The sequence below is a fragment of the Notechis scutatus genome, chromosome 6 (genome assembly GCF_049901735.1).
Source record: "Notechis scutatus isolate UNSWTSFEM ecotype Mainland chromosome 6, rNotScu1.2, whole genome shotgun sequence".
Classification (NCBI taxonomy): Eukaryota; Metazoa; Chordata; class Lepidosauria; order Squamata; family Elapidae; genus Notechis; species Notechis scutatus.
The window spans coordinates 43,022,805-43,166,983 of NC_142014.1; the positions used below are offsets into that span (position 1 = coordinate 43,022,805).

At 36.0% G+C, this 144,179-nt stretch overlaps 1 protein-coding gene across 1 annotated transcript; it reads left to right on the forward strand.

Annotated features, from left to right (window-relative positions):
• Positions 1–4,961: 4,961 nt before the first annotated feature.
• Positions 4,962–119,348, forward strand: LRRIQ1 (leucine rich repeats and IQ motif containing 1). Its single transcript, XM_087968044.1, has 27 exons — positions 4,962–5,006; positions 5,835–5,974; positions 9,112–9,223; positions 10,400–10,494; positions 13,439–13,556; positions 13,963–14,192; positions 16,899–16,973; positions 19,018–20,406; positions 20,942–21,094; positions 23,148–23,298; positions 27,827–28,020; positions 29,148–29,275; positions 41,744–41,817; positions 43,356–43,449; positions 48,396–48,566; positions 53,729–54,181; positions 60,509–60,707; positions 64,920–65,039; positions 73,059–73,148; positions 75,085–75,200; positions 76,190–76,285; positions 77,590–77,675; positions 87,738–87,839; positions 107,817–107,946; positions 110,181–110,241; positions 114,047–114,167; positions 118,482–119,348. Exons 2-27 carry the CDS (start codon positions 5,840–5,842, stop codon positions 118,613–118,615), a joined length of 4,827 nt encoding a protein of 1,608 aa, XP_087824170.1. The 5' UTR covers positions 4,962–5,006; positions 5,835–5,839; the 3' UTR covers positions 118,616–119,348.
• The last annotated feature ends 24,831 nt before the right edge of the window (positions 119,349–144,179 follow it).

Here is a 144,179-nt window from a genome sequence, read left to right on the forward strand (position 1 = left end):
CATATCAATCAAATATAGCACAACCAACCCAAATCATGAAATAAAATTGCCACACATTAAAAAAAAAACTATTTAGAAACCACCCACAGACTATTGCAAACACATGACATCAGCATATCACACAAATCAACTAAAACCCTTCAAAACATCCTAAATAAACCAAAATACCCAGCATCCCTAGAAAGAAAAAAAGAAATTATCCACAACACACAGTGTAATGACTGCAACAGTCACTGTGTAGGACAAAGAGAGATCTGAACTACTGTATATGAATTTATTTTGACAGTGTATTTGTGACAGAGATCAAATACAAGCTGAAGGGGTAGCTAGTCCTATAGCGATAGCACTTAGACTTATATACTGCTTTATGGTGCTTTACAGTCCTCTCAAAGCGGTTTACAGAGTCAGCATATTGCCCCCAACAATTTGGGTCCTCATTTTACCCACCTCGGAAGGATGGAAGGCTGAGTCAACCTTGCGCCTGGTAGGATTCGATCTGCCAAATTGCAGTGGGAGTAGCTTGCAGTACTGCACTCTAACCACTGTACCACCAAGGCTCCTCCATATTACCACTATATTGATAGTGGTAATAACTTCATAAAACAGTTGTTCCTGTGGATGAACTGGAGTTGGAGCTTATGACTGTAACAAAGACTGAAGAACTGATGAGTGTGCTTCAGACAACTACTCCTTGAGATGAGACTTCAGAACAGCAATTATCCACAGATTTGGCTCTAGGAGTCTGAGTTCCAGCCCCACTGCTAATCCAATGCAATTTGGATGCAATTTGGATTGGAATTTCTGAGATTTGCTTAAGAAATAGCTGGGGACAACCATGGAGAATTGCCCTTTATCTGCATGTACAAACATGCATGCATTTCATAGCATACACATTTCTTGTTTACTAAAGAATCATTGTACAAATGGGACATATTATTTAGTTTTTACATTTAACATTTTACGATTGTAACACGAATCTCCTGTTTTATTGCATATGGGTCATCCAGAGGCAACTTGTTTTTAGTGGAACTATCAGCTCCACCCTGCTCTTGCTTAAACAATCACTTCTCTTGGGATGAAAGAAAAATTGAGCAAGGGTATGTGATCCTGTCTGGACTAGTAAACACCCAGTGTCTGATTCATTCTTTGAAGTTGTAAACAAATGAAAGGTAGGATAATTAAAGTCTAATTTCCTAGGATAATCAACTAATAGTATAAATAGGTCCATTATAATATGCCATGTAATACGGGCTGGATTCATGTTCTGTCAAAATAGAGACTTGCTCCAGTCAAACAATCATTTAACAATGTCTCACAATCTTCATAACCAACTAAATGGCCTTACACAATCCTTGTAATCAAAAATTAGGGTCATCAATGATATTTCCCTTCTTCTCCCCCGCCACCCCCCCCAAAAAAAAAACCAAGCAAAAAGCATTGATGAAAACTGTGAAGTTGTAATGAAGTCATTCTGCATAATTTTGTTTTGCTCCCTCACTCTAAAAGAAAAGGAGAAAAGGGAGATTTAAAATTCTTTAATCACCAAAAGCCAGTTCAGTGTAGTGGTCAAGATGCCAGATTGGATTATAGAGACTGAGAATCAGTTGGATTAGCTATTCTCACACTGCCCTGACCTCTCTGAGCCAAGACAAATGTAAATTAGATTTATTGGGATTTATTATTGGTCCATCATTTAAGATGCTAGTATAAGACATTTGTTTCACTATGCAATATACAATAGTATACAAAAAACATACTCATCTGAAAACATTTTATTTAATAATTGGTAAGATTTTGTTAAGTATTTCTTCTGTTTCTTCCACTTGTATATGTGTGTATTTCTGGTCTTTAGAAAAACCATTTAATGTCTGTGAGCCCTACTGCTATCATCTAGCTATATTCTGAGTTCTGTCTATTAAACGACATTACCTGGGGGACAACATGAGTTGTGCTTTCTCTATTGCTGTGCTTGCCTTGTACGATCTTTTTGGAGATCAGATGTCAATGATTCTACTGTCCATTCATAAGGCATTAAAGACCTCAGTGGTCATACAAGCTTTGAACCAGGAGGTTAAGTGTATATTTTTGTTGTCTTAGGAAGGGAATTGCTTCTCAGTCCCATATATACATTATAACAGTCTTTCTTAAAGTGTAGTCTTAAGATCTTGGGGGGATCCCTCAAGACTCTCTCAGGGATCCTCAAAATCAAAATTATTATTGAATAATAATAATAATAATAATAATAATAATAATAATAATAATAATAATAATAGAAAAATAATATGGTATTAAAATCTCATCAAACAATTGTGAGAAGAGTTGCATTAGTGAATGTACCAATATTAATTTTAATATGTAACTATTGATAAACATAGCCCACATAAAAAAGGCTCTTGGTGTCCTCCATAATTTTTAAAGTAAGAAGGAGTCTTGAGAGAGAGAAAGTTTAAGAAATGCTGCACTATAGCATGAGGTTTCGAGATTTATTTTATATTCCCTGCTACTGTCAAGTCATGATATAGATTGCTTTACAAATAGTTTAAATACATGCATACATACATTTTCAGGACTAGAACTGAAGGCTGAGATAATATTATACACTGACTTTTTACTGCTGTCCTTTATTTCCTGTCACTGATGAGAAAAGGGGAAAGGAAAAGGATATGCAAATCTGAATATTTTCCATACAGAACATTTCCATCATTGAGGGAAGGGACAAATGTTAATTATTTCATAACCTTCTTCATGGAAATTTCAGACAAGGAATATAAGACTTAAAGACTGAGAATACCAAATGCAACCCTACTGCATATTCAAATTATTCACTGAACCATCTTCAGGGCCATAAGCCCTGTGTTAAAAAGAGAAAAAGCAAGACACCCCCCAAATAAACCACCTATGCTACTATTAAGTTACTACAGACTTTGGAATTCTGTACATTTTGGGGGTCTGAAACTCAAAGAATTTCCCATCAGTATTTAAAATGAGATACTGAATATTGAAAAGAGCCAGTATGGTCTAGCAGTTAAGGCACCAGGCTAGAAAACAAGAGTTCTGCCTTAGCCATGAAAGCCAGCTGGATCACCTTGGACCCATCATTCTCTCTCATCCCGCCACTCACAAGGTTGTTCATTTGTGGGGAAAATACAAGGAGGAAAGTGTGTTGGCTATGTCTATTGCTTTGAATTATTTGTACAAAGGCTAGATACAAATAAATAAAATAAATAAATAAAATATGGTTCAAGAAATTCTGGAAGTTGCAATTCCAATATAAATGAAGAGATCCAAGTTGGGGAAAGCTGAGTTAGCACATCTCCTTTTTCCTTTAAATTAGCTGCAGAGAATGGAATGTGTATCAGTTCAAAGTGGAATTACCTCTGCTTTAAAGGAAAAAGAAATACTGACATGAATGTTGGGCATCTCCTGAATAGTTGCTACTATTCATTATAGCCCATTATGAAACTGCATTCTAGCTGTTCAGGTAATATCGATTTTCTTCTTTGCGATCTACAATAAGAGTCAGTATGTAACATGAAATTGCTGCATAAGGAGTACCATAAATTATGCCTTCCCCCAACAGCTGCTACGGCATGAGAAAATTGCCCACAATTTATGATAAACCAATGGATATAAATAGTTGCAGTTTAAAATTATTTAAAATAAAGTCTATGGGGCTCCTACTTTCTTTCTTTATCTAACAGTGTTGTTTTTAGAAGAAGCAGCCTTCTTTCTTTCATTGGTTCTGAACACATCTTTACTTGGTGAAGGGCATCATGCAGTGACAAGAAAGCCAGTAACTGAATTAGTTTTATTTTTAATGTGATAGGCATTATAACACAATGCTGCCACCTTGTGGGAGGTCAGTACTGAGATGGTTGATGGAAAATGGAGCATATAGTAATTTTGCTTTTTTTAAATGCATTTATAAAGTACACATATAAGTATTTATACTTACACAATTTGTTTCTATCAAATGAAATCTAAAGATTTTGACTACTAGAAATATAAGACTCAATACTTGAAAATCTGACTAATGCTACAGGTAGAACATATGATTATCACATTTTATTATACAATTATACAACTGCTTCTCAGCAGGAAAACTCCAATAACTATATTTAAGAAATATTTTATTATAAACAATTTCTCTTCTTTTCACTTTATTTTTTATTAATTATCAGCTGAATATAGGAGTTAACATCTTATTCATTGTTGCAACAAAACTGAATTGTGCCACATATCAGGGTACTTTGAAAAATTGATACTTCAGTTTAATGTATATTTTTCAACAAATTTAAAACATGTTTTTAATAAAATATATCAGTGTCTAATCAAAGCTAAAAGTAAGCAGAAGGATGAAACTTAATATAGAAGCTGGATTCTGTTTTTCATTTGCCTTTCTTAATTATGCTACAGAATTCAAATACAATTTCATGGGAAGATCTGATTAATTTTAAAGACATTTGGAGGGGTTGTGGTGGTGGTAAGAGATCTTACATGTTCCTGCTATGGTTGATAGTTCCATCCATTCCATCCAACTGTTGCTGATGTAATGACAAACATTCTTTACCAATAAACTATTTTTTAAATCCCAATAATTGAAAATTAAGCTTAGAAATGACATAAAAGCATGACATACATTAAGTCATCAACTATTGCTCTGATCTTGTCTAACTAGGCTAGCGGCTTTTCAACAGGGAAGGGAAAGGGGAGTCGAAAATTGGGGTAAGGTCTCTGTTCGCAAAAGGACCCGAAATTGCAAAACGAATGTATGTTTTGATTTAAAAAAAGGGGGCGGGTTATAGAAATATCTCCCAAAACCCAGAGCTGTTCAGTCCCAACAAAGAAGCCACTGGCTCTCCAACACTCGCCTCTTTGCTTTCTTTCTATTCCGGTCGCTTTGGGCTTCCATAGCAAAGGTGTAACCGCCCACGTCTCCTGTCGCTATGGTTACACTTCCTGCAACAGTGAGGCTCGCTCCTCTGAAGTCTTGCGTTCTCATTCAGGTTGGTGATTAGCGGCGTCAGAAACAAGTAAAGATCAAGGGTTTCTGAATAACGAGAATAGGGATTATTCTAATCTTCAAATTAAAAACAAGTCATGGAACATTTTTTTAAGCGTCGTGATGAAACGGGGCAGTCTTTACCCGAAAACAGAATTCAAAACTACGACTCCCAGCATTCAACAGGATACTTTCAAATAAGCTTTTAAGGGCTGCTTTTCAAAGGCACCATGGAACTGGTAGTCCTCACGCACTTAGAAGAAAGCGGAGCTCTATGGGCAGGGTAGGCACAAGTTAACTGAAAATCTGAGATAAAGCTAAGATAGATGATTGCCAATGTACTAGTTACCGTGAGAAAGAATAATTGCTTTCTGGTCGTTCATATTTAACTGAATTGTGCACATGCCACCTCAAATCTGGATAGCTGGAAATATGATAAATTGATGTTTCTTTAACGTAAACTTGAACACTTCTATTTTTAATAGATGGGAGTTGCAACTCCATTTGCACCACACAGAGACATAAACACCCACAATATGAGAGGAGATGAACTAATGAGCATTTTACAGGTTATCCAATTAATGTCTGGATAAATAAATATTCACACAAGAACGATTATCTCTCAACTTTAAGATTTTGCCCATTTTAATTATTTTTCCTACCACTAAATTCACTATTTTTGAGACATGTTCTTTTTATTTTATTATGTTTTTGCAATTAAAGGCTTAAAGATAACAGTAAATAGAAAATTGAATAATTTGTATGTATAGATGTTGATAGATGCATACATAGATATTTGTTTACTTATATATATATTTTGTTTTTACAATAGAAAGGATGGAAGAAGTGTATGATGATATAGGAATTGAAGAAGAAATAGAACTTGAGTTGAGGAAAACTAACTATTCTTCATCTGAAGCAGATGATTGTGATACTGATTTATCAGCTGAAAGTTCAAGTGATAGTGAAACAGTAAGTATTCCAGAAGAATAGGAGCAATAAAAATATTTTTATAAAATCATCTGTCATTTTCTATATGTGAATATCATTCTCAGACTGATTGATAAAATGAAAGTTTACAGAGCATTTTGTGTCTGTATATTGAAACATGTACAACAAGCTATGATGACACCTAAATCAGTGTTTCCCAAACTTTTTCAGTCTACCACCCCTTGGTGCTACAAACTCATCCTCGGTGCCCCCCACCCAGGGGGGGTATTCAAATTTCTGTGGGCATGGTATAATTTGAAGGTGTGGCTTGCTGGTCATGGGACTGGGTGGGCGTGGCTTGCTGGCTTGGCATGACTTGGTGGTCACATGACCGGGTAGGTGTGGTTTGGTGGTCATGTGACTAGGTGGGCATGGCCAGATGACTGGCGAACCAAATACAATTGATCCTCACTTAATGGCCGGTTGTTTAGCAAGTTTTCTAATTTATGACTGGCCTCCCCACAGCTACTTGACCTGTTTTTGGAGTTTTGACAGCCATGCACACACATACACACACACTCTCTTCTAACCCTGCTGGAGCAGGCCATTGGACTAGGATCGTCAAAGCATCTCTGATAGATTCTTGTAGTGAATAAAATCTAATCAGAGATGCTTTGCTGATTCTTGTTGATTTGTTTTATTTGTATTTCTTTATGTTGCTGAATTGCATTGACATGTGTATCCCTTATTTTGCACAACCCAGAAGCTTTTGTGATTCTTTGCAGCAACAATTACTGACGGTTCCAGACTGATGAGCTGTATTCAACTATTGGTCTAGCAAATGTTTTGTATGTTCTAGTTAGTAGTGTGATATTACCAGAGAAAAAGCTATGTAAGATTAGGCTAACAACTCTTAATGCCTTTTGGCTATGTAGTTACAGTGGGCTCTAGCACTTAGATCATTAGAGATGAGTACTCCAAGATCCTTGACACAATTTGGATCATCAACAAGGTCTTGACTATTCACTTGTATTTTATTTTCTGATTTTTTTTTGCCAATATGTAAGACAGAGCATTTATTTGTTGAGATTTGAACTTGCCATTTGTTTGACCATTCTGATACATAGTCGAGGTCTTTTTGAAGGGTAGCAGTATTGTCTATGGTGTTGAATAGCTTTACATCATCAGCGAAGAGAACGCAGTTGCTCTTAATATGATCACAGAGGTCATTTATGTAGAGTATGAAGAGAGTTGGTCCTAGAACACTGCCTTGGGGGACACCACTGTTGACAGGTACAGAATTTGATAGGACGCTCCCAATTTTGACCATTTGTTGTCTGTTTAACAGGAATGCTTCTATCCAGTTATGCAGGTGTCCAGAGATACCATAAGATTTTAGTTTTAGGAGTAGTTTGTCGTGTACCACTGAATCAAAGGCTTTACCAAGTCTATGTAGAATTGCGTCTATTGCTTTGTCCTGATCAAGTTGTGTAGTCCCTATGTTTTTGCAGTGTAAGAGTTGCAGATTACAGGATAGTTTTTTTCTGAAACCAAATTGTTTATTAGAGAGTAGGTTGTTTGTCTCTAAGTGGAGGATAATGGATTGATTAATAATTGATTCCATGACTTTACAGGTGACGCAGCATAAGGAGATTGGTCTGTAATTTTCAACTAGGCTGGGGGTCTCCCTTTTAGAAGATGGGGATGACCCTGGCTAGTGACCATAGGTTTGGCAAGGAGCTGGTCCTGAAGTGCAGTAGCAAGAGCAGTCTTTGGGGGTCCTAGAATGGCCCTTGGGTATTGCACCGCTGCTCCACAAACTGCACTGGTTACAAGTCTGCTTCCAGGTACAGTTCAAGGTATTGGTTAAAGTCCTTAATGGCATATATTCAGGCTATTTGATAAACTGACTTGTCCCACTAGGACAAGCCTACTGCATTTGTGCCAGCAGAGAGGGCCCACTTCGGATCCCATCGGTCAAAGAACTCTGACTATTTGGATCCAGAAGAATAGCCTTCTCTGCCATGGTACCTACCCTTTGGAACATCCTACTCTCCAAGGTGAGATCTGCCTCCAATTTCCTAGCCTTCCGTAAGAGCCTGAATTCCTGGTTCTGCCAGTTGGCCTGGGGATCCAAAGGGGGAATACCAGACCAGAGGTGGCTACTGGATTGATAACAACCCTTGCTCCCTGTTTCCCCACCTATCCGTTTTTTATTCTCATATCACTGTATCGTTGTTTTCTTTTTCATTATTTATTCTATTGTTCCATTAGTTTACTCCTGTTATGCTTATACTTCTTTTCATTTCTCTGTTTTTATTGTTGTAAGCCTCTTAGAGTAGCCCCACGGTGAGATATTTGACAAATAAATTTAATAAATAAATATATTTATGCATGTTTCTCTTTTGGCAATGGTAAAGACCATTTTAAATCTTATTTAAATTTATTGTTTGTTTCCCTATGGAAAAGGAGAATATCCTTGTGTTTCTTTTAAACTCAGAGTAGGTTATCTTTTTCAAATAGAGAGAATCACAGTGATGTCTGGGGAGCTATTTAGAATCTGCAGCAATTGGGTGGCAGGGTATGTGAGAATATTCTCACACTTCTTTCCTGTCTCATTTTCTTTCCCAGAAGAATCTAATTCTCCTTTCAGAAATATGATTGATATTCTGCATGCAGAGATGACAAGTAGACTTGCATTCCATCAGCCCCAAAGAGGTGAAAGGTAGAGCTGTGGAATATAAATTGATAAGACATTGATAGGAATTCCTTGGACATCGTAATGGGCTCTACAGAGGCCTTCCACATGCTTGGGCTATCTGCATACGAATTAAAGACAGAATTCTGAGTCAATATACATAGATCATATATTTGGGACTTTATAGATGATACGGTTGACTATGCTTTTGCCTAAAAGTGCACTATTAAAAAATTTAGTTGTATTCTCTTCATTAATTTATTTTATCTTTTTAAAAAAGTAAGTCATTTATCAGCATAAATTCAACTTGTCCCCTTTCTCTTTCTAAAATTACCATTCTATCTAACAGGGTTACTAAATGTTGGCTGCAAAAGTTCTAGTTTTATCTTGCATATGTAGGGACAGGTTGAAGACAAATTTAACTTAAAAATAATTAATAGTAGTAACTGTCAATTTTATATAATGTAAAACCTACATCTAGATTCCAGAAGAATTACCAGAATCTGTTCTCCAGTATTTAGATTTTGTGAGAAGCAGAAGTCAAAATGCAGAAAAGCTTCTGTTGCAAGATTTGGAAAATGTTGAATTCTCAAGTAAGTAGTGATTTAGCAAAGTGTTTTTTCAAATGCATATGGCATATATTCTGTAAAAGTTCTTCAAGTAATACTACTTTGTATCTACATTCAACTATTGTAATATACGTTTCTACAAATAATAGACCATTATTTTTATTGTGAAGCAGAATATTATGAGGAAAAATAATAGATAATAATTTCTGTTGAGCTGTCTAGTGATCACATGTTAGGGCATACCTATTTTCTCAATAACTGGGTTCTAGAGAGAAAACTGCTGGTGAGTGTTTGAGAACAGTGAGGAAAAATCATATTTAACCAATTTGTCCTAATAGCCAGTCTGGTTTAGTGATTAAGGCACCAGGCTAAAACCAGGAGTCTGTGAGTTTTAGTCTCACTTTAGGCATGAAAGCCCACTGGATGACTTTGGGGTAGTCACTTTCTTTTAGTCCACAACATCAGACTTGGGCAACAAGTCAGTCAGTCAGTTTCTATCACAACCAATGGATCAACACTCAATTTATTTGGGAGAAGCAAACCTGGCACTTGCACAAAAATGCTAGGGAAAAAAGGTCTTATTGAAGTAGAACACTGAAAATATTTTAGTGCTTCTGATTTTTTAAATTGAACTTAACCTTAAATTTTCTACTTCTTAATATCTCTTTTCTGCAGTATTTGTATTATTTTTAAATGTGTTTTACAGAAGAGAAACTGATATAGTATGAAATATTTGTAATCTTTGACTTGATGTGAGTAGAAAGATTAATAATTTTAGATAGACTGACTATTACAGCAAAATAGGGAGAATAGGGTTGTGTCCTCTCATTTTTTGTTTATTAGATGATGAAAGTCCTGGAGATTTTTGGCAATCCTGCAGTTTGAAGTGATGCTTTTGATTGTCTGTATTTTGGCAAGTTCATGATTAATCAAGTGATATAAAATTAGAAATGCAGCTGTTTCAAGACTATTGGGTCAACACCAACACCCTAATCCTAAGCATGTCTACTTGAAAGAAGATGCTAAGTAGATTGCCTGAAACTGTCTGAAGTATTTCATTTTTGTTTAATTTTGTTATCTTTGAGACATAGAATTATGTTCATCAGAAATTCAACTAACTTGCAAGAAATATTTCATCTAAATATTCAGAAATTAAAAGGAGTGTTCTCAAAGTCTGAGTAACACCTTCTTCATTTGCAGGTGATATCTATTATATTGTTCCTAACAACGCTTCGGAATATTTAGCTGAATTAGCTTCCCAATATAATGAAGATCCAGAAGAATTGAAAAAAAGGGTATTGTATCTATCTATCTATCTATCTATCTATCTATCTATCTATCTATCTATCTATCTATCTATCTATATTTAAAATACATGTACTTGATTGCACTATTTTATTCCCTGCACCATTTTATAGCACTTATTTTGTACTGGGTGAAATTGCAATAAATTCAGCAAAAGCAATTTATGCTATCCTGTAATCAAATTAATGTTGGTGAAAAGAAATCATTTAGCTGAATCTGAACAAACAAACTCTTATTGCTTGAAACAGTGCATGAAACATGAATCTGAGGCTTTTGAGTATTGAATAGATGTTTTAAGGGCTAATAATTTTTGCATAGTACATCTTTAGTGTTTTTTTTTCTTTTTACTTAAAATTAAGTTACACTATCAATAAATGGCTAGTTTCTCTTTGTTAAAAGGGGCCTAACTCAGTTCAGTGGCTATTAACTACCAGATAACTTGGATAGCTTCTTCAATCTTTTGTTTATTAAACATTTAGAGCTAGATCAGGGCTGTCAAACTCATGGCTTACAGGCCAGATGCGTCACACGCTGGCCATTAGCGAAGTGGAAAAAAGTTGTGATATGTCACATGACACTGCCGTGACAATGTGAGTTTGACATCCCTGAGCTAGATCATCTAAAGGACACTTCATTCTTCAGAAGAAGCATGTTGTATTCAGACAATCATAAACATGATTTTAATTAGGAATTGAGTATAGAAATTTAGATAATTGTCTCCTTTTCTTGTGGACTTCAACCTCATTCATCAACCAGAATGACCATTAGCAAGGATTCTGGGAGTTCAGATCCACATATTTGAGAGTATTTAGAATGGAAAAGATTGCTATATCAGTGAGATTCTTTGTCCACATAGTGATCCATTGGGTGATAATGATTGCAGTGATTCTTAGTTTTAGGAAGAGATGGGAACAATTGAATCACAGATATAGATTTTCTAGATTCTGAGTCAGCCATTAAGTTATTATCTGTACCCAAAATAGAATTGTATAAATCAGTTTTTTATATTTAATCTTCACACAATTAAGTGAAATTATTTAAACTGACAAGTATCAGTCTAAGATCATTGAATAAAATGTGTAAGTAATAAGATTTTAATCTTAAATTGATTTTATTAGTGTATATTGTAATAATTTTAGTTGGAAATTAATATGCAGATATTAGGAAGAAATTTAAAATTGTAAATGCATTTATATTATTAAAGTTTGTTTAGATTTTTAAAACTTGTATATGTATGTATGTATGTATGTATGTATGTATGTATGTATGTATGGTATTCAGCTTTGTTTGGGTATTTTACCACGTCATTATGAAGTCTCATTCATCATCTTCAGGCTTGTGTCTTCGGCTTTGTGCTTCTGAAGCCGAAGACACAAGCCTGAAGATGATGAATGAGACTTCATCGAAACATCGCCTAGATACTTCCAATTTCATGCGGGAGAAAACCCGAATAACCAAAGATACACACACACACACACACACACACACACACACACACACACACACACATATATCTTACACACACACCACACACACACAATATATATATATATATATATATATATATATATATATATATATATATATATATATATATATATATATATATATATATGAGCTCATCATCTCAGGCTTGCCGCTCTGTGTCTCTGAGTCTATGATGAATGAGTGTTCAGTCTTTTCTACGAGCCCGTACAAAGATCCATATATATATATATATATATATATATATATATATATATATATATATATATATATATATTAAGAGTATCTTACACGGGAAGTCAAATGATGGCAGATGAGATTCTGCTGAAGCGCTCAACAAAGACTCTGACATACCTGTACCTATATATATATATATATATATATATATGAAAAATCTATATATATATATATATATATATATATCTTGAAATATTCCCACTTTTTATCACATTATGACTTTCTCATAACACTAAGCCAGATCTTGGTAATCTGTGTCTTTTTTAGTGGTCTCCAGAACCCTCTTTGTTCATATCTGCTGAAAACTGAAGCTATAATTTCCTGTCATTTTAGTATGACATATAGAAGAAAAGAGTTGTAGAAAGGGTAAAAAACATAAAACAGTTAAAAAACTAACAATGCGCTAATGCTCCATCAGCATATTTAATAGATCCTTCAGCCTCTGCCCAAATTCTGATGTGACACTTAGCGACCAAAAATCTATCAACGACCATACTAAACCCGTTGTAATTTCTAACCTGGATTAGCTACATGTATAATGTGGCTTCCTTCCGAAACAGATGTATAGGGTTGCATATGCATTTATAATTTTTTCTGGGAGAGAAAATATGTATACATGTACATCAGCCCTTTATAATTGTACTATTTCAGCAATATTTATTTTTAAAAATGTAGTTGCATTCCTTTTGGTCAATAAGCATGACATATTATCATATTTTTTTCTATTTAGGAAAAAGTAAAGGAATAAGATAAATTTTGGTAGTATGGTGTATCATGTCAAATCATAAATGTTTTGTTGGCATTTTTAAATTTATATGTTTGAATAAATCTTCATTAATCAGATCCCACTAACTGACTAAGAAATCTTAAATGCAAACCAATGCCACACTGCCTATGCAGATCCAGCTGTTGGGGTTGCCTACACAAAAGTCCTTGTGAGAAAATTAATGACATCTCTGACCAGCAGTTCACAAAAAAGAATAAGGGAGCTGAATCCAGCTCTTCTTTCTACCAAACAATTCAGCCATAAGAATGCTACTTTTCTAACAGCTCTTTGTACAAACATATTTGGATTGTGGTTGATACAGGTGTTCTAGAAATTTTCTTTCATAACAAAAAATGCCTGGTTTTTATTTTCTAAACAATAAAAATCCTTTTATGTAATTCCGAGGTTTCATAATTTTAAAGTTCAAAATATTTGCTGGTTTTTAGGTATTATCTGAAATAGAGGACGAGGAGCAAATGAGCGAGTTATCAGACAGTACTATTGAGTTAAAAACCAATCAGGATATTTCTTCTAACAATATAGCTGATGGGTATTCCTTGACAGGTAAACAAACATGCAATAAAGTTTTAATTGCATTAAATTTGTCTTAAATCAGAATTAAGGAACCTTTCTTTCTTTCAGGTCTCAGAAGGCTACTTTTGCCCCCAGGCATTTTGTTGAAATAGTGGATACCAAGTTCACTATCTTAATTTATCTTTAAATTTATTTCTTTATTAAATTAAATTAATTTAGTATTGCAAATAATTATTATATTGTCAAATTTATTTGCCACCCATCTTTTGATCTGAGGCAACTCTAATGTAGCCTTTAAGGAAATGTTAAAATGTATCAACACAGATAGAAATAATTGTGTCTTTATTTTAATGCATGCAAATCCCTTAAAATCATCATTAATAAATGATATAATTTTACTGAAAATCATATATTTACATATATATGTATCCTTTAGATGCCAATGACATACCCATCAATTTTAGTTTCCAAGAAGTTGAAGAAAGATGCAAGCAGGAGTATCAGTATTGGTTGGAAAAGCAAACAGTACTAGAGAAGGAAAAAATGAATCAATTGAAAGCTAAGAAGGACATGGAAATGTCTCAAAATGAAGAAGAGAAGAAAAGACGATGCCTACGTCAAGAAGAACTTGAAAATGAACGGATGAACTTAGAAAAGTTTAATGCGGTAATATATTTAAAATAAAGTAATAATATCTATTAATAATAATATCTATAAGGGACGTGATGGCTCAGTAGCTAAGACGCTGAGCTTGTCGATCAGAAAGATCAACAGTTTGGCGGTTCAAATCCCTAGCACCATATAACGGAGTGGGCTCCCGTTACTTGTCCCAGCTTCTGCCAACCTAGCAGTTTGAAAGCATGTAAAAACGCAAGTAGGAAAATAGGAACACTTTGGTGGGAAGGTAACAGCGTTCCGTGCACCTTCGGAGTTTAGTCATGCCAGCCACATGACCACGGAGACGTCTTCAGACAGCGCTGGCTCTTCAGCTTTGTAATGGAGATGAGCACCACCCCATAGAGCTGGAAACAACTAGCATGTATGTGCGAGGGGAATCTTTACCTTTAATAATATCTATAGGTCATATTATATAAACTATAGTAACTAGATTTTGCAATGAACCCTTACCATGTGAAGTGCTCCTTTCAGGATATATCTCTCCCCCCCACACACACACCCTGTTATTTCATTGAACAGTCAGATTCTCTACCAACAAAGCATGTTCTCTTTGGAATTTTGAAGGTATTTATCCCTTTAGGTTTTTATTTTTGCAAGTTGTTGGATTTCTTGAGCCTGCCAACAATTGGTTCCTATATAGTCAGAACCAAGGAACCAAGAACAACACACAGAGTTGCTTCAAAGTAGTTTCTTTATTGTTACTTGCCTGTAGACAGAAATATTGCCAGACTAAAGCAGTTGTCTGCATAACTACTAGATATACTCTGAAAACTGCTGAGAGGAGTCCAGCTTCTCTCTTTAGGTATAACAAAGATTCCAGGCCTCTTTGTCCTTTGCTTGTTGGGGAAGAGCCTCTCCCTCCTGTGACTCTGGCCCACATTCTATCACATACATGTAGATACAAGTAGTCCTTGACTTATGACCACAATTGAGCTCAAAATTTTCATTACTAAGTAAGACCGTTGTTAAGTAAGTTTTGCCTCAATTTATGACCTTTCTTGCCACACTTGTTAAGTGAATGACTGAAGTTGTTAAGTTAAGTAACATGGTTTTTAAGTGAATCTGGCTTCCCCATTGACTTAGCTTGTCAGAAAGTCACAAAAGGGGATCACATGACCCAGGACTGCAACCATCATAAATACATGCCAATTGCAAAGTGTCTAAATTTTGCTTACATCATTGTAGGGATGCTGCAATGGTTGTAAATGTGAAAAACACTCATGGGTCACTGTTTTCAGTGTCATCGTAACTTTTGGACAGTCACTAAGTTGATTGTAAGTTGAGGACTATCTGTACTCAACACAATACATTGAAGATACTGTTAGTAGCAAGTCCTACATGTAACTTATGTAGGTGTTTTGATTTTTTTCTAATGTGTTAGTCACTAAATATTCTTTGTCAGCATTAACTTAATTTATTTTCATAGTGACCCACCCTTTATAATACTGACCTTGTAAATTCAAGATGTTGAGCTCCTCCTATTTTCCCCACAACTTTGGGCTGAGTGAAAATGATTGGCCTATAGTCACCCCATAAATTTCAGTGTCTGAGAGTGACATAAATCTTGGGTCTCCCTGCTCATAGTCCAATACTTTAACCTATATACTGCAGTTTTATTCTTGAGTAAAATTGATAATAATTTTAAAGTGATTTTTAAAATCACTTTACCTTTACCAACCACCTTTATGATAAGTATAAAAAGAATATTCTTTACCTTTGGTAACTTCACAAATCAAAACTACATAATCTAGTTTTCAAAAATGTTATTTAAAATATTAACAGCCAGGAGACTAGATTTATTTATTTGTTATCTCACAACAGAGACTTTGGATGGTATAAAAAGATTTTCTGGAAGGATATTATAATTTTACAAACACTTCTTTTTTTGTCACTTCTTTTCCAACTCATTTTGTATAATAGCATAAATATATTTACAGAGATCTGATCTGATGGATGGGGTCACAGAGAGTCAGACATGACATAGCAACTGAATAACAAAGAACTGATGGATATACATTTAAATATTCTGGAAATTACAGTTTCTTCATTTGAAGTACCCATTTGCTATCTGCAAATGTCTTTGAAAAACATTTTGAGGAAATTCTGTTTTTGATATTATAATTTTGCTTTTTGAAAAATAATTTCTGCAATATAATTTGGGACTCAGGAATTCTAGTCATATACATTCCTGTCCTTTCTGGAGTGATTCTTCAATTAATTTATAAATGGGACCCCTTCCTTCCTTCCTTCCTTCCTTCCTTCCTTCCTTCCTTCCTTCCTTCCTTCCTTCCTTCCTTCCTTCCTTCCTTCCTTCCTTCCTTCCTTCCTTCCTTCCTTTTAATGCAAAAATGGAATCCCTTCATTAAAATGAGTAATTCTGTTCACAAATGTTATTTTTAGTTGCGTATTAGCCTGGACTGCAATATATATTTTTATTTATAGCATTAGATATAATCCTATAAAAGGATTGGAAAGAAATTAAATATATATATATTATTTTTTCCTCTAAATATAATCCTGATATTTTAATATGATTTTAGTATGAGAAAGAGGGGGAATGTTATTTTTCTTCTCTTGAAATCAATGGAAATAAAAATATTCCACTGTAGTAGGAAGCACATAATATATGATTCCAGAAATAATTAAATCCCAATATTAATTAAAAAAATGACAACAAAAGTCTACTCTGTACAGCAACAACAGACTACGATGGAAGAGGAACTGCTGAAGAAAGAACAGACTTGGAAAAAACAACTGAAAGAACATGAGGTAATTTAGATTTAGGAATGCTCTCAATTACTTATATGGGACATGCATCCCTACAATCTGCATGGTTTGGCTCACAGGTTGTGCTAAAATCAAACTTTGAATGATTTGGAAGATTAAATCATATAATGAGTATAAATTCCCTCCTCCTTGCATACTTTCTTTTCTTGCTATTTGTATGATTCTCAAAAAATTGTAGTTTACTATTGTAAGAATATAGTAAACTGGTTTCTGCAAATCATACGGCAAATGGCAGTCAGAATTTCAAATTCAAACTAGAATCTGATTTGTAGGTATAATGTGGTTTGGCAATGAACTGAAAATTCAAGGGTATGAATCAGAACACACTAGAAAAAGAGTCTCCACATCTGTATCCTTTTGTCCAAATCCTTTTGGGTGATAATCTATGTCAGAGCGTTTGCAGCATGAATTATGAGACAGCCCATGAGCAAAACACAGCACACAGAGACAGACATTTAACAAAAGTTTATATAGAAGACATATACAGAAATATACGTGGTAGGCAAATACCTTACAAGCAATCAGTCTTCTTAACTCTACACAGAGAACTCTGCAATGGATACTGGACACAAGGAGAGAGAACACAGCCTTATATAAACACCTTTTAAAGGGGTAATGACTTCTGTGAACCTATTCTTCGTCTTAAAAGGGCAATACCCATGCTATGTAGATTCATCCTTATTGCATCAGCCTTATATTGCATCAGCCTTACAGCAGCTGGCAGCTATTAAATTTTACCTCAACATTAAAATAATATTTCAGTATTTGAAAAAAAAGTAACATTTTCACTTTTATAAAAATATAGAACTGCTTCTTTTTTCACCTGTAAATAAACATCTATACTGTACAAATTATTCTTAATGTTACAGTTTTATGCATTTTCAACATATTGCATGATAGTCTTGGAGAAACCGTATCAGTGACAGTTTGGTTAGCCTGAATGTAATTTTTTAAAAAATCATGCTGCTATTCTTCCCTTCTCCATGAAAAACTGGGCTGAATTTAAAAATGTACGGTCAAGGCAGAGTAGAATTGCATTTAGCAATCCCATTAAATCAAAAAACCAGAGAAGAGTTCAAATCCAAAGAATCAGTATAGAATAGGGAAGAAACAAGAGCATAAAGTTAAAATAAATGCTGATCATTTGCCACAGTTTCCTTTATACCATAAAATCACTGAGAAGCTGTTAAAATCCAATACAATCTCTAATATCAAGAATGATTTGTTTTTTTAGAAATAGTATTGGCCTAGTTATACATTTTAACTTTAATTTTTTATCATTAAATTTATATACTGCCCAACTGCCCGACTCTAGGTGGTTTATAAATTGTTTAAAATATGAAATCTCATCATGAAAATTACAAGAAACGAAAGATGTGGGAGAAATGGCAAAAATAACAAAGTGGGTAGAAATGAGAAAACAACCCAAGTTAAAAGTAGGCTTCCGTCAGCCCCACTGACAGCTTGGGTAAGGAGCCAGGACTTCAGGCCTCTTTGAAACACCACCAAATTGGGGGCTGTTTGAATCTTGGGAGGAGCAGCATTTCAGAGACAGATTCTGCTACAGAGAAGATGCACATCCGGGGTCTCAATAGATGTCTTGCTTAAATCAAGGAATTTGGAGTATTCCAAATCTGCCAGATGAATCTACTGGAAAGATACTATGGGAGATAGGTGATCCCTCAAGTAATCAGGCTCTATATGCCACGTAAGGTTTTATAGGTGACAACCAGCCCCTTGAATTGAACTTTAACCCTAACCCAGAAGGAAACTGTGGCAACTAAAACCTGCCCATCATTGTTCACAGTGCTATATTCTGGACCAGTTGAATCTTTTGGGTGTCAAGTGTGGAAAGTCAAGAATGCAATATAATATTAGAATATAAATGCCAAACGTAGAATATAAACAGAAAGTAGTGTGTCCATATGAATACATAGATTTTTTTAATCTTCAAGAATCTAATGAGATTTGCAGATATGTAGCTGTGATATTTCCTATAAAAGCATCTTGTCTTGTTGGAATACAGGAATTCATTATGAAATTACACACACAAATAGAAGAAGAAAAAAAGGCCTTTGAAGAACAGAAAGCAAAAGAAAGACAACAATTGGTGGAACAGCAGAATAATGCAGCTATAAAAATTCAGACAACATTTAGAGCTTTCATGGTGTACAAAAGGTTCGGTCCTGTCTTGAAAAAAAAGAGAGAAGAACGAGAAAAGAAAAGAGAAAATAAAGAAATAATGGAAAAGGAAATGAAAGAAAAAGAGGAAAGATGGAAAAGGAAGACTTTAGAAAAACTGGAAGAAAAAAAGAGGAGAGAGGAGAAAGAGAAGAAAGAAAATGAAGAGAAGATGAGAAGGCACGAAGAATATGAAAAAAAGAAAGAAATTGTGCGAATTCAACGAGAATTAACGATTGGAGAATTGAAAAATGAAGAAAAAAACAAACTAGAATTTGTGACAGCAAAGAGTACTGAATCACAAGATATAACTGAAGATACTGAACAAACTAAGAAAGAGCAAGAAATAGAAAAGAAGCTAGAAAATACAACTGAAAAAATCCAAAAAGGAGATGAACTTGAAAATGCAACTAACAAAATAGAATCAGAAGAGGAAGGCAAAACCTTTGAAAATGTAAAAGTAAAAGAGGAAAGAAGAGCTTCAATAATACTGGAACCCTTAAGTATAAATAAAGCTTTCGACATAACAATTGAAGAAAAAGAAACTAAAAAGTTAAAAGAACAAGAAGATAATAATGACCCAAAAATGCTAATTATGGAAAAGAAACATTTAAAACAAACACCAGACCAAAAGTACAAGGAACAAACCGAACAAGAAACACATGAACGAAAGAATGACAAATTATGGAATGATATTGGAGGAAGTAAAGATGGAGAGTTAAAATCAGGAAGAGAAGTACATATTGAGATAAATAATGAAGAATCACTGGAGAATAATGTAAAAAAATCTTTACAAACTGCAGAATTTCAGCAAGATAGCAACACAAATGCTCTTAGTTTTGAAACCAGTGCAATAGTTAATCAGGAAAGTATCATACATTACCTTCATGTACAGTTAGATTTTGGGGGCTCTGGAAAAACAGCCAGCTCTTCTGCTTCAGAAAATAGTAAAATAGATTTTGCTCCAAGAGAAATTAATGAAGAGGTTAATGAGGAGTGGGCCAAAGATGAGAACTCGAACAATTTATTTGAACAACCACTTTTATCTGATTCTGTTGAAACTAAAAGACTGGCTTGGATGAAAACATATAAATCTTGGTCCAGAATTTATCAGGAACACCAGACGAAGAAAATGGTTGAAAGAAGCAAACCACGGAAATGCTCATCTGACCAGATGCCTCCATTGAGTGCTACTATGATAATTCAGGCAGGTCCTTGGAGTTCTCTACAACAGGTAAATCAATGCTAGAAATCTATCCAATGCCCTGTAAATACTGTTAGTATTTATGTAAAGTGATTTTCAAAAGTTCTTCTAGTTGTTACCTGAAAGTTATGCACGTTTTAATCTGCAGGAAGGCCTGCAATCCTCCATTTAATGTCCAGGATAATTTCTTGCACTCAGTAAAGAGCAGTTTTCAGTAAGTGGGTCAGAATCCTATTTGATTGCAGTATAACTTTAGCTGGCAAACAGCATGCTTTCATAGGAATATATTAACCACATAGAAATGAGTGCCTGAAACATAGATTCCACAAGTGGGTAATATTCAGTTAGGCAGGCAACTAGTTTGGTATAAATGTAATTTCATGTGTTTTGAATAGTATTGTCTGCTTGATCAAAGTTAAAAATATTTTTTACACAAGTACGATTTTGAATTTTTCGTAGCTGTTTGTTACGAAAATATATGTTCAGCTATGTAGAATTGCCATTTTTATTGTTGTTCAATTCAAATGTTACCAAAATATATTTATTTCTTATTGAATACATATAGGTGACCACAGCTAACTTTCAAGATTTGCCTGGTTGCAGCCTGTCCACATTATCACAATGTGAAAGGCTTCAGTCCTTGAGCCTTAGACGCTGTGGATTACTTGCCTTGCAAGGACTCAGCATCTGCAAGGATTTGAAATATATAGATGTAGAGGTACCGTGTATTTTACTGTATGTAGAAGTGAACTATTTTAAGTTGTAACCATCTCTTCCAACTATAGTGACTTAGTTGTAAATGTGATGTTTGCAGACTATAACTGGATTAGATTACTTTTTATTTCTTATATTTTTGTTTCATTTTATATTTAAAAGTGCATCCAAGAAAAAAAAGAAACATCAGAAAAAAAGAAAGGGGTGAAAAGAAATAAAAGATTTACAAGCTGCATAAAAATGAATAATGTTCAAAAATTAGTACTGGTGATCTTATATCAGTTTAACTATTTAATACATTTGTCAGTATCAAATAAAAATTAGCAAAAGCAGCCACAATAATAAAAATCATCACTCAGAATAAGTAAAAGAAGTTTTTTTCTCATTTGAGAAAGCCTCTTTTTATAACAAATCAGGAAAAAAAATTAATATTTTAAAGCTTTACGTTAAGTAAAAAACAACTTTGGGGGTGCTTTAAGCCCATGCACAGAATTATTATCTGTAAATGGTTTCTGGATAAAATGAAATTTGGTAGTATTTATGAATATAATTATTAATATTCCCAGCAATTACTTTTTAAAGCATGCTTTCAATATGCATAATTTGAGAAGTTGTAATGTTATCTAGTGTGGACATCTCCCATTTTTTTCAACATTTGAAGAGACTACATGACTCCCTTTTCTATTCAACTTAGAAACTGAGAATTAGCTGTGACATCATGCTTTCTCTTCCTCTATCCAAACCATCTCCCTTGAACTGGAGAACAATGTTGTATGTAATTCTGGTGATAAAAAACAGACATGTTCCCATGCTTATTGTGAGAATCTTTATTCAAAACACTAATATTTCAGCCCAAAAGGGGGATTTACGTAAACATTATTTTACATCCTGCCTCCAATCATTACATTATTCTTCTTGTATGAACTGGAACAAATCAGTAATGTTTATTGCAGCATGCCTTAAAATACCGGCTGCTGGGAACAAGAGTGGAATGGGACTATGATTTCTTCTACCAGTTTGAAGTTCCCAAATGCACTGGATGCTGAATTGAATCAGCCTATGGCTCTAGAGAATACTATCAGAGTAACTAGTGAATAATCTTGGATGAGGTTTCTTTTTCAGATGGAAAAAAGAATGGATTAAATTGTGGGCACTGGAGAAAGAAATAATCCAGGTGATTCCTCTGATCATGCCTATGGAAAAAAACAATTGGACAGTGACTCAAAATGTAGCAATTTCTGTGCCATGTCACTTTCTCCCGGTGACATGACACAGAACAAAGCTATTACTAAGAGGATAGAAAGAATGATAAAAGCCATGCTCTATATGCTAGTTTGATTTTATGTTTTATTACGTATTGTTTGAAAACTAGAGATACATATTAAAGGTCAGGGTAATGGAGATAGTGTAATTTTGTAGCTTAAAACAGATGACAGAAGAATCTTATGAAGCATTTAAAATGTAACCATTGTTCTATTATTCATAGCATTTTTTTCAGAAATATTTGAGTAAAGGACTCACAGTTGCACAACAAAAACTATAGTACTGTTCCAGATATTTTGCTACATTAAAGCCTGGAGCAATAATACAGAAATATATTTAAATATGTTTGAAATGGGAAAATGATGGCTGGAAACTTAGATATGTTTACATCAGTGTTATAATTTGAGAAGAATGTTTAACAAGAAAGTAATGCAGTTCTGAATGGCATACTACTGTATCTAAATATTTCTTTAAGATTATTACTATAATCAGCCTGATTTTAATGACATTTCATCTTTTTCATTATAAATTAGAAACTGTTATCCTAATTCCAAATGTTATTCAAGTGGGAGTTAATTCTAAGTACCAAGCCAGCTGACAATTGATGATATGGAAATAAATTAATTATATATATAATATAATATAATATAAATAAATTATACTTAACTCAGTGAGACTTAATTCTGAGCAGATGCTCATGGGATTAAAATATAGTTTGTATTGAAATTCAAAGGGGAAAAATAGTCTGTTTTTAATGTCTTTGCTTTGTTCTGTGTCCCGTTCCCCCCAAATAGGAGAACAACATTCAGATGATTAATTGTGAGAATCTAGAAAATCTCTGCATTCTAATTCTGAACAAAAATAATATTTCATCACTTCATGGTTTATATGGCTGCAGTAATCTCTTGAATCTTGAACTTTCCTATAATAAAATAACCCGAATTGGTAAGATACTAATTATAAATAGTAGAGCTGCAACCTTTAGCATAGTAATTCATGTAAATAATAAAATATTTTCTGTCTTAGAAAAAATTAATTCCTACTATTTGCTGAAATTTGTATACTCTGTAATATATACAGTATTTTAAAGGCAAACAAAATATGGAAATTAGTTTGTTCACAGCTGCAGACTATTATTACTGTTTAATATAGTATTTAATAACTTTTTAATCGAGAGAAGCAACCTAGAACTAAGGAGGCATTTCCTGACAATTAAGACAAATAATCAGTTCAATAAACTTCCTCCAGAAGTTGTGGGTGCTCCAACACTAGAAGTTTTTAAGAACAACCATTTGTCTGAAATGATATATAGGGTTTCCTGCCTAAGTAGGAGGTCGGACTAGAAGACGGAAGGTCTGTTCTGTTCTTTAGAGTATATAGCTATGGACCAATTTAGATTTTAAATGGGACTTAATGTATTATCTACTGGGCATCTTATGATCCTTCAGATGGTAAAGTTCAGCTTACAATATTCCTATTCAGTTTGACTAATGATCAGGAAATATACAAGCTGAAATCATCAGCATTTGAAGCCAAGCAGTTACTCACTGATGTTGCAAGAAGGTTTTTTTTTTTTTAAAGGGCTTACAACCTGGCAAATATCTTCTTTAATCATGTGTGTTATTCATCAAGACAGTATGGAAAAGACCCAGAGACCGTGCAGTTAAAGGAAGCAATAGTTTTCAGTGTGACCACATAACTAGCTTATTACCCCTATGCACATCACCTTTCTTAAACATTGGAGGGGGAGGAGGAGGAGGGGGAGGGGGAGGAGGAGGAGGAATCACTTTATTATTATGATTGGTTGCACAGTCTGCTAGATATTTAGACTGATTTGGCATTTTTATTCATCTACTGAGTTGTCCCCAAGGAGCTCTGATAGGTAAATATTATTATTTAAATTTATATGCTGCCTAAACCCCAGCGAGTGTGGCATTGACTGAAAGAAATTCCTGTCCCACCCAGTCCTGTCTTTCTGTAATGCTCTTTACATTTATTTTTTTGTTCCCTACCACTAGGTTATGTAGGGTCAAGTCCTTAAATCACAATCTGCATGTATGGTATTTTAATGACAACTGTTGAAAATATCTGATTCTAGCTTTGAGTACTTTTATGATCATTTATTATAATATATTATAAAGTCCTTGGCTTATGACCACAATGGAGTCCAAAATTTCCATTGCTAAACAAAAGAGTTGTTAAGTGAGTTGTGCCCCATTTTATGATCATTTTGCCATAGTTGTTAAGCAAACCATTGCAATCATTAAATGAATTGTGCATTTTTTAGGTGAATCTGGCTCCCCCCCCCCGACTTTGCTTGATGGAAGGTTACAAATGGTGATCACATGACTCCGGGACAGTGCAACTGTCGTAAATGTATGCCAATCATAAACTGCCCAAATTTTGAACATATGACCATGGGGTTTCTGCAATAGTGGTTAGTCTGAAAACCAGTCATAAGTCGCTTTTTCAGCACCATTGTAACTTCAAATGATCACTAAATGAATGGTTGTAAGTTGAGAACTACCTGTACATCTGAATTGTTAGTGTAAATCTGTCAATGTAGGTATGATCAGTCACAATCAGGGCATTGTCTGTATCTTCCTACAAAAAAAACAAAAACAAACCACAGATAAATTAAACAGATATGCAACAGATATAAAATTCCCGCAAAGCATATACCACATATTTCATGCCAAACACAGAACAAACCTAACATGCATAAGTGGAATATTTTTCCTGATGCATGCCATCCTATTGTGAATTATTCTTTAGAGATACTTAGCTAAGGTTCAAAATGGACATTATGCCCCAGTGTCTACCTTTTCTTTTAAAGTATGATTCTATGTCTCAAACAATCAAGAGAGACTCTTGAAAATAAGTTGTAAAAGACAGTGGGTTTAGGGTTTTTTTGCTTTATACCTACTTTTGCATTAATCTTTAATTGCACTATTTTTAAGTTAAATATAACTTAAACAATAAAGGGCATAATGCCTAATAAGCAGTAAAGGAATTTTTTTACCTTGCACAGGAATGCTTACACAAATACAGGTTGAAAATTTATAACAATATTTATTTAAATTATTTATATGGCCACCCATCTCATAGCTATAACTCTGATTTCACAATATTATACAAACCATAAGAATATTTAACACAAATGCATTATGCTTATAAATAATTCAAGCAACAAGCTAGATAAATATGAGATCTGAATGTATCTATTAAAAATGTTGTATGAGAAAATTACATTTTCTGTAGTATATGAAAAACTATAGAGTTCAATGGTTATAAAAATATAAAACCATATTTTAAAAGTATATATAATATACCATTTAGTGAGTATATTAATCTTGACAGTTAGATGCTTTACATTTTAAAATTTTAAACGGTCAACTCCATTTGCTATGATTTTGTTATTGCTCATGCTAAAATGACATCGATTTCTTAGCCACAAGCTTCTAATGAATGTTGGTGTTCATTAAATGTCAAAAATCAGAAATCCAAAGTAAACGAACAACATGGACCAACAGAAATGATGGAATCTACAGTACATTCAATCTGTATTTAGTGCCAGTTCTGCTGTAAGGGAATTTTGTTTGGATAGATTTCCTTTGGTAGAGTATCTGAAAAGTTAATATGAAAATGGCATAATACAAATTAATGTGTTTTGGCTATGAAGCCTACACAGCTAACAGTGTAAAAGCCTCTTGTTCTGTCTGTATACATAATGAAAATACTGTGCTTATACACAAGAAGAGTCTGAATAAGAAAGTAGATTTTGAAGAAAACCAATTTATTTCTGCTTTTCTGTCTTCATCATCAGCTGCTTTGAAGAGATCTGGTTGGTAGACTGTTTGACTTACATTTCATGTTACGCATGAATATATTGATCATTTTAAAAACATGGAATCACTTAAAAATATACTTTTGTTCCACTTCTTTTGTGTCTAAATCCAATAGAATTTATCAAAGTAATACAGCATTGGAAATACTGACACTGTCACTTTAAAACAAGGCTTAATAATATCTTAGTCATCTAGCTAATTTTTAGTGTTTGTTTTATTTCTAAATCCTGTGAAACTAAAGAGAGGACCTTAGAAAAGCGATAAAAGTGTATTTGTTAAGAAAACCTATTTGTTCTGAAAGATTTCTAAAGAAATCAATTTCTAAAGAAATATGATGAATCCATCAACTGTACTTCAATTAAATTATTTTAAAAATAGTATAGATGTGAGAATACTGAATTTCTTGAAAATAACATTTTATCAGCTAATTTTCATCAGTACCAAAGATGATCAAGATTTTCCTTCTGAAGATCTTCCCCCAAAGGCTCCCAGTGTTGTTTGTTGCAGAAAACAAATGTAACATGGTACAATAGAACATGCTTACATAGCCCCTTTTAATGATTTTCATAGGCAAATTTGTCTTTTATTAATTATTTGTAATAATGTATAATCTTACTTAGTTTGATCTTCATAATAAGCCTTGAGGAGTATCTATTTTCTTTAGAAATCCAAACCAATATGTTAGAATAGAAAGAAGATATTTATTGTGATATCATCTCAGGAAGTGTCTGTGGATGTGCATTTGTATTTCCATTTTTTTTTTTCAAACTGGAAGTTCAGATGAAATAGTTAAACATCCTTCCACTTAATCTAAATGACTTATTTTTGTTCTATTGCTGTATTTCATGATTCCACTAGATGGTGCTGATTAGCTTTTGAAGCTATTTTCATTTCAATTCAACAAGATATATGCAATTTGGGGGGATAAAATCAGAAGCACATCTAAATTTATTTCCTTATAATTAAAGTGGTCAAGATTAAAATATATTAAAAATTAATATTTTATTTGTTCCCTATTAAGAAAAGTCCTTGTAATTTTTACAGTGCAGCACATACTTAGATAATAATACATATTAATGTATTATTGTATTAACGTTTAACATTTTTCCTCTTTCTTAGCATTCAGCATCCATTATAAAATTTCATATACATTATATTGTTTTGTGACATAATGACTGTGTGGTAGATTTCTTCCCATATAGTCAGGCTCAGTCATCAAGTCTAATGTGATTAGGATGTACCTGTCTGAAGGGTTTATGCAGACGAAGTACAGATAACAAAAATCAAACTGATTTTCTTTACTGTTGTCAGTTTGGGTAAGTTTTAACCATGAAATGTGGAATAAGAATTTGTTGAGGGACAAAACAAATTCTAAAGAAATACATTTGTTTTTTATGAATAATATAACAGTACATAATTTCAAAAATAGAAAATGAAATATATTGTGTGCAGGTACTAAGCTAATATTTATGGTTTCGAGATAATTTGAATAATCATAGTATGGAAGATTTATTTTATAAGCATATTTTATAAAAAAATTAAAACCAAATAGTATACCATTATAAATAAATTAATCAAATACAATTAATTTTAATATGTTATACAGTATGATATTTTGTTTTTAGGAGGCTTGGAGTCATTGAAAAAACTCCAGCGACTGGCTGTGGATCACAATCAATTGATCAGTACAAAAGGGCTCTCTGCTACTCCAACTCTGCTATACTTGGATTGTTCCTTTAATCATCTCACTGACATTGAAGGCATTGAAAACTGTGGTCTTCTTCAGATTCTGAAGTTACAAGGAAATAATCTGAATGAGGTAAAAACTTGGTGTTCTGTGGTAAAACTAAATACTTAATTAAAGAAATGTGCATAGGAGTAAATCCAATAATTCCCTATCAAAAAGCACTCTTCCTTTATTTTTTGATAATAAATTTCATTTTAGATAAACTCCTTATTCTGAAAAGAGGGCACATTTTTCTTAATTTGTGGGTATTTTTATTGTCTTGGAAAGGATTTGTACAATTTCATTTTTCAAGTAACATTTCACATTTTATATTTTGCTTCAAAAGGAATGTATAGTTCAGAATTCCATTTTATGTCATGATTTATATTACAGCAGCACTGTTAAAAAAAGTATGAGTGAATATTTGTGTTTGTTGACGTAATGATGTCAGTAGACATGTGAGTAAAAAGAATTGAGGACATATATATTATAGACATACTGACATAAATCTATAAAGAAAAACATGTGTACACAAATACATGCACAGTACATGAATTATCCTTTCACTAGCTACTGTTTCCAGAAGTGCTTACTGACTTTTTTTATACATGTTTGAGTATGTCATGAATTTCACAGCAAGGAAAAACAAATTGGTAATATGATAATGTTCTTATATGCCCTTCAGCGTGATAATTAGAATACAATTTATGTTTTTGATTAAGTGTCAAAAGCATATCAGATAACTGAAAAAATTATGAATGGGGCAAATATTTGATGATGAGGAATATTCTCCTATGATAGAGATGTGTAGTAGCTGGAAATTTGTAGCTTGGAGAGAAGGAATTTCAGTTTTCGTATAGAAGTGATTCAGTAAATTTAGTTCTTGCATCATGCTTAAACTTTAAAATGTCTTTAAACTATGCTTGTGATAACTAAGGTAACTGATCGCTACCTTTCTCTCAAATTTGATATAAGTAGTACAATGGTATTATAATGGAACACATTCCCATTCCCTCACTTCACCTCTATATTAGAGACTTAATCGAGACTATGAATTTGATAGCTTTTTGCTGTGATAGTTGTATTTAGGATTACTGCTCTAGTAACTGTAATTGAAATACAAAGATTTGCATTAAGTAAATTAGTACATAAAGATTATTTATGGAAGAAAAAAATCAGCTACTCTTACACTGTTTTGTTAATTACTAATTTATATTTAGTTCCCCAAGTTGGAAAATCATGTTTTGCTAAGAGAATTATACTTGGAAGACAATAACATATCCAGATTGGGAAAACTTACTGACTACTGGCTGCCTTTGCTACAGATACTTTTCATCTCACAAAACAGGTAAAATTAACACATTTTATTGGGAGAAAGGAGTTACAAAAAAGAGACTAGTACCCTACATTTTCCACTAACTGCCAGCATGGGAGTGTAAGTTATTGACATCTTAGCAGCCAGCTTTGAATGAAGTTACAAGCTTTCACTGGATTAATATATAAGGCATGAAAATATAACTTATTTTAGGCTGAAGGCCATGCTTAGCTTTGAATTATTTTCTGAGCTTCATGTACATGATACTCTGATACATCAAATTTTGATATAAACCAAAAGGATTGGCAGAATCCTCATAGTCTGTTTTTTCATTTGTATATAATTATTTTTTGCTAATTGCAACTGAATAAGTTACCGTAAGTGTAAGGCTGTTTAGCCAAGATGTTAAACTATCATAAAAGCTAATTGAATAGCAAGAAATGTAGTAAAGGGACATCAACCATAAAGCAATGTGGTATATCCATTACTAAGTTATTTCTGTTAATCCACATCTGAGCTGTCGCATTATAATTGCCTGTTATAAAATGAAATAAATTGCAAAAATGTATTTTTTATTAACTAGATATCTTTGATAAAATAGAAATATGAAGTAGGTCCTGGTTTCGTTGGAAATATAACTTAGCTATCTTTTTTAGCTAAAATAAAAAGGTAAAATAAAAATTCGACTCTGATTTGATTAAATAGGGAGTCCTATAGAAATTAAATCTATATTATGGTAAATAAATCATGGTTCATGTGACTTTTTCATTTATGTACTACTAACATTTTTACCCCAGTAACAGGTTTCCATAATTTAAATTAATAAATATGTCATAACCAAAATAGTATTGGATTATGGGTCCACCAAATCTTTTATTGTAGATTTAGAATCTTCAACACTGTAGTATTCAAAATATATATTGTCATGTACGGGGGTGGGATTCTACCAGTTTGGCCCGGTTCGGGAGAATCGGTAGCTCCAAAGAATCAGCTGTGAGCAAACCAGTTCACTCCGACAATCAGCTGTTGGGCCCGCCTGTCCCGGTTCTGGTCTGTGCTTTATTTCCAGGTTTTTCTAGCTCAGCTGATTCGCATGACACAGCAGATTGCTACACGTCAGCTGTTTTATACACAGGACTTGCAGCAGAAGGTGAATTGTAAACGCTACATGCACATGCTCACCAAACCGGTTGTTACACTGGTTGAATCCCACCCCTGGTCAGGAACTGCATTTTAAAACAAAATAATGACACTGTATCTACCCTACATTCAATTGTTTTTTGTAACTAAAAAACTATGAAGGATTGATGGAATACAACTTCTGTCATTCCGTGAAAATTTACAGCACAAATCTAAGATGTCTATTCAGAAAGAGGTCCAATTATGTGAAATGTAGCTTACTTTCAAATAAGTGTGCATAGGATTGAAGTAAATCAAACTGAATTCAAAAGGATTTACTCTCAAACAGACAGAATAGGATTGCGGTTTGAATCTCAAAAATCTTTGAAAAAAGTGGGTTCTTACATAGCGGTATTTTTTTTAATCTTTGCTTTTTGTATTAAACATTATTGAATGCCTTTCTTATTTGTTTTATTTTTTTATGATCTGAACAAAACATCCTTCAAAGAAAAAAAGCAGATCTGGGTACATTTTTTCTGACAGAGATATTTTCCAGATCTTCTTTTTCAGACTTTCTTTTAAAGCTGGAAATATAAAAGCTTGAGCCCAGGATCTTCTGAATATAAATTATATGCTGTACTACCAAGCTATAGGCTGTCTTATATATTTCAGTCCATGATACTCTCTCATACCCCGCTTTACCATTCTTTTTGATGCTCTATGTTACAGTTGACAGCTGGTGAAGTACTTCCTGTTGTGTGGAAGGAAGTACTTTGTCATAATCACTGAGCAGATATCTGGCTGACATTTCTAGTAGCAAAAACTTCCCATAAGTCTGCTCTATGCATCAACATCTTTAACATAAATCATTTAGGCTAAAGTGAGAATGAGGACAAAATGAATAGCCATGACTATAGATATAGCTAGAATGGATGACAGTATCAGTAAAATAGCAATATGCTGTTTAAATGCTGATTAAAGCAGTAAAAAAGTAATATCAGTAACTGATATTTGTCCTTTCTTTATCAATATGACTATGTTCTAAGCAGCTCCATATGCTTTTCTATAGCATAAGTGGTTGGATGTTCTATACAGAAAGGATTGAATGTAATTAAATAAGCTGTTGAAAGAAAAGCTGTTCCTTTGCTTTTATCCTACAGTTGTGGAGTTTTTGCTGAAGAGTGTGCATTGACTGTCTTTTCCTCTTTTGTTGATTGCAGGAAATCCTTATTAATGTTAGGATTGTGACTCCATATATTTCTTAAGACTAAAGATCCAAATAGGAAAATCAAATTTGAAAGTGATAAATAAAAACAAGTTTTCATCTTTAGTTTAGGAAAAATGATTTTAAATGTTAAAATGATGCCAAATATAGTTTAATTATCAGAATTCAACTGGTAATGCCTAAATATTTCTGGAAACATTGCTGACATTCCAAATATATTTTAAATGCAAACAATTGGACAATACACCCATTTGACTCAGTATCATTGTTAGAACATTGAGAACTCACTACAAGAGGTTTTTCTTTTTCAAATAGAAACAATTTCAAAAGTTTGTGGCTCTGTTTACATACTATATTAAAATATGATATATTTGTTTACCTGCTGTCCCCAAATACTGTACAAACCAGTATTTGGGGCCAGCAAGTCAATTACCTTTTTGAATGCTACAGGTGATTCCAATTTATTCTAAAATTGCAAGACTGAAATAACTAGGATTCTACTTAGATAATAGTATATCTTAACAATAATAAATAAAAAATGCATATATCATTTTTGTCAATAAAAACCAGAATCTTTTCATTGGAGTTTCTCAGTCATTGAGGATTGTCTGCGCAGATAATTAATTTAGGAACCTAATTCTTATCTTTCAGCATGCCATGTTTTTCAATTCTTTTGCACAATTGTGCTAAACAAGCTTAGAGCTAAGAAATCAATAACTTCTTAGAATTCTTATGAATAACATACTAGACTCGATTAATACATATTAAATAGATTTATGATTTTATATTGCTAACAATAGTGTCACACCATCTTAATGTAGGTTCCACCTCTTTTATATATGTAATATTTATAAATGTAAATAATGCTATTATAGATATATAAAGGAGGCATAGTTTGCATCACAATGGCACCACACTGCTCTCCTCCCTTGACTTTGCAGACACCTGGTCACTAGTTACCCATTTTTCAAAGTCCTTATATTTAATGATTTGCACTCATAGATTTTTTATTAGATTCTATTAAATTACTATTTCTTAGAGAAAGTAATATATAAACATATTAAATTAGCCTTGTTATCAGTTACTGAAACTGTGCAACTGCTGTTACCACTTGACTGAACCAGAATATCTCCTGATCATTAACAGCTTACCATATAGCTGGTGCTTTATGGCCTGCAGTTTTCAGAAGTTAGCATTTGTCAGACAAGAGTAAATCCACCAGACAGTGTATGCTTCTATTGAGAATTTGGCGAGCTATCCAATGACATCAGTAGATGGAAAAAATCTCGTTAAATATCTCGTCCTGAACCCTGCTAGTAGTAGTTTTATTCAGAAATTAAGAAATTAATTCCTATGAAGTAAAGTTGAAGGAATTCAGTAGAATCAATCAGATAAGACTGATGTGGAATATGATAGCATTCTTTAAATATTCTGAAATGTTGCAATACAGTAGGAGTGATTATATAAGAAAAATAGAATAGAAGCAAAACCATTTAGTAAAAAGTGCAGAGGACGAGGTTCAGGCTAGAATGTGAGAGGAAATTTCTGGCTGTTGGTCTGTAGAACATGCTGCTGCCTGAAGTTGGGAGTTCCCCTTAATTAGGTTTGCAAACACAAAGTGAATGGCCATTTATTAAAAATACTTTAGAATATCCTTTTTCATTGTCATTGGGGCAAAATACTTTTTGAACTTTAGGCACTGGACAATGTACTTACAATGGGGAGAATTTTTATACTCACAACTGAGCTACTATCCTAACGTGCACGCCCCTAACTACGTCTATTCCAACCACAACTGGCCTTAAATGCAAGCTACTCAATGCAAGAAGCCTTGTAAATAAAATACCTGAATTTCTCCTCTTACTAAATATGGCTAAATTCGACATTATATTTGTCTGTGAAACAGGGCTCAACGCATCTCTCCCTGACTCCATTACCACAGTAAGAGACTATCATGTTTACTGATCAGATCGTGAAATCAATAGAGGAGGTAGTGTTGCTATCTTCTATAAAAAGTCCCTACATCTAAAAAACATCCACGTAACCCAGGAGCTTGCTATTCCTAAGACCTTCGTCTGTGAACTGTCCTTAAATATCACATTTCAGTTCTTACTATGTTACAGAGCCCCTGATTATGACATCGAACATGCAAACAAGCTAAATACACTACTAACATGGGCAGCATCCTGCCCACACACTTTTATCTTTCTTGCTGACTTCAATCTACCTCATATAAACTGGATCCTTAACAAATGTACAACTGAACCCACACATGCAACCTTCTACAATGCAGTAACAAATCTGGGACTTGAACAATGAGTAACCAACAACACTAGACTTAACAATTGCCTCGATCTCATCTTCTGCAATAATTTGAATTCAATTTACAGAATACAAATTAAAGAACTCTTTTCCAACAGTGACCACAACCTGATTGACTTTTGTTTCAACATACGTCCACACAAAAATCATCACAATGACGGAATCCCCAATTATAACTTCAAAAAAGGCAACTATGATCTTATAAACAACGATCTCTCATCCTTTGATTGGAAATTTCTATTCTCTGGATGCAATACTGTAGAAGACCATTACAACATATTTTTACTTGAAGTCAAAAGAGTCATCAAACTATATGTACCATTAACAACTCCCAAAAGCAGAAAAAACAGATTACCCAAAACAATAAGGAAGCTTCAATCCAAAACGAAATCACTTTGGTGGAAAAACAAATCTGGTCACGTTGCCAACTTCAAAAGCTGATACAAAAATTTATGCCACCAGATAAAAACAATGCACCAATTATCACATTAAACAAGAAGAAAACCTTCTACGCACCAATTCCACCCATGCTTTCTACAATTTTATAAACAACAAACTAAAAGACTCAAGGTCCATCTCACCCCTGAAAGGACCTAATGGCAAAGACTGCAACGAAGATACCATCAAAGCCAATCTCTTTAACACATTCTTTGGCTCAGTATTTGTAAACAGCAATGGATCAAGCCCAGTACTTCCTAGTTGAACCACAAACAACTACAATGATCTAATACATATCGATTTTACAGAAGATATTGTTGAAAAAGCACTGTGCAATCTAAAACCATCTCTATATATTGGACCAGATGGAATATGTGCCTACTTCTTAAAAAAGCTACCCACTGCCATAGCCGAACCTCTAAGCATAATCTTTGAAAAATCTTTCAGGACCAGCTCCTTGCCAAAACTATGGTCACAAGCCACAGTCATCCCCATCTTCAAAAAGGTAGACCCCAGCCTAGTTGAAAATTACAGACCAATCTCTTTATGTTGTGTCACCTGTAAAGTCATGGAATCAATTATTAACCAATCCATCATCCTCCACTTAGAAACAAACAACCTACTCTCTAATAAACAATTTGGTTTTAGGAAAAAACTATCCTGTAATCTGCAACTCTTACACTGCAAAAACATAGGGACTACACAACTCGATCAGGGCAAACAATAGACGCAATCTACATAGACTTCTGTAAAGCCCTTGATTCAGTGGTACACGACAAACTACTCCTAAAACTAAAATCTTACAGTATCTCTGGACACCTGCATTACTGGATAGAAGCATTCCTGTCAATTTGACAACAAATTGTCAAAATTGGGAGCATCCTATCAAATTCTGTACCTGTCAACAGTGGTGTCCCCCAAGGCAGTGTTCTAGGACCAACTCTTTTCATACTCTACATAAATGACCCTGTGATCATATTAAGAGCAACTGCGTTCTCTTCGCTAATGATGTAAAGCTATTCAACACCACAGACAATACTGCTACCCTTCAAAAAGACCTTGACTTTGTATCAGAATGGTCAAACAAATGGCAACTTCAAATCTCAACAAATAAATGCTCTGTCCTACATATTGGCAAAAAAAAATCAGAAAATAAAATACAGGCTGAATAGTCAAGACCTTGTTGATGATCCAAATTGTGTCAAGGATCTTGGAGTACTCATCTCTAATGATCTAAGTGCTAGAGCCCACTGTAACTACATAGCCAAAAAGGCATTAAGAGTTGTTAACCTAATCCTACGTAGCTTTTTCTCTGGTAATATCACACTACTAACTAGAACATACAAAACATTTGCTAGACCAATACTCGAATACAACTCATCAGTCTGGAACCCACATTACGTATCTGATATTAACACAGTTGAGAAAGTCCAGAAATATAAGAAGAGTTCTCCACTCCTCTACTCGTGGCAGAATACCTTATGCCACCAGACTCGAAATTCTAGACCTAGACAACCTAGAACTATTCCGCCTTCGGTCTGATCTAAGTATAGTATATAAAATCATACATTGCAATGTCCTACCTGTTAATGAATACTTCAGCTTCAACCATAACAACACTAGAGCACACAATAGATACAAACTCAAGGTTAATCGCACCAAACTTGATTGCAGGAAATACGACTTCAGCAACAGAGTGGTCAATGTCTGGAATACTCTCCCTGACTCTGTGGTTTTTTCCCCCCAAACCCCAAAAACTGTAACCTTAGACTGTCTACCATTGACCTCACCCCTTTCCAAAGAGGTCTGTAGGGGGCGTGCATAAGCACACCAACATGCCTACTGTCCCTGTCCTATTGTTTCTTTTATATATATATTTATTTTTCTTATATGTATCCATGTATTCATAACTATGCTTTTACTTATACCTATTATCTTGTATGCAGTTGATAAATAAAAATAAATAAATAAATAAATAAATAAATAGATTTTGTAAATGTTGTAAAATATGATCGTGTAGGTGAGAAGTAAATTGTATTGTGAAGTTTTAATTTTTTTTCACCTCTTATGTAATTATTTCAAGGTACCTTCAGAGTAAAATAGTTGAGAAGGACTGTTTTAGTGGATCCTGTACTAAGCAGGGAGATGCCTGGGAGAAAAGTACAATATTAATAGGTGACCCTCTTGGCTATGACCTTGGCCATGCCTATTTCCTGCTCAGGTACATGTTGCAATTTCTAATTGTGGCAACTTTTCCACTGGCACTGCCTATCTTCCTGGAGAAAGGAAATGCTTTGACCAAGCCTCCTCACCAGCTTGCAAAAGAAGAGAAAGGTGTGCCATGTCTCTCCTCAGTGAATGGGAGATTACCTATTCACTACAAACTCCAAAGTCCCTTTTCTGATACTATAGCTCTATGCAATACCTGAAAAGTTATCAAAAGAAGGTCACAATCTGCTCTCTTTTATTCCATATTCTATATAAAATATATATTTAAGTTACAGGAAGGTTCATTCTGATTGAGTGTTTGGGAAGAAGGATCTTTATTTGAGCATAAACCATTTATCTAGAGAAGAGAGAAGTGTTCAAGAAACGATAGTCTTCTGTTGGGATTGCTGTTTGTTTCTATGTTTCTATAGAGTCAAAGGGAGATATTGTCTCTTACAATTCAATGATTCTGCATCTCACTAAAAGTAAGTTCGGTGAGATTTATCTTCAACTTACAAATTTGTCTAACACTGAAGCCTTAACCACATGTGTATCTTTTAGAATTTGAACTGAAATATTAATTTGAATTATTATATTACCCTACTGAATATTTTGGAAAATGTGCTAAGTGAAACACAAAATAAAATACATTTTAGTTTATTCCTTTTTGTAAAAGAAAAGTTTGCTGCCTTTTACATTTTATAAATTAGTCTATTCATATATCTTTAATTCATTGTTAAAATGGATATGCTATCATTATAAATAACCTAACAAGTCAACTCAAAGATCTAATGTTTAAACTTCACTTTTTTGGGGGGTGGAAATCTGTTGATATCATGAAAAACCTGCTGTCATCAAGCAGGCAAATAGTAATTGTATTTTGGATCCAGGACATGTTTAATATGTTTATTGTAGATTTTAAGAAACGTTCTTTTTCTCTTCTGCATATGTGTAATTTCAAGTATATTTCAATTTTACTTTTTTTATACTTGTGTTGCTAACTGTCCAGTTTTTCTGAATGCTTTGAGTTTAAATGATACCAGAAAAAGGAAGCTATTGGATTCTTTAAGAATATCTCTTTGGTTTTGTGTCGTCTTTGTAATTTATATCCTTTTAAAGCCCAGGGCTAGTGGGACAAGGTCAAGTGGTATTAAGTTTTCTGTAATGTCTTTTGTTTTTCTGGTTTGAATTTTCCTTTAAAAGAAAAAAGAAAAGGACAAAGACCGCCAGTGAAAAGGAAACTATAGAGCGACAAACTGAAAAGGATCTTATTATTTAAAGTAGAGCATACAATATGAATTTTATATTAAAAAAACAGGTTAACTATTGAATTTTCTACATCATACTACTCTAAATGCCATTATAAAACATAATATATAGTGTGAAATTTACCAAGCAGATAGTTACTCAAATAAAGTTATTCTATTTTGCCTTATACTATAATTTTACTGCATAGACAATACTTATTTTACAAATGAGTAGTACACTCACCATAAAATATGTTTGAATAGTGATTAGGAACACCATCAAATCAAAATTTGAGTTGTCAGCTGCCAAACTGATCAAGTAATTAAGCCTCTATAATTCATGATAGCCATAATTTAAGTTTTTAGTAATGGATGTGCTTCATTAAACAATTTGCTGAGCATTACTATTAATTGTTATGCCCAAAATTATAAAGTATTAATCTGCAGTTTTTAACTCTGGTAAAGTAAACATAACATTTGGAAAGAAAGGATAAATTGACCTGTATCTCAAACATCTCATAAATATTGCCTTGCAATCTATCCTCTACAAAAACCTTCCATCTTCCATAATTACAGTTTTCCATTTATATTAGTTTTTCTCTTTACAAATTTGGGAAATGTAGTAACATTTATCAAAACTAAATATCAATTTAAAATAGCAAATCATAATGCAAAGTATTTTGCCTCACCCCCTAGAATCTACTTTCCAGAATTCATTCTATAAGAATTAATTTTAAATATACTTTAAGCAGATAATTCATTGCTGAGTTATTTTTGCTGAGAAAATCAGTGAAGGATTAGCAGAAAATCAAAATGTCAGAAGAAAGTGATTTTAAACTTTATGTATATTCTACAAATTGGAGGTAAGAAAAAGTTGTACCATTTTTAACAAAACTTACTTAGAATAATTAGAGATATTTTTTCCATCACTAAATATTTTCAGTAATTTCTGATCAAATTTCATATATTTGAAATAAACAAATACAGTTTTAATATTTAACACTTTCAGTACTGTTCAATTACATTTAGAAACAGTAGATAATATGACACCATTGTAGAACAAAGAGAAGCATAAAGACAAAAGAAAATTAAAGATGTGTGATGTTCAATCCAGCTGATTTTCAGTTAATGAATCTCAGTCAGAGACATTGATAAACAAAGAACCCTATATTGTGACACCTAAATAATGACACAATTTAAAAAACCCTCTCTATATATTCAGGTTCAGTACACCATATTTTCAATTCATTTCTTTCATTCTTTTTCCTTCCTTCCTTCTTTCTTTTTTTCAAAAATAGTTTTTTGTCACCTTAAAGTTCAAAAATCTTTCAGATAATGAAGAGTAGAATAACAATGCCTAGATTTGGGTTTGGGATGAACAAAAGCAAACACAGAATCCATTTTCAATGTATGATTCATATTATGATTTGCTGTGAGAAATAATCAAGTAACCTGTGGAGGTGTCAGATTGCAAAACTTCAAATGAGAGACTGGCAAAGTGACTGAAGAAGCAATAGATGTTTCTGCTCTTTTTCTTCATCTGCTTTGCAACTTGTTGGAGTAACTGTTCCTTTGAGAAGTTTGTGTTTCCCTATAGTTACAGTTCTCTTCCATAGATTTGTCAAATGAAAATAAATAGTGGTATATAATTTTCTGATGTAGTATTATATATTTTATAGCTATATAGTATTATATTTTTACAGCTATATTAAATTGAGCTGGGCCCCTGTAGATTACACAGATACATCTGTGTTAATCATGCTTTCATCTGCAACGTTTTCTTAGCAAAATATAGAAGCAATCTGACATTTTGTTCTTTGTAAGTTTTCACCTACCCATTCTTCAGCCCTGAAATGCCCTGGTGTTTGCCCATCCAAATACTAATCATGTCTAACCCTATTTGGTTTTTGGGAGACCAATCAGGTACTGCCACCTGTTATGATGCTTTCTTTGTTATCTTCTTTCCTATAGATTGGATTTTAGCATTTATTCATGTTTTATGTGCTCCAGATTTGTAAATGTTGTACTAAGTTTAAACATCTTAAAATGTTTTTATCGTGTTGGTAGTTCACTTTTAGTTAGGTGTGCGCTTAAAAGGGATAGCATTAACTGCCATAACAAAACTATGTGCCTGCCCAAATTACTTAAATTTTTCTCTATTTTTAGTTGTGGGGAGATGTCTCTTTAGTTTAATTTAGTTATTCAGTCTTATCATCGTCCCTTCAGGTGATCCTGAGCTCAAGCCTTATGGTACATAGATATGGAGATATTTGCTGTAGAACAGATTAAAATATGTATATTTACTCCACCAAAATTTTATTAAATATCTTGGAAATCTATATGTGGGCTAGTAGAAAAAGGTATGTGTGAATGTATGTTTGAGGCCATAATAATTGAGGCCTCTTGTTGACTAATCATTACTTTTACTAAACATGTATATTGTATAGCTTTTATAATAAATACATTAATTCTTCATTTTGAAGTTTTACAAAGAACAGCCAAGAGAAAACACAAACTATTTCAAATGAGATTAAAAAGAAAAAGAAAAAATTAAAGAAATCTCCAGGGAAGATAATTTGATGAGATTTGTATAAACAGCATGATATTCTGGTTTACCAGGCTGTTATGATAAGTGTTTTGAGGATAAATTTATACAACTTTTGCAAAACATAATGGCTCTTATTTTAAGGGTGGAAAGTTGCTCGAGACTTAGCTGATTCAAAAAGATGCAAATTTAGCATTACTACCCAAAGAGGGACAGGATTTGATTATTATAATTATTGACTTATTTTAAATTATTCATAATGATTTCAGTTGATAGTTTGTAAATAATGTTACAAGAACTTTTTCATGAAGATAATATTGATTTTTACCTAAAAATGTTAAAAGACAACATAGAATTGTGCTAGATATTTTAGAATATTTTGAACATCTTAATTGTATGCAAAGAAAACATTGAACAATTTGAATTGTACTTTCTATTCAAACTTTTAGAAGAAATGAATTTTGTAGAGAATTTATAAAATGGCTAAATAAATTTATACCTCACAGTAGACACAAAAAATCCCTAGTGATTTTAAGAAGTTTAACAATCCTAACCCTAAATAATCCTATTATGTCAGAGAAGCCATTTACTCATTTAGTACCAGGAAACCAATCAATAGTATTTGATGAGGCTGGGATGTTATTTTGTTCAAAAATTTCCCCTGAAGAAAAAGTACATTATTGCAGTATACTTTTATATATATGTGTGTGTGTCTATTTATTTCTCTGTCTGTCTATTTCTCTATATACACACACATTTGTATATACAGGGAGAGAGAGAGAGAGAGAGATTCTTATTATATTGACTGGACAATCAGTTGTCTGAAATGGTATAGGTTCTCCTGCTTGAGCAGGGAGGTGGACTAGAAGACCTCCAAGGTCCCTTCCGGCTCTAATCTAGTCTAGTCTAGTCTAATCTAGTCTAGTCTATTATTTTTCATCTGGTGGAATTTTTAAAACGGTAACATCAGGAAAGACGTGATATAGAAACCTAAGTAGGTACTTTGTCAAAGATTTTGCCATTCAAACTAACTCTAACTATCCAAGTAAAATACATCTATTGCAATCCTTGGCATTTTTTTTCTAGTTAAGAACTTTTTCCTCTACTTTATAGATCATCTTTATTCATCTCTAAGGAAATCATTCCTTTCTTACTTTGAAAGCCCCATCTCTTATGCAATTGCTGGCACCTTGAAAAAAATGTTACCTTGCTACTTAAAGGAAATGTCCACAATTTAAGGCAGTTAATAAGCAATTTATAAGTTGGTAACAGATGATGAATCATTGCCTGACTTCTAGCTACATTTGGCCTGTTGTATGCTAGCACCTAGAGGGTAGGTGTAGCTGTACCACAAATGTCTATAAAACTCTTGGTTGATTTCTTATTTTTTCTTCTAGTTTGACACAACTTGTATCTCTTTTTTCGTATGTTTCATTGGAAAAACTAAATATAAGCAACAACTGCTTACTAGGTAAGTTTACAAGATAAATGGGGAAAATATTTGCAGTTTCCAATGGCACATTATAAACCATATGTGAGTTTGATTACTAACATATATCACAAAAAAAAGGCTAAAAGCTTATTTTTCTCTTCCCATTGTATATAAAATTCAGTTTGGCAGCCAGATTCATACATTATTCACTTTTTAACATTGAGCAGTCCTGTTAGCTTTAACCATGGTGAAGGTTTACCTTATCGATAGTCCTTAACTTGTTTAATGGCCATTTGAAGTTAAGGCCTTGAAAAGAGGGCTTTGTGGCTGTAAAGCACTTCCAGCCATCGTAAAACATTGTGGTATTACCACTTCTTGAGCATTTGACAACTGGCTTGCATTTATGATCAACTGCAGCATTCTGCAGTCATGTGATCGTGATTTGTGTTTTTTTATGGTTCTAACAAAAGACACTCATTCAAGAGAATGGATTTGTTAATGACTTAGAGCCACATTATTTCTTAACCACCACCCTAAAAACAGTTAACAAATTGGGAAAAAGTCAGGTCTGGTCATGTGAGTGTCTCAACTTATGACTTACAACCAAAAGTCTGGGTCACAGAGGTGGTATTCAGCAAGTTCTGACCAGTACAGGAGAACCAGTAGCGGAAATTTTGAGTAGTTCAGAGAACCAGCAAATACCACCTCTGACTGGCCCCACCCCATCTATTCTCTGCCTCCCAAGTCCCAGCTATTCAGCGGGGTCTCCTTTTGTTGTCCTTCACAAGAGAACGGAGCTGGAAAGCAGGTTAGTGGGGTGGGGAGGGAATAGGATTTTACAGTAACCTCCCCTTGCCACACCCACCAAGCCACGCTCATAGAACTGGTAGTAAAAAAAAATTAAATCCCACCACTGCTGGGTTCAGTTGTGATTTTAAGTGAAGGGCTACTTGTATTCTATAATGTCTAATATTTATGGTTAAGAGGATTTGAACCAAGGTTTTAATCCTTTTTAGCTCTATATTTACTAATAGTCCTTGTATATTGTGAATTATAATTATGTAGATGCAATGTAATCTTGTTTAAGAATATTTTAAAAATGAGAAGAAAGTATTCTCATTATTCCATAATTTAATGGTTTTTTTATTATATACATTTCAAATTTGATGAACAACATGTTAAGGAAAGAGTCTGAAGAGGCAATATTTAGTATTTCAAAGATAAATGGTGTATTCAAAGCATTTATGTACAATTAGGATTCCAACAAATTTTTAAAAGGAGACTATTTAATGGAATTTGAAACAGAAAATATACCTAAATTAGGATTAGAACCCTCCAATGTAATTTGTTGCCATTTTGAATTTTGACCAAAGTGGTTCCAATGATTACAATGTTATTAGAATGGAATATAATAAATTAAAATTTAGGGATTTCATTTCATTATCCTTTAAAGAGGATTGCAAGAGTGTTCCCAGACATAAATATTTCACTGTATTCAGTATTTGATAGTTATTTGCTGTGATCCCTGTTAATATATTTACAATTATTGATATTTGTTTTGTCCTTAACAAATGCAGACCTGAAGACTCTCATTCAATGTCTTGAAGGCTGTGATAGCCTAAGGGAACTATCTCTACTTGGCAATCCTCTTCTTCAAGAAGACAACTGGAGGTAAATAGATAAGAGAAACTGGGTATGAGATACATAAAAGTAGGTTTGATCCGGGTTTTCAAACTTTTTCAAGTCATGGGACCTGTTTGTTAAAATAATAATAACTCTTGGAACCCTTGATCCTCAAAATGGCAGCCATGATTCTTTTTCACAGGAGAATAAGCCCTGCCTTTTCCCCAATACCTTAGAAAAATTGCTCTGGATGCCCCTTGCTGTGTTTGAGTAAACTTTTTTTTCATCCTTAGTCATTCATAAAATCCTGTCAAATACTCCTGGAACTTTAAGATTTCACAAAACAGTTTAAATAAAAGGGAAATGGTGAGAAGAAGAGTAAAAGCATGATGATCCGATGTAGCAATAGCCTTTTCATGAAGAGGTTTAGGGTAAAACATAAATTTAAGGTTAAAAATATAATAATCTGTTATGATTGGTTACAGTAATTATCACAAACCAAGCTAGTCTGTTGGATGGAAGAAATATCAGTTGCACTTACTTTTAACTGAAATGAGCATTCCTTAATGACAAATCAGCAGTGTTTAGTGACCATTTTTTCTTATTGATTTCAGTGGGAATGCGTTCATCCTATTTCAGCCTCTAGCTGCATAAAATAGTTCTGAAGAATGTGGCACTGGCCCCATAAAATAGTTCTGAAGTATTAACGAGAGCAGATTAATTCACGTTATTCTTATAACTATAATTTACAATTAGTGGAGATCATTTAGAATTACTATCATATGCAAACTTCAGAAAAGGCAAGGGCTTTGTTTTACATTTGTTTTGTTTGTTAGCTGACTATATTAAATACTTAATGGTAGATTACATGGAATTACTTACATTTTCCCTCTTTAAAAACTACATATGCTTATTATCATTTGCATTCATATTTGTGTTGCTTTGCTTCCATACTAATTATTTTTTATTATTTTCCCTTAATAAGAAAATTGGAACAACTTATGTTTGATCTGTGGTTTGATTAGGAGGATATTTTAAACAAATTACCGTATTTGCCGGCGTATAAGACGACTTTTTGCCCTGAAAACATGCCTCCAAGTGGGGGTCGTCTTATACGCCGGGAGGACCCGACTCCCACTTGAGCTTGAGTTGCAGCCGGAGGGAGGCTGGGGGAGCGTGTGTGTGTGTGTGTGTGTGTGTGTGTGTCACTCGCCACGCGCTGCGCAACCTTTCCCCCTCTTCCTTCCTTAGCGGTGTGGGGAGGAGAGGATTCGAAGATCCTCACGTGCGGCGTACTTTTCTTTTTCTTTTTCTTTTTGCACGCAGGTTTTGCATGCGGGCGGCTGTAGGTTAAGGATGGGGAGCCCCGGGTGGGTTATCAGGTTTTACGGTGCTTCCAACATGTGCGAACGGTGGGAGAGCGGAGAAGAGAAGCGAGCGAGCGCCCGCTGTGTGAAATCCTGCTGTCAAAGCAACACTGGGGAGGCAGGGTATAAATTTACCAGGTTAATGTAGCAATGGTGATTAATGCCCAGAACATTGTTTGCGGGTATTGGGGTGTGTGTGTGTGTGTGGTGGTGGTGAGGAGAGGTTGTCCTTTGAATGCGGAAAAGTAGGTGTGACCTTGTGTAGGAAAATAAAGAGATCCTTTTTAGCATGTTTGGCTTCTTTGCCTCCCCTCCTTCGTTTTGACGTGGAGATAATGGCCTTCGGGCGGAGGGGAAGAAAACGGTAGCTGGATCATTTCAAATTTCACTTACTCTCCTGCCTCACTTCAATATGTCTGAGCGACTCCAGATACTGGAAGACTTTTTGAATGAAAGTGTTACCTCCATTTTTTTTTTTTAAAGAGGGCCACTTGGGGAAAAAAAAAGATTCTAAGGAATTCCTTGTTTCTTGATTAAAGAGAAGGCATTGAATATACTGTTCCTTGGCAGCCTTTTCAGTGTCCGGGTTTTTGGTGTGTGTGTGTGTGTGTGTGTGTGAGAGAGAGAGAGAGAGAGAGAGAGAGAGAGAGAGATCAGCTGTATTGAGAAGAGAACGTTTCCTGTGTTCTCATTTTATTTACAACATATTTTACGCTTAATGGTAAGCAATGAAAAATATTTTTAAAACTCATTTCTAAACTCCATAGCTATTTGCATATTCTTGGTTCAAAATTGGATTAGCTCATTTCAAAATTGTCCAAAGCAGAAAAGTGCATCAAAAAAAAAGTGCAAAAGTGGAAGGTGTGTGGAAGAGGGGTAGTCTTATACGGCGAGTATATAACAAACTCTATATTTTGAGTGGAAATGTTGGGGGGTCGTCTTATACGCCCAGTCGTCTTATACGCCGGCAAATACGGTAAGTTCAAATTGTATGAAATATGTATAACAAAATTTAATTTCTATTAGATTTCTATACATTTATTTAGTTTTGTTTCCTAAGCTTTTTAAAGTATCCCATTTCAATCATATTTTCCATATTCAATCCATTGATTTATTCAGTTGGGTGTTTTCTTTTCAGTTGTACTTAATATGCATCTAAGCTTTGTTAATACATTCATAATAGTTTCACTCTCCTATATTTAAATTTACTTTAGCTCATTCTGAACTGATAGCTGTTCAACATAATCTTGGATTGGAATAATCATACATTTGTCTTTTTCAACATTTCATATTTATTTTCTTCCTTTGTGGTTTTTTTTGGGGGGGAAGCAGGGGGAGGATGCTATGCTAATTGTAGAAGGTAGAAAGTGGGAAGTAGAAATCAACTCATTTTGAGTTTTTAAAGCCTTAGAACTTCCATTTCTGTTTTGCTACAACAGTACCTTCTTTTGTATTGATTCTGTCCAGTCCAGTATTAACTAGTAAGATTGAAATATAAATTGTCAGATATCAGATAATTAGCAGCCTTAAGTACTCTACAAATTGTATTTAAGTGGAAGCATTAGTAATCATAGATAGAATCTATTTTTAATAATTTGCCCTGTATTCAGTTCCTGTTTATTTTCATTTTCATTTCTCAAATAATTCAAAGTGGGGTTTTTTTGCAGCTGGGTTGGTCTTCTGCCATTTTCCTCATTTAGCTTTACAGTTTGTTTATACTTATGCTTCCAAACTTTTTGGATTATTTTTCCATTATCTCTTTTCCCCATTGAGCTTGGCTAACATAGTTTTATATTTTTCTAAATCTGTTTTTCTAAACTTAGTCATTTTAGCTGTGCATATGTGCTTAGGAATTTCATTATTGATTGCAAAGTTAAAAAAATATTAAATAGAGGTTGAAAGCCTTTAAACCATGAGATCAAAAATCCTTCTCCATTAAATACTGCTAATTTCTTGCAAGTAACAAAAGAGAAATAGGTTTTTTTAAAAAAATTGGTGTATTCTTAATTTGATGTATTCTTAATTGGTGTATAATTGCTATTCTACCTAAATTCAGTTTAAAATAACTCTTGAAATTCCAGAGTCATCAAAATCTTCCCATGCTGCTTGGCCATTTGAGCTTTCATGAACAGAGAAAGATTAATTTATCTAATGGGATACTATAAAGTATGGATTTGTTGAATTCAGCATTGACAATAACTGCAAGCAATATGTTTCAATGAACTTTACATAACCCCCGATACCAACAAAGGAATTACTTATAAAAGTTCCCAATTGGTTTCTTACTTTCATGTCCAGCCAGTGATAACACTGAAGAAGCTGAAGTACTGAGAAATCACTTTTTGGAAATTAAACCCTAAGATCTGTTTGAGCATTCCTCGAGGGAATATATTTCATTGCAATAATGATTAATAGAACCTCTTAAGTGACAGAATATTCACCAGGAAGTTTTCACTAAATGAAATATTGATTCAGCCCTCACTAGCAGAAACCCAGCTGGAAAAACTAGATCTAAGATCCCATGGCTCTAAGAAACCATAGTTTCCAACATAAATCAACTTGATATGGCACTTTTTGAATATCTCATTATTCAACATCGTCTCCAATATCTCCAGACACCCTATTCACAGTTATTCATTTAACATTACCATCTGACATGTATGCACTTGTGAAAAGGAAATACAGATTTTAGATTTAATTTTTTGTTCTGATATAAATTGGAATTATGATTCTAATGATATATATTGAAACACGGTATATGAGTCAGCCAAAATTTGAATCCATCATGTTAACTTTGTGGGGCTTAAATATGTGCTTATTTTTCTATTCAAGTATCTGGAATCCTTGGCCAGATTTTGTCTAAATTTTCTTTGATAATTGATTGTCAAACTTGGCATAAGAGTCTATTCAAGCTAGCCTGGAGGTAAAAGGGGTCTAGATCAAGAAAATATTCCATGATCTGTAAGTCCTTTCCATGAAAGATATTGGACTGAATAGCACTTTTTTCCATTTCCTTTTTCTGGATGGTGTTCTGCTATTGATGCTGTGAGGAAGGTTGTTTTTACTTAATCCTTACAGAATCATCATTGGAAATAGTTCTATAGATCATCAAATGCAACTCACTTTGTATCATCTGTAGGAACCTTATGTAAAATATCCTCAACAAATGTCTAATTAACATCAGTTTGAACATATCCTTGAAGGGGAGTCCACCATCTCCTTAGTTAATTTATTCCATTATTAAACTGTTTTTGCTGTGAGGAAAATCTTCAACTGTTTTCCTTTAACTTTAGACATCCCATTTCCTGCAATCTGAGAAGATAGAGAACATATTGTATCTTTCTTCTGTGTGATATCCCTTCAGTTACCTGATATACAAAATCTCATAAATAAACAAGGGTTTATTTAATAATTGGACTAGCTCCAACATCAAGGTGCCAGTTTCAGCTGGGGAAGCAAGCATTCTCAGCAGTATTTAACCCCATTGTGCTTCTTGTCTTGAAATACCAAATTCTGTTTGTTTAAGACATGCCTTTCTGTTTTGAGGTTGTAATAATCAATTTTCTATGTAACATGCTTCCTAAAGCTAACTTGTGCTAAAGTTATGGTTTCTATGTCATTTTAAAGATGCTGCTTACTCAAAAATTTGCCCACTTTGAAAATACTTAATGATGAAAATGTACGTTGTGATGTAGAAAAGGTTTATGAAAAAATCTCGAAGTCAGAAACATTTGCAGCATTTTGTCAAGCTCAGATTCAAGAAATTGTATCACTCCACAAAAAAGCTGCAACTAGATTGTAAGTATTTACAATTAATTTCAAGAACTTAATTTTCAAGGTTTTTGTTCCTTGATGCTTATTATTGATTGAACAATATATACATTGGAATAACAATATGGTAGAAAAGTGATGAAAGTCTATTAACGGCTTCTGACATCTTTTACAAATCTGATCAGATGGAAATACCCATCACAAGCTTACATGAAATTCAGTAATCTTTCTTCATTTCTACTGTTTTATGTTCACTAATCGATTAGAATTAATTACATGGATACTGAATTAAAGAATCCCAATGAAGGCTTGTGCAATCTGAACTGCAAAATCTAGAAGACTCCTAGATATTAGAAAATAGATGAGTTATACTTTTTTGCTAATATCTGGTAGTCATCAGGATTTTTTGGATCTAGTAACCCTACTTAAGAAGTTTAATTAGTGCAAAATATGTGTATAGGACAAAAGTAATACATGAAATGATGCAAAATAGCATGATATTATATTACATTTCAATAATATTGAAATATGTGCAACTACTATATGTTGCATATTATACGTATGAAATACCTATGTGTTCAATTATATAAGTGCAACTGTACTATGTCTGTATAGAGCACACATGAGCAAATGTACAGCTGTGTGAAAAAGTCCTGCACGCTTTACAATTTACCTGTTTACAGTTTATGACATTTTTGGGATAGGCCATTGGTTTTATGATATTTTATGTTAACTGCTATGCAAATATTGTTATATTTAAATAAATACTGGTGGTTTTTAAGTGAAAAGCATAAGCTTTTTGCAATTTGGGGCTGTTTTGATGGGGTTTGTGAATTTTCTTGCATGCTTACAATGCATGCTTACAATGACTATGAAAGCAGATTAACTGATGCATACCCAGTGGTATATGTGTTGCAATTACTAAGGCCAATGCTAGTGTTTTGTTAACATTTTTATTATTTGTGGTCCTGAAAAGGACCATTTAGGTAACCAAGTATGGTTACTAATATGAAATTGGCCAACCTTTATTGCTTATCACCAGGCGGCATCGCTTCGGCATAGACTATATATATATGCCTTTGCACATGATCTTTGGTGAAAATGTGGTGCCAGGCTACAATAATGGATTCAGTCAGCTCCTGCTTGGTCTTCAGATGCTTCTTGCTTATTTCATAACCAATCTTGGCCCACAAGTTCTCAATTGGGTTCAAATCCGGGCTCTGAGCTGGCCAATCCAGGAGTTGAACACCATGCTTCTTCATCCACTGCTGGATGGACTTGGCTCGATGACAAGGAGCGTTGTTATACTGGAAGTAAAAGTCCTTCCCTACAAGTTGCTGAGCTGAAGGAAACATAGTCTTTTCCAGGACTTCAGCATACTGCTTGGAATTCATGATTCCTTGCACGATTGGTATCCGAACAATACCAGAAGCAGCGATACAGCCCCAGATCTTCATGTGCAATGGATGCTTCACAGATAGATTCAGGCAGTACGGCTGGAAATTCTTCAGCTGGAAATTTTCTGACATACTTATTGCACTGATTCCCAGTCAAGTAGAAATAGCTCTTGTCACTGAAGATGACCTTGGCCCACTGTTCGTTGATCCATTTGGCATACTTCTTGGCCCACACATGTCGATGAGAGCGGTGAGCATCTGTGAGCAAAGGTTTACTTTGAGCCCTGCAGCCTTTGAGCCCTCTTACAAGCAGTCTGCGATGCACTGTGCTTGTGGACACTTTTACATCACCTGTTTCATCCCAAATTCTTGTAATCTGAGTTGAAGTGAACTTCCTGTCAACCATCAAAATACATTGCAGAGCCCGATCATGCCATTTTGTCGACTTTCTTGGTCTTCCAAAACAGAGCCTGTCATCAACTGAACCAGTTATTTGGTATTTTTCAACCACTCTGCTCACTGTGGTGCAATGGCATTTCACTTTCTTGGCTATTTCTTTACAGGAGTAACTCTCTTCATGAAGCACAATGATGCAATGCCGCTGCTCAGTACTGGTGAAAGCAAAGGCCTTCATCCTTGCCCACAGCCAGAGCTAAATTAAATTTCTTGATGCTTTTCATGCCTATTTATAGTAAGAGAGTATGACAAGATTGATTGGCTCATAGATTTAGCCTCTGTGCAGTTTGATTGGTCAGCCAAAGCTCACTGCTGATTGGCTACTTTTGATCCTAACATTCTCGAAAATTCAAGTTGTGTTTGTTTTAGCACATAAACTCACTCAAAACCTTAAAAAGACTTCGGTTATATTAATAAAAATTAATAACAATCCGACTACAGAAATTTTCATCAAAGTACTAATTTTGTGTGGTTTCTATGAGTGAAAAGTTGATTAAACGTGTAAATACAGCTTAAAACTGAAAGCATGCAGGACTTTTTCACACAGCTGTACAAAGTGAATGAAAACAGAAGTGCAATAATTGTTGAAAAATCCATAAAGTAACTCATAAAGTGTTTACTTAAAACATTTCAGTCACCTTGTAATATCATCATTCTGCATAAGAATGCTCATAGTTATAGATGGCAGAAACAATGGCTATAAGGGTCAGGAGAAAGAAGACAATAGTCAGATAAAGGGAGTCTGAGCCTCAGGAAAGAATGTAATATGAATAAGTATCTCAGACTTATTTCACAAACCTTAGTTCACAAAAAGATAAATGGAGGGGGAAGAGAAGCTTATTCCGTTACTATAGCTTACAATGAAAATAGTACTGACTTACTTGGCATTGGTTTCCTAATCTGCTCTATCTTGAAGGACTGATGGTAGTAGATTTGAATTTCAATAAAGAAGGTGTTGCTTTATGTGGCAGTTCAGTAATAAGCTACCTATGTTTAAATTTATTTCAGTATTTTTCTTGAGATCATGTGATATGTCATACAAGAACTGCTTAAGTTTTTTTTTTAAATAACCTGATTTTTATAGTAGAATATATGTGTTAATTACAAATCATTGTTGTAAATGTATTGTATTTGGAAATTAGAAGAAGCACTTAACCAAAAATGTGACCAAGATTATTGCTCGTATATTTTTTTCAAAAATGTACTCAAATTTGCTCTTAAAGAATTTAACAAAGATTAAGGCTGTGATCCTAAATAAAATAAATGGCAAAATATGGGTGTGTATATTAAAATGTGCTCACTGCCTTGACTTCTATAGTGTATAGTATATAAAAGGCAGGATATAAATATAACAATATCCACCTACCCCAGGTCGTTAGAAAGGACTTGATAGGTGAATAAAGTGCCCAATCCAGTTTAATCATCTGGCTGACTGTGCAATGAAGCATAAGAATCATAATCTAGATTTTAGAATTCAAACAGACAAGCACCCGCCACATAATATCCAAGACTTAACTATTATTGATAAGAAAGACAGGTTGGTGGATGTTTTGTACCTGGGGAAAATCACAAAATACAAAGATCTGCAAATAGAAATATAATGACTTTGGCAAAAGAAAGCAATGATCATACCAATAGTAATAAATGCCTTTGATACAATCCCAAAATATCTGGAGCAGTCCTGAACACCATCAGCATTGACAAAATCACCATCAGTCAATTGCAAAAGGAGCTTTACCTGAAACAGCTGTGATGGTATTTTTAACACCATCAAACAACAACATCTGCCTATCCTAGGTCTTTGGAAAAGATTCAATAGGTGGATAAAAATGTCAAATTCAGTATAAACATCTTGCTGATTATGTAACAACAATATTAATAATTGCCTTCCATAGGGCATAATGGGATTTCCCCCCTAAAAGAGTCCATAAGATTGTAACCTTGATATTATATTCCTAAAGTACAATATGAAACCCCACAAACATTTTGGCTGTTTGACATTTCATTAAATAAATGAGACCCTGTAGTAAGTAAGTAAGTAAGCTGCCACATATAATCATAGCCATGTTTACTAAATCATTTTTTAACACAGAGGTATATAGCTAAATTGGGATGTTCCATCCTGATTCCACATAAAGTGTGCTTGCTCTTGTTTAAAAATTATATGCTTTTTAAAATTATTCAGATCTAATAAAGGTCTGTCAGTTAATCTTCCGACACCTACTTGAAATCAGCTATGCAAAAATGTACTTCTGTTTCACTGTTTTGGCTTTCAACAGGCTTTGTACAGAGGATTGGAAATAAAAGACCCTAATGGAAGCTGAAACCCTTTTAAAAAGTCACAGTTTAAACAGGTGAAAATGACATAAAAAGCATCTAAAAGGAATTGAAACTGAAGAAATATAAACATTAAAACTCTTTATGAAGTTTAAAGGCTTTTTACAAGAAAGAAGGAGCAATAAGAATATTAGCAGATGCACCCAGTTATATAGAATTACATAATATTACTGTATTGTTTATTTGTCATGGCTTTTATTCTTGGTAGTGATATAACACACATATGCTCCCTATGTGTGTGTGTGTGTCTCTCTCTCTTTCAACTGAATTTTCTTTTCTGCAAAGCATTCTACTCAGAAGACAATTATTTGACCCCTCTTAAGTTGGAGAACATAATATAGTAGATAGTATTTAAAATGTTCATGCTTTCCTGTTAAATGAAGATATGTTGATTTGTTTGAAATAAAATAATTATCTAATTCACATAAAAATAAAAATATAATATTTAAATATTATATAATATATTTAATGCTCTAATTAAAAATCAAATAATATTTAATGCTAAATTTTATATCAGATCATGTTAATCATGACTGGAAATCAGTGACACCTAGGAAGGATATAAGAAAAAGAATGTCAGACATCAGCAGCATTGTATCATCTCAATGCTTTTTTTTCCTATAAGTGTTGTGATAGAGTTGGCAGAGTTTTCAGTGAAGAGTTACAATGCCACTTTCAGAAGATTGATCAGAAAAGCAAGTTCTTTTCTAGATATTGTTAAAGCCTTACTTATAGGCCCACCAAAAACAGCAACTAATCTGGCTTGTCCAAGCTATAAAATTTATTTATTAAAGCTCTCTAGGGTGATACAGTATATATTTCACCAGGGTTGTATTTTAAGATAGGTTGATTTTTTATTATTATTATTTTAAGATATATTTAGAAAAACTGTTAGCTAATATGTATGTAATGCATTTTCATGTTATTAATCTTATAAACCATTTTGGGAGAACAGGATCCCTGAAATAAATAATAAAGTTTTAACTATTTCTTTTCCAGAGATAAATTTTCCGAAGAGTCTGTACAGCTCCAGTGTTGGTATTTTAAAAAACTGATGAAGCTTAGTATTGAACATCGTTATGCACATGAATATGGAGTTCTAAACATTACAAAGACAGAAGAACCAAAAAAACAGGCAGATCATTTAACTCAAGACTTCATAGAGAAAAATAACTTCTTTACCTCAGGTGTAAAAGAAAATAAGCAGGACTCGTTTAATATGCCTGAAAGATGGATTACTTCTGGCCATACTCATGCTGAGTCAATTAACTCCTTCATGACAGTTCCAGAAACAGATGAAAATCAAGTATATAGACAAAAGTATACTCAATATTCTACAAATGACAGTGAGGAAAGCAATGCATTAATCAGTCCTAAGAGAAACAAATTCAACAGGCAAATTACAACTATTGAAAGAGGAAATTACCTTCAACATTTTGACAATTCACAAAAGTAAGATCAAAGGGTCAAACTTTTTTTATGAAAATATAACTGTATCTCTATGTAATCTTCAAGCAGACAACATCATCACTTAGTGCATATACTATACACCTACTTTGACAGCACATCAGTAATAATAGAAACATTTAAGCAGCACACCATCAGCCAGAAAAAAGCAACTACCGTATTACTTTCTGTTTCTACTCTTTCTCTATTCTGTATAAATATAATTATACTAATTGTACTAAGAATATATCTATAAACATTAAGCTATGCAGTACATTGCAAATCATTCTTTCATAAAGCGTATTAACATAAACAAATCACCTATCCTTGAAACATTTAGGAAACTGAATCTCTTGATGTATAGCAGGCTGGGGAATTCTGGGAATTGAAGTCCACGTGTGTTAAACTCTCCAAGGTTGAGAAACACTGATGTATAGGACTTTTCCAAAGGCTATTCCTAGAATAACCACTTAGCTTTTTGGGTGCTCCCAATGGAAGAGAAGTTTACATATGCATACACAGAAACCTAGAAAGTTTTTAAGATCATATTTCTCTGTCTTTCCTTCTGTTTCTTTCTTCTATCTCAGTACTACTTTCTTCTGTCCCAAAGTATTCTAACAAACAGAATAGTCTCTAATCAACTGCTCTCTAATTCTTTTTGCCCTAGGTTCTTATAAATTTGACATCTGAATGAAATTAACTTTATAAATGACTGAAAGATTATTTTGAATTATTGAGACATTTTCTAAAGAAGTGAAATATGAAATAAATATAATTAATGAAACTGAGCAATATTCAGGAATTTTATCCACACAACAAATTCCAACCTCCAAAATATACTGTATTATAGGGCAGTAGATTTACAATTGGTTCAATGACCTATTTTCATATAACTGCCAGATAATGAATTTATCAGTTTTAAAGGACTGTCTATTCTGTTGGCTACAAGGATGTTATGAAACTTATTTGTATTAAATCATTTCAAGAATTCTGCTTTACCAATAGCGGGACAAGAAAAACAAAAGTTTTTCTCAGTATTTTCTCTTCATTTTCTGTTCCTCAGTATTTCTCTGTAGTATATTGGCTCTTGTTTATTTGGTATTTTATTTAAAGCATTTTTACAAATATATAAATATCCTTCTTAGGTAAGCTATCTATGGTGAATTTGTGCTGATATCTTACCAATTTTCATAAAGCACTTTTGAGAGATTTAAGTATCATAATATGAGTACTGTTGCATGCTGCTATTAGTCATTCTTCTGCTCCTCAACCTGAAGAACTCTCCTTGTCTCTATGAATGCCCTCTTTGTTATGTTCCTGGTAATACCTATACCATAACGGTGAGCTGTGTAGTATCACTGTATCCGCTATCTTTCTAAGGTTGCTAGTGATATAAAACTACAGAAATTAAGCTAGTTGATTGGTGAAATAACATTTCTGACAAAGATAATTCATGGGTATTAATTTGGACATTTTCAGGATACTGTGGGATAGGCTAGCAAGGCCACAATCTATAATCTGATAGTTGTGGAAAAACTATTATAAATACATTTGTGTATGTTTTCTTGCTCTGTGTGGTAGTTCATGACAGAAAAATTGAATAGCAATTGTAAACTGTTTTGGATATATTTTGGCAACATCTTTTAAATTATGTCACAATTTCTCAAGATTTATTAAGAAAGGGTCCAATTTATTATTGCTGATGTATGCAAGTTGCTTTATGTTAAATCTGAGTTTAGGTCCCCTTACGTCAGTATTATCTCTATACTGATTAACAGCAACATTCTGAAATTTTCAAATGATTTTTTTCTCATTCATCTAGAAAGGCCAAGGTTTTAATGGGAGACAGCACCAATAATCTTTCACTTTTGTATTTATTTATTTTAATTGAACATTCTGTAGATGAATAGATTTTTCAAATGAGGATAGGAAGAAATGAATACACTCAGCCAAGATTTGGAGCTTACTTACTTAGTTGTTCAGGCATGTTTCAGGCACGACTTCCAATCAGATAATGTAAATTTTTCATACTTTAATTCAGTATTGCACAAGCGCTCCTGGAATGTAAGGTTTGTTTCCATAATTAAATATTTGAAGCTGGCTGCACATTAAAAATTAATCTGATGGTGATAACATCTAAAGCTTTCTTTTAGTTCTTATGAGTGAACATTGCATACAAAGCAGCTCCACCAAAATAGAATAGAAAATAATTTTAAGAAAAATATATATTAATCTACTTTTTTTTTTCTTGTCCCGCTATTGGTATTACCTATTTCACCAATAGTTAAAACACTGCAGGACTAAAAATCAAGGAAAATGTTTAAATCTTAAAGTGCAATCTTTTATCAGCCATAGAAGAGACAAACTGTTGTTTAATTCAGATCAAACAAATCCTCCTGATCAGTGAAAAGGAGGTGTTTTGCTGTCTCCTGGTCTAAGCATATAGATCACCCCTGGATTCTACTTTATAGGTAACATACAAAATATTATGGTATATTCTTAACAGGAACTCTTGAAAATATTTTCTAGTCAATTCATCTGGGATGGATAGAGCACAGATCTGCTCTCAGAAATGTCCTAACCTTTAAACTGTATGAACTGCTTTCAATTACCTTCTTGCCTTATACAGGTGAAACTCGAAAAATTAGAATATTGTGCAAAAGTTCATTTTAAAAAGTTCATTTTTTCAGTAATGCAACTTAAAAGGTGAAACTAATATATGAAATAGACTCATTACATGCAAAGCAAGATAGTTCAAGCCGTGATGTGTCATAATTGAGATGATTATGGCTTACGGCTCATGAAAACCCCAAATCCACAATCTCAGAAAATTAGAATATTGTGAAAAGGTTCAATATTCTAGGCTCAAAGTGTCCCACTCTAATCAGCTAATTAAGCCATAACACCTGCAAAAGGTTCCTGAGCCTTTAAATGGTCTCTCAGTCAAGTTCAGTGGGAATCACAATCATGGGAAAGACTGCTCACCTGACAGTTGTGCAGAAAACCATCATTGACACCCTCCATAAGGAGGGAAAGCCTCAAAAGGTAATTGCAAATGAAGTTGGATGTTCCCAAAGTGCTGTATCAAAGTACATTAATAGAAAGTTATGTGGAAGGAAAAAGTGTGGAAGAAAAAGGTGCACAAGCAACAGGGATGACCGCAGCCTAGAGAGGATTGTCAGGAAAAGGCCATTCAAAAGTGCTGGGGACTTTCACAAGGAGTAGACTGAGGCTGGAGTCAGTGCATCAAGAGCCACCACACACAGACGGATCCTGGACATGGGCTTCAAATGTCATATTCCTCTTGTCAAGCCACTCCTGAACAACAAACAATGTCAGAAGCGTCTTACCTGGGCTAAAGAAAAACAGACCTGGTCTGTTGCTCAGTGGTCCAAAGTCCTCTTTTCTGATGATAGCAACTTTTGCATCTCATTTGGAAACCAAGGACCCAGAGTCTGGAGGAAGAATGGAGAGGCACACACTGCAAGTTGCTTGAAGTCCAGTTTCCACAGTCTGTGTTGATTTGGGGAGCCATGTCATCTGCTGGTATTGGTCCACTGTGCTTCATGAAGTCCAGGGTCAACGCATCCATCTACCAGGAGATTTTGGAGCACTTCATGCTTCCTTCCGCAGACGAGCTTTATGGGGATGCTGACTTCGTTTTCCAGCAGGACTTGGCACCTGCCCACACTGCCAAAAGCACCAAAACTGGTTCAATGACCGTGGGATTACTGTGCTTGATTGGCCAGCAAACTCGCCTGACCTGAACCCCATAGAGAATCTATGGGGCATTGCCAAGAGAAAGATGAGAGACATGAGACCAAACAATGCAGAAGAGCTGAAGGCCACTATTGAAGCATCCTGGTCTTCCATAACACCTCAGCAGTGCCACAGCCTGATAGCTTCCATGCCACAATGAGGCAGTAATTGCTGCAAAAGGGGCCCAAACCAAGTACTGAGTACATATGCATGCTTATACTTTTCAGAGGTCCGATATTGTTCTATGTACAATCCTTGTTTTATTGATTGCATGTAATATTCTAATTTTCTGAGATTGTGGATTTGGGGTTTTCATGAGCTGTAAGCCATAATCATCACAATTATGACACATCGCGGCTTGAACTATCTTGCTTTGCATGTAATGAGTCTATCTCATATATTAGTTTCACTTTTTAAGTTGCATTACTGAAATAAAGGAACTTTTGCACGATATTCTAATTTTTTGAGTTTCACCTGTAATTCACTGCTGAACAAAGAAAACCTTTGATGTAGTGGTTAAGATATCAGGCTAGAAAGCATAAGTTTTAGTCCCATCTTAGATGCAAAGCCAGCTAGCTGAGTTTGTGTCATTTTTCTCATCCCTAGGAGGATGGCAAGAGGAGACCATTTCCAAAAAATGTTGTCATGTAAATTACAGGATCTAGTTAACATTGACTTGAAGGCACAGAGAAAAATGATCAGATCAGGGATCCTGAGTTGCATTTGAATACTTTATTTATTTATTTTTTATTTTGTCAAGCGATTATAAGATTACAGGTATTATAGACATAGTTATGAGTACATGAAATGAATACATATAAGAAAAATAAAAAGAAACAATAGGACAGGGACAGTAGGCACGTTGGTGCACTTATGCATGCCCCTTACAGACCTCTTAGGAAAGGGGTGAGGTCAATAGTAGACAGTCTAAGGTTAAAATACTGTATTGCATTTTATGCTGCTGTAAACTGAAATGTAAAGATTGGCCTTTTGGGGATTTTTCAGCTTCACTGAGTACATTCTATGCACGTTTGTATTGATATTTAGGCAGCAGGCTATTACAAATGCTATTTACTGAGTGATGCGAAAGTATACACTCAGCTTCTGCATTAGGAACAGAGACGAGCTTCAGGCCAGTAGTGAGAAAAATATACTTTTTTCTGATACTAGAATTAAAAACAAATCATCCTATGTGTTAATTTTTTCTGAATGTCTATGACTGAACAAGCTGTAAAAAAATGTCCCATCAACTCTGGTTGATTCCTGGAGGCTGCCTGTGTAAAGGCTACCATTTGAATCTTTCCCAAACAATAATCTGTCATTCTTCCACAGATATTACAATGTTTTCTTCATTCCACCCTCAAAAGAGCAGTTAGTCATTCAGGATCAACGATTAATTCTTCTTGCAGTTCATAGTATCCATAGCAACTGTCTCCATATCCATAATTCAGAGTCATCTGTCTTACCTCGCTGATTCTTTCACGGACATTTCCACTGGGGAAAAAAAATCAGTGCTTTGAATACTCTGATTCTTGTTTTCATAGAAATTATCTACATTTGTTCTTCTCCATATAATTGTTTTCCTGATTACCTTGCTAATATACTTCCATTTGTATTTGTTCTTGAGCCCAGAATTGCAAAACTAACCTTCATTTCTTTGGAATGTAAGCTGTAAGATCATTAAGCCTTCTATTTGCCATTACCTTAGTTTTAATATTTACAGACCATATTTTTCATTTTTACTTTATAATGTAGTCATTACTTTCATATAAAAATTGTATTATGTAAAATTATTAACACTGTAACTACCAATTCCAATTCTAATGAGAGAATCAAATTATTACTAATCATTTCTCATTCTGATTTAAATTCTGATTCTACGTGTCCTATCTTCCAATTCTGACATATCATATTTGCTGTTAAATAAATTTAACAGATATGAAGATAATATATATTCTTTCCTCATTCTGTTTTGGATTCCGCTTCCAACCTTCCCAGCAAAGATGATCCTACCAGGAACTGCCAAAATCACTCTCAGCATCAATAAGATTCTTATATATAGAAAAAGTTATCTCCTTAGAATGCATTTAACATGTATGGATTTAAAATTCGCAATACCAATTTATTTCTAATTAACAACTATTTTGTATGTGTAACATGCATCAACCTCCAATGTCAGCATCAACAGTTATTTAGCATTAAGCAAAATAGCATTATTGTAAAATGCCTGGAAAATAGTCTCATTAGCCTGCTTCATCCTCCCTACTTCTTTCTTCAATTCTGCATGAATTAATTCTCTAATATTAAAGCTTCCTTGCATTCAATAGTCTTCTCTCTTATGATAAGGAAGTTTTTTTCACAACACAGTATACATAGGGAAAAGGACTAAATTGAGCTTTTTGCCAGTGCTCAACTTGTCCTTGATTTCCAGTAAAGGCATGTTTATATTTCTTAGATCTAATCTTTTTTATTTGATCCCCAAATAGTATCCCATGTTCAAAAAAACCAGCAATATACAGTACAATTATTGGCACAGTTTATATTTTTAAAGTAATGTTTTTTTTTCTTTTATAGCTCAGCAGCCATAATTATCCAATCGTGTTGGCGAGGTTATAGAATTCATAAAGAGATCAATTTTTATACAAGGCTACATCTGGCAGCAACTGTAATCCAGTCTGCTTGGCGGAGTTACTGCCTCAGAAGAAAGATTGTCAGCTGTGAAAAAAAGAATAATCATTTTTTGGATAAGCATAAAGCTGCTACTATACTTCAGGTTAGTGAACTAAGGTTGGTAACACGTGCCCTCTCACCTCTGTTTTGAGATATCAGATAGCTAAATGGATTTAAAGGTATGTATTCAAAGAAATAGTAATTAGCTATTGAATTTATACAAACTGAAATATAAAGTTGCATTTATAGTAAGTCATTCTGGAAAGTTCTCCTATGGTCTTTCAGTAATACAAGTAATTGGCTTGTACAACTCAAGTCTCTCTTGAGTGATTCCTGATGGGTTATTAGAGCATAAGAGCAAACATCACCCACGGAGATATGTACAAACCAGAATCCTGAGTCATTTTGCTAATGTTAATCTTTAAAGTGTACAAACTCTTCTTTTATCATTGTTGCAACAGACTGCAGATTATCTTAAATGGCAACCCACTCCAGTATATTTGCCATGAAAACCTTATGGACAGTACCAAAAGGCAAAAAAGATATGACACTGGAAGATGAACCCTTCAGGTAGGAAGGTGTCCAATATGCGACTGGGGAAGAGCAGAGGACTAGTATTAGTAGTGCCAGAAAGAATGAAGCGACTGGGTCAAAGCCGAAACGACGCTTAGCTGTGGATGTACACTACAGTATGTGGTGGTGAAAGGAAAGTCCAATGCTGTAAAGATCTATACTCCATAGAAACCTGGAATGTAAGATCCATGAATCAAGACAAGCTGGACATGGTCAAACTAGAGATGATAAGACTGAACATCAACATCTTAGGAATCAGTGAACTAAAATGGACAGGAATGTGTGAATTTAATTCAGATGACTATCAGGTATAGTACTGTGGGCAAGAATCCCTCAGAAGAAATGGAGTAGCCTTCATAGTCAATAAAAGAGTAGGAAAAGCAGTATTGAGATACAATCCCCAAAATGACAGAATGATCTCAGTTCGAATCCAAGGCAAACCATTCAACATCACAGTAGTCCAAGTCTATGCCCCAACCACTGATGCTGAAGAGGATGAAGTTGACCGGTTCTATGAAGCCCTACAACATTTTCTAGAATTAACACCAAAAAATGATGTCCTTATCATCATGGGGGATTGGAATCCTAAAGTAGGAAGCCAAAAGATAACAGGAATAACAGGCAAGTTTGGCCTTGGAGTACAAAATGAAGCAGGGCACAGGCTGGTAGAATTTTGTCAAGAGAATATGATGGTCATAGCAAGTACTCTTTTCCAACAACCCAAGAGATGACTCTACACATGGACATCACCAAACAGTCAACACAGAAATCAGATTGACTATGTGCTCTGCAGCCAAAAATGGAGAAGCACTATACAGTCCATAAAAACAAGAGCAGGAGCTGACTGGCTCAGATCATGAGCTTCTCATTGCAAAATTTAGGCTTAAATTGAAGAAAGGAGGAAAAACACTAGGCCACTCAGGTATGAAGTAAATCGTATCCCTGATGAATATATAGTAGAGGTTACAAATAGATTTAAGGAATTAGATCTGATAGACAGAGTGCCTAAAGAACTATGGACGGAGGTTTGCAACACTGTACAGGAGGTAGCAATTAAAACCATCCCAAAGAAAAAAAATGTGCTGTCTGAGGAAGCTTTACAAATAGCTGAGGAAAGAAGGGAAGCAAAAGGCAAGGGAGAAAGAAAAAGATACACCCAATTGAATGCAGAATTCCAGAGAATAGCTAGAAGAGATAAGAATGCCTTCTTAAATGAACAGTGCAAAGAAATAGTAGAAAACAATAGAATAGGAAGGGCCAGAGATCTCTTCAAGAAAATTGGAGATATGAAGGGAACATTTCATGCAAAGATGGGCATGATAAAGGACCAAAATGGCAGGGACCTAACAGAGGCAGAAGAGATTAAGAAGAGGTGGCAAAATTACACAGAAGAACTATACAAGAATTAGCTTAATGTCCCTGATAACCACGATGGGGTGGTCACTGACCTCGAGCCAGACATCCTGGAATGTGAAGTCAAATGGGCCTTAGGAAGTCTGAGCAACAACAAAGCAAGTAGAGGTGACAGTATTCCAACTGAGCTATTCAAAATCTTAAAAGACGATGCAGTAAAAGTGCTACACTCCATATGCCAGCAAATTTGGAAAACTCATCAGTGGCCACAGGATTGGAAAAGGTCAGTTTATATTACAATTCCAAAGAAGGGCAATGCCAAAGAATGTTCAAACTCCTGCACCATTGCACTCATTTCACATGCTAGCAAAGTTATGCTCAAAATCCTACAAGCTAGGTTCCAGCAGTATATGGATCAAGAACTACCAGAAGTACAGGCAGGATTTCGAAGAGGCAGAGGAACTAGAGATCAAATTGTTAACATATGCTGGGTCATGGAGAAAGCCAGGGAGTTCCAGAAAAACATTTACTTCTGCTTCATTGACTATGAAAATATAAGTGGGTCAAGAACTGGACACGGGATCACTGATTGGTTCAAAATTGAGAAAGGAGTTCAGCAAGGCTGTATACTGTAGCCTTGCCTATTTAACATATATACAGAGGACATTGTGAGAAAGGCAGGGCTAGATGAATCACAAGTTGGAATTAAGATTGCAGACAGAAATATCAACAAACCTCAGATATGCAGATGATACCACTCTAATGGCAAAAAGTGAAGGGGAATTAAAGATTCTCTTGATGCGGGTGAAGGAAAAAAGTGCAAAAGTTTGCTTGAAACTCAACATTAAGAAAACTAAGATCATGGCATCCAGCCTTCTCAATTCCTGGCAAATAGATGGGGAAAAAATAGAGGTTGTGACAGATTTTATTTTCCTGGGCTCCAAGATCACCACAGATGGGGACTATAGCCAAGAAATTAAAAGACACTGGCTCCTGGGGCGGAAAGCTATGGCAAATCTAGACAGCATACTAAAAAGCAGAGACATCACCCTGCCAACAAAAGTGCATATAGTCAAGGCTATGGTTTTCCCAGTTGCAATGTATGGCTGTGAAAGTTGGACCATAAGGAAGGCTGAGCGTCAAAGAATTGAAGCCTTTGAACTATGGTGCTGGAGAAGACTCTTGCGAGTCCCTTGGATTGCAAGGCGATCAAACTGGTCAGTCCTAGAGATCAACCCTGACTGCTCTTTAGAAGGCCAGATCCTGAAGATGAAATTCAAATACTTTGGCCACCTAATGAGAAAGAAAGACTCACTGGAGAAGAGCCTAATTCTGGGAATGGTTGAGGGCAAAAGAAGAAGGGGACAGCAGAGAAGGAGGTGGCTGGATGGAGTCACTGAAGCAGTCGGCATGAGCTTAAATGGACTCCGGGGGATGGTAGAGGACAGGAAGGCCTGGAGTAATGTTGTCCATGGGGTCATGATGGGTCAGACATGACTATACAATTAACAACAACAAATCATATTCTATGCATACAAATATAAATCAATTATTACATATGGGTTTTTCATTGGTTATTTTATTGGTTTTGAAGGAGCAGTTCTAACTGGCAAAGCAGTTCTGTCAGTGACAAGAACAGTAGAATGACAAATTCAGTGTTTCATTTTTAATTTAATTTCCTAATATATTGGGCTTGAAATATTCTCAAATGCAGTCCCTGAGAGCTTTATGCTAGAAACAAATGATTAGATGGTGTGTATATATCTGTAGAGGCATTATTATAAATATTTATTTATATATTATAAAATAAATATTTGCAGAAAAGTTTTAATGCATTGGAAGTTTTACAAATTTTTATTGGGAAGTTTATTTGAAAAGTGTACTAGCAGCAGAATTATTTAAATAAAAAAAAGTAATAAAATTAATGCATTTATGGGATGTTTAGAGTAAGTCGGCATCTCCACATTGGCTTTGTTGTATTTTATTTTTCAGTGGAATGACTATACCTATACCTACACACATACATATGTACATATATACATACATACACACACAGACACACACACATATTTTTCTACACTCCTAGTAGGTCCTGAAGGAATTGTCATAATTAATTAGTTGACCTTGGTTTGTAGTTAAAGGAGTTTAGGATTCTATTCTGCTTGCTTGAGTCAAACCTCCAGAGTGTTCTCAGCTCTAGGCATATGCTGATATTTAATTTGTCTCCTAGTTTTAAATGTCACATAAAGTTCAAAAAACAGACCATTGAGCTATTGCTAAGTAGAAAAAAAAGAGTCTAAAATGTTTTATCTTTCTAATGGGATAACAGAGAATCTGGATGTGTACTTGATCTATGGCCTCATATAGCATGCTTTACATTTTTGTTTAGGCACTTTGGAAAGGGTTCCGTTTGAGAAAGAAACTAGCCAGTGCTTTGGCAGCTGTTAAAACTGATGAAGTTGAGGATGACTATAAAGAAATTAATGTGGATGAATTTGTCTTTAATGAAGTAAGTAGGTAATGGGATACAACTTTTGATTAAAAGTTCTTTAGTTAGTAAAGTATTTCAAGTGCAAAAACATATAACATATTTAAGTCATGTTGTTTAAATAGCTAGAGAAATTACATTTCATATATTTCTATATTTCATATATGGTCCTTGCTGTATCCTTCATTAAATCATGGTTCATTTTATTTATTTTCTCTAAACTACATCTACCAAATTAATATTGTTACTCCTAACATAGTATAATTTATCTTAGCTTTTTTTCATAAATAGGCTCATTCAAAAAAATTGCCTTTGGAACACAAATTTTACAGTGTCAGTGTCAATAATTTCAGTTTATAATTATATAATCAATGCATTTTAAAATATTTAAAAAATTAAACTGTTTGGAATAAAGTGTATTCTCTAGTTGGATTGCTCCAATTAGGAATATTTCAAAATTTATAACAGTATTGTTTATTTCATTTTTGTGAAAGTTATATAGAGCCATGTTATAATACTTAAATTTTAGACATTGAACTATTTATTTCTTCAAACTGCTCTCTCTGTGAGTCCCAAAACTTTTAGTATCCCAAACACTTAAGAGTTTTAGGATGCCCTGTATTTAGACACTGCTTTTTTGAAAGTCATCATATTATGTAAAAATAAGGTCTCTTTTGAGTCATTTTGCCTGTTGGTAACTTCATGAATATATCCATTTAGGGTTTGTTTTTGGGTTTCTTAATAGTCTTTTATCTGTATACTAATCACAACCAACCCTGCTTAGATTACTAAGATCAGCCAATGTTAGTCAGGTGGTGGTGTGTAGCTGTGCCTCCTTAATAACTGATTAACTAATTTTAACTACTGTTAAAAATCATTTAAATATTCAGAGAACTATACCTTAAAAAATGTGTTAATTATGTGTCAGCATTAACTTTCATCAGAACCAGTTTGATATAATGACTAAAGCATCAGGCTAGAACCTGAGTGTCTAGTCCTAGTCCCACCTTGGTCCAATCATTTTCTTTCAGCTCTAGGTAGGAGGCAAACCAATTCTGAAAAATCTTGCCAAGAAAATTGTAGGACTTGTCTAGGCAGTCTCCAAAAATTGGACAAGATTGAGCAGAAAAAAATATATTTTGTTTTTAAAAAGGCTTTATACATCCAAATTCATACCTACTATCATTATTGTGCTTTAACTATTGTGATAATAAAATTGTAACATGTTATCAATACCATCTTCATTAAAAGAGTAAGAATTTTTTATATTTAATGAAGCAAACTCACATGTACAGAATCAGAAAATTTCTTATCTTCCAATAAGAATTTTCCTTGTTCATTCATATTTCTGATCTTCTTTATTATTTAATGTAATGTAATTTGTCAAGGAAAACCACTTGCCAGTTATTTCAGTGTGGTGGAAGGATTTTAAAAAATGCAAAGTATGTATATAATGTAAGGTCAGAGCTGTTTATGCATATGAGCTATCCTCATATAGATGTAACAATATACTATGACTTTAGATTTTTGGTCCCCTAAAAGTCTGGTGATTCTGGAGTGGGTTGCACTTTCCCGGACTGAGCTAGTATGCAATTTACGTTTCCTCCGAGACTCACAATCCTTCTTGTCTACCATACCAGGTGGCAAACTTTTTACTGCTTTTATCGACCTAAAGTCAGCATTTGACTCAGTCCCTAGGGGGCTGTTGTGGTCAAAACTGCTCAAAAGTTCTATCGATAGACGTCTTCTGTTCCTAATTAGATCCTTGTACAACCAGACCTCTAGTCAGGTCAGGTGTGGTCTGCAGGGAGAACTTTCAAATCCTATACCGATTAAGAACGGAGTAAGGCAGGGTTGTGTTCTGGCTCCTCTTTTGTTTAATTTATTCTTATCTGACTTGGCCTTTCACATTGGAAGTATTGAGTCCCATGCCCCAAAGTTGTCAACTACAAAGATCCCGCTTCTCCTTTATGCTGACAATGTGGCCCTCCTTTCATTGTCAAGGCCAGGTCTGAAAAGATTACTTTCTGCATTCGGGTCCTACTGTGATGAGAACCACTTGTCTATTAATTACGACAAATCTAAAGTATTGGTGTTCTCTTGAGCCCAGAAATTGTATAACTGGGCTATCAATGGTAATGCTGTTAAGCAGGTTTTCCATTTTAAGTATTTAGGTATTCAATTTCAGTGCTTGGACTAGACATCGAACCCAGATGCTGAATTCGGCCTCCTGTAGTCACCAGCAGATTTTAAGATTTTTTTATACCCAAGGAGGCCAGTTTATTCCTTCTGCTCTGTGTATTTACAAAGCCAAAACTTTGGCTCAAACTCTTTACAGAATTCCCATATGGATACGGGGCTTCAAGGATTGTATTGAAAGAACCCAGGCTGTCTTTTTTAGAAAACTTCTGGGTTTTCCTCCTTGTGTTGGTTTTGCTCTGATGTACCTGGAACTGGGCACTCGATCAGTCAAATGTATGGCGTGGATTAACACTTTTAAATGGTGGTTTCGGGTGCTCTTTCTGGCAGTTCCTGGTAGCTACCTCTCCCTGGCGTTTGCTGACTCTCATATTTCTCATTGGGAGAGGGAGCTGATGAAGAAATTACACCTGCTAGGTTTTACGGGGGATGCCCTGGGAGATTGTGGCCTTAAGGACGCCCAATTTAGGGTAGTCCAACGGCTTGTGGACATTGACTTGCAATATCTACGAGCCAGAGCTAACAAAATTTGCTCCCCTGTGATCTTCAGCCAATTTAATAATTACGGACTGAGGATGGCTTCCTATTTTTACACTCTAACCATTCCCAAGTGTAGAAGAGCTTTCTCCCTAGCTCGCTTTAATGTTTGCCCTCAGCACTACTGGATGGGCGATTTAAGAGGCTCCTGATTAATGAGCAGCTATGCCCCTGTGACAGAGCTGAGGTTGAAACTGTGGAGCACGTCCTTTTATATTGCCCTATGTATAACGCAGGCAGATCTAAGTTACTGTCTCTCCTTAAAACAGACCCTTCTAGACCCAATGTTAGTAATTTGTTCTTATATTATCTAGGGGATGGCTCCTCCTATATCACTTCTTTGGTTTCCAATTTTTTTTAAGAACTGTAACCATCAGAGAAGAACGCTGTAATTCCCCTTAGTCAAGTTTTTGGTGACCAATTGTTCATGATTAATTTTCCCATGTTCTTCTTTTGTTGTACTTGTGTTTTGGTCTGTGACCACAAATAAAGTATTATTATTATGCAATCCTTCTTGATGAGCAGATGGCAGCCTTGGCTAGGAGGGGCCTTTGCACAGATTTATGCTGTGCACCAATTGCACCTTATCATGGACCAGGAGGCCTTGCTTATGGTCCCTCATGCCTTAGACACCTCCTGAATTGATTCTTACAATGCAATTTGCATGGGGGGGGGGTCACTTGAAGGCCACTTGCAAGTTATATGTGTTCCAGTACACAGTGGTGCACAGTATTGGGTGCCCATAGGTTTCTTCATATTATAAGTTTGTTGCATGAACTGTATTGGCTCCCAGTTTTCTTCTGCATACAATTCAAGGTGCAATTCATTGGATAGCACTATTAAAACTTGACATGCCATGGCATTAGCTCTGTTCCCTATAAAGATCCACTTGTCCCACTAGATCTAAAAGGACAGGGATACTCCATGTCCTTTCCCTACAATCTTACTATCTAGTAAGAGTTCAAAAGTGTGCCTTTTCCGTGGATGTCCCTACTTTGTGGGATACCATGTTTCGGTGATTTAATAGGATCCCACTCTTCTAGCCTTTTGGAAGACCATTAAGACCCGGCTTTTTACTCAGGTGCCGGAATTATATGGGGAGAAGGCACTGAAGGAGGGTATCTGAGTTGGCTGTGGGGCATGCCTAGGGGGACAATTATGGTGCACAGTTTATTGTTTTATTGATTTAACTATTGTTTCATATATTGGTTTTATGAGCGTCATAAACTGCCCAGAGTTGCGTAAAATTGGCAGCCATGTAAATCTTTTAAATAAATAAAGCAAAGCAGAGATGCATTTTCTGTGCCAAGAAAGCAGCTTAAAAGTTGATAAAACCAAACAATAAGTTGAAATGTTGTTGTTCTTGGGTTTTATTGTGGTTGTTGTTATTATTATTTTGATCTTCTCGCTGTCTTCATTAGGAAAAAAAAGAAATTAAGAAAAAAATGGGGGGGGGAGGAAATTATTTATTTCTGACACAGTAAAAACATGGAAGCTTTTCTCCCAGCAAGAGAAAGCATTATAAACCTGACCCAAATTCAGTTGCAGGTAAGAGAGTGCATTTAGGGAAAAGACTTTGGCTCAGGGTGATCATTTATTTTATTTATTTATTTATTTATTTGATTTGCCAATTGTTTACAAGATAAGTATACGTGTATACATAGTTGTGAATACATGAAATGGGTACATATAAGAAAAATAAAAGAAGAATAAGAGAAACAATAGGACAGGGACGGTAGGCACGTTGGTGCGCTTATGCACGCCCCCTACAGACCTCTTAGGAAAGGGGTGAGGTCAATAGTAGACAGTCTAAGGTTAAAGTTTTTGGGGTTTGGGGAAGAAACTACAGAGTCGGGTAGAGTATTCCAGACATTGACCACTCTATTGCTGAAGTCATATTTCCTGCAATCAAGTTTGGTGCGGTTAACATTGAGTTTGTATCTATTGTGTGCTCTTGTGTTGTTATGGTTGAAGCTGAAGTATTCATTGACAGGTAGGACATTGCAATGTATGATTTTATATACCATGCTTAAATCAGACCGAAGACGGCATAGTTCAAGGTTTTCTAGTTCTAGAATTTCAAGTCTGGTGGCATAAGGTATTCTACAACGAGTAGAGGAGTGGAGAACTCTTCTTGTGAAATATTTCTGGACTTTCTCAATTGTGCTAATATCAGATACGTAATGTGGGTTCCAGACTGATGAACTGTATTCAAGTATTGGTCTAGCAAATGTTTTGTATGCTCTGGTTAGTAGTGTGATATTGCCAGAGAAAAAGCTACGTAGAATTAGGTTAACAACTCTTAATGCCTTTTTGGCTATGTAGTTGCAGTGGGCTCTAGCACTTAGATCATTAGAGGTGAGTATTCCAAGGTCCTTTACAAAGCTTGGGTCATCAACAAGATCTTGACTATTCAGCTTGTATTTTATTTTCTGATTTTTTTTGCCAATATGTAAGACAGAGCATTTATTTGTTGAGATTTGAAGTTGCCATTTGTTTGACCATTCTAATACATAGTCAAGATCTTTTTGTAGGGTAGCAGTATTGTCTGTAGTATTGAACAGCTTTACATCATCAGCGAAGAGAACGCAATTGCTCTTAATATGATCACAGAGGTCATTTATGTAGAGTATGAAGAGAGTTGGTCCTAGAACACTGCCTTGGGGGACACCACTATTGACAGGTACTGAATTTGATAGGACGCTCCCAATTTTGACCATTTGTTGTCTGTTTGACAGGAATGCTTCTATCCAGTTATTCAGTTGTCCAGAGATACCATAGGATTTTATTTTTAGGAGTAGTTTGTCGTGTACCACTGAATCAAAGGCTTTACAGAAGTCTATGTAGATTGCGTCTATTGCTTTGCCCTGGTCTAGTTGTGTCGTCCATATGTTTTTGCAGTGTAAGAGTTGCAGATTACAGGATAGTTTTTTTCTGAAACCAAATTGTTTATTGGAGAGTAGGTTATTTGTCTCTAAGTGGAGGATGATGGATTGGTTAATAATTGATTCCATGACTTTACAGGTGACGCAACATAAGGAGATTGGCCTGTAATTTTCAACTAGGCTTGGGTCTCCCTTTTTGAAGATGGGGATGACTGTGGCTTGTGACCACAGGTTAGGCAAGGAGCTGGTCCTGAAAGATTTTTCAAAGATTATGCTTAGAGGTTTGGCTATGGCAGTGGATAGCTTTTTTAAGAAGTAGGCACATATTCCATCCGGTCCAATAGATAGAGATGGTTTTAGATTGCATAGTGCTTTTTCAACATTGTCTTCTGTGAAATCGATATGTATTAGATCATTGTTGTTATCTGTGGTACGGCTAGGAAATACTGGGCATGATCCATTGCTGTTTACAAATACTGAGCCGAAGAATGTGTTAAAGATGTTGGCTTTAATGGTGTCATCGTTGCAGACTTTACCATCAGGTCCTATCAAGGGAGGGATGGACCTTGAGTCTTTTAGTTTGTTGTTTACAAAATTGTAAAAAGCACGGGTGGAATTGGTGCTTAGAAGATTTTCCTCTTGTTTAATGTGATAATTGGTGCATTCAGTCTTAATCTGGTGGCATAAATTTTTGTAACGGCTTTTTAAATTGGCAACGTGACCAGATTTGTTTTTCCGCCAGAGTGATCTCTTTTTGGATTGAAGTTTCCTTATTGTTATGGGTAATCATGATCATAGTTCATCTGAGTGCCCAGAATAAATTTTCAAGGGTTACCTTGTCATTAGAAGTAACCAACAAGCTAGGTTAGCAAAATGACATTCTCTGAGGCTGACCTTTGATTACTTTACAGACCTTTCATGTGATTAGCCATAATACAAAAGTAGCTTGGCAAAATATTTTCCAACTTCCCGATCAGTCAAGAGTCCTAGAATTCTCTGATAATGGCCCATTCAACATCAAGTACACCTAAATCTGCTTAATTTGTTAAGTCAATCACCACTAGCACTACCATCTGATATGTCAGCAATGTGATAGTGTTAATTTAGTTCTGCATCTTTTATACTTTTATTATTAATTAGGCTACTGGCTAAAAAATATTTCTATCTAGAGGATCTTTTTCACCTAAACTGTGGGCAAATGTATTCTTTTCTGAAATTGCCAGAAGCCCTTTCCATACAGTGAATATCTATGTGGAAATCCTGAGCAGATGGAAAAACTTAAGTTACTATACTATGCTGTTTCAGCACCACCACTTTCAATATTTTTTTAAAGTCTTGCTGTACTTTGTCAGAGTGCACTAAACATTCTGGTTTATGGGTTTCCGATTTGAGTGACTGATTTGGGAGGCTGTTGTAAATCCAGCATTGCCTGACTGGATGTGTTTGCTTCTATGCTTTGATAATAATTGCTCAGCTTTTATGTTGTAAACAAACATTATTACAAACATATTTCTTGTCTCCAGTGCGCCTTCTTTTGAGATTACAATTTCAAAGATATAGCAAAGGTAATACATGGAGCTGTAACTTATTAGGTACTTCTTTGGTTTTAACAGAAAATGGAGAAAAGAAGAAGGTATATGTACCTGAGGGAACACAATTGGAATTCTTTTAATGTAAATGGTCTGAAAAGTCAATAATTGTGATATTTCACAGCTGAAATTTTCAATTTATAAATTTTGAAACTAAATTTTAATTTCAAAAAGTAACAGTTGCATCAGGAAAAAATATTAAAACCTGCCCTTTTTTTTGTCTATGGGGCCACAACGATTTGAGTTTCTGTTCAGAGGAAGGTAGAAAGGTGGGCCTCTATTTGCCTAGGAATATCTGTTCAATGTTAATTGAGACATTGCATCTTGGTTTTTTGTTTTTTTTTGCTCTTTTTTACTCTATGCCTTCCACAATTGGAGTGTTCAAGTTTGGCAGCTGTATACATTCTTGAGACAAACTAACTTATTAATTAATTCTCCAGACAGTGCTTCCATAAGAATCCTGTTTCACAAAATTCCACTGTGCAATTTTACATACAAACACATATAATATGCAGGAGATAATTTTCTGAGTTAAATCCGGTATCTGGCAACGTCTGAAGCTAAACAAGAATGAAAAATAATTTAGAACCTAAATTATCTCCATTGGTATTACTATTAATCAACAGTAAGTTTTTAAGTATATCATTAATCCAAAACTATTCCTTATCGCTTCAAATTGTTTGGCTGTATGATGGGTGACAATTCTAATATATGATCCAGGAATACTGGAAAACTCAGGCAACATAGTTAAATTGCTACTTTATTAAAGTTATCAAAATGACTTTATATTGTCCTTGCACTATTAACTTCACTGCCTTTTTTTTAACCAGGCTGTCATTGAGAAAGAATGGCCAGCCTTGGATTCCAACTGCTTCCTTTCACAAACAGTGCTTTGCTCAGACCAGTTGCCCTCGCCAAAGGTAACATGTCACAGAAACTTTATTCATCTTTGGCCTTTGTTCATTCCTTTAGAAACGTGCTCTACTTGGTATGATTAATATCACAATTTATTGACTGAAGAAACATAATTACTTTTAGAAGTCTGTAACTTCCTCCTCATCCCCAGATATAATTTTTCATGTAGCTTTTCTTTGATTTGCTTAATTTTTTCCCCTTTATTTTGGATTTCTTTCAACACTTTACTTCACAGTAGCAAAACAAAAAATGATATGTCTCAGCTGCACATTTGGCAGTGGATTAAAAATGGCTAGTTGACAAAGTGCTTTTAAAAAAACCTTCAGTATACATTATATAGCAACAGCTGAAGGTTTTCAGAATATCTAAAAATCGTTGAACTGTAATATTTGTTAGTTACTTGATAAACTGAAGTGTAAACTTTCATTATATTTTCTGAAGTGTATCTTAACAATATGTGTACTGTATTCCCTCCAGTAGTAAGAGAATGATCATAAGCTGCAGAGTGTAGTGCTTCATACCATTAATTTTCCTCTTATGAAAGTAGTTAAGTTTTGCATCCTATTCTAAACCCATGCCCTGGAATGAATTCATTGATTTTAAGTGGGATTCCTATCCTAGTAAATGTACCATAAGCTGAAATGAAAAATACTGCAAATGTGTTTAAAAATTAAATTCATAATCTAGAAGCAATATAAACTGTGCAGTTTAAATCTACTCCCACCATAGGTATATTGGGAAAATTTAGTGCATTCCAGCTCATGGTAAAATGACTGGATCCTGTTAAAGTCTGTGGCTGTAATCCAACAAAAGGGACTATGGGTATAAGAGAATGTTCCACAATGCCGGATGTTTCTTTGAAGTTTTCAGTTGGGCTGCTTCTACTGCTATAGAGGCCATTGTTTCATTAAAAATTTAAAATGCATCCTGTCTTTGCAAGATGCAGCTGTTATAAAAACCTCAAGCCTCTGACTTCACAGGGTCCTCTCTACACATAACTTACTTTATGTCAGGTCCTAAGAGAATAGTAAACAAAAACATCCTATTCTCATGCCATGCACTTTAGTATACTTACTTGCCTTGTCTTCCATGTACATTGTGCAATGTCTTGCAAATCTTCGTCTGTAGATTTACTTTTGCGCAAAAAGTTTGTTCAACAGTGCTGCATATTCCTAAAACCATAATTTATAGGTGAAGAAATATTTCATATGAACCCAAAAAATTATATAACAGGCTGCATTAATTATTAAATCCAGATAAAGAAACTCCACCACAAAAGAACAATGTGTTATGGAAATAAGTTACAGTGTGAGGTTACTTTGAATGTAATCTGGAAGTTTCAGCTAATGAAAATATGTAATGGCTGATATATAAGTATTTTGACTATGTTACATAATTTGATCTGGCTGGCTGTGCATTTCTGTACCAAATTAAAAATCCTACTTTGCTGTTGAGAATCTTTTTTGTATATGAGACTGCACATCTTAGAGGCCTCCTTTTGATTATATTCCCCATTAGGCTTATTATCTATTCCACCAATGCAAGCTCAATTTTTAGAAGCAGACTTTAAATAGGAATTGCCCCAAGGCAAGTGATTGCCCCCATTCTCACAATGTCACAACTCAAGAGCATTGCTACTTTTATTTCAGTTTCTGTTTCAACTGACTGATTCACTTAACTTTTGATTTACTTGAAATTACCTGTGTTGGCACTGGTTTTATTCTTAGACATAGCTGAAGCTTCATCTTTTTCTCTATTGTAGGTTATTTTATATTAGTATTTTTTTTTTCATTATTAATTTATTTGTAGACTATCTTGGCCTAAAGAAGCAGCTTATAAAAATTTCAATAAATGAAAGTGGTACATAAGTTAACTCTTCTTTCATATTTCATGTTCAGGCAAAAGTAAAATAATTATTTTTAAAAATTCTTTCTTATCAAGTGTAACAAATCAACAGGAAGTGAGGACAGCTCATTTAATTTAAAATCACCTCCCCATAAAATGTGGCAGCTTAGGAAAATGACAACATTATCAGAAAACAGCGATGTTAGCAACCGGTAAGTTAAATAAATTGCTTTATTTGTTGCTCTTTGTAGTTATTTGCATATTGGCAACACCCAAGATGAGCACTGGAAGAATAATTGAAAACATCTGGATGCTTTGCAATTCTAAATTCTGTAAATAATTAAATTTAAAGCACATGTGTTCATAAGGAAAACGACACACACCAAATTCAGAATTTTAACTTTTCAAACTAAGCAGTTGACTTTTAAAGCCACCCTTTACTCATTTAAAGAAAAGCATAGCAGTACTAAACTCTCAAATCCTAAAATTTTAAGACAATAAAAATTATATTTATTTATTTATTTATTTGATTTGCCAATTGTTTACAAGATAATAAGTAAAAGTGTATACATAGTTGTGAATACATGAAATGGGTACATATAAGAAAAATAAAAGAAGAATAAGAGAAACAATAGGACAGGGACGGTAGGCACGTTGGTGCGCTTTATGCACGCCCCTACAGACCTCTTAGGAAAGGGGTGAGGTCAATAGTAGACAGTCTAAGGTTAAAGTTTTTGGGGTTTGGGGAAGAAACTACAGAGTCGGGTAGAGTATTCCAGACATTGACCACTCTATTGCTGAAGTCGTATTTCCTGCAATCAAGTTTGGTGCGGTTAACTTTGAGTTTGTATCTATTGTGTGCTCTTGTGTTGTTATGGTTGAAGCTGAAGTATTCATTGACAGGTAGGACATTGCAATGTATATAGAGTTTAACAGAAAAATGTCTAACATAAAGAAAGCTTTACTATACCTTATATTTCATTGTAAAAAAATCTTGAGATATGTTTGGAGTACAAATATAAATATTTGATATAAACCTCTAACTTCTATTATTCTTCTATAAGCTTCTATAAGCTTTCCTGGAGCTTAGATTTTATTTCTTAACTTCAGAAGATAATGAAAATTTATAGCACAGCAAAAGCTGCAGAGATTTAAATCTTGTTGGACTAGCTTTTTAGTGTCTTGCTCTTGCTCTCCTCAGGTCAGGAAGAAGCAGTGCCTCACAACTTTCTGAGGCAAAGTCCTCCCAAAAGTTATCATTACAATCTGAAAAGGAGGAAAAAATTTCAGAAGAATGGTATGTTTGGGTCATTATTTTCTTTTCAATTTATTTTATTTATTCATTTGATTTTTATAGCTGCTCATCTCAACAAATTATTCTGGGTGGCATACATCATAATACATAAAAATAATTAAAAAACAATTAAAATAATTAAAATAGTACAAATAAATATACATGGCATCAAGCAAAACTGTTACTATGAATGTTAATATAGCCAGGAAATGGGACCCTTAAGACATTGGGGCTACTGACACACCATGCAATAGGCCAACAGGCTCAGGGCCATCCTGATACCTGAAGGGAGAGGGTCTAAGTCCTAACACAAGTCACTGCAGGAAACTTGCCGCAACCAACTCACCATGGCTAACTCACCGCAGGACAATTCAACATTGTATTAATCATTTAATTCAGTATTTTTGTTACTGGTGACCATGTTTTATCAAAATTATTGTAATTCTTATATTTCTGGATTGACTATATTTATTTTAATATTGGCCATGGTTCCATCAAATTAATTTTGGGACAACTCCCCACAGCCAACTCACCACAGCCAAACTTGCTACAGGACAACTTGCCATGGGACAATTCAACAAATATAATAGGTAAATTAATTTAACCATTAATGTGGTGAGTTGTCCCATTCCAGAAGAGAGAATATGCCAGAGGAGGGGAGCTACAGTGGAGAAGATTTGTTTCCTGCTTCCCACTAGCCAACATTCCTTGGCTGACAGTGCCTGTAACATGCTCAACCTAGGTCATGACTAGTTTTTAACCATAAATGGTGATTTGAAAGTATACAGTGAGTTTAGATGACAGTTTTGCACATGTTGACATTATGATATAAAATAACTCTGCCACTCTGCTCAGAGCTATTGTGTACTTCTTCATAAATGATAGCCAGAGCATTAGGTATTCTTTCGTCAGAATTCCTAATGGTAACCATATTGTTAGGACATATGTGTATAGTTCTGATCTCTATGATTATAAAATATGTTCTGAATACCCATAAAATCAAAATTATGTTCTATAGGTTGCACTGCAATACGTGCAGCAAAATCATGCATTTTGTTTCAGAATTAGATGGGAGAAATATATGGAACTCAAAGAGCCACATGAACCTTTTTCTGTATATTTAACATTTTCTGTGCGTGTCTTCTGGCCTTACGGTTCTTTGAAAAGACACTCCTGAAGATCAAAGACTTCCCAGTCAAGTTCAGTGTTGCAATAGGGTTGCTGTTAGCATTCAGAAGTTACTAGCCTGCATGATTATTAAACAAACACCTATGTTTGCATGTGGAGAATAACTGTTTCTTCTCTAGGGGTTTTAAAGACATTTCTACGGCACAGCTGATGCTAAAAAGAGCACATAAAATGAAAGCAAAGAAATATAATGCTAAAAAAGTTGGTAAGTACCTTTTAAATCTAATTATATAAATTATGCATATTACTTGTTTCTAAAAAAAACCTTATTTAAAATGAGCCTTTAGTATGATGGCATATACTAAGATAATAAAGAAAGTTCTGCCTAATTGATTTTAAAGACATTTTATATAGCTAAATTTTGGTATTGCATCCAGTTGCAATAGAAAGTTCAGTTCACAAAACTGAACAGAGAACAGCATATATGACAACCTCACACAAATATTCCCCCCCTCAACTTAGTGATAGTCAGTATGATTATTTGTTGACTTTGAATATATAATTCTGTAGGCAATAATTAATTCTCAGTAGAATATGCTCTAGAGATTCTAAGGTAATCCAAATATATACTTTTAATCTACCCATAATTATAGAACTGAATGTTCTTCATTGCTTTCTGAAGCTATACAGGTAGTTATAGTCCTGCTTCTTTATTGAAGCTATCTACTGTATTTTCAAATCATTTTTTACAATTTTTGTACACAAAAGGGTATGTTTATGTTTTACTATTTTTAGAAATCCCAGTTAATTAATATAGGGCAGGGCTGTCAATTGCACGGATGCATCACATTTTAGCCACGCGCACATCCAGTTTAGCAAAGGGGTAAAAAGTCCTGATACATCACATGATGCCACCATGATGACGTGAGTTTGACACCTGACACCCCTGATATATAGGGTGATGGAAAAGTATTTAAGGACTGTCATAATCTATCCTTAAATATTTAACAATACAAATCAGCCATGATGTAAAATAACCCAAAATAGGATGTGGGATAATCACTATATTTATGGAAGTCTGGTGTTAGTTTGAGTATATATGGCGTGATTGATTGATTTTTTTAAAATTTATTTAAATGGTGTTATAAGGAAGAGCAATCAGACACCAAATAAATTTAAAAATCTTATATTTTTGTCACCTGAAAGTGATCTTGGTAACAGTACTGGTCAGCTTCAAGAGAACAGCAGCTGAAAACAAATTACAAATGGGAGCCAAAATGTAGGCTGGTGGGGTGAGTTCTTATAGCTAGCAACAACAAGGTCTCGAAGTGGCTGTTCTAGTAGTTTCATTTAGCTCTGCTGATTCTTGATCCCCTCCTCAGAGTTGGATGTATGACCTCCCATGTGAGTGATTTAGCACTCATGTAACTAGAGGGTTTTTTTCTTTCCATTCATATGAATGCAGCAGAGATACCAGGGCTTAAAAAGGAAGTGAAAAAGGTGATGGTGCCATGGACTCAAGGGGGAAGAAGGGCAGTTTCACCAAGGTCATAACAGCAGAGTAAGATATGGTGGAAAGCTGAAGATGGGCTGCACATAAGAATTATGGAACTGGTATTTGAGTCTTGTCCAAACTTGCAGCACTTCAGTGCACTCAACATTGAAGTCAGGTTATTGGACTCTGAATGCTATGTTTGAAAACCAGGTTAATATGCAATAAGAACACTCTCATTTATAATCTAATTGGGGATAAGATAGTTGACCTGGAGTGCATAACAAAACCTGGACACACACACACCCCACTTATAGATACTGTTCTGACTCAGAACCAAGAAACAGACTCCTTATCCTGAAAAACCCCTCTTTATTTAGTTACTGTGAATTCAGGCATTCACACACAGAAAAGTCCCAGCAATAATTCTTCCAAGAGTTAAGTGCAAGAACAGACCTTATCAGTCCTTGGATAATTGCCAGGATGAGAGCTTTCAGTCGCAAAGCTGTAAATTAATTCCTGGCAATGAGTCTTCAAGGCACAAACCATGATAAGCAAATCTTCATAATAATAAGCGAAATAATTGTCTCCTGCAACCACCACTCCCCTTTTGTTTCTATTTATTCCTCATGGGAGGAGCTATTCAGCATCCACGTGTGCCTTCTGAGTTGGCCCCTGTTCCTTAGTTGTTCTCTTCTCTGACAGCTCTGCACATATGCACATCGGGAACAGGCTCCAGCTATTCTTCCCCACTTATCTCCGAAGGCAGCTGGGAGATATTGGATGCCCCTGGCCCTATCTCTGCTTCCAACGCAGAGCATCCATCAGAGCCTTCTCCAGGCTCCAGGACTGGCCCAAGTTCCTCCCCAACCTCTTCACTGTCCGAGTCAGAGCTGGCAGCTGGTGGGCCACAACATCTGTTTTTTGTGCTGGGGAGGTGAATTGGCAGTGTTGTGGTCTGGGAGATAGCAATGGTTTGCAGAAACTCTGCTCTGTTCTCTATAGTCAATGAGTACATTGATAATACCAAATTTTACCCTCAGACCCAGGCTACCTGGGGAAGTATAGATGGGAAGAACAGACTGAAGAAGAGCCCTGAGAAGCCCTGTGGTTATTTGTATCTCCCAGGACCAGTGATATTCCTGAACAAATCTATGCTTTCTCCTTCAGAACTAGTGTGCAACTTGGCAGTGTTCTTGGACTCAGAGCTCCTGTTCAAGGAATAAGTGGTTACTGTAACCAGGATTTTGCATAAATATATGTTTATGGGCCTTTATCTAGACCGGCAAGTCCTTTGGCCAGTCATGCTTTGATCAGCTTCAGTGTAGATTATTGCAATGAGCTCTATATGGGGCTGCTTTTGAAAACCATTCAAAAGCTGCAGCTGTCCAGAATACAACAACATGGGCAGTTACATGCATGTTCATGTAACATCTATGCTTTCTGAGCTTTGCAGGCTTCCAGGTGCTGGTTGTTATTTATAACATCTTTTTGGTGCCTGGTAGCTGAAGGAATGGCTGTCTCATAGTTCTCCCTGTTTTTGTACAAGCAGGCAGAGATGGCCTGCTTCAGGTCCCATTCATTAAACATTGTTATCAGGCAGGACACAGAAAGCTTGTCTTTTCTATTTCAGTGTTTGTATCTCTGTGTGTATGTGTGTGTGTGTATGTATGTATGTATGTATGCATGTACGTATGTATGATTTTTTGACAACTGGGCTGTCATCTGGAATAATATTCCCCTAGAGATTCATTTGGCCTCCCACTGTGGCTTTCTTTAAAAGAGCCCTTAAAACTTGGCTTTCATCCCCATGACTTGGGCTAGAGTGGATAGCAAGCCCCTTGTGGCAGTTTTTAGAGATTTGTGTGGGTCTTTTTGTTTTATTGTTGTTGTTCTGTTTTGGATACTTGTCATTCTTTTGTCTATATTTTTAAATTGTTTTAATAATGTACATCTCCAAAGTCACAAGGGGATCGAATGAGCTTATTAATTGAATGAATGAATGAATGAAATACAATAATATTTCCATAATATCATATTAATATCAATCTCCTGGTTCTAATTTTTTGGTCCTATAAAGCAAGTGGCTATAAAGTGCAAGTCCATTTCCTTAAATTATTCTGCTTTTTATACTAACTATACCATTTATTTATACTATAATTGGAAAATGTTGCTGTTAGTTGTTATATTCCAATTTCAAGTGTTTACTAAATCACGCTCATTAGTTTGGCCCACTGTCAAGTGACTATACAGATAAACGCTCATCATCTTGACCTCTGCTCAGTTTTTTCAAACTGTTATATGTTTCTGCAAATTTATTCTATTCCTTCTTCTAAACCACAAAAGGCTGTGGGGGAGGTTGGGAAGGGGTTCATCAGTTGGCTGGAAAGAGATCAGGGAATAATTTATAAATCACAGGGAGTGATTTGTAATCATAATCCAGATGTGTCCTGAAAACTATTTGGATTTTTGGAAATCCAGCTTTTTCCTGTGGTTGGTTTGTTTAAACCTACTTTATGCTGTCTATTCTGATTACTGTAGACAGTGTTGTCTTGTGTTGCTTGTCTTCCCATAATTTCTCAATTTCTCTTTTGTATAAATTAACTTTATCAAATCTTTTCATTTGCTAATTTTATATTCTAACCAAATTTCTTCCACACTATTCATGTAGGTATTCTGATAATACCCACTCTTTAATTTTCTAATTAAACTGTATATATAACAGTAGTAAATTATGTTCAGATCCACAAATTGTACCTAGAAATGTCTTCACTTATTGAATTGCACATCTTTGGTTTTCTGTTATGTACTTAATTTGATTCCTGTATTGTTCATCCAATGATGACCAAGTTTAGAATGTTCATTTATGTTACCTGAAGCAGATGAACAACCACAAAACACTTAATAAAGTTATGTCCAGCATTATTTTATTTTTCTAATCCAACCTATTTGTAATTCCATGTCCCTCTAACTTTTAGTTGTACATTTTTTCCAGATTTTGTAATGTTCACTTCCTGTTCTTTACTATAGAGTTCATCAGGGTCTTTCATCATTGTGTCTGTAGTAATTACACAGACTTGTCAATATTCATCAGGTATCTACTAATCTTGTCATTGATTGGATTATAGCAAAATATCACTGCCACTTGTCATTATCATGTAATATTTAAAATGGCCCATTCCGGTTCACTTGATAATATGTTCCTAAAACATCTACTTCATTTCCATTTTGATATTTTCAAGATTTTTTTGTTTAATGCCTTTCATATTCTACATTCCAGTTGTTTGTGTCCTCATAAATGAAATAATTCATGTTTCAATACAATTCATCCCATTGGTGACTAAATTTCCTTTCTGCTTTTATCTGGCTATGTCATTCACTCTACTCCAGTAACCAAAGAAATGCCTTCCCAATTGGAGATCTTTCCATCTGACACCCAAACTCCCCTAAATGTTACAATCATAAACATACAGTTTCTTTGGCAATTATGAAGAAGTAATTGACTTATCCATCTTCCACGTTTGATTTTGAAGTATTTTTCTGGAAGGATTGCTTTCTATTAACTCCTACAGAGACTTGTCTTGACTCCCCTTGCCCCTATTATAGCTTCATTGCTTCTTTTCAAACTTAGTAACAAGTGTAACACATTAGGAACTCTCACTCCCACTGGCTTCAGTCACTTATTGATACTAAGTCCTTGTATCACAATAGTTATTCTCTGTGAGTGTTTATTTAGAATGATTGATGGATTATGTGATAATGACATAGATAGGTTTTCTTCATAATACTAATAATCTAGGGTAGGCTTTCTACATGATTACTTAAAGTAAGCTGAAATAAATATGTCTATGTTGAGAATGAATGTACCTGGATTCAAGCAATGTCAGAATGACATTTTCTATACCTTTTGTAACTGACGTACACCAAAGGTGAAGATGGTCATTAACACTTTGGTAGTAAATATTTAATGCATTACCACTACTGTATACAATAATCACCAAGAGCAATGTATTAACTATATGAAAACATTGGGCAGGTGGAGTATAAATTTAAGATGTATTTCCAGTACTATTTTATGATCAGGTTTTATGCCTTTCAGAAATGTTATTTAAATCTTGATCGTGTTATTTAAATCTTGATCTAATAAAGTGAAATTCAATATAGAGAAAAGTAAAGTCCTACGCTTAGGCAAGAAAAACCAAAAGTATACATATAGACTGGGTGAAACCAGGCTCAATAGCAGTAACTGTGAGAGGGATCTTGGAGTCTTAAAGGACAACCAGCTAAATATGAGCCAGCAGTGTGCAGCAGCCGCCAAAAAAGCTAATGCAATCCTAAGTTGTATTAACAGAGGGATATAGTCAAGATCAAGGGAAGTACTAATACCACTCTATAAAGCCTTAGTAAGACCACACCTAGAGTACTGCATCCAGTTTTGGTCACCACATTATAAAAAAGATGTTGAGACACTAGAAAAAGTACAGAGAAGAGCAACCAGGATGATTAGGGGACTGGAGGCTAAAACATACAACAAATGGTTGCAGGAACTGGGCTTGGCTAGTCTAGTAAAGAGAAGGACCAGGGGAGACATGATAGCAGTCTTCCAATATTTGAGGGGCTGCCACAGGGAGGAAGGGGTCAAGCTATTTTCTAAAGCACCTGTAGGCCAGACAAGGAATAATGGATGGAAACTGAACAAGGAGAGATTTAACCTGGAAACAAGGAGAAACTTTCTGACAGTGAGAACAATCAACCAATGGAACAGCTTGCCCTTGGAAGTTGTGGGAGCGCCATCACTTGAGACTTTCAAGAAGAGATTAGACTGCCATTTGTCAGAAATGGTATAGGGTCTCCAGCTTGGGCGGGGGGTTGGACAAGATGACCTATAAGGTCCCTTCCAACTCTGATTATCTGTTATCTGTTATGTGACACAAAATTATCTGGCCCCAAAAGGTTGCATAAAAAATAGTGACTGTCACGGCCTTCTGCCTTGTTCTGTCACACTATTTAGAAAAGAAGGAGTCCAGTTGAATCTTTCACATATGTTCAACTTGGTGGCCCACATATCACTGGAATGCACCATCTTTTATCCACATGTGATCTGTTTTATATAACTAGTGACTAATCCAGCCATAAATATTTTTTCTTAAAGAATATCAAAGTCAGTTATTTTGTTTTTGTCATCTAGGATGGGGCTTCTGGGGCTTCTAATATTAAAGGACTTAATATTAACAATACTGCCTACTAAAAAGAATTCCCAAGTAGATGAGTATGTAATTAATATAAATTCAGCTGCAGCAGAACAGTGAAAGAGTATCAGACATGAGTTATCTAGAAATTATGGGTTCATATTTAAATGCAGATCAAATAACTATTTACTGAGTGGAAGTCTCACCCATAATACAGAATTAATCATGCAAAGCATGTTAAAATGATTACTGAGTAGTAATACATAAGGTACTTTAAGTACTTATGAAAAACTGTAAATAAATACACTTGATCTGTATTTTTTTTTAAAAAGCTCAACAAAAATAGAAGAGTAGTAATGTAGTCTTCATTATTATATTTTTGTATAACTGGCTAAAAATGAAATCTTAATCATATGTATCAGGTAATATCAGGTCTGAACAGGTTTTGGCTTTGATATAAGTTAGAACTAAGGAGAACTTTCCTGACAGAACAGTTAATCAGTGGAAAGGCTTGCAGAAGTTATGGGTGCTCCATCACTGGAGGTTTTTAAGAAAAAACTGGACAACCACTTGTCTGAAATGGTATATGGTCTCCTACTTACATAGGGGGTTGGAGTAAAAGACCTCCATATCCTGTGGGGGATTTTTCCTGAAAAAAGATAGCAAACCAAACATATCCGTATTCAAAATATATTTTTCTATCTACCAGTAATTAAATTAAATCCAAGAATGGGAAATATATGACCTTTTACTGTAGTTTATATCCCATTAGACCTAGCTAGAAATACCAGTAGTTTTTCTATTGGGTAATGGGAAATATACCTAAGAATGTAAAAGAAATTTAGGAGCTATTTATTTATGTAGTTACCATTTCAGCCTTTATAAACATAAGCAATTTACAGATATTAAGGTAGCTGCAACAATAATTCATATACTATTAAGAATTCAATAAGTCTCATGGTTAATAAAGAATAATACAAATGTATTTAGTCATTTATGTATATATGTATCTGTATGCACATAAACATAAATGTATGTATGCACACACATATATATGCCACCTAATTCCCCCAAACTGTGGCCCTGTATCTCATAGGCCTACCAGCATACATACCATTGACATGGACATGAATAATGGATGGGAACATACAAACAAAGGATTATTACAAAATGAGCATATTAAGTGAAATTTAACACAAAAATTAAAGCAGATACTTGTGGTTGGGTGTTTTTAATACTTTGCAGAACATTTGTATAAGTTAATACTTTCAACATGACAGAAACTGGATTTAGATTGATAATACATATACCTAGCTGTGCCAAATATAATATAAAGGGTGACAAATATTGAAGGTCCCTATTTCAGCTTCTAGACTTTTTTCATTAATCTAGCCAGCCATAATTTCCACTCCAATCAATTAGCAGCTAAGTGTTAATTTCCACTGGTTTTGTTTAAACTTTCTCAGGATTATATCCTTTTATCTGGACCATCTCCCATTAAAACATTTCCAGTACAAATTATAATTTCTGATGGGAAATTCTACATATGGTACATTTTGATTTGTGAGCATATATGTTCATGTCAGAGAAATCCTAAGTGGTGATAAATTTCCCCAAAATGGATATGAATAAAACACATACTTATGTAGTAACCATTTGCAGAATATATAAAGGATACACTATTTTTTAATTCATAGTTTTCTCTCTAGTAATTTTGTGCATTTCAGGCTTCAGAACCTAGTTTTAGACTGTCTATTTTTTAAAACATATTTACATATTTTCTATGAACTAAACTTCTTTCAAGAAACAAAGCAAAATAAAACCAGCATTTTAAAAATTCATTTTTGTATCATTGTAAATCACTTGGGGAGACTTAACTTTCTGTTCCAGTCTCCTAATATAATGACAGTTGCAGAACCTGTCATTAATAGCAGGAATTAATAGATTAAATCTTTTATGAGGATATAAAATAAAGAACTTCCCTTTTACCTCAAACCAATAAATTTGCTTGGCAGCTCTAAGGGTTGACAAACTCTAATTTAAATTTAATACTCATAGTTTGTTGATATTAAATATACCTTTGACAACATATCTCAAATTCCATGAGAAGTAAAGCAGTTGTTCACACTAAAAACAGAGTACTAATTTGCAAAATAAAATTGGTGACCAAGAACACTTGCATGTCATATTATTTTACTCAGTATGTATTTATCAATGTCTGAAAACTTACTTGAAGTAAAATTAAATTCAGGAAATATGAAGGTTTTGTGCCTTTTATCAAAAGAAAAGATTCCTAGCTTTCCTTTCCATACAAGTTGTATTTATCTGATAGCTGAGTATATGCATGTGGACAAATTAAGTAGAGGCTCAGAAGGCTGTTCTCCTTTACTCCATGATAGTGATGACTGTTTATTCAGATAGTTAAATTAGTTGTGGACATAGTGTGCTGTGATTTATTCATCAACTGCTGTCCACCCCAACTCTTTTTCTCTATTAAGAGGTAACAGAAAAGGGGTTGGCATCATACTGGAACATTTCTAACCAAGAATATTGGCAAATATTCTTTAATATACAACTGTAATCAAGCAATAGAGCATAATGCACCTCTTTGACCTTAAACATCCATTTTTACTAGCAGTGACCTTTTTTATTTTTTACCCTCTGAATTCCACTAATTCATTTAGGGTAATTTTGAAATTGTATTGGGAAGAGGAGCAGGAACTATTTCAAGTTAACCTCAAAGATGTAAAGAAGCAGCTTTTTAAAAACTCTGTTTGGACAAAATTATTGTGCCATAGTTGAACTATTTCCAACTCTGGTGGAGATGTAGTATAAAAGCAAAAGAGGTATAAATTGCCATAGATTATGGGCCACTCCTCATGTAATTCTCCTATTTTCAGAATTCCAGCTAGTTGGATAATCCCAACTAACATTGAGAGGAAACCTCAGTGTTTTAGAACATAGCTGTGCATGAAGACAAATAGGGAGACAGTGCAAAGTAGTCTCTTGCATTAGATAGTTTCTTTAGCTTTAGCATAAGATCAAAAGATATTTAGAGTTTTAAATCTCAAATTAGACTCATGATACAACTTAGTAGCAACCTTAGTTACTTAATTCCCTTATGTTATAATACTGTTCCTACTTACATGAGAGAAACTTCCACTAAACTATTTTATTTTATTTTATTTTATTTTATTATTTTATTTTATTTTATTTTATTTTATATTTTATATTTTATATTTTATATTTTATATTTTATTTTATTTTATTTTATTTGTAAATGAGGGTAAGAACATATACACTATAGCTAAGTGTATATTTAGCAATTTTTTAACTGAGTAGAAAATACATGTTCAAACCAGAACATTCAACTATTAACTCAAGTATACTTTTATTGTAGTTTTATGATAGCAATTTTGTATATAATAGCCAAATTAAAACAATAGTTGCTTTAAGATATATGATTGAAATTGAGGTGCTTTAACTTTAACTCTTTAATGTTAGAAATAGTATATTTTCCTTCCTAATGTAAAACCTACAAGGATATTCTGTTTCTCTTAATAAATGGCTAAAAGACGAATACTTCTTTCAAGGAACGAATGAGCAAGATCTGACCTTTTGATTTTAACTTGTTCTTGTCGTCTAGACCCAGCTGTGCGACTGGCGTTGTTCAAAAACAATGAAAATAAACATCCCCCCGTGAAACCACCAAAGAAGCCACAGACTACAAAAATTGGTTACTTTGAAGGTAGGCAAAGAAATTTCATTCTATTTATCTTTTGGTCAAATCTTCCAAAATTATAAAAGTTGTACCAATATTTTGATCAATTTTCTTAAAATACTTTGCTTTGGTTAAAAGGAAGAAAAGCTTTAATGCATACAATTTAAATCTGCTAATAATGCAGGTATACATGTACATAAAATGTTCAGGTGAAAATTTTAAATTATAATACCTCAGGAGACCCACTAAAAAGATAGCTTCATTCAAAATATATTTCCTTTATTTCTTGAAAGTTAGAAATACAGAGTGGAATTTAACACCATGAGCTAGTACACATATGTTATTTGTTAAAAGGATTGCTAGTTTGGAAAGGGTATGCCCTAGGAAGTGAAACAATTACATTTTTTTAAAGGCTTTGTTAAACTGGAATATATCACCATAATGAAAAATCATAAGACATCTGAATATATGGTGTTTCTGGAGAAATTCTTCTTTTAGTCTCTTTAACTGATGCAACATTTATCAATATTAAAACTAATCCTAGCATAATCTAGAAGAAAAAAGAAGGACTTCTAATTGGCAACCATATGTGAAAGTGCTTTTGATGCTGTGGTAAGAACATATGACTAATTTATTTAATTAAACTTTTTTTTATTATGCGTCTGATAATGTATATCATAGGAAAAATAAAATTATTCATATACTGTTAAAATACACTGAACAGCTAATATTGCCTCATTTTAACAAATAAATCCCTGTTTTTTTGTAGAAAGATATTTCAGTTCTCCTTATCCTTGAACTGTAAATGAACTACTGTACAGTGGTTTGCCTTTTCCCATGTATTTTTATATGAACATAACTGATCTCAATATTATGGTAACAAAAAATATTTAACAAGGGAAATTGTTAGAATCTTGTTTTCTCCAAATGAAATATCAATCACATGGATGCATGTAATATGCAGGAAGGTGATCAGATTCTAAGAACAATACAAGACGTAAAATGTCTTACACCAGTAGATAAAGAAAATGTTTTACATTAAAATGGTCCCTACAGTTGCATCTTTAGTGAATAGGAAAAGTAGATACATGCCTGTCCCATCACTCACCTAGTTATCATGATTAGAACATCCTAATTTTATTATTTTCTTTCCAAAGGTTAATTTTTCTTCTCTCGTTTTTTTCTTATCTTTTGTTTTATCTAGAGAAGAAGTTAAATACTTTGTCCATTGTTGCTATATATTTTTTTAATTATGCGAACATTTTAAAGAACATTAACTGGCTTTTTATTATTTTATATTTTTTGCATTTCCTTTTGCTTTCAGCAGTTAGAAGGTAGATGGTGGCAAATAAGATGAGATCTTTCCATTTGTAGCACAATGTATGATTGGATACTGCCTTCTATTGCTTGAGGCATTACAAATCCTTAAAACTCTTAATTATGTAGTAATAATGTTTCTTCACTATAGCTGATCTGCTTAGTTTTCAATTAGTTGGATCTGAGTTAGACTTATAGTAACTCCAATTAAATAAGTTATCATTTTAAGTATGACTTTGCCATTAATCTTGGAAGTGGGTGTCTGTAAGCATGTTTTTTCTGTTATGGATCTAATTATTGTGCTTGTATCTTTATGTTGTATTGTTTTGTATTGTCTATAAGCTACTCTGGCAGCTCTTTGTGTAACTTTTAAAACAAATTGATGAATCAACTACATTTTTTTAAAAAAAGTTAAATTTTAATGGATTGAAAGAATGCAGAAAAAGGCTCTAATATAAAAGGACATATTAAAAATACAGTATATTTATATTTACAATATATGCATAGCCCTTTCAATGATATATTTTATTTAGTAGGGAGGATACATAATTTGGTACATAATACTAAAAAAAAGAAAGAGAGAGAGAGAGAGAGAGGGAAAGAAAGAAAGAAAGATAAATGTGTGTGTGTATAATGTACATATGATAGTATGAGTGTCAATGAATATGAACATTTGTATGATATACCATATTATGCAGCTTTTTTTATTTGTTAGAATGAGGAAGTACTTTCCATTCTCTCTCTTTGTCTTTCTCTCTCAACAGCACACACACAAGCACTTCTGACAAACCCTTCTTCTACTTTAGCAACACACACAGTTCTTGAAATAATACCCCCATGGCCCAGTAATAACTAGAGATAAATGCCAAGTCATACTTCTGCAGTGTTTGTCTTACACTGTTACAGTGCATATAGTAAGATAGTAAAACTACCACATGGGGTATGGTACAAAATGTGCACATCATATGAATTATAGGAATCCCATATTTTTGCCAGACATTCATACAATAGAAGAAACATAATGATCTTATATAACAAAACCTCATGTTTCACCCTCTTACCAGTGCTCTTGCTACTTCATCTGAAACTTCACTTCTACATTTTGTCAGCAAGCTGTGTTTTTTATGTTATCTTGTACATCAGTGCTTGATTTGTATAGATACATGGTTATCACAATACTATGGCTTTAATAGTTTTGGTCTTAGACTTGAGTTTTAAACTAATTGGATGAATTTTGGCTAATTTGAACTATTACTTTAAAAGGTCTGGATCAAACATTATTTTCACTTGTTCATAAATCATATGTACAACCAACTTGCATTCTTTAAATTTGGCTGTTACAGGTAAATCTAATTAATTTAAAAACAGGTGTGGATGCTTCTAGTCCTTATACAGCCATGTCAGAAGAAAAGCATGCAAAAGCCCATTAAACTTGTATGTGCTTATATATGTGTACTGCCAGAATATCCTTTAGGATTACCTTCTTACTGAACTTTACAAAGATGAAATCAAGCTAAAGATTGTATATTCTCTGCATCCACATTTGTTGGAAGAAAGACAAAATAAACCTGTTCTAAAAAACAGGTTCCTATTTATATAGTCAATATATGACTTAATGGTAAATTAGAAAGTGTCTTTGAGCATGCTTAGATGGTCTCAGTTTTATATTCACATGTCTCAGGTTAACCCTTTCATTTTGGATATTATATTAGAACCGGCTTGCATTTCTTTGAACTAAGAGTTGCAATTTACTATTTTCCCTGTTCTAACACAATTAGAATCATAAATTCTCTTTAGTATACAGTATATAGTCTACAGAAATAATTTCCATATAATTTTCCCCAAATACATAAAATGTATAGCTTGAGTAAAATTTGAAGTGTATGCATATTATCAGTAACTTTGCCTCACCCACCCCTCTTCTGTTGGAATCTAAATCATTCGTGCATTCCTCAATTTTTCTAAATTCCATTTTGTGTTATATAGAGTCAGAATGCAATATGAACTTATGAGTTGCAATAAAAAGGTTATGTATTGATTTTAACTAAATGCAACGACTATATAATTATCTGTGTGTGTCTTTGTGTGTGTGTATGTGTGTCTGGAGGGGGGGAGAAAGAGAAAGAGAGAAAGACACACAAAAAGAATCAGGACCACACATTAATTTCAAGTTAAGATTAGTTATTGCTCAAGCCTATACACAAGAATCCAGTCAATTTACAGTTGACACTAACTTGGCACTAGACAAGAGTTAAAGAAATTCAAGGGAGGCTAGAGTTGGATTGCTTGTGATAAGGACTCTAGACCAGTGGTTCCCAAAGTGGGTGGTACCGCCCCCTGGGGGGCGGTGGGATGCCTTAGGGGGGCGCTAAGAGGCAAGGCGGCTGGCAGGGGGATGTTAAGAGGTGGCAGGGGGTGTTTGAGGCACCGGCCCCACAGGATAACCCATTGACTGTTGCACTGCTCCGGAGCTGGCACCTGGAATGCCCCCCTGCCACATCTTAGCACTCCTCTGGCCCCCTTGGGGATGCCAAAAGGCAGCAGGGGGGTGTTCAAGGTGCCGGCCCTGCAGGCTCACCCATTGACTGTTGCACTGCTCCGGAGCCGGCGCCTCGAACGCCCGTCTGCCAGCCCCCTTGGAGACACTAAGAGGCGGCAGGGGGCATTCGAGGCACCGGCCCTGCAGGCTCACCCATTGACTGTTGCAATGCTCCGGAGCCAGCACCTCGAACGCCCCCCTGCCGCCTCTTAGCGTCCCCAAGGGGGCCGGCAGAAGGATGCTAAGAGGAGGCAGGGGAGTGTTCAAGGTGCCATCTGTTGCACTGCTCCAGAGCCGGCACCTTGAATGCGGCAGCGGTGGCACGTTACTGCCCCCCTGTCACCACTTAGCATCCCCAAGGGGGCCGGCAGAGGGGCGCTAAGAGGTGACGGGGGTTGAGGCACCGGCTCCAGAGCGGTGCAACAGGCAATGGGTAAGCCTGCAGGGCCGGTGCCTCGAACCCCTCCTGCCGCCTCTTAGCTTCCCCAAGGGGCCTGGCAGAGGGGCACTAAGAGGTGGTAGGGGGGCATTTGAGGCACCAGCCCTGCAGGCCCATTGACTGTTGTACTGCACCGGAGCCGGTGCCTCAAATGCGGCAGCACATTGGGAAAAGCTGCCACCACCGCTTTTGCAAAGTGCCGCCATTGTCACATTCTGTCTGTCCATCCATCCATCCATCCAAAAGGTCTGTCTGCCTGCCTACCTGCCTACCTACCTGCCTGCCTGCCTACCTACCTACCTACCTATCTACCAATATAGATCTATCTATCTATCAATCTATCTACCTACCTATCCATCCATCCATCCATCCATCCAAAGGGTCTGTCTGTCTGTCTTCCTGCCTGCTTGCCTGCCTGCCTACCTACCACCTACCTATTTATCTACCAATATATCTATCTATCCACCTACCTACCTGTCTCTCTATCTATCCATCCATGTTCGAAGCACCAGCCCCGCAGGCACATCGGGAAAGTAGAGCAAAGCCAGTCTGGGAGGGAGGGAGGGACGGAGGGAGGGAGGGAGGGAGGGAGAGAGAGAGAGAGCGCTGATGCATCAGATTGAAATGAGGCCTGGTTTAGACTGAGGCCCTTTTCCACATTGAAACATCTTTGGCTTCTATTAAAGGTTTTGTGGACGAAACATGGTCAAGACTATCAGGAAGCTCTCACATTTTGTTGAGGCTTTAAACAGGATCTATTGGACCAGATCTCCACCCTAAAAAAATACTTTTCCCCAATGTATTACAGTGCCAATTCTGAGGAAGGCAAAACCAAAATGTACTGGTAAATTACAAGGAGAACACACACACACGCACACTCCCTTCTAACCCTGCTGGAGCAGGTGATTGGATTAGAATTGATATCCCATTATCTTTCTCCTCCCTCCCTGTCTCCTCCTTTATTTCTTTTTCTTTCTGTCCCTTCCTTCCATCTCCCCCTTTCTTTGTCTGTCCCTTTTTTTCTTTCCCTTTTCTCTTTCTTTTCTTCCTTCTCTCTTTCTCTCTCTCTTTCTTTTTTCTCTCTCTCTTTCCCTCTCTCAGGCTCACCCCATTGACTTGGTGCACTGCTCCACTCGGACTTGCTTGGGCAGGTCCCTCCGATGCAGCAGGCTCAATGGGGTGGACCTGAGGGGCTGGCAGCACATTTGAAAAGTAGAGCAAAGCCAGAGGTTGGTAATTTTTGCTGCAAAGAATCACAAAAGCTTCTGGGTTGTGCACAAGAAGGGTCACACATGTCAATGCAATTCAGCAACATAAAATAAATACAAATAAAAATCAACAAGAATTGGCAAAGCATCTCTGATTAGATTCTATTCACTACTACAATCTAATCAGAGATGCTTTGCCGATTCTAGTCCAATGACCTGCTCCAGCAAGGTTGGAAGGGAGTATGTGTGCATGTGTGTGCATGGCTGTCAAAACTCCAAAAACAGGTCAAGTAGCTCTGGGGAGGCAGTCATAAATTAGAACATTTGCTAAACAACTGGCCATTAAGTGAGGACCACTTGTATTTGGTTTGCCAGTCACCTGGCCACGCCCACCCAGTCACATGACCACCAAGCCACACCTACTCGGCCATGTGACCAGCAAGCCATGCCCACCCAGTCACATGACCAGCAAGCCACACCCTCAAATTAGGCCACGCCCACAGAAATTTGAATCCCAACCCTGGGTGGGGGGCACTGAGGATGAGTTTGTAGCACCAAGGGGGCAGTGGACTGAAAATGTTTGGGAACCACTGCTCTAGACTTATTACTCTCTTGACTCAGCCTCCAAGCTCTGCATCTTCTGCTAGACAGAATGAGAGAAAGACCTTAGAAGGAGAGAGAGAGAAATATAAAGGTCTGGAGAATATACAATGTAGTTCTAACTAATTTTCAGATTATCTGAAACAAAGATTATGCCATAGTCTTATGTCATAGTTTTTATTATATCAAAAAGCAATAGATTTTTGTCACGTTCATTACATTCATAATTCCTCTAAAAATAGAGCCTGTTTATGACTCTTCAAAATTAATTTCATTTAAGGATGATTCACCAACACTAGAAAATAATATTAGCTTTTGGAAACCACAATATACTTTTTGATTGATCTCAAACTTAGATGCTGCATTATTTAACTGCCTGGTGTAATATCTCACCAATTATTATTACAGTTTATATATTTCTATAAAGCCTAAGATCACTGTCTCCTGATTATTAAGAATGTTTTTAGAAAAGTTTCAAGACAGAAAGGAATCTTTCACTCAAGTATCATAATCCTATAGCTTGTTTCTTATTGTCTAATGTGAGCTCACAGAATTGTGCATTGAAATATTTTAAGGAATTAATGGCTCTCCACCAGTCCTTTGACATGTAAAATGAGTAGGTTACTTGTGTCCAGTACATCCAAAAAGAGCCAGGATAAAATAAACATAAAGAGTTAGATATCTTGGAAAAATCTGTCATGGGTTTGGGCTAATCATCTCCAGAAGAAATTCAACTTGATGCCTGAAATGTAAGACTTCTTGGAGAACTCAACAAAGCCTGAGGCAGTGTTGATCTGAAGGAGTGCTCTCCATGGGTCAGAGCTGCTTTGCCGGCAAAGTGCAAACCCAGTTCACAATAGAACTGCTCTGAAAAGTTGTAAGAGAGCTGGGCCCTTACATGCGTTTGTTGAAGTTTCAGTTACATTGTTGAAATTGTCTACTTTTTCTTTGTTTAAAAAGGGAGGGGCTGATGTTGTTAAGCTAAATCCTGTCTCTCCATTTCTAATGCCTCTATGCATAACAAGTACAGTAGAAACTGAAAGAGAGAGAAAAAAGAACTAGAAATAATGGGGAGAAACGAAATAGTGTAAAACCATAGCATCAGATTAAAATAACAATTAATCAAGCATTAATCAATCAATATCAACCTTTATTACGGTAAAAAAAACCAACAAAATATGAAACATTAGAAGTGATAAAATAAGACTGTATAGTAAAAGCTATTTTAATTAACTTTCTAATATGTGTATATTTACAGAATCTTTTGACTTTAAACAATAGTCATTCTTCTACATAAAGTACTGAAGGGTGGAAGGATTGTTATGCTGCCATAACAACATAAAGATTAATATAAAGGAACATTTGTAGTGTCATCAAAATTCTGCTATTAATTTTCTTTCTGTGAGCTCAATTATGACACTTCCAAATAACCCCCTCCCCCCTTGTCTTCAGGTTGTAAGGGACTGCTATGGAAGAGTAAGCTAAATCTGAATTCAGGCAAGATACAGTTTGTATTTATACCAGGAGTTGAACTTCAGGGTTCAGATACATATGCTCTAGATTGGGTTCCACTCTCGCTTAAGAAACAGATACACATTCTCCCGATCTTTCTAGATATAGTGCTGTTGCCGTCAGCTTCAGTTGACAATGCAGTCTACTTGGAGGAAGAGAGTAATCCAGTTCTGAAAGTTAAGTAACTTTCAGAGCTGGACTACTGCAATGATCTGAGGTGGGAATGCTCTTGAATGACAAGATATTCAACTGGCCTAGTTGAACTGCATGAACAGTTGCTGAAGCATCCTTAAAGCTCTTCATTATTTCTCATATTGAACCAACTTTCTGATTTCCAGTTGTTATCCCAGCCCAACCCAATTTTTTTTTTTAAAAAAAAAAAGACAAACTATTTGCAAAGCTCAACAAATTCATCAATATAATTTTGGTATTTGACAAATTCATAACTCAATCTTTAATGGAATTATCTATGACAGTATAAATATTTACATTTGACAATTTCTCCGAATGAAGAAGCACAACACATACACAATACAACTTTCACACAACATTAGGTTTAAATCCATTAATCTTTAATTTCCACATAATAAAGAATTTAAAAACTACAATATAATTATTTTTCTGGCAGGTAGCATGCTTTTTCTTATGTTCAGCTGATAAGATTTCTGGAGTCATTTACATTTCAGCACCATGTGGCCTCAAATCCTTGCATCTCATTTCACCCAAACAAGGCAGTAACTAGATCCAGCAACATCTACATTAGCTATGGATTTCTGGTTGGATTATAAGTGGGTGGCTGTGACAGAAGTTGCTAATTGTGAGTCAGCCTCCACTTGCGTACACTAAATGCATGTTCCCAGCAAGTAAATTATATTCAAATAAACAAGAAAATGGAATGAGGGGAACCTTTTGGCAGGAAAGCGGGAGATGTAGAGTAGCAATGTCAGGTAAGAAAATATCTTTGTCTCCATCACTCTGCTATATTTTTAACCAATCTTAAGTGCTTAACTAAGCAATTAAAAGCACGCCATATTATTAACTGTAGGGAATGAGGGGAAGGCTGCCTGGGTAGATAACATTGACTCAGCAATGAATCTCAATCTTCATAGTTGACTACGATTTTCAACTTATGTCTTTCAATGAAAGAGCAAACCAATATAGTTCTCAATACATAAACATGAGTCTAAATGACTCTCCCTCACTCCTATACCTTCAACTGACCAGCCAATGACATCTGAGAAGAATGTGTGCCTTTTTCTTTTATTATTCTTTATTGCTTATAGATTTTTTTTAACTGACTACAAAATTGAAGTACATTAAAAAAGATTGGTTTAAGTTTGGACAACTGACTGCTCAATATTCTGTGCTCATAATATTTATACATTCCTCTAAATTTTAGCCTAAACAATTATCTTTGTCTATTATCTAGCATATTTTCATAAACCTGAATATATTTACATTGAATCCAATGGGTCTCTACAAGAACTCTGATGTAGAAATTCAGATCACTTACTTTTTTGATTCGCTATTAGACATTTTTAAAGAATGCTTATTGAATTCATATTAATTTATGACTTATTCTTGCCTCTAAAAATTTTAGTCTTTATCAAATCACATAAATGTGGTACATCAATTATTTAAGGTTTTAATTTTATGCCTCCATCACCTGAAACTTTGCTAAATTTTCTATAGCCCACATAAATACATAGAAGGGAAAGAAGAATATTGACATATTTTATAGCATAAGGCAGATATTTGGAAGAATAAATCCTGAGTGCTGAAGCATTTCAAATCCTTTTCATCTGACCAGTCAGTGACCTTATGACTATTTCCTCCCTCTAAGTAAGGTTGTGACCCAGGTCTTAGAGTGCAAAAGGCATAATTTTAGTAACAACTTAAAATTCAAATAGATTTTGCTAACAGGAGAAGGAAAGGGACAGGTAAACAAGTAAGAACATTTGAAGAAATATTAAATAAATTAATGCTTATACATTATAAAAACTCTTCTAGACAACACATAAAATGCTACACTTTATTTTTATCAGTTCATTAATTGTCTCAGTTTTTATTCCCAACAAGGTTATTTTCTGCTGTTTATCTATTTTATGTTATTTTAAGTCTAGAAATGAAATCAGTTGCCATTTGAAAATCATTTTTAAAGGAAAATGTCAATTTACCGATCAACTTGCAGAAAAGCTTTAAAATCTTCTGCCATTCTTCAATCACTTTCTTAAGCAATATGAAGTAATCTCTTTTATGCTTTGGAAGAAAAAGCTCACATTTTCATTGAAGAACATGTTTCTTCCAAAGTAAATAGCAAATGAAGGGGATCATTCTAGGCTGGGATTAAGAATGTGAAGGATTTAAATGTTGCCATTCTAATTATCCAGTTATTTAGTTGCTACTTAAAGAAATGGCATTTTGTTTGCCCTGAGTATTCTTATTAGGAAAATGTATCCCATCCCCTACATTAAAAAATTAGATTAGCTAATATTTACCCTGTAAAATTTATTAAATATTATTTGTACCATAATTATAAAGCTTGGCTAAAGAGTCCAGTCCTACTTTTTCACCTATGGAATTTTGATGTGAATCAGTGGTGGGATTCAAAATTTTTTACTACCGGTTCTGTGGGCGTGGCTTGGTGGCCGTGGCAGGGGAAAGATACCACAAAATTCCCATTCCCTCCCCACTCCTGGGGGAAGGTTACTGCAAAATCCCCATTCTCTCCCCACCCTACTAACCTGCTTTCCAGCTCCGTTCTCCTGTGCAGGGCAACCAAAGAAGACCCAGACAATCAGCTGGGACTCAATGGGAGGCAGAGAATAGATGGGGCGGGGCCAGTCAGAGGTGGTATTTGCCGGTTCTCCGAACTACGCAAAATTTCCATTACCGGTTCTGTAGAACTGGTCATAACCGGCTGAATGCCACCTCTGATGTGAATACTATTCTGTATTTGTACTGAATTTTGTAAATTACAAGTGGTATTAAAATTATACATTTTGCTGTTTAATTCCCTAATAAATATATATTGACAAATGGTCAGAAGATAAATTATTTATGAATAATAAATAATTTTATGGTGGCATATACAGGCCATTGACTTTTAACTAGTTAACATATTCTTAAACTTTTTCTCCCCAACACAGGATTTTTTCCTACTGAAATCTTTATGACATTGTATTATTATTCCATTACCTGCAATTTCTACCGTCCATTTTGCTACTATAGTTTAAGAAATATATATTCTCCCCTTTTGTTTTTTCACATTTGAATAGAGTTACATATGCACTATGAATATAGCCATACATGCCAAAGAAATAAGTCAGATAGTATGTCAGCAATTTTTGACAACTACTTATACTTAATTGCATTCTGTATATATATGGCCCCAAAACAGTGGACTATTCTAGTACAATATTTAGGGGTACATTTGAACTGGAGGTCAGGACGCATTACATCAGAATGTATGTTGGTTTATTAATAACCTTAGAGGCAAAGATAGTCATAAATAGGGTGGTATTATAGATATATACGAATTGGAATATATATGTAATTTGAAATAGCAGTTTCACTTCATGTACCTAGTGAAGTCAGTAAAATCACTAAGATGTAATTATGAGGTAAAGGGAGAGAACTATAAACATGAGTTTTTGAACAAAGAAATAATTATTTCACGAACATTGTTTTTTTCTAGGGAGCTATTTGCATTTGCTTTGCTCTGCTCACATCCCAGTGTCTTTTCCCAGTTTATTAGCATTTCTTGGCCTTCTAAATGTTCTGTGTCTAGGCTAGTGTTGTTTCCCAACTAATTGTTTTTGTAATGGTGCAGTTGCTCAGTTTGAAACTCTAGCTGTGTTTTATTTTTATTTTTCCAGGAAGATGTATTTTGGTTAAGGTTTTTAACTTAGCTCCACAAAATCACCTATTAAGGTCAGCCTTTGACAGGTTGTTCGAAGGCAGGAGAAGGGAAGGAAGGCCCATACTGAATGTTCTCATTCTCCAAGAGCTAGTGCATATTGCTAGCATATAATGAATTAACCATCTGTAGCCTTGAATCAGTTGATTCATTTTGCATGAGGAGAATTAATCCATTCAATAGCTTTTGGACAGTATTGTTGGGGTACCTATTTCCAGAAATGGGATTTTTATGTAGACTTTTTCTTTTACATGTGAACAGAACATAGTGAATACAGCAAACTGTCCATAAAACTCTCATCTGATAAAAGGGGATATCAAAAAATTTAACTGCCTTTTTTTTAATAATGCAAGGGCCTGCAGCTATTCATTTTTATTTATGTAATGCCTTAGAGTAGTACGGAATGATAAATGCCATTATAATTCAGAGGTTTTACTGAAATGAATAAAATTAATTTTATTACAAAATTATTCTGTACCACTCTTAAGACAAAACTAAAGCAAAGAATGTTAATAAAAATATATCTTGGAGGAAAGAAAACTATATAATTAAATAAGGAATAAAGTGAATGTTAGCAAAAAAAAAAAATCTGATTTAACCTGTAGATGACCTGGTACTGTTTGTTCAGATGACAGCTCTAAAAGTATACACGGAATATCCCCTTGTAATACAATGATTTGCCGCAAGCCCTGACCTACTGACTGTTAGGGAGCAGGCCTGAATTGGCCCTTTCTCTGATATTGTGACACTGCTTCTGTTGCCTCGATTGTGACCTCTGATTGAAAGGAACTCCTGGGACTTCTGTTTAATAAGCATGACTCCTGACTCTTAGCCAGGTCTGCCTTGGTAGATTTTTGTCAGAGTTGTCTAGTAGGCCAAACTATGCTGAAATTTACTGAAGCTGTCAAAGTGTTCTGTGTATTTGGTGCACTCTTTCAAATCTTTTTTTGGACTGTTATTATTTTAAAGACATGCATCTTGTAAATAGGATAATATCATACAGTTATGTACTGTATAAATCACTTTCTTAGTGTGTGCGTGTGTATGAAAAACAGACATAAGAGAGATTTATTTTACTACAGTTATAAGCTGGGAATGCTAAAACTCCTAGCTATTTACAATTTGTCATTGTTTTATTCAAACAATAAAACCAATTTATAAAGAAAAGTAAATAACCCCCCAAAAAAACTCTTTGTGCCTATTAATAGTAACAGTCTATGCATGAAAGGGCTTCTGCTTCCTAAATGATAAAGGGAGGACACTACATGAATGTTTAGAGCTAAGAAATTCCAAAAGGATAAAATCATTATTATAATGAAAAATTATCTCCCCTCTTCCCCCTAATTTCAGATAGGGAAACCTTTAATAACCCAGCCCGTCACATGTAAACAGATAGTTTGCTTCTCCTGTTTAGTTTGAATATATGTTTTTTAAAAAATGTTCCTTATATTGAAATTTTATACATAGCAAAAATATAACAGCAATGTAGCATAATTCAACTCTTCATGTTTGAAAAAAATAATTTTATTAAATATTTTGAATGGAACAATAAAAGTAATACAAACTAGAAGAGATAAAAGAGAGCGCGGGAAAGAGAAAAGAATACATACATATATACATACATACATACATACATATTCTGACTTCCCTCCCCTAAGAAAACAACTTCCCACCCTCAACATGGCAGGTATAATATTGATAATAAAGTAATATAGATGATATAGCAATGTAGTATAGTAGTAATATAGAGCCACTTTAGTCTAGTGGTTAAGGCACCAAGCTAAAAACCAGGAGATTGTGAGTTAAAATCCTGCCTTAGCCATGAAAACCAGATGGGTGAACATGAGCCAGTTATTCCCTCTTAGTCCAACCCACCTCACATGGTTATTGTTGTGGGGGGAAAAGGAGGAGAATTAGATTTGTTCACCACTTTGAATTATTTGTAAAAATAATAAAGGCAGGAAATAAACAAATTTCCATGATCTTTTCATTTCCTTTTAATTACCAAATATAAAACTTTTCATCCCATAGTCCAGCTCTTAACAACAGACAAATCAAATAGATAAGTTCTTCAATCCAGTTATTAGCAAAAGATTCGAATTCAACAGTAAAATTTAAAATTTGGAGAGATTAAGCAATGATTTACAGAGACTGACTCTGAATTCACAGAGATTGGACAAGTCCTTGCAGGTCTTTTAGCAAAATTTTCCAGAAGTGGTTTTCCATTGTCTCCTTCCTGGGGCTGAGAGAAAATGACTGTCCAAGGTCACCCTTGCTGTCTCTGTAACCAAGGAAGTGCTTCTATGCTTTTCTTGGCTGAGTCTTCTCACTTTCAAGAAAAAGCTTCATGCCTATTCTGGATTGCTGATTATATTAGATATATTAGAAATGAAGAACTATAGTTCAATTATTTGCTATTTAGTAGGATCTCAATGTCCAAATAAATACATACCTATAAATCAGATTAGGGAGTATCAGCAAGAATCAATGAAGGGAGGCAGCAAAATGTGAATTCATAGCTGTGTTATTCATTCCCAACATGCTAAAACATAATAAGGCCAGGAATATGCAATTGAACTGGGCCATATCACTCTGACACATATGCTGTTTAACAAAGTCATTCAATTGTAATCAGACTTACCTTTCTATGCAGTTTCTTACAAATGTCAAAGCTTTTCTGATCCCTTGGGAAAGATTATACTACATTGTTGACAATATTGTAGGCAAAATGCCATTTTCAGTTGTAATAAGATCCCACATCTCGGAAATTTCAAAAGAAATAACCAAAATTAGGATCCAACAATAAATTAAAGAGTCCTCCTATTATAATACTTTTTTGTTCTTTCAGGCATAGTAATTGTTTCTGAAAATGCAAAAACATGTACTGGTGCAAATTTGTTTGCCTGAATCATTTGATATCTGCAATACACATATCCTGTTTATATTGCGTATATGTTATACATAGATGTGTAGATAGCTTTATTTTAAGTGTACTCATTTCTCAGTTCACAGTATTGACTTTAAATCATTGTTTTATAATGTAATGGTACAATAAAAAGGATATTGGATAGATGTGATTTTCTTATTTAATTTTTTTAGATATATAAACACTTTTCTTAATGTAAACTTTGTTTTCAAAATCTGCAGTCACTATGAACAAAGTATAAACCACTTTTATAAGTAAAAAATCTCAATTACTATGCTTTGCTTTCAGACCACAAATAAGATTCTTCTGATACCTATCTTCTTTTTTAATGCAACCTCAAGCAAGCTGAGTTTTTTGTTGTTGCTGCTGCTGCTGTTAAATTAAATATAGATCTAGATGTTGGCACAGGAGTACAAGGCTGTGAAATTCATCCAGGATGTAGGAACTGAATAACTACTTTCTTTATTAATCTTAACCTGGCAGTAGTAGCATTGATGTTTGTGTGGGTAGTAAATTATTCCTAAAATCAGAAGATTAAATAGCTCTTTAAATTTTATAATGTATGTGGTTGATATATATGCACATTTTTATTCAGCCTTTCCCTGTTCCCGTCCTTTGTACTAAGATCTATTTGGATTTTTTAATTAGTTTAGTTTCAGGGAAGATTGTTATACTGAAACATTTGTCTTAGATAGTTGTGTTATTCAATATTGGGAAATATTCATTACCTTGTTTGATATAGACCCTATCAATATATTGAGTTAAGATTAATGTATTTATAAACAGAAAACTTTCAATTCTGATTCTGTTGATATTATTATCAAAACATCTAGAACTGCAGATTGGTAGCACACTCCTATAAATGTTTACTCAGAATTGAATTCATTGGGATTTATTCCCAAATCAATCCATATGAATAACTCTGATATTTTGTTTATTTAATCATGTTTTTAATTTATTATGCACCAAATTGAGTATGTTAGAAAATATTTTTATGGTTGGATGGATCAGAATGTTTGTAAATGTGGATTGGCATCCTGAGCAACTGTCCAAAAGAAAACCAACATGGAGTATAAAGAGTGTATATCTGTAGACCAAATTTTCAGAGTAGGTTACTGTAATCTTTCTGTACTGCTTCTTTTAAATAACTATAGATCTAAATAATTGTACCACTATTTGTGTTGATACACTATTTGTGTTGATTTTTAAAAAGTATTTTTTATAAAGTGAACATGTTCCACTGAAGGCTATAGAAACCTGAGTTAATGTACATAGGATTGTCGCCTTCTGGTATAAAAGCTAGATATGCTATTATTCGGTATGGTTAGGATGCCATCTGGAAATGCTAAATTAAAACATATTTTCTAGGAACTGATTGTTTCTTCAGTTATGCCCATTAGGCTTGTTTTCTTAGAATTCACTTCTGCGTGAGGAAGAATAATGTATTAAAATTCAAATATTAGCTAATGGTCACACATTCACTATTAGACACATTACTAAATAACAGTCTAGAACAGAGGTGTCAAACTGGATTTCTTTGAGGGCTGGATCAGCATTGTAGTTCTCCATGGGCCAGTGGGGGGAGAGAAGGGAGCAGGAGGGCACGACAGATGCATCCTGGCCAAAATGGGGCATGGGGTGGTGGCACACAGCCCCCTTGCTCTGTTTTTGGCCGGGGTGGCCTCCTGCAGCACTTTTTGGCCAAAATGTGGCATGGGGAACACGTGTGGCCCCCCACACCTCATTTTGACCTCCATGGCCTCTTGCAGCACTTTCCCAGCTGAAAACGGGTCACGTGGAGGCCCCATGAGGACCCTGCGTAGCCTGTTTCAGCCTCCCCGGCTTCCAGCAGCACTCTGTCAGCCAAAAACAGGCCACGGAGGGCTCATGGGGCCTCTGTATTGCCTGTTTTTGGCCAGCAGAGGCACCATGGGCCGGTCCTTTGATATTGTCAGGCTGGTCCCATGGGCCAGATTTAAGCAACCCATGGCCCGCAGGCCTTGAGCTTAACACCCCTGGTCTAGAAGGCTGGATTGGAAGCAATTGGGGTTATGATTGGGATTTAAGTAAAAATATAAGAGGAGGTATATTTATCCAACTAAATCTCGCTCCCTGAGATTTTGATTAGCCATCAGAACCTACAGTGTGGTGGTTTCTTGGTTGAATTCAGTAGCAGTTCCTACTTATCTGCTTTTCACTTGCCTTCCAAGGGATAACAAGACCAGTTAAAGTATCAATTGACTTCAAACAGTCAGAAGAAACTAATCAATCACCATTCTCATTCATTCTTGAATTTCCACATGGCCCTACTCGTTCAATCCCATTATCATGCATCCATTCATATCACCTATCAAAACATTCCACCCCCCACTCTGAATTGCATTAATTCAGAATGTTACAGTTTTCCCTAATTTTGCCTCTGGTTCTTCCATTTATCAGCATTCACTAGAGCATAGCATGCAATTGTCATCAAATTACAGGTTCTTATTTTAATGCAAATATCAATCAACTTATATTTGTTATATTTTTTAGCCCTTTAATTTATACATAAACTTTACTACCTTATTCCCATGAATTTATTTATCAATGTAGATCTTCATAGCTTCATTCAGTCATCCTTTTCTCTCAGTTTTATAGACACATTAATTCATATTTACTTCTATTTATTGCTCTTACATTGCAATTTCCTATGTGCCATGATCATTATTGGATGGGCACCATAGATATTGATCCCTAAGGCACATCATGGCTTTAGTCAATTGAAGCTTTCACAGATGGTTCTTTTTTAAGTCACAAAAATTACACACCAGCCTCAGCTATACCCATGCCATATACAGTATTCCCTACAATCAGTTTTGGTATATTTTGGTCAATGCACCATAGTCACAATAAACATCTAATTTGCTATAGAGTATTTAGTCAAATCTTTTGAAATAAAGATATACTACCCTTATTGTTACTCCATAGTCAACTAAAGAGAGTAACGCATTAAAAATGAAATAAGAACATTCTAATAAGACTTACTCTTGTCAAACTATCACTAGGAATAAGCAGAATTCCTGAATTTGAAATAATTTGAGTTCAAAATGCCTGTTTTGAGTTCGAAACAGTTTCCCCCCTCCCTAAGTTTGAAATGGGCTGCTCTTAATAATCTGTTCCAAATTCAATATGGCCCCATTTCAAGTTCAGAACACTTCAGAAAAATCAATACAGCTAGTTTCAAACTGTAAATAACTATTTCAGAATGCTTTGCACAGCCATAGTAATTATAATTTTCAGTGTACTTTCTTTACTATTTGTCTACATCTTTCCAGAATCATGGTCAGGGGGGGGGGGGCTGATTTACAGTTCACTGGCTCTTCTTTTGTCCCCCTTTTCGAGCCATAGGTAGGATTTATTCCCTCCAATTTTTTGGGTCTTCATCAGTTTTCCAGAATTTCTCAAAGATAATACTATATTTTATGTAAAAAAAACTCCACATATAAACTTTACATAAAACAACTGTTGCTGATGACAAGGAAAAAAGCAATTAAAAATAGCTAATATATAAAATGTCTTTATTTCTCTTGAGACTTCAAGTTTTAATAAAGGGTGTTTTTCTAGTGTATATGTGAAGGGATTAAATATTCCCACAGACTGCCCTGAATCGGTTTTAGGAAACAGGTGCTAGGCATGTTACCTGATTTTGAGCAATGATCCAAGTTCGCACTATAAAAAATCAGGAATTAATTAGGGTGTTCATTCCAACACCTTTCACGAAGTGTTTTGACATATTATAGAATTAGCCAAAGAAGTTAAGCTTCCTGGACTGACAAACAAGAAATAAAAGACATCTCCACATAAGCATACGTAGGATATAATACCACATATTCCAATGTGAATTTCTCCATTCATAAATGCAGTTTTACCAGCTGGTTGTAAGTAACTTTTCAATATCTCCTGCATTTCTGAAGCAATGTCTGCACAGGAGATTACCTCACTTCTGTCTGGTACTGAATTTGGTTCACACATGTTTAGGTATGATGGTTTCTTCTCATCCTTCTGTTTTACAAATTCATCTGTTGGATAGAAGTATCAAATTTGGCTAGGTTCTGGAAGTGTTTTCTCCCTTCTTGTTTTGTATGTCAGTAAAGAAAAGTATAGCTTTTAATGTTGTACTGTTACTGCAGCCTATTGCTTATCTCCTACATTCTTGCTCACTGCCTATTCCTATTTTTAATTTTGATTTAGCTATGAATAAAGTAGAAGTGATATGAGTCTATGCACAGGCAAACTGAGGAGAAAACAGAAAGATAGAATAATATCTTGGGACTCAGTGAGAACAGAAGAGAGTGTAGAAGGTGAATAAATGGCACCATTAACATTTTCATAGGTCTTTACCTTGGAGCAGAAGTTAAATCTCAGCTAATTAATACCACCATTAGGGGGAGCTGCCTTCTTTTATGATCTAAGGAAAAATCTCTGCGCATCTGTAATATAAATAGAATTAAAGAAGCAATGTGTGGAAGCTGACTTATTTATGTATTTCTTTAAAGTTTTTCTATTATTTTGTCTTTTATTATTTTTAAAGGAAATAATAAGAGTTTACTATTGACCTCACCGCTTTCCTAAGAGGTCTATAGGGGGCGTGCATAAGCGCACTAACGTGCCTACCATCCCTGTTCTATTGTTTCTTTTATATATATTTTTTATTTTTCTTATATGTATCCATGTATTCATAACTATGTTTTACTTATACCTATTATCTTGTAAGCAATTGACAAATAAAAAATAAAATAAATAAATAAATAAAAAACTTAATTACATGCACAGATACAGATAACAAATATAGATGTTTCTATATGGAGAATCATTCTGTAAATGGTATTGCAGTAAGATAACAAAGAATTTACATGAACTATTGCAATGTTCCAAACTTGAGGCTGCTCATGAAGCTACAGTTTGTTCGAAATGCAGCAGCACAACCAGTAATGAATGCACTCAGTGTGTCATTCTGCATTGGATGCTACTTGGCTTCCAAATGCAATTCAAAGTGTTGGTTCTTACCTATCAAGCTCTGTATGACAAAGGACCTGGATACATGAGAGACTGCTTATTTCCAATTGTTTCTGCTTGCCCAGTCATTCCAGCAGGGTAGGTATGCTCCTGGTTCCCTCCATTAAATGTTGCCATCACTAAGAAACTATACCTTCTCTGTTATGGCCCTCATGCTCTGGAACACTACCCCTATTCACTAGAGATAAGGATAGTGCCCTCTCTTCTAGGGTTCTAGAAAGCTTTGAAAATCTGGCTTTGGTCTCAAGCCTGGGATTAATATTTATTATTTGTTTAATGGCCCCTGGTTTATTTTGTGGATTTTGTTATTAGAACATTTTAGTCTGGGTTGTCCATTGATTTAATATTTTTAAATGTAATATTAATTATGCACAAATTCAAGATGGCTTAGTATACCATACAATCATATCCAGAACATCTACCTTATTAGGTGTCTTCCACAAACAGTTTATACAGAAGATCAGTACTCAATATATCTCCCCTCCGCAGGTAAAGGAGAAGAATGTTCTCACATAGATTTTGCAACAGAGAGGATACAAAGAAGTAAAGAACGTACATGCCAATGGCTTTATACACAAGTTTGGGATTTTGAAGGAACCAGTCCCAGAATTGAAAAATGGTGAGATCATTCCTTTTAAGTTAAATGTTTGGATTTTTCTAATATTGCATGGAACACAAAACCCATCTTAATTATTCTAAAAGAAATACACTCCACCCCGCCAAAGGTACTATTACTAAATTTGAAATGTGCTCCTGTTAAGAATTAATTTAATAAAAAATTCATCTCATTCTGCCAGTTTTTAAACTATTGCTATGACACAGCAGCATAGACTATCTCTTCAGTATAACCATGAACATATTTTCTGTTAGAAACTGGAATATTTTTATGAATAGTGCAGGCAAAAATAGTTTCCTATAGTTTTTAAATTATGGAATGAATTTAAATAATTATAACTTAACAGCCAACCAGATACAATAAATGATGCTGTGATATGCTAAAATGTGGCAGGTGAATTTTTGAACTTAACATGGACTAAGCAGGAGAGTCAGCAGCAAAGTAAAGGACTAAATTTGGGTGAAATATAAAGAAAAGTAAGGTCAAAAATAGAAGTATTTTATTTTATGTAAGTATTCATGATTCTATAGCTGGGAAAACACTTATTATTTTGATTTCTAATGTTTTTTTGAAAAAAATGTTGTTTTAAATCAGAAAAAAATACTTGAAGCAAAATATGTCTTGGCCTGAAGTATCACATATTGTATAGTATGTATGTCTTAAAATGAGATATAGATATTTTTGCTGTGTTCTGTAAAATGTAAAAAATCAACTTATAATCTTTTCAATTGCATTTTAAATGATAAAAAACATCAATTAATGAAGCATTAACTTTGAAAAATAATTGTTATGGTTATATACTATTTTTCAAATCAAATGTTCTGATTTGTTGTGTTTTCTTGCCTGAATTGTATATTTTAGATGACAAAAAAAAATACTGAATTAAAACTTTATACTTTTTTCATCTTTGCATTTAATTCTTGAAAAATAATTCATTTAATTCTTTTCCAAGAATTAAATTTGAATTAAATTATCTTTGCATATAATTGCATTTGAAATACTTGTTGATATGCTGTTTTGTTTTTAATCTTTTTAAAAAATCTAGAAAAATATTATTTTAAAAAATGTTATTCCCTTTTGCAATTTGAATAGTTTCTAAATTGTAATGAGTTATTTCTGTACAGTTGTATGGCAAAGAAATAACTATAGGATGTATTAGGATATTATAAATGTTATAATGGATTTTACTAATGTGAATATGATGGTAAAGCACTTTATAGAAAAACTTGTGTTCAACAGCTGTTAAACATATCTGACAAAATCCAAGATTATTGCAGCAGAGGTACATCTTCAATTCATTAGGCAATTTGATAAATTTGTAGTTCTCAATAATTTATGTGTTGATATTTTTCTTACTGTTTACTAGTAGATCCAAATTACGGGTAGTCCTCGAGTTACGACCACAATTGAGCCCAAAATTTATGTTGCTAAGTGAAACATTTGTTAAGTGAGTTTGCCCCATTTTACAACTTTTCCTGCCACAGTTGTTAAGTTAGTAACATGGTTGTTAAGTGAATCTGGATTCCCCATTGACTATGCTTATCAGAAGGTCACAAAAGCCACTCACATAAATATGAACTACTTGCCAAACATCTGAATTTTAATCATGTGACCATGGGAATGCTGCAATGGTTGTAAATGTGAAAAATGGTCATTTTTTTCAGTGCTGTTGAAACTTTGAACGGTCACTAAATGAACTTATGTAGGTCGAGGACTACCAGTATTTATTTGTTCTGGTTAAATTGTGTTATATATTTATTTATTTATTTATTTATTTATATATATATATATATATATATATATATATATATATATATATATATATATATATATATATATATAATTAAAAGGAGCCAAATTTGTTAATGATTTGTTAATAATTATATATAACCAATATAAGAATCTTTACAGTCTACTTCTAAATGTCTTTCCCTCAGCGTAAATTCTACTGATTATTGTTAAGCTTACTAACAAGTAAACAAATGCACTCTAAAACTATTTTTCCGTGTGCTCAAGTAGAATTTAGATTTATCATGCAGTCTCTGCATAAAGCTAACTACCTTTCAAATATAGATATAATGTAGAATAAGTTATAGTTGGTTACTAAAAATCATAGACATATATTCCTAAATCTGTGAAGTTGTTTAACTAGGGAGAGAAGTATATCCCACTTTAATTAACTTGGATGCATGTTGGACTGTCACTGATGTTGTACTATTTTTTTAATCACTTTATAGTAAGCATTTCTTACCTGAGATAGATCCAGAAGTTCTCAAGGGAGGAAGAGTTCAGTTTGTGGTAAGATACTTTTTCCATGATAAAAGTTTGCAATAAATGATTGAGGCTGTGCATACTTATCAGCACTAGTAATGATAATAATTTCTAAATGAAGATGTGTAGAACTATATTGTAATAGTTTTGAAATATGTATTAAATAGGGACCTGAAGGATACTGTAAAATCTCCAGTCAGAGGTGGTATTTTTCAGTTCTTCTAACTACTCAAAATTTCCGTTACCAGTTCTCCAGAACTGGTCAGAACCTGCTGAATACCACCTCTGAGTAGCTCCTAGTATAGCTCTAGTAGCTAGTATAGCTCTAGTAGCTCCTAATATATATACATACATACATACATACATACATACATACATACATACATACATACATACATACATACATACATATATATATATAATTTGATTTTCATGTTTCATTTATTATATATGGAGTCCTAGGATAGAACATTGTAAAAATCCTCAAGAAGTACAAAATAAGAACATGAAAATGAGCAGGGGAAAGGAAATATTTGTTTCAAACAAATCCTCTGCAGAGCAAATATATCACACTGCTCACACTTTTGCATTTTAAAACCCAATTGCAACTATGAATACAGATAGTCTTCAACTTATGACTGCAATTAAGCTCATAATTACAGTCGTGAGACACTGCAATCATTAAGCAAGTTACCACATGACCAGGTCCAATTTCACAACTTTTTTGCAGCGATTATTAAGTGAATCTTTTTTATCTAATGGCATTTTTTGCTGGAAATCGTAAATAAAGACTGAAAACCAGAAACAAAATGCCAAAAATTGTGATCATGTGAGTGTGGGATGCTGCAAATGGCATAAATGTAAACCAGTTGCTAAGCATGCAAAATGCAGTCACATGACCATGAGGAGGATGCAGCCATTAGAACTTAGAAACCGGATCATAAGTATCTTTAGCTGGGGTCTATCATAATTTTAAGTGCTCTCTAAGCAACTGGCCATTAAGGAAGAACTTTGTTCCCTATGCCATCCATCTGGTAAACTCGCAGGATTAGTTTTTCTTGCCATGTACATGTATACATCTGAACTAGACTGTATTGTTTCTCTGCATCATGTAATATACATGGGTATATGGGTAGATGCATATTTATTTATTTATTTATTATTTCTCATATTTATGTAGTATATATTGGAAGTGGTGATCCTTTGAGCTGTATGCAATGAAATTTCATTTTAATGTATGCCGATTAGTGTACATTTAAAGTGACAATAAAGTTAGTCTAAGTCTAACTACCGACACTGAATTGGAAAATATGTTATGTGTGGGTATTCACGTTCATGTTTGCAGAAACACTTTAGATTCAAAGAGGGAGCCTTGACTTCTTTACTTCCTGGGCACTTTTCTTATATCTTGATCACGGCAAAGTAATAATTTTTGTTGTTTTAATGCTATACAGGTAGTTCCCAAGAAACAATAGGCCACTTAATGATGATTCAAATTTATGACCAACACCTCAAAACTATATACAACCCTATTTCAAAGTTATGACAGCTGCAGTGCCGCCCTCCTGCCTGTCTTCCCCTGGCCCATCCCACCTGCAGTGCTTGGGCCTGTACCCCATGCCTCCTGGAAGCAGCTGCCATTTTCAGGGCCCCAACCCTTGCAGAAATGGCGATGGCATTCAGTGCTTTCTGCTAAGCAGCGGGAGGCTGCAAAGGTCTCCTGCCTCTTGTCTGGCTTTGGAAAGCAGCCCCTGCATAAAATGCAGCTTCAGGACAACCTTTCTAAACCCTTTCCCTTCCTTAAGCCCCCCCACTCCTTCCCTCAAGATCTTCCCTCCCCCCCCCAAAAAAAAGGTGTTAAAACTAACTCTTTCTTTGGTCTCTGATCTGTATCCCTTTTAAAAACCTTACCTTGACTCCAGGCTGAACAGTAGAGGAACAAAGCAAGCAAGGAAATAAAATATTTCGGCAGCGTTTTCCCCTAAAGAAAAAAAATATATCATGGCTTAAAAGTTGTGCAACAAAATGGAGGACTCTACTTCTTGCAAGCTTTAGCTGTCTGCCTGACTGCCTGTAGAGGGCAGTCTACAGTCTAGCACCGTGATAGTGAACCTCAGCACATGTGCTGGAAGTGGCACACAGAGCCATCTCTGCGGGCACGTGAACTGTCATCCCAGCTCAGTTCCACTATGCATGCGTGCGCGCCTCCCACCAACCAGCTGCTTTTTGGGTATCTGCCACACATGCATGGAAGGTGGGGCACATGGGGAAGATGCACAGGGGAGCAGGGGAGTGCAGGGGGGTACCACACACATGTGCAGGGTGCGGGGTGAGCACAGGGATCCCATGTGGATACATAGAGGGGCAGGGTAGCACAGGGGGTTATGTGTGCATGCACAGGGGGAGGGTCATATGCACAGGGGAGGGGTGAACACGGAGGGTCACACATGCATTGCATTATGGGTACAAACACATGTGCACGCTCTTGCACACACGCACTTTTGGCACGCAACGACAAAAAGGTTAGCCATCACTGGTCTAGCATTTAAGTCTTAGCTAGGCTCTACAGGGAGTCAAAAGGACAGGTAAAGCGTGCAAAAACCAAGAATATATAAAAATCAGATATGTCTGTAAACATATTGGCAGCCTGAGCTCATTTTAGAAATATATCAATACCATCCACATGTACATTTTATGGTAGCACTGATTTTGCCATAAATATTAATCCATATGCAAACTGATATTTATATCTGTATATACACGCATACAGATTTCATAAATAAAGGTAGTCGTTGACTTACAACAGTTCATTTAGTGACCATTCAAAGTTACAACTGTACTGAAAAAAGTGACTTATGACCAGTTTTCACCCTTACAACTATTGTAGCATCCCTATGGTCACATAATCAAAATTAAGACACTTGGCAACAGACTCATATTTATGATGCTTGCAGTGTCCCGGGACTATGTGATTATTTTGGGGGGTCTTTTGCCATACAAAATCAATGGGGAAGCAAGATTCACTTAACAACAGTTTGACTAATTTAGCAACTATAGTGATTCACTTAACACCAGTGTCAAGAAAGATCATAAAATGATCTCAAACTCACTTAACAAATGTTTCACTTAGCAACAGTAGTTTTGGACTCAGTTGTGGTCGTAAGTTGAGAACTTTATTACATTTATAACTCATACAGGTCTTTTTTGTAGAAATCAAATTAATACACATTTTAGCTTCAAAAGATATGATCCTTATGTGAAAGTAATTCTTTTACTTAGAAATAAATAAATTTGCTTATAGTTGAAGTATACGTATACCAATAATTCATATATATATATATAAAATCTATATCTACATCAATCTGTTAGAATTTAGTTATATAGTGAAGATGAAATAACTTAAACCACTATAGAATTGATAAACAGATATTTACATAGGATTAAGTGGACATATGACAACAAGAATCAGATATAGCATTTCTGGCATTCAACTCCAACTTTAAATTACAGACTGCCCAGTAAATGATCTTAAGCTGTTTAAGGTTTCATCAGTTGTCTGCAAGATTTATTTTTTTCAAAATTACAGTACTAAAATGTTGTCTTTCGTTGCTGCGCTGATTCTGATCACAAACCACAATTTTAAGATCGACTCCCATTTACCAAAATGCTTTGACATAGTGCATTTGTTCAGAATGGGCAGCAATAAAGGATTGTGGGATCATTCTGAAGAAGATTGTTTGACAGAGCTGGCTTGTTTATTGGAGAGTAATGTGAGCTGCATTCAGAAAATGTCATATTTTGTTTCATGATTGTGTACATTCACTGATTCCAGACAAGCCCTGTAAGGAGAGAAGATACGGATTTAGAGCTTGTTTCCCTGACCAGTGGAAGTACTTTGACTCAGAACAGAGAAAAAAATAATCAGCCACACAGACACTCTGCAGAATCTTCAAGTAAGCTGTTTTTTTTTTCTTTTTAATAATAGTAGATAAAATACAAATCACCTGACTAGTTTCCATGTTACATTTTTTTTAGTAGCGTGGTCAAGTTTTTGCTTTGGATTCTGTCCTTCTTTGAAATGTTACTCTGTTTATGTTTTATATATATATAGGATACATAAAACTGTATACAGGCATATTTAAAATGTATAGACTTGAAAAAAGTTTTATTTCTGCATTTCTCTAGCATGTGTGTGTTAACTAATTAAATGTTATCTAGAAAAAGGGAAACATCTTTGTATATTTAAGTTTATATGTGCATTATACATATATACATATTATATATATATATATATATATATATATATATATATATATATATATATATATATATATACACACACACACACACACACACACACACACACACACACATATATATATATACATTATAAGTACCTTATAAATTCAATCATGTGAAAAAATTAGAGTTGTCAATGATTTTGCTTAACTTGAAAACTGTAATTGAATCACTTATTCCTGTAAGTCTTACCAAACACTTAATATTTAATTTCCTAAGCAGGTACTCATCTCACAGTCCTAAAACCATTTGCTTTTTAGTAGCTTTTACTTAAATAAATGGCACATTCTCATGTGCTTTGCTTTAAATAATCATTATCTATGAATAAATGGGAAGATTACTTTTTATAATTTTAATTTATACAGAATGTAATGAAGTGGCACCTGCAACAAATTTATATTATATTCTTTTTCTAAACTTCTTATAATTTTGCTTTGTAAGTTAAGGGCCCAAACAATTATATTAGGAGCACTGGAGAGCATGCATGAACCCTGTGATTTTGTTTCAAATTTCACACACACACACACACACACACACACACACACACACACACTATAATAATGAGCCTGTTACTTAAAAAAATGTTTTGGAGATAATTGCTAATGAATAAAAATTTAGATCTTTATTTGGAGCTATCCTAATTGTATAATACTATATCCTAGGTATATTGCTGGTTAAATCTTGAGAATCAGAATGGATTTACTTCTGAGAAATTATGGCAAGGATTACACTACATGGAATAGTACTTTCCAATATTCTTGCATAATAATACTTTCATAAGAATATAAAACTCTATAGTACTTTGTTTTGTTCCTGCCACTGTTAGATAATTACAATTATTATCAATGCAGACAGTACTTGTTTTACTTGGATCAATAAAATATCATATGCATTATATTAAATGACACATACTAAAGTTTGGGATGTTCAAATTCTTCTCAAAAAATAAATCTAGTATCATGAAAGATATGCTTATTTGCAGCAGAAACAATCACCTGTCAATATCTTCTGTTTTCTTACGAAGCATTAAAAGCAATTCCAGTACCCAAGTAACTTATGTAGACAGTAAATTCTATTACTTCTCTATTGTAATTTAAACTGGTACTCTATTTTGGAAGTAGAGAAAATAGAGTAATAGATGCATACTATTAAGTTGAAATTGTACATAGTAGGTACTTTAAATATATAGATATTAATGGAATTGCAAAGAAGAACTAAACATTTCACGCTTTCAATCCAAAGAAAGCTATTTTTTATCTTGTTATCTAATCAGAATCCATTTCAATACTAATATAATTTTTTGAATGAAATCCAGCAGGATTTTCTCCTTTCAAAGTAATATTAGACTAAATAGGAACTGTTGGGAACATAGCTGTGCTCTTCCACAATTATCTTTCATTTCAATAACCTTTTTGGAGATGTCTTCATGAGTTATGTCTTGTGGTTTTAGATTTACATAGTTATCTTATAACTCTTGAGAACAGATGTTGGTGTTTGTTTTTTCTTTTCTTTTGTAAATGGAAACAATTCTAACTTTATCCAGAGGATAGGAAATAATTAGCTTAAAAGATGGACAAAGAAACAATTCATAACTATATAATATTTGTAACAGGTAGCAACATGTAGTGACAAATAAAAAATATCTTATCTTATGCAGAAACCGTAGCCTTGAAGGGGTTTTAAGACTAAACTCTTTCATAAGAAAATATCATTTTCAAAATCTCCAATGAAGTTCCTCCTTTTTTTTTCAACATATTCAAAATTTTGCCAAATTTAAAATTATGCCTAAAGATAAAGAATCTAACTCAATTATATTTTCTCACTTGGCATAATTAGAAACCTCATCAAATACATTATTCAATATCAGCATTTTACATTACTGATCAGCTCTTTATATATAGTTTCCTGTGTGGATCTTAGTCACTGAATTTCAGTGAATTTCAATGAAGAGTTTGCTGCATATCCAGAGTTATTCCAACTGATATTCTACTGTATTATAAACATTTTCAGTACTTTAGAATTAATCTTAATTGTTCTTTGTATTAGTAGAGCTTTAATTGACCAACAGACAATGGCTAAAACCCACCAAGAGATAGCAGCAGTGTTAAAAATTCTGGAAAATAGAATTTGTTTAGGGCTTAGTTGCTTGGAAAATTTATTCCATAAGTAGACTTACGGCATTTATAAACATGTAGTTCAGCTACTTATAAAGATGAATACCAGGTATTGAGTGTTGTTGCTTGCAGCTATTGCATATCAAGTTTCTTTTAAATGTAACATGGGAAGATGATATTCATAGGGATGTAGTTTGGAAATCAAATACAGCACATAGTATCTCTGGAAAGCTTTCCCTTCACATGGCAAGTTCATTTCTCATCTGATTGTAGTTCTTTCAATTAAAATAAATTGAATGAGAAGGTGACATGCTGCAATCTCTAACTCTATCTTTGTTTCTGGATGATTCACTAAGCCTGTCCCTCCTACCCACTGCCTGTTGTCTCTCTATTCTGCAAATTGTCCTCTTCCAGCAAACAGTTTTCTCAAACAGACACCCTGAAAAGCATGGAGGAGGAGAAGAAACAGTAATTGCTATGAGGAGACCAGTAGATACTGAAAGACAGACAAACAGGTGAAAAGGCCAAGTTTGGAAACCAGACTATAGAATACTGCAGCTAGAATGGCCTAAAAATACAATAGCCATCAAACTACATAGATTGATTTTTTAGTTTATTTTCCAATTTTTTACAATGTCCTCTACTGCAGCTTTTTATAATAATCCATATTTAATGGATATTCTGCCTGAAAGGGTAAGTATAGGCTGCCTGTTTGGCTAGCTAGCTAGTTGATCTGAGGAAGGGAAGTTACAACGAATAATTGTGTGCTAAGTGGAAATTATTTAGTACAATAAGAAAGAAAAATACTTCTTGCTGATGTCAGTGTTGTTGTACATCAAGATCTTTATCTCTTAAACTGAAATTTTGAAATATCATCTGGAAATATTTTGCTTGAAGTCTAATTATATTAATTGACCATGGTTTTCAAACTGAATTCCTGTTCATAATCTATCATCAATAAATCATATTCAATGTATGGCATAGAATTGGAATATGCCAACCTTATCAGAAACAAAGCTTTAGTAAACTTGGAGTTCATTCAATGATATCTATATACATGGATACATATAAAAGCCCAAATTCCATAGCTTTACTGCAAAGCAATATTATGTCAGTGTGATAATGCTTACAGCAGCAACAGACCACAATAATGCTTTCCTCAGTCTCTTCATCCACAATGTCTCTATTGACATTTGGGGGGTTTTCCACTGAAGAGAAAAGCATAATTTACTTTAAAGCTATGCCCCCCCCCAAAAAAAAATGTGGAAAGTCTCAATTTGATATCTATCCACCCTGTTTTATGCACTATTTCTTACACATATTACATTGATTTTTCTTGATGGGTTAAAAAATGTCCAAATCTATGAAATTGATGTGCAAGAAATAATTGTAGGGAAATTACAAAAAAAAATGGATAAAATATTTTTAACGATCATAAAGTATATTTGCTTAATTTTTCAGCTTCTTTATATCCACCTAATTCTGAACATTTTGAGTTCCACTAAAACTACCCCAAAATTATTAGGTTTTAGGAAGTAGTAAACGATTAATATCAAGGCAATATATATATGATTATATACTTGTTTAAAGTAAATATATTTATGCTCTTATGTGAAAGATGGTTCCGAATTAAGTATGTTATTGTTATCCAACATTTTTCTTGTTTCAGTATGTTGAATAGATGCATTGTGTTGCAATTGTAGTAAATATTTACAAATCAGCATTTCTATCAAAGTGTCCCAATGAAACCTTACTGAATAACAAAATCAAAGCAGTCTGGAAAGTTGCTGTTTTCCCATTAAGCTTAAAGGAGGATGACTGGATTCAAATGAATAATATTTTCTATTTCTGTAGAAAAGGATACACCTTCACCTGAGAAATCACAACTGAGCCCTGCCCACAAAGTACGGATATCATTTCGAGACAATCCAGTTCAACTCAGCGCTGGATGGGGAAGTGGCAAAAAGAAAACAAAATTATTGAAATAGTAATTGACCGTCAGCATTTAAATCTAAATGCAATTTCTTCTCAGTTGGCGTACAAATTATCATCATGTTTTAATGTCCCTGATGCAAAGAACTTAAATATTGTGTGTGCGGTATTTAATTTTACTCTCTGTGATTTTCCAACTTTTCATTTTTTAACAAAGAAGTTTTATAAATGTTAAATAAATAAATGTTACTGAAATTGATTTTTGGAATGAAATTTAAACTTTAAAAACATATCTGCAATTAAAAACAAGTGAAATATAAATGGAAGAATAAATTTGGAAGAAATACAATAATGGGTATATGATTTTATTGTAGTGTACAGTTGAAATGGCTTGCATAAAATACTTGTATTAAGACACATTTGTTCAGATTATATATCAGTAAATGTTTAAAATGGTCCCCAAGTCTAGATATTTTTCTTGGCTACTGTGTAAATTTGAATATATAACTGTTAGGAATATGTATTTGTAAAGAATAAAATTTTAAGTTGTCACATCTCTCCAGACATATGAATACAATAAATACATTTTGTGTACAAAACTTTTCACAAAGTACTCATAGTACAACATATCTAGATAAGATTGAATGAGTGCATACTTACAATGCATTTAAATTCAGCAATGTTAAGTTTTATTTCATATTGCTAAATTATGTTCATTCTGTAGTATTCTGGCAGTCTTTTTATTCTCCAGAAATAAACTGTTATCAAAAACTACACAACTATTTTGGTCTACCCTAATGACTATTTGTATTTGTTAAAATCTTGGTTTTCAATCTTATAATAGTTTTTTTTCAATTTCCATGAAATGATATAATTCTAACTGAAGCATTATGTTGGTTAGTGCAGCAGAAATTAGTGATAAAATCTGAGGTGGGGATAATTACAATGATCATCATCATCTATATTTGCTTATCTATAATTATATTCCACATTCAAAATTACTATCAAAATGAAAAAACAAGGATGAACAACTGATGAATAAAATGAGTATGATATTCATATAAAGTATTATGGCTGTATGTAAAATCTATTGTACCTTCCTTGACATACTAAAACTCCCATCATATTTTCTATTTATATTAGTGTCTTCAAAACAATATGAATTGAATATATATTTGTAGAACATTGCAAGAAAGCCACAACAATAGAGGTAATAAGGGGTATCAGATATGTTTTGGGTGAGCTATAGAAAAATATACAATCACTTCCCAGCAACTTACCATTTAGAAAATTAAGTTCTGTATTTTAATTTATCATATCACTGTGTATTTTTATAATGGTACTGCAGCCTAAACAGTTTTAGCTTCCTAAATTTACTTCTTCACTTCTTTAATTTCAGAATTCTGAATGCAAGTCAATTGAAAGGTAGTTATGCAAAAAATGGAGTGTAAAATGGTTGATTTCAAGTTCAAATTTCAGATATTTCCTGTTCTTGATTTATGGAATTCAACTCTAGATTAATTTTTATTTCTTATTTTTCACTTTTGACTTAATATACTAGTATTAAACTTTATGAAGTCTCAACTTCATTTGTAATGCATTATAAGAACAAATATGTACCTGTGTTCTGGGATATAATCTATTTCATAGATAGGTAAAATCATAAAAAGGGGGTTGCTGCTTGTAAGCATGAGGGTAGGCTAAGAACCAATTGTCTTTTGTCATCAATATAAATGAATTTTACTTAATGAATACTGTAAATATGTGAACGAGAACACGATTATCATGTCTCGGTCTCAACTCAAAGTGTCATCTTAAGCTCACTAATTTGAAAATTGCAGTCTAATTTCAGAATCACAATATCATTGATACCAATAAAAACCTCTTGCAGCTAGGTTATTGTTTTACCTATCCAGGCCTTATTAGGAACTAAAAGTGGTTTTAGATCTAAAAAAAATTGAAATTTCAGATGTTTGGAATTATTTTTTATTTTTAAAATTTTAAGACAAGGGAGAATGGTTGGAATAATAGATTAAACATGATACAATTATTGTAAATTAGGTAACATATAAAGATAGTTTTAAATTTTTTGAAAAGCTACAAAAAGAATATCACTTTTTAAAAACAACCAAATTGCAATGTATTTAGTTAAAATAGCTATTATGTTTGGCTATGACATTCTTACCAGTCCCTAAAAGTCCAGAAGTTTTACCTCCATTGGTGAAGATTTTTACAGGAGTTAAACTTAGAATTCCTTATTACAAAAACTACAAAATACTATCAAGATAGATATTAAAAATATACTAATTTAGACTATATAGTAACTTTTATTGCAATTATAATTTAGGTTTTTAAAATGTGAGTATATTTCTTGTTTAAAAAATCAGTGGTGATGGTGATGTATTTTGGACACTACAATAGAGGTTTGAAAAAGAATGGTTGTTATTTTTTATTGCAGATGTAACAATTTTGAGGGAACATTAGTATGTATGTTTTGGATATATCCATTGGTAGTTTCTTCTTGATTAGACAATAAACACTATGATGGAGCAGTTTCTTGCAAGTGAATTAATGCTTTAATATAAATTAAACATAAATTATATTTGTACACTTTAGAATCTGACAGTATGAAAGCTCTGAATATATTATACAACAATGGTAGTAAAAATGTTATTTAAGATAATTTTTAGAAAGATTTGTAAATATCAGATTTTAAGTATAATTCAATTAAACCTGTCAGCTCTCATACAAGATCAGATAATAGGATTCATATCTATGTTTAATTTGTATTTTGAAAAATGAATAGCACAATACTATTATTTGAAACAGCCAAAATTGGTTTCTATCGCCCCTTTTCCTATTCTTTTGTCATTGTTTGATCACCTCTTTTTTCTGTTCGCTAATGCAGTTTTTGTAATATTAATTTAAATTAAATGAAGTTTAATGAAGAAACAAAAACACACCTACGAATATAATTGTTTGAATTTAATTATAGTAATAATTATGGGATGTGAAGTATGTATGCATGATCTTATTGCAAATTGCTTCTGCAACTCCAAAAAACACAGTTAATTAAAATTGGCAACTGAGCTACAGAATTATATTTACAGTCATAGCCATTTTTTCTATTAGTGTCATCAACATTTGTATCTCAATGAAGTCAGGATTTATTGCTGGGGGAAGGGTGTTAAATTCCTATTGCAGGACAAGTCAGCATCCCCTGTAAACTCACTGAAATCCTTCATACTCCAAAACAGATCTAAAGACCTTTTTCTTTCTTTCACATCATACCAAGTCTGCAACATTAACTTAGCATATTTCCCCTCTATTAAATCATTCCATCTTCTAGCTTCCCCCAGTTATAACAGAGGCAATGTAAAGCTGTCATCAACTATTGGGTAATGCTCTGTGATACTATGTCACTAATAGGAAAATCACCAGTGAAATATTAGCAATTATAGAGAAGAAGAAATAGTCTCAAGTGCCTTCCTCACATCATTGCAGCACCAGGGATTCCTAAAACTGTAATTCTCTCCATTTATCTTCTGTCTAGTTAGTAGAAATACAAGAGTCCTATTGGTTGCAAAGTACCTGTCACATTAGAACTCTTAACATTTTCTATTATTTTGGATAGGAATTAAATTTCATATATCCTGGATTATCTAGATTTCTTGGTGATTTATAATGAAATAACAAAAACAGGATGCTAAACTGGTTTAAAGCAAAGAATATTATATTCCCCATTAGTTTCTTAGCCTGGGGGGATCTGGCTTAATTCAAGTTGAAAGTCCAAAATGGGTGGCTTGAATCAAATCCTGGAATAGCAAAGGTAACGCATTTTCTCCACCAGCTGTGAGCTGCCATAGCTCTTTAGTAGAAGTGATGGTGATGTCACATGTGCCATGCTGTCATCTGGCAAATGTCAAGAATCATGTGGTCTGCATTATTTGCACCATGATGTCATGAGATGCCTGGCGTCACATTTCTTCTGCAGACACCAAGTCTGCACACGTGGTCCCCATGAAAATTAGGTAATCCAGGGACCTTGTTTGTAGTATCTCTAGTAGCTGCTCCTAAAGAAATCAAATTTAGGTACCAAAACTCAAAAGCAGCTAAACTGTAAGTAGGCTTGATTATATGTGCCAAAGGAGAGTTTCTTTTTCACTAATCTGTAGGCAATCTGTCTGATCAGTGCATTGAGAGTGTTCCTTGATTGTTGTGTGGAGGCCCATTTAATTCCACTGGAACACATTTTATTTTGTTAGACTGAATTTCAGAGACTTCCCTTCATGTCGGGAAGAGGTTTTGATTCCTATCTAAGAGAGCATGAAAGAACAAATATTAAAATCAGGTTTTAAATAGGAACAGTAGGCAGAAGCTGGCTAATTCAGCCATGTCACTTTATATCTCTGAGAAAGAAAGAAAACTCTCAAGGAAAAGAAACCATTTAGTCATAAGATTTTGATATTATGCCATTTTTCTACAAGCCTTTATGTAAGCAAGTTAAGAGGAAGGTGATCGGTTAACCAGAAAGTCTCAGCAGTTCTATTTCCACTTTGTGTTTGTGGGTGTAACTTTCCTATCAAACCAAAACTGTCCCATCCATGGAAAAAGATTTGGCAATTCTGTAGGACTGTAGCCTAAGGTTGTTAGAGGAGTAAGCAAGCATGACTGGGGAGGGAATTAAGTGATAGGCACACAAAAGATGGAGGAGGGGGAAACAGGAATTGTTCTTGGTTACCAACTGGGTGACTTTGAGCCAGTCATTTTTTTTCTCAGCCCAACCCAGGTCACAAGGTTGTTGTTGTGGGGAAAATAAGAGAAGGATTGTGTGTCGATTTGGTTTGTCACCTTGAGTTATAAAAATAATAAAAATAGAATATAAACAAGAAAAATATGTGAGGTGTCTGTGTTAAAATTTCATACAGCAACATTTTGTTGCGTCTTTCACTAATCAAACAACCTTGATCTGTACTAACCCATCATGAGCATCTCCAGGCATTATATGTGTGTGTGGGAAATATGCATGAATGACACCAATTGAAACCTTTGACGTTTCTCTGTGAGGAATCCCAATGAAACAAAATCGGAATGGTGCAAAGTGCTGGGGGTCAGCAGAGGTTAAACGAGCCACGCTGAAGCTAAGGAGAAAATCCTGTTGTGAAAAGCGACGAAACCGGAACAAACATGGTCGGGATCTTCGTTCACATGTTGCGACGGAACTCTACGACGATCTGGCCAAGCAAACGTGAGAGAAGCGATTCTTCTTTTGGTGCCCTGGAGGCACCTTAGAAGTTCTTACAATCGCGACTTCCGTTATTGTTCCTCATAATTTTCAGAGAAAACTACGAAGAATACGAGTCCTTCACAAAAGCTCTCAACCTCCACACCAATGTCTCGGTTTTCTTTCAAGAAATGGGCCTCTTCCCCGCACTTTTTCTGCCGCTCGGGTTCAGAGCAAGGCTGGTCACAACCGCAGGATCCAACCCTCCAGCACCAAAATAACCACGCAGAGCCAAGAACCTTTCTCTCCAGCCCTCGCAAAACCGGGCAACTCTGCCGGCCAAGCCCAAATGGCTGCACCCAAGATCTGCATGGAAAAGCGAGGACTCCGGCAGTGGTTACTTTTGTCTTCAAGATGTCTCGAGAGAATGGGCTCCTCTGACTTCGAAGAAGCCACCACAGAAACTCCGCGTGGTGCCCATTCGCCCCAGTTCGAGCAAGGGTTAGAGTTGGGGGGCCTTCAGGGACCCAGCTCCGACACTTGTCTATCACCGGAGCTTCTTCGTGAAGGAGCAACTTCTCTTAGCCCCAACCATGCGAGAATGTCAACAGAGATTCTCAACCATTCTCAATCAACCCGAACCCGGGAATGATGGGAGGTGGGAACCGATGGGACGGGCGGACGGGCGCTCGGCTAGGGAAAGATCCTCAAAGCGTTTATTTCGTTTATTCTTACTCTTAGCAAACGCCTTTTGGTCTTAAAAGCTCACAGTTCTAGAAGGTTCTTTCTGTGTGAGCCCTGATGCTCTAGAAAGCAGGTTGTATTTTTTCTTTCTTTCCTGGGATCCTTCGCATTCTGGATCCAAACGACCTTCTGTGTCAGTTTAAATTTATAACTCATACAGGTCTACCCGAACAAAGAGGGGGCGCCGAGAATCGGAAGTCACTTTCCTAAAATTCAAGTCAGGGACGAAGCTGACATCGATTTTGTTCACCCCATCAACACAATACAATCCCGAATATCTTTATTCGTCAGAGAAGCCAATGTGCTCATGGAGATCGGCTGACGGATGAATGCGGATGAATAGGGTGGTGTTTCCTGCACCTTTTTCTCCTTGGGGCAAAACGGTATTTTAAAAACTTCTCCCCTACAGAAATGTAAATAGTTGTTGTTATTGTTTTCTTTCTTTCTTTCTTTCTTTCTTTCTTTCTTTCTTTCTTTCTTTCTTTCTTTCTTTCTTTCTTTCTTTCTTTCTTTCTTTCTTTCTTTCTTCTTTCTTTCTTTCTTTCTTCTATCTATCTATCTATTTTAGAAATTCTCTCTGTGGCTCTGGGCGGATTACAATAAAACTTGGACCCTTGTTTCAATCGTTAACTGGGCCAATAAAATAACCCATGCTTCACTATGGGTGGGTTTAAAGGTCTTGACCAGAGATGAGGACTTATTTGTGGGGCTAGAGGAAGGGTATCTAACTTAATTCCCAGAATTACCATTTTTAGCTGTCCTAAAATGGCTTCTCCTCCCCCCACCCCTCTACCCGGACCTTCTGTTTTGCACTTAGAAACCTAAAGGCTTGGGTTGCCACGTGGAAATAGACAGAAAGGAAACCCCCACAATTCTGGAAGTAGGAAAATTACTACCACAAAACCCCAGGAGGCTAAGCCAGAAAAGCCCTAGGGCATAAGGTTAGCTGAGGCATAGTCTTGCCAGAGTGGCTAAACAAAATATCCTTCAGAGGCTCCAAACACACAAGAGAGGGAGCAATTACTAGAGTCCTGGAAGTGGGGTGGAAAAGAAAAAGATGCTTGTTATTCCGAATCTTTCCAACAGGTTATGGGGGCCTGGACTTGTGCCTGAACATGAACAAGCCAACATAACTATACCATGAGGACAGCTCCAAAACCAGGATGGTGTCACAATCCATTAGCTTTCTGTTCCTGGACAATTTACAGGTGAACCTGAACTTCAAGGAAACTAGATTACAAGGAAGCAGATTCAAATCTGAATTTGTGGATTCCTGCAGAGAGTGAAAGAACTTGATTTTTTTTATCAGTCATGGATAAAAGTGTAGGCAAGAAGATTGCCACCCCTCCCCTTCATCTTTTGCATAGGTAGCACTACACAACTGAAAGGAAGATAGTCCTGTCTAACAAAGGAAACTTAGCTTCAACCTGGTATTCCACTTCAGCCCTTTCTTTATACAAGGCAATGCTTAGTTTTCAGGTCAGTAACAACTGGAAAAGATTTGGCACAGCTGCACAATCCAATCCTTTGCCTGTTTGTTCAGAAGTATGTTCATCAAGCATCTCTTGCTTATTTTAATTCTACTCAGTATATAAAGCATTTGTTATTCTAACAAGATAAAAACAAAGAGAAAGAGAAAGAAACAGCAGCTAATTGCTGAAACACCAGTCTCACCACATTTAGCTATTTATAGTTGGATTTGGTCATAAATCTTGATGCTATCAGACACACTGTTTTCTATGCAGTGCATATTTGAAAGTGTCAGGGAATGTAATATTCTACAAAGAGATTTAATTCCAAACCAAAACTCTCTTGAGAAAGAGTAGTGACATCTGCAAATCTAAAGCTACAATATTATGCTCATTAATGCATGAGTAAGCTACAGAGGCTGGGCTGTATTACTGCCATTTTAGAATTCTTACTGGAGGTGAAAACAGCAGCAGCAGCAGCATTTTCTGGCAAATTAAAGATTAGAACAGACATATGGAAATATATCTTGTGTGTGTGTGTGTGTAATGTATATAATATCCATACATATATATGTATGTATTCCAATGTATACATACATACATACATACATACATACATACATACATACATACATACATACACCAAGATAATTGAATTCATTCTGGCTATCATTTTTGTGCTGGTCGTTCACTTATTGCTAGTAAAATACTCAGATACCCTGCTGGAAAGTGTTACCTAGGAAATAAAATCAAAAGGACTTGTTATAATTAACGTTGATAAGGTTTATTACAAACCTACAATATGCCATCCTGATAAAACATCAGCTCAATAAAGCTGAATAAAAAGAAAAGATAAAATCTGAGAAAAAGATAATTTAGAGGTGCTGTAATGGGCCAAATCCACTGTGTGCCAAGCCTCACGTGAGCAACTTCAATGGTTCCGGTGCATGCTAGGTCTCACGTAGGCTGAAAACAGACACCAGGAACAAGACCATAAAACACGTCACAAGGGCAGTTAACTGGAATGCAGTTTGGTTTGCTAGTTTAAATTTACCATGGCATGGTTATTGGAAGATGCGATGCATCCACTAACATTCCTACGCATGTAACATAATGATTGGATAAACTCACCCCCTTTGTGTGTTCCCAATAAAAGGAGTTCCCCAAACCCTGATCGGGGCAGCTCACCCAAGATAGAACCTGTGTTGGTGTCTTTCTTGATGCATTCGACCACCCAGTGGGCAGCCTTCCAAATGCGGAGCAAAACCGCATTTGGTGACCCCGACGTGATCCACTAAAAGGAACGGGTGCGTCTCTCTTCGACTGCCTATCTCACCCGGCCGGGCGAGCCAGTTGCAACTCAGGGAAGCCGTCTCGTGTCACGGATCCCTCCCCAGGAATCTTCATCAAAGAAGACATCCTCCTTTCAGGTGAGTATGGGCGGAAAATTCTCCAAAGAGCAGATGGCACATTTGCAGGAATTAGGGAATTAACGGGAGTTCAATTCGTATTCTTGGAAGTCAGGGCAAAACGCTCCTGATTCCAACTAAGAAGGACCTTATTACCCTTTTGACTTACATTCACACGCAATGCCCGGCTTATCCGGATAAAGGGTCCTTGAAAGTTTCCACATGGCAGCGTTTGGGTGACTATCTTCATAGCAATCCCAGGGCTCCACCAAAAATTCTGACCACGTGGAGGACAGTCCTGGAATGCTTAACAATCCATGGCTCAGCGCTGACCAAGACCCCCTCCTCTGAGGGGGATCCTCCTCCTCCCTATACAGCTGAAACCAAGACAAAGGACGCTTTCCCTTTAGAAACTTCCCCCCACTGCTCCTGAACCCACGAGTTCTCCTAACTCAAATCCAGCGAGGGATCAGACACCCATGGGAGCATTCGCACAAGCCATGATGCAGGGACGCAGAGAAGGCTCTCTTACTCTAGAGGAGCTCTCTCTCTGTCCCGTTGAATATGAGGGGATGAAGCCGGAAATATGGTGCCTAGACTTGAACCTTTATCTATGAAATTAATTAGAGATTTAAAACAAGCCGTGGCCATGTACGGCATCCAGGCACCATATGTCAGAGGCTTCATTAACACCATCAGCACCTCCTTTTCATGTTACCCCAAGATTGGAAGGATCTTTTTCGCATGATACTGACAGGACCACAGTACGTTGTTTGGGAATCAGACTTTCGTGCCGAAGCTGAAAAATTTGCCCTCGATCATGGTAGGGTCGCGAGAGCGGATCAAATTTGTGGTATGGGTCAATTTAGGGACTTAGCAACTCAGGCGACACTCCCACAACGTACCCTTACCTTTGCCAGTATTATTGCAATCAGAGCCCTTGACAAAGTTGATGATCCTACCTCTGGCATCGTAGGATCTTTTTCAAAAATCATTCAAGGCTCAAATCAGCCGTATGCCGAGTTCGTAGAGGAACTTCAGAAAGCCATTCATAGGCAAATCTCTAATGTAGAGGCCCGTAAGAGCTTCTGTTAAAACTGGCTGTTGAAAATGCTAATGAGGATTGCAAAAGGATTTTGCAGCCTCTATCTGCCCGAGGGGGCCTCCCTCTCGGACTATCTAAAGGCTTGCAGAATCGTGGGGACTGTCTCCTACAATATGGAGCATCTGGCTATGGCTTTGCAGCAAGCAAACTCTCAGAACAGGCCGGCCGGAAACTGCTTCAATTGTGGGAAACCTGGCCATTTTAAGGCACAATGCAGAGCCAGAGACAATACACAAAACAACACCAAGCCTAAGACAATATGCCCCAGGTGCAAGAAAGGGTACCACTGGGCAAGTCAGTGTCGCAACAATAATTCTCAGCCACAGGGAAACTAGAGGAGGGCGATCAGCCAGCCCCACTCCCAAGGCTGACTCCATATCTTTCCACCTAATTGCCTCTGAAGATATGGAAATTGACATCCCAGGCACTGTTTACTTTCTCCCCACATGCCTGAAAACGATCCCCCTGCCATGACACCCCTCATAATCTATCCCATCCGAGACCTCATGGCAAGGGGAATCATTGCTTCTCCGTTTTTGAGAGACTCCGATGACTTTTCCTCAGTAGCCATGGCAGTAATTGGAAACACTCCCACAAAAATTAGCAAGGGAGAGTTAGTAGCAACCGCTATTCCAGTACCTGTTAAAACAGATGATGCATGGGCATTTACTGTCCATCAGACAGTAGAACAAGCCAGGCCTGTGTTACAATTTACAATCCATAACAAGGTCTTCTCGGGTCTCTTAGATACTGGAGCTGATGTAAGTGTCATCCGAACGGCTGAGTGGCCGGACGATTGGCCTTTGGAAACTGCCCCAGCCGTTCGGGGAGTGGGAGGAGTTCAGCACGCCCACCGTAGCAAACAGTGGCTACCGGTGAGTTCTTCTGATATTTCTCGCACTGCCTACCTCCAACCTTTGGTCCTTCCACTGCATACTAACCTGTGGGGCCGTGATCTTATGTCTCAACTTAATGCGAGACTCATTATTGATTAATGGAATCTTTTGCTAGAAATCCACTACGGTTGCAATTAAAAACCACAGAACCTGTGTGGGTAGATCAATGGCCCTCACTATAGACAAACTAGAAGCCCTGCACTCACTTGTTCAGGACCAAATTGTCAAAGGGCACGTTGAACCATCTGTCAGTCCATATAACACCCCCATATTTGTTATAAAGAAAAAGTCAGGAAAATTCAGGATATTATGTGATCTGAGAGCTGTAAATGCTATTATAAAACCAATGGGGGCATTACAATGTGGTCTGCCAAATCCCAACATCATCCCTGAGAAATTTGATTTAATGGTCATTGATTTAAAAGACTGTTTTTTCTATCCTCTGCATGAACAAGATCGTGCCTTATTCGCTTTTACACTACCTCGTTTAAACAACTCCTCTCCCTCCTCCCGCTTTCAGTGGAAAGTCCTACCTCAAGGCATGCTTAATAGTCCCACCATGTGTCAACACTATGTCAACAATGTCTTGCTACCCTATCGTTCAGCTTTCCCACAATTTCTGGTGTATCACTACATGGATGATATCCTTGTTGCAGCTCCTGGACCACCGGGTACGGTGTTCACTTCATTCTCTTTCCTGAAAGCCGTTCTTGCAGAAGGAGGTTTGTACATAGCACCTGAAAAGGTGCAAGTACTAACTCCATACGCATATCTGGGCTATAAAATGCTTTCTGCTACTGCCTATCCTTCACTTCCCTCTTTGTCCCTACCTTCTCAACCCACCTTGGTTCAACTTCAGCAATATCTGGGTACCATAAATTGGGCCAGACCTTTCCTGTCTTTAACCACTGATATTCTCTCTCCATTGTTTGAAGCCCTTACCTGGGGAAAAAGCCTGCTGACATAATATCCTTGCAGCAACCTCAACTTCAAGCAATAACTCTCATAGAAGAGAATATCCGAAAAATATGGGTAGACAGAGCTGCTGCCAATACTCCTTTAGATATGGTCATTTTGGCCACCCCGAGGCTTATGACCGCAGCAGTAACTCAAAAGGACCAAAAACTCCACATCATAGAGTGGATCCATCTTTCCCATACGCCACGATGCTCCATCACTTCCAAATCAGCTCAATTGGCTCAATTGATCATAAAAGGTAGGAGTCGTGCAAAATTACTTATGGGAATAGATGTCTCCACACTTTTCATCCCTTTTTCACTGCAAATATGGGAACCTCTATTCCAGAACTCCCAAGAAATCCAGTTTGCCTTAGCTGACTGGCCTGGACTAGTTTCCTGCCACCCGCCCGCTGATCCACGTTTTCAAATCATTCGGACAATACCCATTTCTTTCTCCTCTCCCATCAGCAAAGGCCTTTGGTCAACGCCTTGACTATTTTTGCTGATGGCAGTAGGGAAAGAGGAGCATGCGCTTGCAAAGGAATGGGGTGTGGCACACTAAAACCACCCCTGTGCAAACATCACCACAAAGAGCTGAACTTGCTGCAACCATATTAGTCTTCCAGAATTTTAACGAACCCATCAACTTGATCTTAGACAGCCTATATGTTACTCAAATAGTCTCTACTATCCATGACTCTTACCTCTCTCCTGCAATTGATAAAAACCTCCTCTCTCTTTTTGTTACATTACAACACCTTGTTGCACAGCGTCAACATCCTTTCTTTGTAGCACACATTCGTAGCCACCAACCCTTCCCAGGAATCCTCCAGGAAGGCAATGATGTGGCGGATCAAGCAGCTGCAGGCATCATGACATCACACACATTGACTCCTTGGGAGAGTCATTCTTATTTCCATCAAAACACCAAAGCTCTCATGAAACATTTCAATCTCACGATGGCTGAAGCCTCAGCCATTAGGCAACAATGCCCCACCTGTAGTAAACAAGCCCATTCCATTCCCATAGGGGTAAATCCCCGCGGGTTGAAAGCCTGCGAAATATGGCAAATGGATGTTACTCAATTTCCTTCATTTGCCCCCTGGAAGTATCTGCATGTTACAATTGATACTTATTCAGGGTTCATAATGGCAACTCCGCAAAGAGGAGAAGCCTCCAAACATGTCATCAATCATTGCATTCGCACTTTTGCATCGTTGGGACGCCCAAATGAAATAAAAACAGATAATGGTCCTGCATACACTAGCACAGCTATGTCAGAATTTTGTGCTAAGTGGCAAATTACCCACAAGTTTGGTATTCCTCATAACAGCCAGGGACAAGCCCTGGCAGAGAGAGCTAACTTAACGCTAAAAACAGCGTTAGAACGACATTTGATCAGAGGGAAAAGAACCCTTGGCCTCCCGGCGATGCAAGACACTCTTAATCTCTGTCTTTATACACTCAACTTCCTCAACCTCTCTGGCACCCCTGCTATGACAGCAGCGGAGCGGCATTTTCCTCCCCCTCCCTGATTCTCCCAAACCACAGGTATACTACCGCCAACTGCCAGACCCTACTTGGAAGGGTCCTGCTGCTCTCCTCACCTGGGGTCGTGGCTACGCAGCTATCCAGCTTCCAGATCGTGTCCTGTGGGTTCCTGGACGGCACATCAGACCATACCACCCCAAAGTAGAAAAGTCACCACCTGCAGACATATCAACATGATTCGTCTCGTTGCTTTGCCAACCCTCTTCCTCTTTCTTGCTGCACATGCCTCCAAGGTCTCCATTCCATCTCAAGTGACATACTTCACGCCAGGTACTCCCCTCCTGCTGACCTGCACTGCATCTGGGGACATCTTTCCCCTTACCTCAGATGGTCAACGCTCCCTAAGCCGTGGCCCCACATCTCCAGCAATGCTTCCTTCCAGATCAACACTTTTGAACATCCCCCGAACTACACTCCTCATACTTCGCCCCACTGCCACCACCTATTATTGCTCCGGTCGACGCCTCTATGACTCCATAAGCAACATTTATGAATCCTGGACAGTCCTTAGACCCCGTTCATCTCGTCATTATCACAGACAATTCGCAAGTCAGCCTGACATTTATGCTCAGGCCACCCCTTTCTACATCGAATTAAGAGATCGCAGAACTCTGCCAGCGCATCAGATGGTTGCACCCCCTGCCTGACCAAAACCACGCAGGCAGGATCCACTCAAATAACTCTCATCTACCATACCCAACAACCGCAGAAGTGCCTTCCTACGGGAAAAACTTGCCAAAACAATGGGACCATGTACCATCTATGCAAAATGAACTCAAAAACCATTTGCTACGATCCCAAGGCAGCTGTACGTCTCAACGTCACCTTATGGGCAGGACTTCCAAAAACCTCTGGCAGATCCGATCCTGAAGGGGAAGGAAAACTTTATTACCTAAACCACACCACCGTGCTCAAGGCGGTACTAACCCAATTGTTTTAATCTTTGATGTTTGTGTTGCTTGTTCTAAACCAGGGGACATTCATGTGGGTCGGATGACTGGAAATCAACGTACGCTCACAATCATAAATACTTGTGTCATACACCCATTAACTGGGCCATGGGAACCCCAACCACTGGACCCCTTGTGGAGGTTCCGTTGAGTGCTCGGGTTGGTCTTGTGTCTGTGATTATACCGGGGAGGGTACTCAGGTTGCAATCATCTGTCACATTTCAAACGAATATCAGGGTCTACCACAGACAATAAGGTAGAAATCACTATCTCCAGGCAACACCCTGCCTTGGAAACTTATGGTATAGGGATTGATGGCACAGGAATAGACCCAAATACTTACATTACCATAAAAACTGAAATAATTTATGAAGGCGAGGAAACATCATTAGGCTGGTCAGTATATAATAATTTAAGGAAATTAGAAAAAGCCCTGATACCAGCATTATTGCAAAAACTTGTTCATGGATATGGCAGAAAAATTGCAAAACAACTTGCAGTAACCAATTGTTTTGTCTGTGGGGAACTACCACAGGAGAACAATGGCCATGGCAAGCCTTAGAAGCCTCGCCATCTCTGTTTAATAACATGTCTTCTGTAGGAAACATAACAGCTAGAACAGCTTCCGATCCACTTATCTGGACAATTACCACTAACTTAATCGGTAGAAACTGTTTTTCCCGAAATGGATCCACTCCAGTAGGACACCTCCTTTGCTTAGGTACATGGGATAACTCCTACCAGACTTGGACAGCACCTGACAATGCTACCACCACACCTGCCAAATTCAACACCTCTCTCCTACCTTATCTCTATGACACAACATCCTCTCAAATTTGGACAGCTCCAAATAACATGTATTGGATTTGTGGTAACCTAGCCTATCCGTCCCTTCCAGCAGATTGGCAAGGGTCATGTGTATTGGGGTGGATAAGACCTTCCTTTTTCCTCCTACCGATCTCCATCAAGCAAGAACTGGGCATCCCTGTGTATGATACATTATCCCACAAGAAAAGAGACACCGATAATACCTTTGCAGGTTTCCCCTGTCAATCAGAATATGAAGGGGACACCTGGACCTCAGAAAGAATCGTCTGCACCTTCAGCATTGCTAGTTGGGCCCAAGATGGCTCCTGGGGTACAGAACCCCATATACATGATTAATAGAATTATGCGTTTACAAGCTGTTTTAGATTTAGCAGGACAACGTATAGACAAGGCTCTAAACACTCTAGCAACTGCTACGGACAAATTACGCACAGCTGTCTACCAAAATCGTTTAGCTTTAGACTACATACTAGCCAAAGAAGGAGGGGTATGTGGTAGGTTCAATCTTACGAACTGTTGTCTTCAAATTGACAAAGTTGGCAAAGTAGTAGCACAATTAACAACTGAGATGCGACAATTAACCTACAATCCTAATCAAGTATGGCAAGGTATTGATTTTAAGAATATTTTTAGTTCTTGGTTCCCTAAACTACCAGGATTACAAGCCATAGTAGCTCTCATAGGTATGATTGCTGCAGGATGCGTTATTCTTCCATGTGTATTACCAATATTTGTTCGTACCATCTCCAATAGTCTGTCTTTATTAGCTGAAAAGCGTGCCATTGCACAGGTTAATGCCCTCTGGGAAAAGAACCTCTGTACAAAGTCATACCCTCAGAAGACCCTGATGCGTGCGCTCGCACAAGTTTTTGCATGGGTAGTGATGAAGATCCAGAAGAAATTCCTCCATATAAAACTAAAACAGAGGAGATGCTGTAATGGGCCAAATCCACTGTGTGCCAAGCCTCACGTGAGCAACTTCAATGGTTCCGGTGCATGCTAGGTCTCACGTAGGCTGAAAACAGACACCAGGAACAAGACCATAAAACACGTCACAAGGGCAGTTAACTGGAATGCAGTTTGGTTTGCTAGTTTAAATTTACCATGGCATGGTTATTGGAAGATGCGATGCATCCACTAACATTCCTACGCATGTAACATAATGATTGGATAAACTCACCCCCTTTGTGTGTTCCCAATAAAAGGAGTTCCCCAAACCCTGATCGGGGCAGCTCACCCAAGATAGAACCTGTGTTGGTGTCTTTCTTGATGCATTCGACCACCCAGTGGGCAGCCTTCCAAATGCGGAGCAAAACCGCATAGAGGGAGGAAAACTTTATGAGAAATGATTATTGTGTTGGGTACAATTTGTATGCCCGTCTCAATCTCTGGAAAGAAATGTGTAGGCGCTCTTATTTCTCCAAATTTTTGCAAACATTTCCTCATTAGCACCATATTCTTGTCCCAACCTCCGAGTCCGAGGTGATTTCTTTTCATTTTCTTGAAATTCTGATCCAGGACATTTTTCTCCTTAAGGACAAAGGGCTCCCCTATTTCTGAAGGGACACTCCCCCTTCCTTCCCGGAAAAATACTCAGACGCGAAGGTTCAGGAAAGCGAATCAAGGCCTCCCTGTCCGGCTGCTTCTCGGCCAAGCGCCCACTGCCTCTCGACGGTAAGTAGACGGGAGGAGAGCTGCTGCGATTTTCCCGCCAAATTTATATGGCGTTCTCAGGGGCCACGGTGAATTCAGTTTACCTTTACTCTACAACCCCCCACCCCCACCCCTCCCAATTCTTCGTCACGGGGCTCCGGGCGGAAAAGTCAAAAATAAGCCAACGCGGGAAAGGTGCGTTCGCTCGAGTTTCTGGGCAAGCCGGATCCGAGTTATAATTCGCAGAAGGCAACCCGGCTAGCACCCACCACCTCATACAGGTACCCTGTTTGGGGGTGCAGAGGAGGCCTCTCCCTGGCTTTCCGCTACATCACCGAACTGGCGAACTGCATTGACTGAGTGAACGCAGAAAAAGGGAAGGTCGCTCTTTTAGAGGGCAATTGTGTCCCCCGCAGTGAACTCTCGCCCTCCAGACATTATTGGCGTGTTAGTGAGGGTGCCGAAGCTCGCTTGCCTTCCGTATTCGAAAAATCACAGGCGGGAAACGGGATGCCTGGCAGATCCCAGCAGCCGCAGCCTGCGGGGCCAAAGGGTCTCGCAAATAGCTGTGGGCTCTGAGCTGCTTACTCGAAGAGACGTCGATTCGATACGAGTCTCTTCGAGTCCCTTTTAAGACTCTGCTCGACTTTTAAAAACCCCACAATGCTGGAGGCCCACGAGTATCGCCGGCTAGGATGCCCCTTCAGATGCCCAAGATTTCTCGACTCCTTTCTCTGCTTGAACTGAGGAGCTAAAATGCTCGGTTCTGAAGTAGGACTAGAAGATCGGGGAACCTTTTTTTCCCCCTGCGGAGCTTTCCAATGGGTTGAGCCCGACTCCTAGACCGAGACCCAGCTTTCTTAGCCGGTTCCAAAGAAGAACACCACCGCTCAGGGCCTTCAGTCGGGGCGCCGCTGCAATCAGCTCGAACCCAGGTGCCCACCCGTCTCTCTCTCTCTCTCTCTCTCTCTCTCTCTCTGTGTGTGTGTGTGTGTGTGTGAGAGAGAGAGAGAGAGAGAGAGAGAGACGGGTGGTCAGACACACACGCCCTTCTCTCTCTCTCTCTCTCTCACACACACACACACAGGGGGGGAGTGAGAGGGAGAGAGAGAAGGAAGTGTGTGCGTGTGTGTGTCTGCAGACCCAGCCTTCAAGGTACCTACCAAGGAGAACACTGTACAGGTAGTCGTCGACTTACGAACACAATTGAGCCCAACATTTCTGTTATTAAAATGAGACATTTGTTAAAATGAGACATTTGCCCCCTTTTTACCACCTTTCTTGCCACAGCTGTTAAGTAAATCACTGGGTTGATAGGTTAGTAACCTGGTTGTTAAGTGAATCTGGCTCCCCCCTTGACTTGGCTTGTCAGGAGGTCCCAAAAGGGGGCGACATCACCTCAGGACACAGCAACGGTCATAAATAGAAACGAGTTTACCAAGCATCTGAATTTTGATTGCATGACTATGGGGATGGTGCAGAGGTCATAAAGAGTGGGGAAACGGACATAAGTCACTTTTTCCAGTGCCCTTGTAACTTCAATGGTCACTAAACGAACTTTGTAAGTCGAGGAGTACCGGTACGGATTGCCGAGGGCTCTCGTTTCTGTCGGGCAGAAAGGGTCGTGCTCTCGGATCACTTCGTTTCCAAACTGCTCCGAACCCTGGGCTTTGAACCTTGATCCCTGCTGGAGGCTTTAGATTAGGGGTCTCCAACCTTGGCCAACTTTAAGCCTGGCGGACTTCAACTCCCAGAATTCCCCAGCCAGCTTTGCCAGTTTAGGACGGCCGCTCCTCTTTCTTGCCAAAAGCCGAAAAGGGTTTGGGCTGATTGTGGAGCCTTCGCCGAGGCCTTTTAGCCACCCGTCTCCCTCGGGGGAAGCCGGATGGCAGGTCAGGACGCGAGTCCGGATATTCAACAGGTTCCCTTCGCCCCTCCCCCACCCCCGAATATGACACAGAAAGGGGAAAGAAAGAAAAAAAACTCGCAAGTGGTGGTGGTGGTGGGGGGGGAATCCGAGCGATCCGCTGAGCAATCCAGTTACCCGGCCCATTCCTTGACCTTGAAACCGGTGAGTCTAGGTGCTGAATTCTGCTTCTTCAAGGCTAAGCGCCTCCGGCTCAAGAAGCAGATTTCTGCCTTAAACCCGCAGGATGCAATCGCTCGGGCCTTTTTTTTTTTTTTTTTTTAAAGGATTTAGTTTTATTTAGCAGCAGAAATGGCGCCATTCAACCGGCCTTTGCGGAATTCAGGGAAGTTTACTCAGGATTAACTGCGTGTCGCCTCCGGGTCACGTTGGCTGCACCCGCGCCATTCATTTCTAGCCTTGGACAGCGGAGCTCTAACGGAGCGGATTGTCAATTACAAATCGTATCATTTAGCCAGAGCTGCCCCTAGAAAAAGTTCACTTCGTGCTCTCCTGCCTGTAAGTCGACTTGACTGATCCGTGTCCCACTTTGAGTAGTAAATGTGGATCGAAAAAGCAACCCAGATGCATGCTTCTTGGTAGGATATGAACAACCTCATATATTCTGCAGCTAAATACTTAGTATCAACTAATCTGAATCCCAATTACTTTTGGCTAGGCCACATGTTATTATGTCACATTTAAATACATTTGTGGAATTAAGATCGCACAGCAATCACATTTTCTTTTCCTTTCCAAGAACAGCAATGAAAAAAAAGAATCTGAGACTTTAAGCAATAATACTGTATATTGCTTGTTCTATTTAAGAAAGGAAAAAGTTTGTATTTAATCTTCAAGATTTAATTGATTTTGGAAGTTATCCCTTCACAGGTATTGATTGGTTCAACCAGAAATTGAGGACTCTTCTTCTTCTTCTTCTTCTTCTTCTTCTTCTTCTTCTTCTTCTTCTTCTTCTTCTTCTTCTTCTTCTTCTTCTTCTTCTTCTTCTTCTTCTTCTTCTTCTTCTTCTCCTTCTCCTTCTCCTTCTCCCTCCTCCTCCTCCTCCTCCTCCTCCTCCTCCTCCTCCTCCTCCTCCTCCTCCTTCTAGTGGGATTTTAAAATCTAAAACAGGCTGGATCTCATAGCAATTTTAAAATAAATAATGAGTTTAGATATTGTGAACATAGAATTCAGATATAGAAACAAAAAATGTTGGCCAAAATGTAAAATACTTCCTGTACATCATAGACAGCATACTGCTAGCAATAAATATAGTAACTTGAAACAAAAAACAAAGGGAAGCCAGAAGGGTAGGGACTCAATAACTTGCTTTACAAGTCTTGGCTTAAAATGCTACATTTTAAGAATTTTGCATGAACAGAGAACTATAGTTTGCTAGATATATTTTTTTTAAAAAAATCATATTTCTACCTAAAACTAAAAACGGACCTTCCTCAGGAAAAATCAGTTTAGCCTAATCCTCAAAACTCATGTGCAGGAACTCATTCATTGCACAAATCTGTAATTCTTTGCACAATAACTTCCTTGGGATTTTGTCACTTTTGAAATTAATGAGAGTCAGTAAGGTAGGTTGGATTGGATTGTACAGCACTTTGCACCAGAAGGCTTTGCTTTAAGGAGAGCTCATTGACACACTAGTTTTCAGAATACCAGAGAAACTGAAAGGGTGGGTGGGGGGGACGACCCAAAGGAAAATGAAATGCTTGAAACAGGGGTCTCCAACCTTGGCAACTTTAAGATGTGTGGAACAAAGCTGGCTGGGGAATTCTGGGAGTTGAAGTCCACAAGTCTAAAGTTGCCAAGGTTGGAGACCCCTGGCCTGAAAGATATACTCCACTGTTGGCTCCAGAAGAGATAAAGAATCCTCCAATTGTGATGCCTCAAAGAATATATCCACCCCTGTCTGATACTTGCAGGAGACTGACATAAGGCCTCAAGCTGCTTTCAGGATATCCATGTAGGGAGGACCAAGCCCTATAGAAGTTAAGTGGATTTTCATCCAGGTAGATACTTGCAGATTCACCCACTGAGGCTGTAACCTCATAAAATGAAGCAAAATTGGATGGCTGGGTTTCCACCACAGGCTTAGATAGATTGTTTAAACGAGTTAGCAGTTGCATTTCCATTTGTTAAACCTGATTACTTTAACCTCGGTTAAGTGCTTTTTGGTAATTTTGCATTGTTATACAATCCATATCTTTAAGGTTCTGTGTATTATACCAACCCAGGAAAAAGTGGTTTAAATTCAGAAACTGAATTAGAGGGACAATTGGGAGGATTCAGTTAATGAGTTTTATTATGAGTCAAGTTTCTTAGGCTTCTCCTTCAGAGTTGTGATTTTGTGTGCATTTTTTTAAAAAAATACCAAAATAAAGTCATGTAGGGCAGAGGTTTCCAACCTTGGCAACTTTAAGACTTGTGGACTTCAACTCCCAGAATTCTCCAGCCAGCTGGCTGGAGAATTCTGGGAATTGAAGTCCACAAATCTTAAAGTTGCCAAGGTTGGAGACCTCTGATGTAGGGCATGCTACATGATTGCAATCTTGTGTATATTTCCCTTGAAGATCTTAAGTGACTAACCATAATGTGGTTTGGTTGGATTTCTTTTAGCATGCTGTGTGAACTCAGCCATATTTTATGCCTTGGGGTATTTATAAGTCTTCTCAACTAATTATCATTTGTTCAAGAAACCATGGTTAAATATGGGGTAGCTGATTATGGATTTGTATATGTGGAGTCCTTGGTGCTCTCTGAGCTTGAGAGGGGAGGGAGGGAGGGAGGGAGGGAGGGAGGAGGGAGAGAGAGAGAGAGAGAGAGAGAGAGAGAGGTGAATAATTGCCAAAGCAAGATTAAATCAGTAATGCTAAATAGAATGCGGTTTCTTACAAGCAGCAGGTCTGTCTTGCAAGTAAAAGACTTGATAAAAAGACTAGGAGACTAGGCATCTCCACCGGAGACTAAGCTAGCTTTCAAGATCTTGTGGGGCCACCTCTAGTTAGTTTCCATCCAGGGTGCCCTGTTACAAGAGAAAAGATACTCAGAGCCCGATGCTGTTTGAATTAAGAGGAGGATGCCAGCTCCAGATTGAGCCACATCCCTTCTCATATGTTTTGAACTAGTTTTTGGTCAGGGTTGGGGGACTGGGTCATCCAGATACAAACCTGATTTTAAATGAGTCACATTTTCCACCTTAAACAGTGGAAAGAGAAGTGGCCCTCGGGGCCCCATCTTGAGTTTCCCTTGTACTTCTTGCTGTTTCAGTAGGACAAGGAGAGTTTTCCAGGTAATCTAAGACCTCGTTTTTGAGTGGTAGAATCAGCTACATCATTAATATTGGCGGTGGGGCTTCACTATGACTTTCCCCCTAACTTCATTTTTGGTCCCCTAAGACACATGCCACCAGAATGCTGGGCTGCTGCAACTGGCAAGCTGTTTTACTGAATTCAAGTGGAAGTTTGGGCAGGTACCAGCAGTCTAGTTTAGGACCTATGGAGGGGGCACCGAGGCAATTGAGCTCCCACACTGTATATAGAGCAGCCAAATAGCTGCTGTGATCACCTATATAGGCATGATTTTTAGTTGAGGTAATAAAAATAGTTGGCTAAAATATTTCAGTTATTTTAGTGTTCTGCACATCAAATGAATTATTGGCCTTTGGTTTCAATTGACACAAAATAACAAAGAAAAACATTTGCATAGACATGGACCCAGAGTAGATTAAGCATATTGCATAGCTGTTGTGTGCACGCACATGTCCAGTGGAACATTTTGCCCCTGAGTTTCCCCAAATGGTGAAAAGATCCAGTTGGTGCTGCTGATTCGGAGCTCCCCGCCCAACCAAAAATTGAGAGGGCAGTTATTATCTTGAAATTAGATTTATTTTTCCTTCCTTTTCTAGTGCACAGGATTGTGATATAGTTCCCTGGGCAAGTACAACTGGGAATAAACTACATTGAATTAGTAGATCAAAAAGACCATTTGAGATTCTGAATCATCTTTTGTATCTCACATTTACACATTTCCTTCTCTTTATATCCTAAATCATCACAATTCTTTATGGGACACGATCAGTGAATGTGCTTGGTGATTTCATTTTAACCTATAACTTTGACCATCTTGAATGAAACAGATCAGTCCATGTGTTCCTTGGAAAAACTGATCTATACCTTGTATGGTGGTTTTCTCCTGATATGGGACATGGGGCAGTTTCTTCTGGTATCCTTCCAAAAAGACTGAAGAGGGTTTTGTGTCAAGGTGAATATTCACATTTCCAGTTTTAATCCAAGGGAATTGTTTGTACGGCTCTGTGCAAATGAGATTGCAAAGTGAATTTCTCAACTTCGGCTGATTCCTGCTCCAAATTTGTACTGTGACTTTCTCATTGTTATCTCGAATTACATCTCGCCCTTCCAATATGAGCACATGCCTTTCAGGACAGAGATCACTTTCACTACTCACAAATAAGCTTCATAGATACGGCTTATATTGTATCTGGACAGTATAGATTCCATCTGGACATCTTCAAGCTATGTTGGAGTAGATTTCCATTACCCTCAACTACAAGGACCAACGATGATAGGTGTTCTGGCTCAGAACATCTGGAGGGCATTAGGTTGGGGAAAACACTGGCACTTTTTAAAGCAGATTCATTGCCATCGATCAAGTCCTTGCCTTGCACCACTTCCCCATGAGCAAATCTCACAGAACTTAATTGGGAGTAAACCTGTGTAGAAGCAAGCTGCAGTTTAATGCCCACCTGCCAGAGAAGATCCCAATCTGATCTCGCTGGGATTTTGGATTAAATGTGTTGGGAACAGGGTGAATGCAACTAGGCAAATAAATCAAGGGGGAGGATCACCTACGGATCCGTCTTGGCCAGGCTGGGGAATTCTGGGAGTTGAAGTCCTCCAAGCTTAAAGTTGCCCAGGTTGGAGACCAAGCTGGCTGGGGAACTCTGGGAGTTGAAGTCCTCCAAGCTTAAAGTTGCCCAGGTTGGAGACCAAGCTGGCTGGGGAAGTCTGGGAGTTGAAGTCCTCCAAGCTTAAAGTTGCCCAGGTTGGAGACCAAGCTGGCTGGGGAACTCTGGGAGTTGAAGTCCTCCAAGCTTAAAGTTGCCCAGGTTGGAGACCAAACTGGCTGGGGAAGTCTGGGAGTTGAAGTCCTCCAGGCTTAAAGTTGCCAAGGTTGGAGACCCCTGGTCTAGGCAAATAGATAGATGGCAGGTCCACCGAAGGATCCTCCCGAAAAGCAACAGTATATTCCCAGATCCTTGAAACAAGCACTGACAGGGGCGACAGGGAGATGAGGTTCATGCCCTGCCTGTGAACTTTTCGGCGCATCTGGAGAACTGCTGTTGGGAAGAAAATATAGACGGGGGGGCTCCAACCCTCCTCAATCTAACTTGGCATGAAATCCTGTTCCACTTCGTCCTGGGATTTTCGATCACTGGACGGACTTTGGTCTGGATCCAGAAGGGGATTATATTTCTTTGGTCCTTCTCCTGAGTCCAGCGGGGTTGCTTGAGGGATTAAAGCAAAGCTGACCTTCGCCGTTTCTGTGAAGGATACCTGCCCAACGAGGCACAGAGACCAAACTGGTCCCCGCGCTCGCCTCTAATTCGAGAAAGAACCGAAGACCGTAAACCTCAGAGGTGCATTTCGCCTTTATGAAAGACGAGACGTGGAGGAAAGCAGTTATGAAGCTTTTTCTTGCAGCCCCTCCTGAGCCAAGGGAGGCAAGAAAGTGCCGGAGTCTTTTAGACGGCTTAGGCAAACGGCCAAGCCTTGACGACCGGCCCCAAGTCGGTCCTTGTTCGTTAAGGGCTCTGCCTTGCTCCTTCCCTGCCCGCGTTCTCCCTTTCAAAGCGGCTGGACTCCCAGAGGATGAGACCGAGGAGCATCTCCCGGCACGGCAGGACTTGGGGGTGCCCAGTTCTCGGTGCCTCTACTTTACACTGGGCATCCGAGGGCCCTAAATATAGCCTTGGCAATGAAAGGCAATTTTCTTTCCCTTCCGACGCCAAGGAGAGACCATGGCCTTGGGGCTCTGTCCTCGGGGCTTAGCCGGATCTCTTCAGTCTAAACCGGCGGGCCCAGAAATGGCATGGATATCATTTCCCTTTAAGCCTCTTGCAAAGTTATCAGATGCTGCCAAGTTGTGCTGTCGTTGTAAAACTTAAGATGAGCAGAGCAACTTTCGAAGGCGCTCTGGGGAGACACACGCAATATTTAAAGAGGTGCTAAGACCCTGGCCCTTGGCACTCTGCGAGTCATGCCGCTGATTCCATCGGAATTTGATGGTTTTTATTTTATTCTGGAAAGAGAGAATTTGCTATCAAGATGTTCCTCTGGCTCACTGCAGGCCGGAACCTTCGGGCACGCTAGTTGCTCTCCATGCTCCCCCCATTTGAATTTCTTTTCACGCTCATCGCTGAGCGAGCTTGTCCATAACTAGCACAGGAATGTGAAGGAAACGGGAAGCATTGGGATGCGGACAGATCTGCTCCAGAGGCTTTGAATAACGGGACGACTTACACCCTACCAATCAATCGGAAATTAAATCACTGCTAGCTATGATTTCTTTCTCTGTCGGGATGCGTAGCACATCTAACAACTATTTTCAGGAGAAATCATTTTTATCTAAACTCGGCCTGTGGCATCCATTTCGGAGCAGTGGAGTGTGGATGATTGGTGTGTGTAAGCTTGTGTATGCCTACATCACTAAGAATGACCGCATTGAACTCCATGGGGTTTACCTGAGAGGCCGCGTAGAATTGGGTGGCACGTAAGCCTGCATTCACTTATCCAGAGTCCAACTCCTTCAGCTCGAGCAGGCGTGTTGAATGTGAACTGCGCGAAGGCAACGAAAGAGCTTTGCAACCCTTGAAGTTCCCTAGTTCCAGGGTA

What these genes read in the sequence shown, in the direction of transcription:
- LRRIQ1 (XM_087968044.1), top strand. Translation starts at nt 5,840, where the DNA reads ATGGAAGAAGTGTATGATGATATAGGAATTGAAGAAGAAATAGAACTT. An exon ending in CATTTTGACAATTCACAAAA is followed by an intron (nt 54,182 to 60,508) that starts GTAAGATCAAAG and finishes TTTCTTTTATAG; the next exon opens with CTCAGCAGCCATAATTATCC. An exon ending in GAGGAAGAGTTCAGTTTGTG is followed by an intron (nt 110,242 to 114,046) that starts GTAAGATACTTT and finishes CACTGATTCCAG; the next exon opens with ACAAGCCCTGTAAGGAGAGA.